At 35.4% G+C, this 144,179-nt stretch overlaps 6 protein-coding genes across 14 annotated transcripts; 4 read left to right on the forward strand and 2 right to left on the reverse strand.

Moving 5' to 3' along the window:
* Nucleotides 1–9,242: 9,242 nt before the first annotated feature.
* LOC105421420 (SKP1-like protein 20) lies at nucleotides 9,243–13,898 on the forward strand. Its single transcript, XM_020673579.2, has 2 exons — nucleotides 9,243–10,440; nucleotides 13,434–13,898. Exons 1-2 carry the CDS (start codon nucleotides 10,123–10,125, stop codon nucleotides 13,605–13,607), a joined length of 492 nt encoding a protein of 163 aa, XP_020529238.1. The 5' UTR covers nucleotides 9,243–10,122; the 3' UTR covers nucleotides 13,608–13,898.
* Nucleotides 13,899–22,692: 8,794 nt separating this feature from the next.
* Nucleotides 22,693–24,584, forward strand: LOC148781229 (uncharacterized). Its single transcript, XM_088871081.1, has 4 exons — nucleotides 22,693–23,012; nucleotides 23,122–23,171; nucleotides 23,309–23,448; nucleotides 23,970–24,584. Exons 1-4 carry the CDS (start codon nucleotides 22,886–22,888, stop codon nucleotides 23,971–23,973), a joined length of 321 nt encoding a protein of 106 aa, XP_088727207.1. The 5' UTR covers nucleotides 22,693–22,885; the 3' UTR covers nucleotides 23,974–24,584.
* A 6,484-nt stretch (nucleotides 24,585–31,068) lies between these two features.
* On the forward strand, nucleotides 31,069–50,038 carry LOC18444161 (Transcription factor TFIIE, alpha subunit). 2 transcript variants are annotated; one of them, XM_006854339.4, is made up of 10 exons: nucleotides 31,069–31,587; nucleotides 31,986–32,108; nucleotides 37,630–37,750; nucleotides 39,137–39,262; nucleotides 44,088–44,197; nucleotides 44,377–44,560; nucleotides 48,425–48,628; nucleotides 48,752–48,988; nucleotides 49,177–49,381; nucleotides 49,671–50,038. In XM_006854339.4, the coding sequence occupies exons 1-10, from the start codon at nucleotides 31,562–31,564 to the stop codon at nucleotides 49,769–49,771; spliced, it is 1,437 nt and encodes a 478-aa protein (XP_006854401.1). In that variant the 5' UTR covers nucleotides 31,069–31,561; the 3' UTR covers nucleotides 49,772–50,038. The 2 variants fall into 2 exon arrangements, with proteins under 2 accessions (XP_006854401.1, XP_020529234.1); XM_020673575.2 differs by having other exon boundaries at nucleotides 31,111–31,587; nucleotides 31,986–32,209.
* A 3,264-nt stretch (nucleotides 50,039–53,302) lies between these two features.
* On the forward strand, nucleotides 53,303–62,764 carry LOC18444160 (uncharacterized). 6 transcript variants are annotated; one of them, XR_016060021.1, is made up of 7 exons: nucleotides 53,304–53,500; nucleotides 53,581–53,659; nucleotides 54,203–54,292; nucleotides 57,026–57,119; nucleotides 57,327–57,391; nucleotides 60,946–60,993; nucleotides 61,283–61,491. XR_016060021.1 is itself a non-coding variant. In XM_011628745.3 (6 exons), exons 1-6 carry the CDS (start codon nucleotides 53,382–53,384, stop codon nucleotides 61,363–61,365), a joined length of 513 nt encoding a protein of 170 aa, XP_011627047.1. In that variant the 5' UTR covers nucleotides 53,303–53,381; the 3' UTR covers nucleotides 61,366–61,491. The 6 variants fall into 6 exon arrangements, 4 of the variants coding, with proteins under 4 accessions (XP_011627047.1, XP_088729068.1, XP_088729069.1 ...); XM_011628745.3 differs by lacking the exon at nucleotides 57,327–57,391 and having other exon boundaries at nucleotides 53,303–53,500; XM_088872942.1 differs by lacking the exons at nucleotides 57,327–57,391; nucleotides 61,283–61,491 and adding an exon at nucleotides 62,410–62,764.
* Nucleotides 62,765–71,882: 9,118 nt separating this feature from the next.
* PAP23 (purple acid phosphatase 23) lies at nucleotides 71,883–80,301 on the reverse strand. 3 transcript variants are annotated; one of them, XR_016060023.1, is made up of 7 exons: nucleotides 79,894–80,301; nucleotides 77,860–78,051; nucleotides 77,260–77,596; nucleotides 76,335–76,552; nucleotides 75,354–75,441; nucleotides 73,987–74,268; nucleotides 71,883–72,183 (listed from the first exon to the last, which is right to left on the reverse strand). XR_016060023.1 is itself a non-coding variant. In XM_088872944.1 (7 exons), exons 3-7 carry the CDS (start codon nucleotides 77,538–77,540, stop codon nucleotides 72,040–72,042), a joined length of 1,116 nt encoding a protein of 371 aa, XP_088729070.1. In that variant the 5' UTR covers nucleotides 77,541–77,596; nucleotides 77,873–78,051; nucleotides 79,894–80,301; the 3' UTR covers nucleotides 71,883–72,039. The 3 variants fall into 3 exon arrangements, 2 of the variants coding, with proteins under 2 accessions (XP_088729070.1, XP_006854399.2); XM_088872944.1 differs by having other exon boundaries at nucleotides 75,251–75,441; nucleotides 77,873–78,051; XM_006854337.4 differs by having other exon boundaries at nucleotides 75,251–75,441.
* Nucleotides 80,302–83,679: 3,378 nt separating this feature from the next.
* On the reverse strand, nucleotides 83,680–91,859 carry LOC18444158 (putative pectate lyase 8). The gene is made up of 7 exons (XM_006854336.4): nucleotides 91,724–91,859; nucleotides 90,372–90,449; nucleotides 89,095–89,184; nucleotides 86,013–86,655; nucleotides 85,431–85,534; nucleotides 85,024–85,162; nucleotides 83,680–84,427 (listed from the first exon to the last, which is right to left on the reverse strand). The coding sequence occupies exons 1-7, from the start codon at nucleotides 91,819–91,821 to the stop codon at nucleotides 84,206–84,208; spliced, it is 1,374 nt and encodes a 457-aa protein (XP_006854398.1). The 5' UTR covers nucleotides 91,822–91,859; the 3' UTR covers nucleotides 83,680–84,205.
* Nucleotides 91,860–144,179: the final 52,320 nt, after the last annotated feature.

The following is a 144,179-nucleotide window of genomic DNA, read 5'->3' on the forward strand; positions in this document are numbered from 1 at the left end:
GTCTGATTCCAAAAGTAGATTCCCCTTCTGTTATGAAAGATTTTAAGCTTATTGGTTTGTGTAATGTTCTATATAAAATTATCAACAAAATAATCTCAAACCGACAGAGAGTTGTTTTTGAAAAAATCATTGATACTAGGCAGGTTGCTTTCATGAAGGGAAGGTTAATTTCAGACAATATTCTAATGGAAAATGAGATCATGTCTCTTTGTCATAAGAATTCAACACAACAAAAAATGTTCTTGCAGATTGATCCGAGCAGTGTATATGGCAGGGTCTCCTGAAAGTTTATTGTCAATAGGTTACATGCTTTGGGTTTCTCATACCTCTTTATTTCATTGATTAATTTATCCATTTCGACTAATTTTTTTTCTGTTTTGAGAAATGGTTCGCCTAAAAGTTTTTTTAAAGAAAAAGAGGTCTAAGATAAGGAGATCCTCTGTCTCCTTACTTATTTCTACTAGTCAGGGACTTCTTTAGTAGATAAATAGATCAAGCTATATTGCAAGGATTGATACCTAGAGCCCTCCCCTATGGGTCCGATTATGGGGTGTCTCACTTATTCTATGCTGATGATGTCGTTGTATTCGGTGCGGTACCCTATGCCTCTGCCACTACTATAAAGGCAGTTATCACTACTTTTAAAAACACTATTGGTCAGATGTTAAATTATGCGAAAAGCAAGGCTTTCTTATTTGGGGTACAACAAGGTAATCAAGCACGGATTTTGATAGAGTTGTGGTTTAGTTAAGGCTATTTGCCGGTACGATATATGAGCATACCACTGTTTCATAGGAATCTACGACACAATTACTGTCAGAGCTTGGTTGGAAAGGTGATCGGTAAGATAGGTACATGGCAAGCCCTATACTTATCTTATGCATGACATCGTCAATTGCTTAAGTTAGTTTTTAGCATTTCTGCTATTTTTTGGATATTGTCATTTATCTTGCCAAGGAAAACTTGTGATACGATAGAGAGGCTTCATTGGAATTTCCTATGAGTAAGAGTTGCAGAAAATATGGCCATCCATCTTGTTAAATGGAGGATAGTATGCCTTCCTTGGGAGGAGGGTGGGCTTCAGGTGAGAGGTTTGATGGACTTCAATACTGATGAAGCTTGCCTGGAGGATTTTAGCAAATCCATATTCTTTGTTGCTCTTTTTTTTAAGCACAGATAATTTAGAATGTGTTTTATTTGGGAGTCTGTAGCTAAGATGGATTGTTCTCATGTATGGAAGGGAACTCAAGGACAATGTTCAGTGGAGCATTGGTAATGGGCAGATGGTGAATTTATTGATGGACTCATGGTTGTCAATACAGTCGATTCGGGATTCTCTAGATGATAATGGACATCTGGATTTGGGGGAACTTAGAGAGCAAAAGGTTTCTAATTTTATTCATGGTAACCCCAAATTGTGGGCATTGCCTTCATCGTCCTCCACTTTGTTGAACAATATATGAAGAGATGTGGAACGTCATATCCTTCCATTGCAACATAAGAAAGATTCATTGGTATGGATTCATTATGCTAGTGGAGCCTTTTCAATCAAAGAAGCATGGAACATTATTCGTTATAAAAGCTCACCTCAACCTGTATTTTGTGCTCTTTGGTCAGCCAAATGTCATCCATGGGCCAAGTGGTTCTCGTGGCTAGCTATGCACAAATCGACTATCGACTACATCCATATTTCAGTAGCGGGTATTCATATGGCTACTATCTGTCCTTTTAAATAATGAGGAAACCTATGTCATCTCTTGTTTCATTACACTTTCTCACATGGTGTTTGGCAGCCTTTAGCTTGGTGGTGTGGCAAGAGTTTTGTGCTTGGAGCTTCGAGCCAAGATACTCTTTGTAGTTGGTTTAGCCTTCATATTCAAATCAGAGGGTTTCTTAACATCTTAACGACTATCTTCTTCACGACAATCTAGTTTTTGTGGGACGAACAAAACAGAAGAATCTTTCAAACTAACGCATCAAAAGTGAGTAGATTGTCATTTCAATTAATTCACGTGTAAAGGCCATTACAAAAGTTAAAGAATGGGTCTTTCATCTATAAGAAAATGCAATTATTGACAATCTACAGATTAAGTGGCACCAGCTGAAGCCAAAATGCATGATCCCAGTTGCATGGTCACTTTCGGAAACTCGTTGTTATAAGATGAATATTGATGGTGTGGTCATGCGCAACCCTGGTTTGGCAGGTGGTGGCGTGGTCATAAGAAATTACGATGGTGGATTTGTGGTGACGTTTACTAAACACTTTGGTTTTGTATCCAATAATTTTGCAAAATTCTAAACTCTAGAAGAAGACATTCTTTTAGCTATTCAAAAGGGCTGCTTCCCGTTACAAATAGAGAGTGACTCATCTCTACTAGTAGATGCCATTAAAAATCAATGTCAGGCCCCTTGGAGATTGCAGAAGATAGTTAACAATTGTCATGCAAGGTTATCGCCTCACAGGTGGTCTATTGCTCATGTTTTTCGTGAGGTGAATATGATAGCTGATGCCCTCGCTAACAGATGATCGATTTATACATAAGACACAATTTGACGTAGTCATCCGCGTGACTTTCCCTCTCTTCTTTTATTACATGATTTGGGACAACTGCCTTATTATAGGGTTGTATAATAACGTATTATCTATTTTCTATTGATGAAAAAATCAGGTAGGAGGCCTTCTCCTCCAGTGACTTACCAAAAAAAAAGAAGAAGGGCGCTGTTTGTATAGAGCGGCTCTAAACAATCAAATTAGAGCCTACCTTAAAATAGTGTCAAGAAATGGGGTTTTAATAATGGAAATCTTTATGATAGCCTTAAAATATATTTTCATCTTTAATTATGAAGTTTTAAGCTTCAAAAATAGTGTAGATCGACAGATCTATGAAAACTTGAAAATTGACAGTAAAAAAATGCGTTACAAAAAACACTATTTTCAAAACTTGAAATCCATTTTTTTTATCATGTCCATGCATTTTGATGTCGAGATTATCAATTTGAGGATATTTGGGCATTAAAACAACCTCTTCTAGTGAAATTTTTGAGGTAGGCTCTAATTTGATTGTTTAGAGCCCTGACTCTATATAAACTTTTTCCTAAAAGGAATGTTAGGGATTTACAACTTTTCAACCTGTTTTCTCATGCTCATAAAGTTTCGCAAGTTTCCATGAGCGGTTGCCGAGTAGTTACGTGTTAGGTGTACGTGTCAACTGTTGTGGAGAGCATGTGGAAATAGTGGTGAACCCGGTCACTCACTCTTTTACATTTTGTGGTGAGCCAAAAAAGCCCAGGTTTGTTACTTGTAATTTTCTCAAGCCACCGAACCGACTTGAATCGGTCTATCCGGCACAAGATTTAATAAAGGCCAAGGTTTGAAAAAATGGATCGGCCACTTAAAAATTGTGTCAGATTGACGATTCGATTGGAGAATCAGGTGGAGTGGGTTTTGGAAAAAAAAAAATCAAAAAATAATTACAAATCTCTTAAAATAATATTTTTTGAGTGTTTTTTAAAAAATTGGGAGTGGTGCATTATGTATTTTATTATTTTGTAAAACTATGTGAATACTAAGATGTTATCTATTAACCATTAACTCATGTCACTAAAAAAAGAGAGGTTGTAATAATCAAATATATATAAATATAAAGTCCACAATTGAGCATACAATCACCAAAATACAACCTAATACCAAAAACAAAAGGTGGTGTTGTTCTTCATCTTCATCACATTGATGCATCTCATTGAATTCTCTTGACAATTCATTGAGTTGATTTATGTATTCCTCATAATCCTCAGTGCCAACCTGATTATACCCACGTCCTCTATGGTTGGAAAATTGTTGCTCTCCTTGCCCAAAATCCCTTAAGGCTTGTCCAATCCTCGTAATGGCCCCCACTCTCTTGCTATTGGATCTCCAGCTGTATATATTTTGGTTGGGATATGATTGCTTAGAATCATAATCTCTCTTATTTCCTCCCATACTCCGTTCACAATCTCCTTCAACAGGTGCAACACCGCCTACATCTCCAACAAATTTCTCAAATGTTGGTGGGGAACCAACTCCTGGTCATGCTCCTGCTCTTGCTCCCTGCTCATCAACATCTTGTCTTCACATGCCTCACCGATTACCTCGAGAAATGCTCTCTTACCCAACACTTGAGGTTTTGCCTCCACCAACCACCGATTGCATGTATCTATGATAAATATTATATCCAAGTTGTTTGGGTTGTAACCATCAATCTTCCTATCCAGATGTCGTCGGAGCTTCGAATTGTAATAAACAAAAGCTAGCTTATCAAGCCTCTCGAAAATCAGCCAATTCTTCTAGGAGTGTGTATTCATTAGAAGGTACTCTAGTTAAGCTAACATCCAATAGATGAATATGTATATGAGACCACCTTAATTAATATCCTCTTTAAGTGATGTGCATCTCCACCATGACAATTGTACCGTTCAGCTAAAATGAGATGTAAAGTGCGTCGTATGAAAGGGGAGAAATATTCAATAAAGAAAAATAGTGTAAAAGAAGACATAATTACATTTTACATTACCTGGATCCATCATACTTTGAGAAGCCATGGCAAGTAAACGAGTCTTCTGCTTCCTTATACATAGACATATGTGAAAGACATTATGCTTTAATGCTTTAATTATGCGTCATGTGCATTAATTCAATGTAATTTTTATAAGCTACAATAATCGTTAAATGATACCTCACTCAGTGCCGCTAATTGATATTTACAGTTCATCTCCAACCTCTCTATAATATATTTCACCCCCTCGATGACCTTGTTAGGAATAATAGGCACTGAGTAGAAACAACTGGGGTTGAAGTAAAAACCTATACAATACAAAGAAGAAGAAACCATTTAAATTGATATCGATGAAATATTTTAATCTAAACTTTCTAAGTATATAAATAGACATTTTACCTGCATAGTGGATCGAGCGGCATAGTTGATTTTTTCACACCCTGGTATGATATCAACCAATGTAGAGGGAAAACAACACTTCTCCCAAATAAGAAATCCCCATTGTGGATTTTTTGTCACAACCCATCAATCTTAATAATGTGACTAGATGAGCACTAGCAAAATTGATGTGGGAACACCTAGACTAGAATCTTGTATAAGAGATTATGGCCTCAATATTTCATCCCTCACGAGACTTTGTTCTATGCCCACTGTAGAGCACCAAAGTCTGTTATCTTAGAGAGAGAAAGAGAGAAAATGAGTAGAGAGAGAGGGAGAGTGCTCTATTCTCCAAATTCGTAGTGAGAATCGTGCACTACCGTGTGTCTCTAGAATAAGAAGAAGACTCATTATATAGAGCTCTAAGAGTCTGTGAATTTATTGTTTAAGTAGTTACATGCACCACCTCAATAGTCACCTATTACATGCACCGTCTTAATCTCGACGGCTCTGATTTGTTAAAAGCCGTCATGTCTTCAACAACTAGTGACCATTGGATTTCCCAAACGCGCTATGCTCGCAAAAAAAATTATTGAGCCTCGAGCGCAACCCATATAGGCAAGGGGGCCTTATGCGCCGATATGAGCGTACAAAACAAAAACCCACACCTTTTTTTAAGAATATAAGAATGAGAATGCCGACTCTTAAATACCACGCAATCCACACTCTCATCTTCAATGTAGGACTAAAAACCTACACCTTTATCTCTTTACAAAATAAAGCTTAGAAAAACCACACAAAACCTATATTATTTCGAAATACACACAAGTATTTTACAAAACCAAAATACCAACAGTATAATCTTCCCGAGTAGTACTTATCGTGCAAAAACGTATAGGAAATTGGAGACCCATCTCCTGCTGCATTGCTTGCATCGCATACCTATCTAGTACTGGGTATTTGGATTCATCTGAAACTCATGAACCCGGTCAAATAGTTCTTTGCATAGTGATTGTTCCCACCTCTCCCAAAAGCAAGGTATGTCCTTCAGAGGACGACAATTGACACGACACTATGAGCATTGTGGTTAAAGAGAAGGAAAGAGTTTTTATAGAGCCGAGGTTCTAAGCAATCAAATTGGAGCCCACCTCAAACATTTCACTAGAAGAGGCTGTTTTGATGTTAAAATATCTTCAAATTGATCATCTCGACATAAACATACATAGAACATGAGAATAACATGGATTTCAAGTTGTCAAAATTGTACATCTTGTAACGCCCTTTTGGACCGTCGGTTTTCAAGATTTTTAAGTTTTCATAGATCTGCTCGATCTACAATATTTTTGAAGCTTTAAATTTTATAATTTAAAATAAAAATTTATTTTAAGGCTATCACAAAGATTTCTTGTATTAAAACCACATTTTTTGACACTATTTGAAGGTGCGTTAATTTGTTTAGAGCATCGACTCTATACAAACCGCACCCTAAAGAGAAATAGGTGGGCCTTCCAATAAATCATAAGCTCAGTCTATGCAGTCAAATGAAAGATTATGGCAATAGTCAGTTGGATAGGAGGCGAAGGGGTGTTGAAGTTGTACTTAAATGGGAGCAGCCAATGGGCAAGAATAAGTTGAGTGCCACGGTTCGGCGACAGTTATGCCTTCCCCATTTCTTTCTTCTTTTTTTTTTTTTTTTTTTTAATGTTTTATGCATTCCTCTTTTCAGGACCATCAACACCATACTCCGCAAATGAGGCAGAATGCAAAGCAATTATGCAAAGATTGATGTTAATGTCAGATAAGACCATCTAGCAAATTGCCGAAGGACTCGAAAAATGTCATCAATTGATCCTATTATAGACGATATTGGAGATCATCAAAGGCAATAAATCTCCTTCAACTATGTTTATTCATTAGAATGCTCCATAGCGGACTAGCAAGCCGAGGACATCTCCCAGACAAAATTGTTAATTGTTAACTTATTTCGTATAGTCCTTGGAACAATTTTTTATAGCAATATGCACATGTACATCGATTTTCAGTGCTCAATAAATTCATGGCTAACCGTTAAAAGTAATCATACTGTGCCAAATACTTCATTTAATTTGCTGCCCCTATGGTGTATCATATAATACAAATCATGAATGACAGTTTTTTGATAAAGGGCACCAATAGGCGACTTTATGCCCATAATTTACCAATTGCTCAGAAATATTGTTTTAATACCTAACTATTTTCGATTTGGATGAAAATCAGTCAAAGTCGGAAACAGTTCTACGATGGTATGATTTCGAGCCCGGTTCATCCCTAAAACCCCTGTTCTACTTTTATTTTTTAAAGTTTATTTGATGTTTTCTTGTGTCCTTTCTAAATCCCCATCCCCATCCCATAAACTCAGATTCCAATTTTTATGTTATTTTATTATTTTAAAATATTTGTTCATATTACCAACTCGGATCGACTCAAACCCAATCAAAATCACTGATCCAATAATTCAACATAGATCTATGGGTGAACAATCTGCCTACATATATGGATTTTGAAGCACTGCTCAAACAAATGGTCAACAGTCACGTCTAAAAATGTTACAACTTGGGCTACTCATAATACGTATCTGATAACTAAGTGTGAAAATTAAGCACCCAAACACACTTTTAATTTGCCAAGCACTTGTCTCGGTGTGAAATGTTTTTCCCATTTTTGATGCAAGAGGTGCAATATTATGTACCCATTAAGGTTGAGAAACACAAAAATGGTTCTTTTAGTATTCAGGGCTTGTAGGCCCTTCTACATTCTTTGGATGTAGTTTCTATAAGGTTCCAATCTCAAACAATCCACCTCAAACAATCCAATCAGCGCACCGCCAAATTTTATCATAACATGTAATTTTGATGTAAAAAATTATTAAGATTATCTCAAAATTTATTTTCATATCTAATTATAAAATTTTAAACTTCAAAGTTAATTAAAATCAAATAGATCTATAAACATATGAAAATCTTGAAAATGGATGGTCTAGATAATGTGTTGCAATACGCACTATTTCAGAGAAAAATCTTTTTGCTTTCATATTCATACATCTTGATGTCAAGATGATCAATTAGAAGAGCTTTCAACATTAAACAACCTTTATCGATAAATTTTTGAAATGCGTCATTAATTCTACATTTTAAAATTGCAAGCTTATATAAACTTTTTCAATATTCTTTTGTCATGTGAGCTCTTCAACGCTTGAAGTCCATGGCAATCTTTTCTCTACTTACAACATGTACACACTTAGAAGGAAGTTTGGAATATGTCATGTATCATCAACATTTGGCCGCCTTGGATTCATGGCAAGATGATCGTTTTGTTTTTGGGTGCGTTTTGTATAGAGCCGAGACTCTAAATAATCAAAGTAGAGCATACTTTCAAATAATGTTAAGAAATATAGTTTTAATATTGAAAATTTTTGTGATAGCTGTAAAATATATGTTTATGTCTAATTATAAAATTACAAGCTAAAAAATAGTGTAAATCGAGCAAATCTATGAAAATTTGAAAATTGACGGCCCGAAAATGCATACAAGATGCACTATTTCCAAATCTTGAAATCTATTTTTTTCTTGTATCGATGCATGTTGATGTTGAGATGATCAAATTGAGGATATTTGGGCATCAAAACATCTTCTAGTGAAAATTTTGAGGTGTGCTCTAATTTATTTGTTTAGAGCCTTGCAATTATATAAAATTTTTCCTTTTGTTTTTAGTGAATAATTTAATCTATATTGATTGGGACAATATGTATTAAGGTGGGATGTGTTTTGTATCTATATTTATTATATCCTTAAGCTAGAGTTGAGGGGTTGACACGTGTCACAAGAATAAGAATGGATTTTATCTTTAGTTTATATTATATATCTCTCTATCTATCTATCTTCTATCCATCTATCTATTTATCTATCTATACTATTATATCTATCTATATATTTATTTATATCTATCTATCTTCTATCTTTTATTCTATTATATTCTATTTATATCTTTATATTTATACCTGTACACATAGTCAAAGTGAAGAGGTGGACACATAACGCAAGAATAAAAAATAACACTATCTCTAGAGAGATTATAGGGTAGGTGCTTTTCAATAGGGATGGCAATGGGTTGGGTTTGGCTAGACCCGGATCTGGACTCAAATAGTATTCGGGTCCAAAGTTTGGACCCATACTTGCACTGGTCGGCCCCGGGGTCTAGTCGGATCCATTGCCACCTTATAACTATGAGCTTGTTATAAATATTTTTTACCTTTTTTTTTACCATCATATATCCTATGACTATGAGTTGTTTTTTTTTTTTTTTGCCAATAATTGTGTAAATGTTGCCAATATTGTGATAAAGATAGATGAACACCTAGGGCACGCCTAAAGACACACGATTGCCCTCATATACCCTATGACCACGGGATACGGGTCAGTTGCCAATATTGTCACAATATAAATACCTAACACATGCCTAATGACACATGATTGCCATCATATATATTCTATAACTATTGAATCCAGACCTGGATCCAAATAGCATTCAGGTCCAAAATTTGAACCTATACTCGAACCTAAGGTCAGATCTATGCATTGGGTCTTGAGTTTGGGTCGATTGACACCCCCATTTTTAAAATAGAAAATAATGGATCCTATCTCAAGAGAAATTTCTAAAAATGATAGGAACTCTTAAATTCAATGGAGAGAGGGACATATATGGGTATGGGTATGGGTATGGGTATGGGAGAGAGCGAGGTTGTTGGAGCTGAGAGGGAAGAGGGTAGAGAGTGAGGGGGGTATGGAAGAGAGGAGGGGGCTAGAGAGAGAGATACGTGGAGTATGAGAGAGAATTTCCGGAGAGAGAGAGAAAATTAAGGAGATATCTCCCAAACTTGAGAAAGAAGATATAAAAGAGAGATTTCAAAATAATAAACAATAATGATAAATTGTAATTTGAATTGGCATAAAATCTACCTTCTAAAGATATTTACATTGGATATTTATATGACCGTTCAGACGAAACGACCCATATAAGCTTCCAAAGATGTTTACATGATCGCTTGGATAAACCGAAGCAGGGTTTTAGTTTACAGAGAAGGCCGGATAGAGACACAATAACCAGAGTGTTAGGGTTTTAGTTTACAGAGAGGGGCAGAAAGAGAATAACCAGAGAACCAGAGAGTTGCAGGAAGATGACTGAAGAGAAGAAGATGATCCTCGTGAGAAGTACAGAGGGAAAACTTTTTGAAGTTGCACAAGAGGCGGCTCTACAATGTGAAACAATTAAAAACATGATAGAGGATGGGTGCACCCCTAGTGAAAAGGGGATCCCACTCCCTAATGTTTCGAGCAAGACGCTTTCGAAGGTAATCAAGTACCTCATCCATCATATGGAGAATCGCAAAGGGAATGATGGAGAGGAAGAAGAGAAGAAGGCTGTGACAGAGCTCCAAAAGTGGGATGAGGAGTTTGTCAATGTCGATATGGAGACCCTCGTCGATATCGCACTGGTACAGATGCTCTATCACATCTTCTTTATTTCTCTTTCCTGTTTCTTTTTTGTATTTTCTTTTTTCTTTGTTTTCCTGATTATTTACTTGGGATTTTATTTTACTGTCTTGTTTTAACTTTGTTGATCCAGCATCACTTTTGATCATGTAAAATAAGTGGTTTCGGTTTATATCTTTTTGTATTTAAGCGTTTCAGCGTGTTTATTCATGGATTTCTTTGAGTTTGTTTTTTATCTCGTGATAGACTAATTTCCCCTTGTGTTTTCTTAAATGGATTGATTCGTGGAATTATTTTTATGTTCATGATCTTTTGATTAATGTATTTGACTCTCTCCCTCTGTCCGAGTCACAAAAAAGGTTATGTTTGAGATTTTCTTTTGTGTTTATTTTAGTGTTTGTAAAGTTGGAAAATTGTTTCATACGGTCCAAAAAGTGTAAAGCATCCATCTTTAATATGGATGCAAGTATGTGTTTCATCCGAAAACAATGGAAACTAACGGTCCAAATATTTTCTTACTAGAATTATTATTTCTAGTTTTTAGAATTTATTTATTTTTCCATATTCATGATCTCCATGTTAGAGATTACATGTCCTTAAAAATTAAATCTTAAAATCCATCTCAAAAATAGATTTATTAAGAGGCCCACATTTCTACATATGTGGGCTTGGCCGCATAGAAACCGGGTCCTTGTAAGTTTTTTATGTAGTACGGTTACGATGGGATGCATCGTGGAGATCAAAGGAATAATAGCTATGATTTCATTGGAGCTTTTACGGTCGGTAGTATTTAAAGTTGGAAAAAGTTTATATAAGGTTGCAACCTTACCTCTACAGCTATGGATGCACCTCAAAAATCCATCGGAAAGGATAGTTTGAACATTGAAAAAGCCTGTGATTGATCATCTCGACATCGAGATGTATGACCATGAAAAATAAAAAGATTTTAAGTCTCAGAAATAGTGCATTTTATGACATATTATCTACACCGTCCATTTTCAAGTTTTTCATCTGTTTATAGATCTGCTTGATTTTAACCATTTTTTAAATTTAAAATTTTATAATTAGATATAAAAATAGATTTTGAGCTAATCCTAAAAACATTTTACATCAAAATTATATACCATGGTAAAATTTGAAGGTGCACCTTACCTCTACAGCTACGGATGCATCCGTATGCCAATGGCACCCTTTAAATAATGGTTGAGGGAGTTGAAGGAAGTCTTTGAATATTTACATCTTATTATTGATTTATTCTGGAGAAGAAAATAAGCTTGTGATGCTTTGGTGATTGATTTCCTTATTTGGTTACTTTGGGCATCAATTTGTGTTTGGTGGTTTGATTTTTGCATGCTATAGTATTTTTATTGAATTATAAGATATTAGGGCTTGAGTCAAGATGTTGATTGATTTGGAAGTTTGCACTGTTTTGAGGGTATTTTTGAACCTCTTATGACTGAACATTTTCACTACTTGATGATTATTATTGGAAGTTCTTTGCGAACTATTTATAACTGTTTATTATATGAATTAGATCTTCAAGGTTTTATCCATGTGATACTTCTTGGTGAAGTGCACACAGGTTGAACTTCTATTTTATGTTTTGTATTTGGGAGAAAATTTTTCATTATTTCTCTATCATTGTCAAGTCAACTCGTTTCCATCTGTTTGAGCTTTTCATGAGATATATATATATATATATATATATATATATATATATATATATATATATATATATATATTTATATATATATGTTGGTTATGAATTATCTTTTGGACTTTGTCTTATTATTACATAATACATCATAGCTTTCTTGTTGGCAACTTAGACAGCCCTTTGATCAGGGGACTGATACACTAATGGTAGCACTTTGTTGTTTAGCTCTTCGAAATATCATATTGAGCGGTTAGCATTAATGGATCAAAAATAAAAAAAATAAAAAAAGGAAAACTGCAAAGCTCTGATGCGTGAGTATCAAAATATGCGATCAAACTGTCAAAAGAAAAAAGAAAGAAAAAAAAACGAGGATGAAGAAGAAGCAATAAAGTTGGCTCCTTGTGGTGGTCTAGTTTTCTTTCGGTGGAAGGGATCTTTGGTATGAAACAAATATTTTGGTAAATTAATTTTTTAAGAACATTGTAGTGGTATCCCATATTCTTCTATTGGGCAGTGTTGCAAATTTCTCAATCCTGCCTTTTTTGTAACAAACAAACCCCATATTTATTTTATTTTTTACTATTAGGATAATTATCTAAAACAACCATTTACTTTTGGTTAGCCTACTTGTAATACTTTGTGTAATGCATGTTTGAGTCTTTTGTCCTTTCGCTTGGGTGCTTGACATGTTAAGATTGATAAATATGCATTGAGTTGAATTTATCGGACTTGTAAGTTAACTTATGCATGCTGTAAATCTTTTCTCTTCATGTTGTAAATATTTTGTTTTGCTAGCTTGAGATTGGCACGGTATTTGTGATGAGTCAAGCATTGCTAGAATTTATTATACATGTATGTCTTTCTCTCTTGCAAACTACTTTCTATTCATCCTTTTTCTACAAGGTAACTAATGGATTTATTTCCTTCCTGAATTTTGTGTTGGTAATGAAGTTTATAACAAAGATACTTAAGTTGCTCTCTCAAGTTTCGAGTGCTATTAATTTATATAAATGTGAATCTATACTATTCTCAGCTTGTGGTTGATATGTTACAATATTCTTTTCTTACTTAGTTTTGTTTTTTCTCAGTTGAACACAACTTGAGGATTTCTTGAATTGTTATTTGTGCCTTCATCAGTTTCCTTTCTTTTTTCCATGTTGTTTTGTTTTGAAGCAAGATGTTTTCTTTTTTCCATGTTTTTTATTGTCGGTCTGTTTTGAAGCAAAATGTTTTGAGTTTCTGTGTATTCTCTTGACTTCACAGAGGAAACGATACCTCTAGGCATCCTAGGGGTGTCTATTTTTTCCATATTTAATTAACTGTATATTGTTTTTGCAGGCGGCAAATTACCTGAATGTGAAGAATTTGCTTGACATGACTAGCATGGCTATTGCCAATCACATCAAGGATTTGAGACCTGAAGAAGTCCGGGAGATTTTTGCAATTGAAAATGATTTTTCGCCTGAAGAAGAGGCTAACGTGAGGGAGCAAAACAAGTGGGCTTTTGAATGAGTCCGCTCTTCTTAGAGCTCTCTTTTCAAATTGTTTTTGGACATTAAATTTTTTGTTTTAGAACCATATGTTTACACAACAAATTGAGGTTTTGGTAATTGGTATCACCACCATGATGCCCATGAGTCTTCACTTTTTGGTGATTTGGGTGTGGGTGTGTAAGTATGGTTAATTAGTTTCAGGCTTGAGTTGCTGATTTTGTAAAGGTGTTTTGCCTCTCTCTCATTATTCACAAAGATGTCATTTATTCACAAGTATTCTGTGTAACGATTGAATGTTGGTTTTTAGAAAGAGGTGGATACATATTTGCTTGGATCTGAAGTAGGATCAAATAGAAGAAGTCCTTTTGATTTGGGATATACATGTCCTATACTACATATGAATATAAGTGGGCATAATTGGGCTTAGTCTGGCTATTTACCCCAAAATTTGGGCTACTACGCTTGGCTTTTGAGCGAAGTATTCTAGACCTTGGATTTTGAGTGCCACAAAGCAAAGTCATGAGAATTTCTATTGTTTTTTTTTTTTTAATCCAATTTTCACAGAATTTTTGTTCCTTTCGCTCCAAACGTCCTTCGAGATGGATATTTTAAAAAAGGAAAATGGTTTGATAGGGAATAACTAGTGCTACAGCCCTCCTCACCATCCCTTGGTTTGGATGGGGACGATTTAACACGGGAAGTCAACGGGAAACTGAGGCACCTAGAGCCCCGGTGGCACCTAGCCCTTTCTTAATCTAGTTTTTTTTTAAGAAACCCCTTTTATATTTTTGTGAGAGAGGGATACTTTGAGAGAGTTTTTTTAAGAAACCAACCTTTTATATTTTTGTGAGAGAGGGATACTTGAGAGAGAGTAAAGAAGCATAGAAGAGCAGAAGCTAAGATCCTATTTCTTCATAAGTATTATGTTTGGTCTTTAGAAAGAGGTAGATGAATGTTTACTTGGATTTCAAATTAGATCAATATATATTCTATACTATATGAATATATTGTCCTTTGCTTGGCTTCTGAACGAGTCATCCTAGGCCTTCGGATTTTGCCGTAACACCAAAGCTAAGCAAAGTCCTGAGAACTTCTATTGCCTTTGTTTAATGCAATTTTTATAGAATTTTTTATTCCGTCGTGGCCATGTGTCAAGTGACATATGCTTCCCTTAGCATCATGGGTTGGTATTGTGTCCACTTTGATCCAAGCTTGGTATAGTTGGGTGCACTGAAAGTGGCACGTCCGCTCTGATCCAAGCCATCTTCCGTCTTATTGAACCTGTGGATGGAAAGAGAAGTATGGATGGCATTGACATCTCCACAATTGGCCTTCGTGACCTGCACACTCGTCTTAGTATCATCCCCAAGAACCCACCTTTTGTGATGGAACAATAAGGGGCAATGGTTTAAAAAGCGGATCGGTGATCCGGATTGGGTATCTCAAAAACAGATTTAGATCGACGAATCGGTGATTCAGATTGAGAATCGATTGAATCGGTCAGATTAAAGCTTCAAAAAAATCCAAAAAATTTATTAAAATTCATTATAAATATTGTTTTTTAAGAATTCAATAAAAAATAAGGGTACTCTATTAAGAATTTTCATTTCTTTGCATGAATATGCGAATATTGATATGTTCTTTCTCTGCATGAACTACTAGTTACCATTTAATTTACATCACACAAAAAGATAAACATAGAATTATCATGGAATAAGTATATCAACATGCATGGACTACAATAAAGCATACAATTAGTAACATACGATCTAAAAATAAAATGACAGACGACGTCGTTTTTCTTCGTGGTCACGCCGGTGCCATTGCTTGAATTCGTTTGACAATTCATTAATTCGATCAAAAAACGAATCATCGATATTAGCAGGCGTCTGACTATATCCAAATCCCTGAGTGTTAGTGCACTGTTGTGTTCCCAATCCAAAATCTCCGAAGCTTGTCCATCATTCATGCTCACCTACACTGTCGTGCTCATCCCTACCCTGTTGCTGTTGGGACTTGATATGTGAATACTATGGCTGGGATAGGGTGGCCTCAAAATCATCATCTCTCTCATTTTCCCTTAGACCCCTCATTAGGTGCAATATCACCGACATCTCCGACGAATTGTGGATACGTTGGCTGGCTGCTTCCTCTTTCATGCTGCTCATTACCTTCTTCAAGATCTTTCTCACCGATAGCCTCAAAGAACACTCTCTTGTGCAACACTGGCTCCTCCTCTTCTACTACCCATTGGTCTACTGTGTCTGTGACAAATAATGTGTCTAAGTCTATTGACCCATAGTCCTTCTTATTTGTTACTCTCGGAGGTTTAAGTTGTAATGACCGTAGACTAGTTTATGAAGCTTCTTCGAAGCAAGTCGATTTCTCCTAATAGTGTGCAACCATTGAAACGTACTCCAGTTGCGCTCACAGCCAGTAGCAGAACATGTCTGGGAGAGTACCTTGATTGCTATCCTTCTTAGGTGAGGTGCATCAGTACCATATATCTCCCACCATTCAGCTGGATTAAAATGCAAAAAGCATTGTAAGGGCAAAAATAATTCATAAGATTAAATATATGAATGAACAAAATATTAGCTAGAGGATAACCTGGATCCATCTTAGTTCGAGAATTCCTGGTAAGTCTAGTTCTGAAGGATCCTATAGCATCCATATACATAGCAAGCTAAAACAAATATATTTCGTTTTAGTGCATTATTCCTCACAAATATAACAACTCAATGAAGTTCTTACCAAAACATTAAATAATACCTCTTGTATTGCTGCTACTTGGTTTCGATGGATTCTCTTCAACCTTGCAATAATGTATCTGACCCCTTCCATAATCTTGTAGGGATGTTCAGGTATCAAATAGAAAAATTTTGGGTTGAAGTAGTAACCTAGAAAATATATAGATAGAAAAATGTCACTTACAATTTCATAAAAAAATGATTTAAAATGAAACATTCTAATGATATAAATATATATTTACCAGCATAATGAATTGGACATCCAAATTTGGTGTTCCACCTCCTTTTTATAATCTCGATCACTTTGCTAGCAAAACTACACTTCTCCCCAATAGCTGATTTCGCCCTCTCGATACCTTTATAAAGAATGCCCATGGTAGCTTTCTTGTCAGTATCCACCATTCTTAACACTGTGACTAAAGGGGCAGTGGCCTATACGACACTGGAACATCGAGACCAGAACCTCCTATTTAAGACTATGTCGTCCACTTTTATACCGGTACTTGACTTTGAGATGCGGTCATTTAACCACTCTTCACAGGTAAACAATCTCTTTAATGCACCTTTAGATTCCCGAATGGAGTCCACAACTAAGTAATTGGTCGCAAAGCGGGTTATGACAGACTTGATTATCTCTTTTTTCTTAGAGTGTTCTCTAAACATAAATAAAATTTTAGAGTGATTATATATAAATCTCGACACCAACCTTCCTTCTTTTAGAGTCTCCTTCGCAATTTTGATCTCACCGAACTCCTCTAACATAAGATTGATGATATGTGCAACACACGGGGTTCATACTAGATGCTTTCTCTTATCCATCAACTTGCTGCCTGCAGAAACACATGCACGCGCATTGCCCGTAATAAACTAGGCTACATGCTTATCTCCCACCTCCTTCAATATCTGATCATATAGTCGTACGTAGAAGTTTGCATCCTTCTTCGTCCCTGATACGTCTTTGCTAGACAAAAAAGCTATATCTTTTGAAGAATAGGTCAAGAAGTTTAAAAACACCTTTTTGCTAACTTTATTCAACAACCATCACTCATGAGAGTAATGTCTATCGATGGCTAATTCTGTTTATATTCTTCAATCCACTTTGTGACTTCCTCCACCTCTTCATCTAATATTGCCCCACTAAGCTCATATGCCGTCAGGGATTTTACCCCGGGCCCGGCTCTCTGAATTTCATTGACCATAGGTAGAAAATATGGGCTATTGGCTGCATCAAAAGGAATCCCTTTATCATAGAACCATTTACCAACATATCTCTCCAACATGTTTATTGTACCTTTAACCATGCCTTTTAGGGTCATTTGTTGTAACTTAAGCTTTGAGAGAAATGAGTCTATACGACTATGACCTGCAATACTGGCACTCCTAGATAAGCTAGGAACTATTTCTTCAACGTTTGATTCTTGTTGACACATACTGCCACCAACCCCTCTATACATATTTGAGCTAAGCCCACCATACATGCTCGACCTGGGGCCGGCATGCATGTTTAAGCTGGGCCCGCCATATATGTCTGAGCTAGACCCATCTTGCATGTGTATGTCATAACCACCGGGCATTCTAAACCCACGTTCCCTCTGATATTGTTCATGTAAACTCATTATTGTGGCCATTTCCATGTCATTATTATATTACTCTTCTAGGTCATTATTATATTGCTCTTCTGGATCATTCATGCTTGATGGCGTATATAAACTAGCTATCTCCTCATTCATCCTATGTTTGGCAATTTTTTTACCTTTGTTAATCTTAAGAAATGCTACAATCTGTTTGTTTACATTACTAGGGAGACTACTCCATGCAGAAACATCTCCCTTAACCCCTGCCAAGTGTTGCTTGAACCTATGTACCCCACTACTTATCACTCTTTCGCAGTAATTACAAATAATTTTGTCTTTTTTGTTGGGATCAAGTCTGACCCCATGTTGCCATGCAGGGTCTTCTGCAGATCTTGACATGATTCAACTGTTTTAATATGTAAAAAGTTAAAAATTAACCTGACAGTTCAACAAGAAAAATAATCACCATGTGTAGTGATAATATGTTGAGGTAGTTCATGTAGTTATATTTGTTGTTATTTGTTATTGCAAAATACTTCTATTGATAATAATATTTTCGGACATATCAATTACAAATATACAGAATAATATAATACAAAATGCAAGTTCCAAACATGGCTACAACTCAATTATCAAGAACATACATTTTTTGCATTAAAAATTTAATAATAAAATTGAAAAAATGCAAAATAATATAATTGTCATACGTGCCACGATTTTTTTACAATGATATTCATTTTAATTCCTCACGATAATACAATTTAACAACATGCATTTTTTGCATTCAAAATTTTAAAAATTGAAAATACATTTTTAATGCAAAACTACATTAAAAATATAATACAGTTTTGCATTATAAATATAATAACATGTATGTTTTTGCATAAATATTCTATCAACATGCAATTTTGTCAACAAACACTTTAACAATAAAAATTAAAAATATGGTTTAATACCTCATGATAATCAAAACCTGGTCACTATTTTCACATCTTTTCGGAAAATCACGATTTTTCAAAAAAAATCAATCATGCACTAAAAACAAAAAAACAAAAAAAAACAATTCTTCGCAGAGCCCCCTAACATCAGTCATTCCAACTAAAAAATGCATTAACAAAAAATTTTAAAAATATAGTTTTGCATTAAAAATATAATAACATGCATTTTTTTGTATAAATAATCTATCAACATACAATTTTTTCAATAAAAGCTTTAACAATAAAAATTAAAAATATGGTTTAATACCTCATGATAATCAAAACCTGGTCACTATTTTCACATCTTTTTGGAAAATCTCGATTTTTTTTAAAAAATCGATCATGTATTAAAAAAAAACAAAAAAAAACAATTCTTCACAGAGCCACCTAACATCAGTCATTCCAACTCAAAAAGGCATTAACAACAAATTAAAAAAATACAGTTTTGCATTAAAAATATAATAACATGTATTTTTTTGCATAAATAATCTATCAACATACAATTTTTTCAACAAAAACTTTAACAATAAAAATTAAAAATATGGTCTAATACCTCATGATAATCAAAACCTGGTCACGATTTTCACATCTTTTAGGAAAATCGCCATTTTTCAAAAAATTCGATCATGGATAAAAAAAAAAAAAAAAAGTACAGCAAACTCAAACAATAGAAATTAAAAATATGGTTTAATACCTCATGATAATCAAAACCTTGTCATGTTTTTTACATCTTTTCGGAAAATCATAAATTTTCAAAAAATTCGATAATGGATTACAAAAAAAAAAAAATCTGTTCTTCACAGACCCACCTTATATCAGCCATTTCAACTAAAAAATCCACCTCCAAGTGAATAAATTACATCCAATTGAGTGCATGTTTTGATAAACAACACTATAAAGAATCAAAACCCTAAATTATGAACACATTATCATCAATAAATCAAATCAAAATCGATTAAATTGAGCAAAAAGAAAAAAAACGTAGTTCTTCACAGTCAACAGTCATTGAATCTAAAAAATGAAGCTCAAATTGAATAAATAAGATCAAATTGAATACATCTGATTATAAACAAGACTATAACGATTAAAAACCCTAGAAATCTAATACATTATTTGTAATATATCGTCAACAATAGATCGAAAGGCAGAAAAAAAAAAAAAAACAGCAGAAATTTTTTTTCACAGACATCACTGTGTTCTTCTAAAAACTCAGGCTGTAATTGAATAAATTAAATAAAATTGAATATGGTAAATGATAAAAGACATGATAAAGATTTAAAACCCTACAAATTTAACTGATTATTTTTCAAAATATGGACTGAAATTGATCAATGGTGGAAAAAAAAAAAAAAACGCATAGTTCTTACTTGGATTCGTGAATCCGTGGCTACAATCTCCAAATTAATCTGTTTTTCTCAAAGATAATCATAAATTCGTAACAAAAATTTCTAATGAACATATTTACGATCAATATGCTTCAAACTTTTCATAGATTTATGCCCTATTTGGCATGAAACAAAAGGAAAAGCAGAAACCCTAAAACCCGTAACTTTTATGATCCAAAAACATGAAATTTTTCAACCATTTAATGCATGAAAAGGCTGAAAAAGCTGCACAAAGCCTGAATATTCAATCATATGACAAAAAAAAAAAGAAAAATGATAAAAAAAAGACAAAATTTGAAGAAACCTGTGAAGAATACTGTGCAGCCCGTGTTCTTCACGGGACTCGCCGATTCGGTACAGTGAATCGGCGATTCACTGTACAGAGTCGCTCGGTTCTCTCTGGAATCGGGCGATTCCGTGTAAAATGCAGGAACCGGTTCGGACTGTGCCGATTCTCGAGTCCAACCGGGCGAGTCCGGTTCAACTCGACTTTTTTTAAAACACTAATCAAAGGCAACCTTGATCCCCTTGAAGAGCACTCTGATCTTCAAGAATGGGAGGTTAGCGTTTTTCTCTTACCCGTTAATCCTTGCCTCTTTGAGAAACCTGACTTCAAAACTGAAGTTGTGGCTCTCTGGGTTTGCTTTATTTTCCTTGCTGAGAATATGAAGTATCAGAAAATGCAAAAGAAAAAACTAATCCAAAATGCTTTAGCATGTGGGCTTTTGTGTTTCCTTTTCTTTTTCTTTAATGAGATTGTGAAGTTTCATTGCAAGTGGAAAAAAAATGATGTTAGCTCTTCATTCTGATATGATCTTATTTGGTAGTTCCCGAGCACTTGAACAAGTGTCAGCTTGGAGAAATTACTAGTAGAAAAGAGCAGAAGCTTGACACTCAGGTATGTGTGTTTCTCCTGAATACAACTGTTTGTGTGTGTTTGAAGATTCCTTTAGCAAAGCTGTTACTTAGCAATTTAGATTAGCACTTAACATCTTTTTTATTTTTTGCTTGAAAGTTGCATGAAAGCTTTAGATAATATGGCAAGATCTTGACACTTTTTCTCAATTTTTTTAACACAAATTTTTGAAATAAAGTTTGTTTATGTGCAAATGGAAGTATGAGTTTTTTGAGAAAATAGAAGGATATGTTGATAGTATCAGATAAATATGATGGTAAGAAACTCTTATTTGTTTTGAAGTAGTTGAGCCGTGGCTCAGATGGAAAGGGTACTTGTTGCAACCTTGAGAGTAAAAGTTCAAACCCATGTAACTCATTGAAGTAAGCATAGAAATAAAAAATAGAAAATTAATAGATTTTCAAATTTTTATCTTTCTCTGCAATGTTTGTTACTTTTTAGCTTTCTTACTTTTTACCTAGAGTTCCTTAAATAAGAATTCCTTAAAATCACCCTAGAAATTTATTTTCCTTGTCAATACCTGGGAATCAGATTTTTTGGTGGTTATATGTTCACATACGGTTCTGAAAAATGGAGATAACTGGAATACTGGGCAGCAGCAGCTTGTGTCATTGGGTCAGGCCCTTTTGAAGCAGGCGCGTGTATTGGTGCTCGACGAGGCAACATCTTCTGTTGACATGACCACAGATAATGTAATTCAGAGGGTCATTTGAACAGGGTTTAGGGATTGTACGGTCATCACTATTCCACAGCGTCCTCGACTGTGATTGGTGGCGAGCGGGTTATAGTTCTTAGTGACGGTGACTATGGCTTTAGTATTTGGATTTATATTATAACAAGGGAAAGCATATCATAATTCGATGCACTGTAGAAAAAGTGTAGGGCATGGGCCGAGGCCATCCTGTAAAAAATGGATGGTGATGGACCCCCATCATTGGGTTCATGTGTTTTTGTTGGGTACACTCTCTTTCCATCACGATCCACCATTTAATCAATCATGATGACCCCAATGGACAATGTTTTTACCGCAGTCCATGAGATTGTAGCGTATGTATGCTTTCCGTTTAGATCATGATAATCTAATAGACTATGGAACGGACATTATCCGAGGAATGGGAAAACCATCACCTCAACGGATGTTGCTATCTTTTCAAGCTGGAAAAAACTTATGGAATGCCTTTGATTTCTTTCTCTTTTGCTTCTTGTTTATTTGAGTTGTTCTTTTCAATTTGGGAAATTCATGGATGGGTTTGGTTTTTTTTTTTACTGTGTATGGCTCAAAAATAATATCTTATTACATAAAAAGACGCATCAAAAAAAATTTTTGTTATTCTTTTTTGTTAAGTTTATTTTCTGATATAATGTTTCAAACATAACACCGCTTTATTTACCCCATCTTATTCCTTCTTGCTCCGTCTCTCAATGACAAGTACTTCCCCCTCGTACCTCCATTATAGTTAAACCCCACTCTCCCCTCGCTATAAAATGCATGCCCCTTCAACCTTGGGATGCCATCCCACCAAATTTCCTAGTGACAGAAAGAAAGGAGAGAGAAACTAAAAGATGGGAGCATTACTGCCATTGAGGAGAACGGAAACGAGACGGGAGGCAAGCCATTAGTTGAAAAGGGAAATAGAGGACATTTCTCTTTTTTTCTGTGTTATTCGGTTTCTCTCTCTATGAAGCTGCTGTTTTATGGGGTCCAAAACAACCAGTCTCCATAGAAGAAGTGCAGGTCGACCCTCCTCAGAAGATGGAGTTTCGCCTAAGGATCCTTTATTCCTCTATTCGCGACACCGATCTTGGCTTCTGGTTGGGAGAGGTCAGTTTGCCTATCTTCTAAAACCGAGAGAGAGAGAGAGAGAGAGAGAGGGGGTGATTTCTGTGGATTCATTTTCAAAAAGTAAAATTTTTATTTTTTTATCATACAGAACTAAAGCCAGCAGGCATTCCCTCGAATATTGGGTCACGAAGCGGCAGGGTAAGGATGGTCTGTTATTTGATTCCAGTCTCCATTTTGTGCATGAACCAGTCTCTCTCTTATTTTGTTGGTGTACATCAAAGGTCTCTGTTTCTCTCTAGAAAAGTTGAATGATTTGAGTTTCTCTCTAAACATAGGAGCAATTGGCGGTGGAGAGCGTAGGGGAGGGGGTCAAGGACTTGAGTGAAGGGGATCACGTGGTGCCCATTTTTAACAGAGAATGCGGAGCATACTCATACTGTGAGTCTGGAAAGACGAACCAGTGCTCGAGGTTAAGGTACAAACCTAAAGACCGTCATGGATAATGATGGGAAAACCCGGTTTTCTGTTAAGGGAAAACCCGTTTACCACTTGCTCTATGCCTCCACATTCAGTGAATACGCCGCCTTGGATGCTGGTTGTGCAGTTAAGGTTGACCCCAAATGGCCCCCGCTAGAGAGAGAAAGAATCTAAGCTTTTTTTATTGGGACAAACTTGATAAAAAAATAAAAAAAAAATTATAAATGCGATTTTTTTAGATAATAATGTGCTATTTTTAAGTTATACCGTTATTACGGTAAAAAAAAACTGATCCTTACGTAAGTTTCTCATTTTTCTGGATACCATTGGAAATCAAATGTTCTAAAAACATTTCAGTTGTTTCATGGAAAGCCACTTAATTCTCTTACTCTTTTTTCTTTCGGTTCTCTCATATTTGGTCATCTTTTGAAGTTCTAGTAATCGTTTCCTCTTTTTCAGTTCTCTCTGATTCTTTCTCTAAAATGCTCTCATTTCATTCGTGTATGATATCTTCATCAGGTGAGGTGAGGTAGCCAAGCTTGATACTCCCTCACGTTTGCTGGAGGAATGTTCTTGAAGCTTTTATCTAAGTAAACTTTAAGATCAAATAGTCTCATACGCCTGAAAGGTTATGATCCAACCGCCAAAGAAGAAAAGGATACTTATTAACCGCGACTAAACCTTGCCGAGTGGCTAAAAGATTAGTGTTCCTCCGTATATCATGCGAACAAACTAGGGCTTCGAAGTTGAGGATGAATCGAAGGGAAATATGCCGTTCTCATTCCTTGTTGCTACCCTCATCACCATGAAAAGAATTTGCAATCGTGAGATAGGTAAGTGCAGGAGAGACAACGAGCTTCCATCTATCATGTTTCGTCAGAGAAAGAACGGCATCATAGATGGACATATCTGTGTAAGTTAGATGTTTCGCGAGAAAAAGAACGGCATCACAGACAGTGTAAGTTGAGCTGAGAGTCGGCCATTGGGCCAAGTCAGAAATAATGAAAATTCAGTTCCACTTGCTCTCCTTCTTTCCCGGTCATTTTTTTATTTTATTTTCATCGCATGTATACAGGCAGTGGCACTGTTCAAAGAGACAAATTTTGTTAATGATTTGGTTGAATGAACCTCCAAGCAGAGTATGATGAAGTTGTATCTTTGGGCATGTGAGGCATGCCTGGCATTGAAAGCCTAGAAGTTATCCCTCAAGAGCAACAAGTATATGCTATACTTGTTACTGGGATTCGACATTTAAAACTGCAGTTACCAACTTGGATTTATTTTTGTATGATCAGCTGTGGCCATGCCCATCATAAATGCTGACAATCATGGGGAGCTGTCAAACGGCTTCGTCAACTATAGCCAATATTTCTAAATAGGAATATTTTCAAATAAGAAAGGATACAAAAGATATTTTGTTTTTGGTACAATGAGATCACAATCATTTGTACGTGTTAGATTCCAAATAGGGTGTTAGATTTCAGTACACATACCAAGAAATTGGATGGCTTGAGGTATTTGTGGTCTTGGAGTAAATGATTCTTTTCAAATAAACCAATTTTATAGAAATTGAGTACAATTTTGGTTATCAGCTATTTATAACTGGTTTTTTCGATTATTGCCCCTTCGTGATTAAGGAACTGATACCTTTCTTCTTCTTTTTTGAATTTAAGTAAAACACAAATTCTAGCTGAATTTGTTTCGAGTTTCGACTCCTTAAGGAGGTAGTGTAATGAAAAATCAAGACATACGGCAAAAGAGACGCAATACAAAGTTCTTTCATTAATGGCATGGTTAATATATGCTTACGGTAATTGGGATTGGACATAAATATTCCCACATGAAGAATAAAAGGATTCAAATATAAAAAAAAAGTATACAATGAGACCATTTATCTTTGGTACAAGGTGGTCACAATTAATCTTGACCATTGGATGTGAAATTGAGTGGCTACATTTATTGCATTGGTCAAGCTCAAAGTTCAAAAGAAAATTTCTTGAACTTTATGATAAATCTAAGCTTTTAGATTTCACATTGATTGGTTATAAGTAATTGTGATCTCCTATCAAAGGTAAATAGTCTCATTGTATACCATTCTAATACAAAATATGTATGCAGTGTAGTATACCTTAACTCTCTTCTTGAAGTTGGTCCCTTGTCATGCAACAAACAACGGCTAGCACGAAGGTCGTTGCGCTAATGCGCATCTGATTTCATGCAAGAAGCAACGGCTAGCGCAAAAGCCATTGTGCTAACGTGCCTCCATTGCTTCTTGCTTTCGTGTAATAGTATCAAACCATGCACAGCTTGCAATAAGCCAATAAACTTCATCCTTGCCCAATAACTTGTTAATGAAATAAGGAATTTGATCTTCAGTTCCAAGGTATTGACTGTCAACGAGTCGAGGCCATGGCCTTAAACTCTGCCTCTGCAAAAGATCTGGAAATAGTTGTTTGCTTATTACTCTTCCGTGAGAGTGGACTCTGTCCCCCAAAAGTTACAGTGACCCTGTCGTCGATCATCGGAGCTTGATTAGTTGCTAGATGAAGACAGATAAATCTCCTTTGTAGGTGAGCTTTTCATATATCTCAAAGGCTGATGGATAGCATCAAGCTTTGGCTTCCATGGACTTAGCAAGTAACTTGATGTTTTTCTCCACAACGATTTGCTCCGTTAGAGAATGTGCAACGTTCCTGCATAATGTTCTCATTTCGTCATATCATTTTGTTTGGAACGAAAAATACCCGGGTAAAACAAGCCAAGAAAACATTATAATTTTTCCAAGGAATTTTAACTAGAAGTATCAGTTAATCTTAATGGACTGAATCGAATGGAGGTGGACGATATCATTGGCGTCAAAATTAAACCAGTAATATCAGCCCCAATGCTCTTAGTGAACAATGAGTAATCAATTATTGATTGTATGAAACTAGCAAAAGATTCAGCAAATCAACTTCTAGACACCTGTTTGAGCCTGTAAATTTAGCATCATAGTCGAGATAATCCAGTCTCCCATTTAAGGGCAAAACCAGGTTGCATATGCACATAAATATCATCACGAGCTCACCATGTAAATAAATGCAATTATGTACCAAATTGATCGCCAAAAAAGGAAGGCGCCACACCATGCAATTACCATCATGACAACTGACGAGTTATTTGGATACTTGGAAATATATAGTCCGTGAAATATATTATTGGCATAATACATTATATGCAAATTTGTTCTTATATTACTCATACTAGACATAACGATTTAACATGAAATTGTCTACAAAGAGACCATTTATCTTTTGCGTGCACAATCATTATTGTCATTTAAATTTCAAAATGGGTGGTTGTCCTAGTGTCATTGAATAAATACAAAATTTCAAAGAAAAAATTTATCACCTCAAGTCATCCAATTTGAGATAGCATGACTATACCATGCTTGTCATGCCTCAAAGAATAACTTAAGAGTAATGATCCTATGATACTCTCCCACACCTATGTACGAGGACCCCAAAAGACGATCATTAAATTTGGCACAGATTTTTAGAAAAGTTATCATATGGGTGTGAGACTAGAAAAGTCATCACATGGGTGTGAGATTTGAATTTTCTAGAGTTCTGTGCCAAATTTAATGGTGATCCTTTGGGGTCCTACATACATGGGAGTGAGAGGGTCTCACGAGGTCATTTCCCATAACTTAATAATGTGAATTAATATTAATAATAAACATTGAGTAAACTATTTTAATCACAACCTTTAAATATCGTTAATTTGTAGTTTAAATAGTGCATCTAAACTTTAATCCTAAAAAATCTTTTTTTTCAAAAATAGTAATTATTATAATTTAAATAAAATATAATTTATCATTTTTTTGTCTTGAACTTAACCCTAATCCCAAAAAAAATCCTTTGTTTTTTATTTTGTAATCATTATAATTTATCAAGCTCGCTTGTAGAGAGAGAGAGCAGAGAAGGGAGGCTCGAAGAGAGACAGACAATAGAGGGTGGGTCGAAGAGGGACAAAGAAGAGAGGTGGAAATAGTGGATTCGAGCAATATGATGGGATGAGAGAAATTGAAACCATGATTTAGAAATTGCCTTCAATCTGAAAACAGGTAGCTTGAGAGAGAGGTAAGTGGTAGGCTTATCAGGTTGAGAGGGAAAATGGGAGTTTGTGAGGGGAAGAGGATGTACCCACGAGACACGAAAAATGGTATTTTTAGAGGCGCGCATAAGATTACCAGTCATGCACGTAAAATATTTCCCAACCTTCGCATGTGTAATAGATTTGTAATCTATTTTCATTTCCTTAGATTACCTGTGACGCTCATATAAAGATTTCCTAACTCTCACGGGTGAAATCTAAGATTTCCCAACCCTCCTGTGCGTAATAAATTTCACGATATTTGGGAAAATATTGTGTAATCTAATTTTATGTCCTTATTAATAAATGCATCCAAACAATATAAATATCATATTTCCTAATAATCTATTTACTATAATATATTTTCAGGTACCCAAACGACACTTGAGGGAAACTCTCTTCAAAGTTCCAATCCACAAAATAGAAAGGACCTTTTATTCTTCATCTACAAATATCCAAAATTTGATCCCTAATAGCCCGTAGATAGTTTGAACCATATAAGAACAATAATCAATTTTAGCTCGAATAGTGTGTAGGGTACTCTGCCTTCTTTGATCCATTCGACATGGGCAATCTCTTTTCCGTTCAAACGCCCCCACAATTTGTACCTGAATCCCCTTTGTATTTGCTTGTTCAGCTAATTCAATAGCTTTTTTTTATTGCTTTTCGAAATAAAATTCTATTTTTTAATTACAGAGCAATATATTATGCAAGAATATTAGGTTGTTTATAGGTCTTGCAATTCTTGACAATTATAGCATTCAATAGTTCCATAAGCATTGAACTTCATTCTCTGAACCGATCAATTACAAGTAGTTATATTGGTGCTTAACAGGTAAAGAGTTCGAAAATTTTCATCAATAACTCATATTGCTCTCACTGGCTACATGTGTTACCATATATTTTCACATATGCTTTTGAACAAAAACACAAAACAAAAAATACTTACTGATGCATATCAAGAGATATTCAAGAGATAAAGTAAAGGTGTACAGAGTTAGGATCTCATTTCTTCGCTAGTAATCTGTGTAATGATTGAATTTTGGTCTTTGGAAAGAGGTGGATGAATATTTGTTTGGATTTCAAATAGGATCAAGTAGAAATTCTTTTGATTTGGGATATATATTCTATACCACATATGAATATTTGTTTGGATCTCAAAACTGAAGTTCACCAATAAAGCTCTCTGGGTTTGCTCTATTTTCCTTGATTAGAGCATGAAGTATCAGAAAATGCAAAAGGGAAAACTAATACAAAATGCTTTAGCACGGGGCTTTTGTGTTTCCTGTTTATTTTTCTTTAATGAGATTGTGAAGTTTCATTGAAGTAGGAAAAAAAAGATGATGTTAGCTCTTAATTCCCATCTGATCTTACGTGCAATAAAATACGTTTATGTGCAAATGGAAGTATAAGTTTTTAATAAAATAGATATATTGATAATACAAGACAAATATAATTGTAAGAAACTCTTTTTTTTTTTTTTTTTAAGTAGTTGAGCCATAGCTCAGATGGAAGGTTTTTGTTGCAACCTTGAGAGTATAGATTCAAACCCATATAACCCATTGTAGTACGCATAGAGATCAAAAGTACAAAAGTAAACAGATTTTCAAATTTTTTATCGTTCTTTCAAATGTTCGTTAGATTTTAGCTTTCTTATTTTTCACCTAGAATTCCTTACCTGTTTGGGCACACGGAATGTGGGGCTTGGATATTACTGAAATCCACAGTTTGGCTTGCTCAATAGCTAGGATATTAAAATGGGTGCGGTTTAAATAGAGCCGACGCTGTAAACAATCAAAAGTAAAACATACCTTCATATAGTATTGCGAAATGTGGTTTTAATATTGAAAATCTTTGTGACAGCTGTAAAATATATTTTCATCTCTAATTATAAAATTTCAAGATTAAAAGATAGTGTAGATCGAGCAAATCTATGAAAGCATGAAAATTTTGAAAATTGATGGTCCAAAAAATGCATTACAAGATACACTATTTTCAAAACTTGAAATCCATATTTTTTTCTCATGTCCATGCATCATGATGTCGAGATGATCAATTTGAGTATATTTGGGCACCAAAACTACATCTTCTAGTGAAATTTTTGAGGTGCGCTCTAATTTGATTGTTTAGAGCCTCGGCTCTATATAATTTTTTTTCTATTAAAATTGCTTAGAAATTAAATCTTGAAAAATGACCTAACTTTTTCACAATTTCATTTCCACACCAAAACCTATTTTTCTGAATTTCAAGAGCCTATGGATGCTTCGGCCTTTTGACCCGAAGCTTAGGGCACGTTTGGTAGGTTTGAAAATATTTTCATGTGAAAATTAGGCATGTTTAGTACATGACAAATACGAAAAACCAAATAAATTTTAGAGAGAGAAAGTATATGACAATTTTTAAATATTGAAACTATATCAAAATTTATAGAGAGAGAAATTATCACAAATTTTAAATTTAAAGAGAAAGTATATTACAATATTACAGAGAGAAACATTATTAAATTTTAGAAAGAGAAGTACCTGAAAATTATCTATCTCAATTTTTTTAGAGAGATGAAATATCTCAAATTTTAAGTTTTAGAGAAAGAAAAAATATTAAAATTTAGAAAAAGTTTATATAGAGCCAAGGCTCTAAACAATCAAATTTGAGCCTACGTCAAAAATTTCACTAGAAGAGTTTGTTTTGATGCCAAAATATCTTCAAATTAATCATCTCGAAATCGAGATGCATAGACATGAGAAAAAAATGGATTTCAAGTTTTGAAAATAGTGTATTTTGTAACATATTTTTGAACCGTCAGTTTTCAACATTTTCATAGATCTATCGTTCTACACTATTTTTTAAGCTTTAAACTTTATAAATAAAAATAAAAATATATTTTAAGGCTATCACAAAGATTTATAGTATTGAAACCATATTTTTTGATGCTATTTGAAAGTAGGCTCTAATTTGGTTATTTAGACCCTAGGTTAGAGCCCTTAAAATTTTAGAGAGAGAAAGTCTATGAAATTTTTCAAACGGATGAACTTTTTCAAATGGTTAAAGAGATAAACGATCTCAAATTTAAAGATTTAGAGAGTGCATCTTAAATAGATAAACTATCTCAAATTTAAAGATTGAGATAAACTATCTCAAATTTAAATATAATTTAAACTATCTCAAATTTAAAGATAATTTAAAGAGATAAACTATCTCAAATTTAAAGAGATAAACTATCTTTTCTCCATCTTAAAGAAATAAATTATTTCAAATTTAGAGATAGTTTAAAGAGATAAACTATCTCAAATTTAAAGATTGGGAGAAGATATATAAAATTTTAAGGTGATAAAAAACTCACGATGTGAAACACCTATGAAACTATAATTAAGTAAAAAAAAATACTCTAATTTTAGAGAAAATACCTGATAATTGAGTAAATAAATAGTTCGCTCATGAAGCGCTTTCTCGAATAGTAATTACTAATTACGATTAAGGAAGTCTCCAAATCGATGTGCCATCTCCAAGAAACCAATAAACATAAAGAAGGTGAAAATAAGAGAGGGAGAGAAAGAGAGAGAGAGAGGAGAAAACCTGGAGGTGGGAGATAAACAGGAGAGATATGGAGGTCGCACGAGATTAGGGCAAAGAGGAGCGAGAAGAAGACAAAGAAGGGGAGGGAGAATTAGAGATAGAAGAGAGCTTTAGGGCAAAATGTTGCAACTGTGAATGGAGAGAGAAAGTTGAAGAAGGGAATAGAGCTCTGAGGAAGAAGCACCCACAAACACTCTCTCTCTACCTCCTGTCGCATTCCAAGCTAAACCTAATAGAACTCCAAGAATAATTGGCATTTCCCACCTATCTAAGTTATTCGAAAGCATTGATCAGTGCTTTTATAGTCCCTCTCCTTGATTATGAGAGTTCCATCACTATCAGTGTTCTAACTCTCTCTCTTTCTCTTCACATGATCCAGAACCCTAATTTATCCTGACTGCATCATGAGCGGTGCTGATTCCTTTAAAAGGTACACGCAGCACTACTCTTGTAATCTATTAATAACCAGTTCATGTTCCATGGATACTGATTCATTCAATATCATTTCATCCATTTCGTTTCATGTTTTATTTCGTAAGTTTCCACCATGAGGTTTTCTTGAACCAAAATCTTCTCTTTTTTGATGGAAATTGACTGTTATGTCTCTGAGTCAAACATATTTCTCAAAAAAAATAAAAATTGGCTGTTTATGTCTCCTGGGGCGGCTTCCATAAAACATAGGTTTTGGGAATTGGTAGTTTTTCTGTTGGGACATGGGAAATACTTAATATAATTGATTTCATTGGTATACTTTGTACATGTATATTTTCTTTGAATTGGATCAGCAACGAATAATAATCACACACATAATGTTGTCTTTTGTGATAGGCTGGTGAAGCTCGCAGCTCGAGCTTTTTATGATGACATTAGTACTAAGGGTGATAACCAGCCAAAGACCGGCAGAAGTGACAATAGAGGCATGGCTGTTGTTGTTCTTGATGCTTTGACCAGGTTCCATGCCTTTGTCTTCTCCGCAATGGTGTTCATTTTCACATATCCATATGTTGAGTGGATTTCAGAATTGCGTGATATATAATTTTGGGTCCATTTATGTAAGTGAGTCTTGTGTTGCGAAATTTTGATCAGTAGATTCCCACCATCCTAAACATGAAAGACCATCATATGAAAATAAAAAAGATACTCTTGAAGTAACAGTGATTTTTTTAAAATTTTTTAACGTTCATATCTGTATTGCTTTGTTAGTCAATTTTTTTTGTTGTCCAGTTATTTACCTGAAGTTTGGTGGTGTGGTTAGTTATTCTTGTTCCTTTACTGCCTTTGTAATTTGAACAATCTACAAAGCTTCCTGATTCAATTTCTTCTAAGTGAACCAATGAAGTACCACTTCTTCGGGATTTTTTTTTTGGTTTTGCAAGAGTTAAAAAGGTATGTATTTGGAATTTGGGACTCAATTCAGTGTAGGAGCTGGCACCCTTAATTAAATGAGCTTTCATTAGATGTGGGAATGACTCTTAGGTAGCAACATATAGAATGACCTGTTGCATAACTAAACGCTCAGAAGAACCATTAGGCATCACATCATTTTAAGCATTTTGAGTTCTCAATTGTCAAGCCTGCTACATATTGGCTGTAGACATCTGCCTTAGGGGTATCAGTCAAGAATCACAAGCCATGATCCATGTGAATTGTGAAGCGTGAATACTACTCATGAACTCTCCACATAAGTGAAATTTGGAATATTTTCTGGCTATGGGGATACTTTGTAGACCTTGGGTACATTGCAACACTAATAACAAAATGTTGCGAATCTGGAATGATCTCAGTTGTGGATCATACAGGTATATTCCGACTTATTTTATGAACCGATCATTGAATGATTATTTTGATCTTTTATCTAATCTAAAAAATTCTAATCTAATCTATATTAATCTAATATATATTAGTAGTCTATTAGATATTTATTTAGATTCAATTTGTAGATTGGGTCAGGTTGGAGTTTTAGGTCAGACTCGTGCATGATATATATTTCTTTATTTTGACTTTGACTTCGTCAATTTACTTGATTGGGTATACCAAAGGTGTATCAATAACTCTTTGATCTTGACATAAGTCCCTCCTTACAACTCATGAATTAAGAATTCTCACAAGGACAGGGTCTACTCGACATGGATTAAGCGTGAATGAAACCTTTCGCAAAAATCTTTCACAAAATTCTCAACTAATACTAATATAAACTGTCAACTAATTAAAATAAGGTCCTACCGCCCCAGGTGGTGAAGAGCGGACATCGAGGTGCCAAACCTTCCCGTCGATGTCAACTCATGGGGAAGATCAGCCTATTGTCCCTAGAATAACTTTTATCCGTTGAGTGACGGCCGTTTCACTTGGCACCATCGGATCACTAAGGCCAACTTTCATCGCTGCTCGACGTGTGAGCACCACTCTAGGCTAGCCCTAGCTTCTTGCAAAAAACGGATGCCCTAACGCGCTGCGCTAGCTGTTGCTTCGTGCTTTCGAGCTGTAGTTTACTGGCTTTGACATTGTGCTAACAACTGAACTCGCTGGGGCTGCTTTGCGCCTCCACTGGTCCAGTCTCGTCTCAGGCGTTGAGTCTAGAATCCTTCTGGCTCCTTCCAGTATCACAGTAGGAATATGTTTCTTCTTGCCCTTCCTTAGCTTTTTTTTATGAACCGATCATTGAATTCTACATAGCTCATATGAGATTTATTTGCGAGAGAGTGAATGGCTGAACCATATGATGTTTAGTTCACTTGTGGTTCTACAGACCACTCATCTGAACCAGAAATCTAGCTTTGGGGTGGATGGAAAGTTTGAAAGCCTAGTTTAGCGTAATTTGAGACCTTCCCAAGAAACCTAGGATCTTTTATAGCACCATTTCTAAATCTTTGGAAATCAGAATAATTATCAAAATTAGTAGTCAAGGGTTACACAAGACCTTGTTATTTAATTCTAAGAATAAAAGAATCTTATTCCATCTGAAGCATGCAATGCTTAAAATGAGAAAAAGAAAATATTACTGAAAAAATCCTTCATTGGGATTGGGCATTGTTCAAAAATTTAGGTGGCCAGGCAGCCAAAATGCCTAGGTGGGGCCTAGGCAGGGCCCTGGGCATCATTACTCCTAGGCGCTCGCTTAGGAAGCCAAGGCGCCGCCTAGGCGGTCGCCTCAAGGCAGGTGCCTTGGAACAACTGGGCCGAGGACGGTAAATGTCCTCGGACATGGGCATAAAAATATTGCCCCCCTCGCCCCCCCCCAAAAAGGGGGGAAAAGGGTTCTGGGGGGACAATTTAGCCCCCCAAAATGCGTAAGCCCCTATAATAAATTTATTAAGGGGGCTTATGGGTTTTGGGATTATATCACTTATTTTTGGCTGCTTTAATGGAAACTAATGGTTAATTGGGAGCAATTAATGGTTAATTTGAGGATTGAGTTGTGATTTCTGTTGATTATTTCAGATAGATGGCTTCGGCTTCTTTTATTCTTTTAATGTGATTTTGTAATGATTATGGATGATAAAAAAAGACAATATGTGGTACCAAATGTGCAAGAGACCTCACAAATTAGGGTTGGTTGCATGTTTTGGTTAGATGCGAGATTAATTATAAGAAAATTAAGAAATTTGGCTGAACCCCACAAACAATTATAAGAAATTTGACTACAGATCAGTGCAATATATGGTTTTATATTACGCAACAAAGAATTTGTGTGAGAAAGTAAAAAAAATATTGTGTATAGTTTGTCATGTATGTATTTGAAGTTATTGGGATATTGTTGTTTGAAATAAAGGACTATAGCGTGAAAAAAAAATGTCTGTGTTGCAATAAATAGACTATAGCCAAAGTGTAACAGATGCCTACACTTCCCCCTGGTAAAGGTGTTTCTGGGCGCCTGCCTAGGCGACCAGGACTCCAAACTGCTTAGGCAAGCACCTCCACCTTTTTGAAAATTGGGATTGGGTGCTGTATAAGTTCCATGATAAAAAGGCTAGAATTCCCTTGTTGGTTGATCTCTAGATGATAATTATCATCCATTACCTTGTCTGATTTCCTTCTTGTTGATTAAATTTTATAAAGTTGGCAAGTTTTGGTTGGTGCATTGATTGTTCATGTGGCAATTGATAATAGAAATGTTTTTTCTGTTGGTTGGTGCATTGATTGTCCATGTGGCAATTGACAATCAAAATGTTTTTTCTGTTTTTCCTTTCTCTGCTTTTTTGTATGATATAGACAGGTATTGAGTTCTTTAGGTGGCACATAAGTAGATATAGGTCAAGAATATAACTGTTGGTGGATGGTTAATCCATTGAGGTACTTTATAAGAGGAGTGAAACTTGTTTATGTACAATTAAATCCATGTTATGTGTGATTAGACCCATCTTAGTGTTGGATAAGGGTTCTCTGTAAGGCTTCTGCTTGAGTTTTTGGCTTGTGGGATTTGTGTTGAAGGGGCCCTGAGACCCTCATTCTACTTCATTGATTATGGCCTAGTGGCTTTAATTGTTTCATGCTCATGAAGTTAGCAAAAGTGGGGTTTGTTTCAAACAGGGCCTTAGTCTCCTTCGTTGAACAACTCAACCTATCACCAATAACCCTGCCAACCCCCAAAGCTTTTCGAGGTTTTCCTTATTTCAGCTCGAGGAAACAAATATGGGAGTTTTGTTCCTTATCAGGAAGAAAAATATTGGAGTTTTATATCCGCATATTGTTGTGAGCGCCCTTAGCCAATATTTAGTAGTTTCTAGTCCTTGTCTTCTTTCAATTCTCTGCTGTACAAGTCGCCATTGGTAAACTTTGAATTCAATGGTGATAAAGGAAAAACCTGGCTGGAAACTGAAATTCAGAACAAAGTGGCTTATTTTACTTATAAATGTTGTACTCATCTACCAAGCAAACAAAATAGATTGTGCTCATTTTATATCAGATAGAAAAGGTTCATTGTACCTATCGAATGGTGAAATGCTCATTTTCCTTGGTAGTGGGGTGATATATTGCTGTTCAAGCTTGAAGAGCAAAAGAATGCAGTTTAGCAATGGACTAAATGGCAAAGCATAACAGTGGCTACAGTAGCGGATGGTTTCAGGCAACAAACTACATGGTCTCCTTCTCTTAAGATGAGCCTTAAGAGAGAAAGGGTTCAGAGCCTTCAAAAACCTGCAAATAGAGGTATAGAACTTCTACTCCATGGCGATGGTCTCGTTCCCTGAAAGGCTAGATCGATTTACAGAACTTTAAACCTGGTGCATGGAACAAAACCCAGTAGTTCACAGCATGTGGTCCATTTGGACCCTTCCAAGACACATGTTTGTGCAGATGACAGTGTGAGGGTCTTGACCGTGGACTGTTTGGCAAAAGGAAGTTTGCCCATCGAGAATATATGTTTTAGTTGTATAAGGAGGGCAAATGAACTGTTAGGCACCTGTTTTTGCAATTTTACACATATATGGTCTTTTGTCCTTGACATATTTGGAATAACATGGGTGCTGCCGATCTCTGTGGAAGCCCTACTAAAGTGCTTAGGGAGGATAATAATTGTTTTCATGGGAATAAAGTGAACTGTACGAAGCAGCATATCAGGACCACAATGGTCTCATGGGATAGGATAAGGAGGAGAAAATTCTGGATATAATATCACAGATATTGAAACAGTGGCAGGAAATTGCTAGTTAAAAAAATGTGAAAGAAAGGAGCTTGATAGCACGGTGAAGTTGAACTTTGACGGGAGGAATCCAGGTCTGGCTGGATTGGGGCTGGTAAGGAACAGGAAGATCTGAATGTTAAGGGACTCTTCACTGCTGTTGGCTCAACCAAGGCAAAAGATAGGTCCCTGCATGTGGTTTGCGGCCCATGAATGCAAGACTGGATAAGATGATCATTGAAGAAGATTCCAGCTGTGTTATTACTTGGGTCAGTAGCAAGGAGGAGTGCCCCTGGCGGCTACATAATGTGCTCGAAGAAATTTGGGGTCACCTTGTGAAATTATGGGTGACAAGCAGCCATTCTAGGAGAGTGTATAATGAGAAAGTTGATAGACTAGCTAGAGAAGAGTGCCAATATCTACTTTTTATGTGGCTTTGTTTTGAAGTCTAGTTGTGGAGTTTGCTGTATATAGGCTCAATTTTTTTAATAGAGACACACTTTTTAGAGGTGTGAGAGAGAATACAAACTTGTGCATCAATCTTGATTAAGGAAATTTTGATGAGAAAATAATATGCTTATTAAATTCCTTTGATGTCTGAGAGAGGGATGCTGGTCTGAAATTTAGCAGAAGTTAGCTCATATTTTTTTGCATGGATATGTATGCTAATGACCTAAGCGAATTCCTTTAATTTCACTACTGTTGATAGCTAATAAAAATATTGATGGTTGCTTTGTCTGTAATAGCATATTATAGCTTCTTCATATTACGGGCATTAAAGTGAAAATGGATGTCATATGAAGCATTGTTTTAAGCTTTTCACTCGGGTAGCAATAAACTCTTTCATGTTTTCAGGCGCCAATGGGTCAAAGAAGAAGACTTAGCAAAGGATCTGAAGCTGCACTCAAAACAACTTCGTCGTACTTTACGGTTTTTTGAGGAAGAGAAGTTAGTCATGAGGGATCATCGTAGAGAGGTCATGGCTTTTCTGGGTTAATATTGTATTCGGTAGTCCAAAATATCTGTTTCTAACGATGTTTTGCCATATTATTTAGTTCACTGAAAACTGTTGCCCCCTCCCCCCTCCCCCAACTCCCTCTTCCTTCCCTCTTCTTCCTTCCATTTCTTTTGATGAATAGTTCACAGCACCTGTTGCATACATACTTGATGTTTTCAGTACTATATACCTGCTATTACGATTCTGTTTCAAGTTTGGTTTGTTGGAATTTTTTTCTGCGTGATGTCAAATAAGCCGATCTGAAACTATAAAGCTATCAAGTCTGAAGAAATAATAAAGAAGTGCCACATTTTTTTTAATATCTTTCATCTTGAAAACTCATATTGTATCTGAGTCTCACTGGAGATGTTATGCTTCAGCGATATAAAACCCAAATGAACATTAATGCTAAAGAGAAAGATCTTTGTAAGTGCATAACAGGATCTACCACATCATATCTGTCGTTGGAATCCATTTTTAAGGCTCAAACAAAATTGAAGAGGTTGTTTGCTTCCAGTTAAATGACAAACTGACGTTCTGGGTTTTCCACTGATATCATTTATTAATTTATAAGTACTAATTCATTAATTGCCCTTAGTTTTGATTTAGTTTGAACCATCTTTCCATGTTGATTTAGTTGGGTGGGGGAGAGGGATTCAATTTTCCCAGTTAGATAACAGCTGGGCATGTTTTGCCACGTGTGCTATTCCGTATATTAATGTTAGGTCTAATGAGTCCTACCTTCTATCACATAAAGTATATCAAAATATTATCTCAAGTACAGCTCTTTTGTTCTCTCACTTATTTGTTTACCATTTTTTATTGGAAAAAGTTTATATAAGGTTGCTACCTTGAAATGTGGAATTAAAGATGCACCTCAAAAATCCATCATAAAAGGTTGTTTGGATGTTGGAAAACCCTCTAATTGATCATCTCGACATCGAGATGTATGAAAATGAAAAGAAAAAAAGATTTTGAGTCTGCGTAATAGTGTACCTTGAAACACATTATCTGGACTGTCCATTTTGAAGATTTTCATGTGTTTATAGATATACTTGATTTGAACCATTTTTAGAATTTAAAATTTTATAATTAGATATGAAAATAGATTCTCAAGCTATCCTAAGAAGAATCTTTGATATCAAAATTACATTTATGATAAAATTTAGAGGTGTGCGTTAATTGGATTGTTTAATGTTGCAACCTTATGCAAATTACATCCTTTTTTATTTGATGCGTATTTTCACCGTAAAAATATTGGGCCATGTTACCTTTCATGAATGTAATGGTTAGTAGGAGATTCTAATGTTGATATTGACTCCTTTTTGAAGTATTTACATGGTTCTGTTGATGATTATTTTTCAGACAGCAAAAGGTGCAAAAGTTTACAATGCCGCGCTTGCTGCTACAGGTGATGGCCAGCTAAATGGGAACAGCGAAGAAAAGATGAAGATGCATACCCACTCATACTGCTGTTTAGACTATGCTCAGGTTTGCTGATTGCTTTTTTTTTGTCTTCTGATAGAAGGTTTGCTTCTGATAACATTTTTGAAGTTGTGTTATGGCTTTCCCTTTTTTTTTTCCTTCCCGGTTTTGCTAATTGTGCTATCTTTTGGTTAGTTACAGTGTTATCTTTCTTGCTAATTATGTCATTCCTATGCTAAATATTTCTTTGTAACTAATCAGCGACATGTAAATCAATTCTTCATTCTTCCCAATGAACTATGAAGTTTTGTCTGGGCTATTTCTCTGTTAACCTTTCTGGCTTAGTTGGAAAATTTTCTCATTTTGCTACGAAGGGAGCCATATATCTTAGAGAATCCAATATTGCATACAAAGAGCTTAAAAGCATGATAGGCTTGTGCAATCCATAAGTGTGTATACAAAGTAAGAAACAAGTAACCTATGGGTTAGAAAAAATCTAAATTTTTAATGGGTGTTTAATTCATGTCGTGTGTATCTTGAATGATATTGTGTATGTACATCCCTTGTGAAATGTCATTCATATTATTGTTAGAATACATGGAAGCATTATTATGTGATTATTGTAGAAGAGAATTATTATATTGTTATGAGTATTATGATCTTTCTTTTTGATAAGCAAGTACCAAACGATTTTTATAATTTAAGTTCTAATTATTGTTATCCACGATGCTTGATCTGCACTGTTTGTTCTTATGTATCATAATCTTTGTTTCATCCATTACTTTTTTCCTAATATTGCAGGAGAAAAGCTGTACCCAAAAAAAAATAATAAAAAAATGCAGCAGAGACTGCAGAAAAGCATGTGATAGATCTGGAAAGCAAGCGTTCTGTCATTCTTTTGTTTTCGATCAAAGTAAGGGAACATACATAGTAAGACATACAAGGTAGCACACATGAGGAGACTAGGATGCTCAGGGATCATTTGAAGAAGTTGTAACCAGGGCAAGGTCAAGGACCAAAAAAGATACACCTTTGTCGCCTATGGTGTTAGCTGTAAGTTAACTCTGAAGTATGGAGAAAAGCTAATGGGAATGAACACATATAGCTTAAATACCTTTGCCAAAAAAAGGCAAGGCACCTCAGAGGGGGTATCTCACATTGAGCCCATCTAGTGACGTTACATTAAGATATAGATTGAGGACAAGAGTGGCCTTACTTAAACTTGGGTAAGTGTCCTAGTGTCCACCTAGGTGGAATCTGCAAATTTGCTTTTGGCCTGAAACTCTTAATACTTGTTAATTCCTAAGGATTTAGTTTGGGTTGGGAGTTTTTAGGGAGAATGAGAGCCAAAACTAAATATTAAAGGCACACTAGGAAGCACAAGATGGTCTCGCTTTCTTTGAAATGTTAAACGCCCCCGATTCGGTAAGGTTCCAAGATGCAATCGGCATCGGAAGGTATACTTCCAGGATACAGCCAGGTTAGTGTACTTCCAGGATACAACCAGGTCAGTATATTACTTATGAGTTGCACTCTCACTGGCTCATCCAAAACTACATCACGATACTGATATGTCTTCCAATCGGTAATAATATTATTAAACATCGATTAGAAATTAAAACACATATATCTTCTTCTCACACCATATAACTAATAGATGACTATAACATTAGTTGTTACCTGAGAGATTATGAGGCCCTCATATTCACCATGGCTGCATATTATAGAGCTTATATGTAAGCTTGGTCCTTGTAGAATGAGAGATGCTACACAACTTTAGAGAGAGAAAACTCTTTTATAACAATCATACTAATGGTTCTAAAATGATGAGGAACGTTGAGTGTAGAGAGGTGAAGAAAAATAAGATAAATGAGAAATTAAAAGAGCGAAAAAAAAAGTGCCCCATAGCGACTACGGGATCATTTCCTCACAAGGAGGACCACAATATCAAATATATAAAATATTTACCAAAAAATTCCTAAAGTGCCCAATTTATAAACTACAAGGCGGCATCAGCTTCGAATCTCAGTGTTTCATAAAGCATGGTGGTCTCATGAAGTTTCTCCTCCATAGTTGGGTTGAAGCCTATGGTAGTCACAAAGCTGTAGGCCTCTTTTGCTATGAGCTGCTCAGCTTCCTTTTTGGTAAATACTTATTTACAATCTTTCATTTGATGGTACAAGCTGAGGTATGGAAATACATCAAATATGATTAGTCATACTCTTCCCCTACTCAATCTCTCTTTCTACACTCCTCTCTCTAACCCTTCAATAGCATAACTGTACCCCCACTCTTGCTCTCTCCACTCCCTTCTCTCTCCACAGTGTCTGTGAGAGGCCAATGCTTTAGTAGGATGTCCTACTTTACCAAAAAGGAAGAAGAGCAGTCCAAGGAAAAATAGGCCTACAACTTTGTGACTACCATAGGCTTCGACTCGACTACAAAGGAGAAGCTTTTGAGAGACCACCATATTGAGATTAGAAAATGATGCCGCCCTGTAGTTTATGAATTAGGCGCTTTATGAATTTTTTATTAAATATGTTATATATTTGATATTGTTGTCCTCCTTTTGAAGAAATGGCCCCGTGGTCGCTATGGGGCACCTTTTTTTTTTCTCTTTTAATTTCTCATTATCTTATTTTCCTTTACCTCTTTAACCTCAAAGTTCCTCATCATTTTAGAGGCAAGTAGTATCTTGGGAGATTATCCTGGGAGTGTACTCGCCAGTATTGAGGTTATATATAAACTCTATGACATTCAGCCATGGTGAATATGAGGGCCTCATATAATCTCTCAGGTAATAGCTAATGTTTCAGTTATCTGTTTGTTTTATGGTGTGATGTGAGAAGGAGATATCTCAGTTTTAGTTTCTAATCGATGTTTAATATTATTATTATCTATTGGAAAATATATCTGTATATAGTGTTGCGGTTTTGGATGAGTTATTGAGAGGCAACCCAGTAATTGACCTGGTTGTATCCTGGGAGTGTACTCGCCAGTACCGATTGTACCTTAGAGCCATACTAAGTCAGGCGCTTCAAAAAAACGAGACCATCTTGAGCCTCCAAGTGTTCCTTTAATATTTAGTTTTGACTTTCATTCTCCCAAAAAACTCCCAACCCGGACCAAATCCTTTGAGGTTAACGGGTATTAAGAGTTTCATTCAAATCTAATCAAGGGCAGACTTAATTATATATCAAAGGAGTTTAGGAACACACAATAAAACCAACAATTTTGAAGTGTGAATGATTTGTATCACAAGATGGCTGCTGGAAACTTGATATAAGTTATGACCCAAGATTTTGTAAGATTGGAGCGTTTAGATGGTGTAAACTTTAGAAGGTGGCGGTTCAAGGTCTAATTCTTGCTAATGACCCTGAGAGTAGATTATGTTTTAGAGAAAGCATGTCCCTCTGTTCTAGCACCTGCTGAGACTAAGGATGTTCAAAGCCATGAACCACCAATTGGCCAGACATGAAAAATACAATCTTTCTACTTAACTGAAGAAACACAACAATGCGAAGAAATGACTATATATGTAAAGGGCATATCCTGAATGCTTTAAGTGATCCTTTGTCTGATCTCTACTTTGAATGGCAATTGCAAATGACCTATGGGAAGAGCTCTAGAGGCAAAATATAAAGAGTGGTCCGAAAAGACTAGAGTAATATTGTCTGGTCTATCATGAACTATATAATTATACCATGATCCCATGACCACTCAAACACAACACTTCAAAAAATAAGAGTTGTTCTGAAACATTTTTTAATAGCTGACATAAAAGTCCCCTAGTCACTCTACAATTGTGTCCTCATAACATAATATCCATATGTTGGGTATTTAGATTCGATTCTGGTAGAAATTTGTCCTGGCAAGCTAGCTGAGTGCCTGGATCTTGGGCAGAATGAGGGTCTTTTAAACAAATCATGCAGGGGATGGACTATTATGTGCTCTCAATAATGCTCTGTAGCGAGAAAGATCCCAACCTGCCTATTTCCAAAGTCATTGTCTCGATGAGTGGGAATAAATAGCCTATTGCTCATAAGCTATTATTATCATTGGATTTTGATCAGCAAGGTGCTCATACTTTTGTTGATCAGCTAAATTAGTTGATCTTTCATATGACTGGGTAATCGAGGATCACAAACAAAACAACACAAGAATGTCCCTAAGCAGTCTATTACTGGGCTAAAGAGATGGGAAGTGAGACAGAACCATGCCATCATGTTGGAAAATACTGCTTAAGACTTTGCTCATGTCCCTGCAAACCCCTGACAACCCTCTGCTAAAGGAAGCGATGAATGTCGTAGCAGACCCACTCCAGAATCCAACTCCAGCTCCACAAATCTCTACTGTACACTTACTCACTAAAGCGAAGCTATATTTCCTCACCCACCTGATGCCCAATAGCTTGAGTTTCTTGGGCCTACAATCTGTAGAACCATATGAGTTTCACAACCTTACCATATCTCATGCACAGGGTGTATTGGATTTGCTATAACTTCTCATAGTTGCCTTTCGGTTTAAGCCGACCACCAACAATTTTATCTCCATTTCTATGCACCAAAGCTTAGGAATTTCATATGCTTTACCTGCCTTGGGAAATTCTGTGGAGCACAAGAAGGAACATTTTTCATGATAGGATAATTTTTTTTTGATATTTCTTAATATTTATTGCATTTAAGTATAATTTATTACTTGGAGAGAACTTAAGGGAAACATAGAAGGAAGAAAATCTTGCAATATTGATGAAATTATATGTTATATTAGGTAGAGCGATATGTTCTGAAGTGCATTAAAAGAGGACTGTGATATTTATTACTGTTTCCTGACAGATGTGAGCTGTATACGTACTTCCATGAAAAGCATTAATTAAAGAAATGTGTTGCAGATATATGACATTGTGAGGTACAGAATTCATCGCATGAAAAAAAAGCTTAAAGATGATATGGAGGACAAGAATACCATCCAGAAATATGAATGTCCTAATTGTAAGCGAAAGTAAGTGGTCACCTGTATTGGTGCTTTTGTACTTACTGTCCCAAGTATTTCTTTTGGTAATTGTGGCTTTTCTAATTACTAATGGATAGAATTTTTATCTTTTTAACAAAAGATCTGTTGATTATAAAATTGGGCTTTTGTTTTAGAGGTGACAACAAATTATTTGTTCATATGTTCAGGTATTCAGCTTTGGATGCACTGCAGTTGATAAGCATGCACGACGAAAGTTTCCATTGTGAAAATTGCAATGCTGAACTTGTCGCTGAGAGCGACAAGAAAGCTGCTGAGGAAATGGGTGATGGAGATGACAATGCAAGGCGGAGGATGCGGGAAAAATTGAGGGATCAACTTCAAAGAATTGAGGTTTCCATGTGAACCATTACTGCCTTTCTTATTGCACACTCATGCATGTATATTAAATGTGTTCTAATTATTAAATCAAATGTTTTGTCAAATATTAAGTTAAATATTTAAGGAATATGTAAATAGTAAAAAAATAAAATCATCATCATCATCCAAGCCTTACCCCAATGATTTGGGGTCGGCTGTCATGACAAGATTTGGAATGTTTTATGCTGGCTGCCTACCTGACGCAAACCTCCTTCTTTACACGAGCCTGAGACAGTTAAAGGGAAAGTTTAAGGTCCTCGCCCCCATTAGACCAATGGCCAATTTTGTCTATGATTTTCAAAATGTTAGCTGGAGGGTGAGAAAGAGAGCTAGGAGTAACGTCACCTAGAATGAGAATGCTCTAACAGTATCATAGAACACTAAAAATAAAAAATGCCAAGCAGCCCCAGGAAGTTTATGATTCATAAGTGTAGCTATCAAGCAGGCATTTATTTGCAAGCACCAAGTGATTTACGAAAGCTTTAAATACTTAAGATTGATAACAATTAAAAACTAGTGGAAATATGAAACACAATAATTTTGGTTATTTTTTGATGGTTAATATTTTATAACTGTATTACCACTATAAAGGGCATGATTCATTTGAAATTGTTTACTGTCATTTTTGTATTTCATTATTAGTAAGATGATTATCAAGTTTCTAATTATGCAGAAAGAAACTTAAGAAAATAATGTTCAAATCTCATGAGCTAGAAGTAAAATATATTTGCAACAATGTTGGCAACACCCAAATCATATGCAAATGCAAGGTCTGATATATAGGATGAGAAAGTAAACAATAATTTGTAATAAAAGACTAACAAGCTAACAATGTCTAGCTCACAAAAAATAGAGAACCAACAATGTCCAACAACAAATGACAAGACCACAAGTACAACAAATTTCTTTTTATGGCTAGACCAAAACTACAATATTGATCATTTGTTTTTTAATATGTTAAAGACTGTATTAAGTAAAAAGGATGTACACATTACAGAGAATTGGCTACCCACAGGTTGGGAGCTCTATGCAAAAACCACCTAGATAGTGGTAATCGACAAAAAAATGCTATGCAAGCATAGTAGACAAAAAAACCAGGGGACTTGCGAAACAACGAGTGAACTATTCTTTGGCCTGGGCAGTGCCTTGTTGGCTAGATCGTTGGCTGCTTGGTTGGCCTTGTGCCAAATATGCACCCATGGGATTTTTATATGCCTGCAAATGTCGAAAATCTCGTCAAAAACCGAAATGAGTCGCTATGGGGGTGGGGCCTCTCCTGAGGCCTACTAAGAGATGATGTTGTTGGAGTCTCCTTCCACGATGAGGGAGGAACTCCAGGAAGAGTTGGAAGTGTTTGAGACCTTCCAATAGGGCGAGAGCTTTCACAGTGGTGGAGTCAACCCGACCAATGGGAGTGGTGAAGGAGAAGAGGGTGACATCTTTGTGGTTCTTGAAAATTCCTCTGATGCCTGCTGTGCCTGGGTTGTTGAGGGAAGAACTGTCAAAATTGAGTTTTGTCAGGGGGACGCCAGAGGGAGGCACATGGAATGCAATGAGGCCTGAAGAGAAGGATGGTCTGCCAGTTAAGGAGGAAGTCTGAGGCTGTTAGAAGCTTGAATCAGCTGTGGTTGGTAGCCCATAATATCACTGTGGACCTGATGGAATCCCACAAGGCTCGGGTTGTGTGGATTGACCCTGGAAGATCCTTTGGTTGTGTTCCTTCCTAAAGGTCCAAAGCGTCGCAACAATGGAGACTTTCCACAGCGTGGTGCCTGATTTGGGCCACGGGAGGAACTGCATCTGTTGAAAAAGGTGGGGTACAGACATAGGGGTTACCCAGGTCCAATTGAACAGGTGGAAGAGGTTTCCCTACAATTGTCGAGTGAAGCTGTAGTGGATGAAAAGGTGCGAGTTGGTTTCCTCATCATTCCTGCACTTGACGCAGCTATTGCGGATGATCATACCTCTTCGTTGGAGTTGGTTGACAGTTAGGGCTCCTTTCGACAAGGCTATCCATGCGAAGACTTGGATTTTGCAAGAAATAAAAGTTAACCAGGCCTTAGCAACAATGGGCTGAGGCAGAGGAGGGGATGACCTACGAGAGTCTAGCTTTTGGTGGAAAGAGGCCATCGCGAAAACTCTAGTACGGGACGGTGTCAACAGATGACCCTCCTGGGTAGCAAGGCTCCACCACGACTTTCGAAGCAGAGCTAGGTTGTTCGTTCGGATATAACGAATCCCCAAACCGCCGAGGGCCTTGGGTTTGCAAACTGTGTGCCAAGAAATGAGGTGGTATTTGCGGGATTCCCTGGAGCCTGACCTGAGGAAGATGCACATCAGTTGTTCAAGGCGATTTGCAACGGAGGCATAAAATATCCATCCTCCTTATCCTTATGATCTCCCCCATAAGTATTGTCCATCCCGCCTCACCTTAGAAACAAATTTGTTTTTTGGACTATTAGAAACAAAAATTAGTCAAACTGGTCTAACCAGCCAGTCACACCAGTTGAATGTATATCTCTAATTTTGCCCTATTTTTCATTATTTTACCTCATTCTTTAAACCTATCCAATTGGCTGGACCACAGGTTGAGCAGTTCAAACCATACTAGACCCCTTATCAATTTGGCCTCTGCTTCATTCCAGAAACACCGGTTGAAGACTAACCGAGGGAAAATTAAACTGTCCCGGAGCTTTGGCCTCTGTTTGGATAGAGACACCAATAGGATCCGATAAAGCTACACAAGCCATCATAATCTAATGGATGGTGTGGAGGATTCCTCCAACCCCTGTGGGTCATGGATGTCTAAACGAGTTCCATCCCAACTGAATTTTGAAGTGATTACATGAGGGAGGATCCCCAATAGGACACCAGGATAGAAACACAACTGTTAGGGGCTCTAACTGTGCAATTGTGAACCAAACCAATCCTAAAAAGGCATCGAACTCTGATACCTTTGAACTCCAAATAGTTGAGAACTCAACATATCAGTACATTTTGGATTATCCAATTCTTGGTCAAATGGAAAAAACGAGGGCCTTTTTTTCGTGATGGTGATTATTTAGTTAATTACTGATGGAGAGCAAATGAAATATAAACAACAAAAAGCAACGGTTGATGAGAAATCAGCTCAACATAAAAGAGAGAGCTCAACTGCCTTTGAAGATTGTGTTGTTCCTCTCTCTATATTCCATAGGAGGCTAGAAGAGGGAATATCTCTAATACTATAAGCAAACAATGAGAAAGGGAAGTACCTATATACATAGTTATATTTGCATTAGGAAATCAGGGCACTGGTACATTAAAGAGCTCTCCTGGAACTACAAACAAAGGCTACATTGTGATCAAGATTGGATGCAGAAATAACTGTTGCAAATTCTTTTATTTCGAGGTTGGCTTTACAAAGTGAATTTCTTTTAAAAAGATGGCTTTACACAATGAATATATATGATTGGGGCTTAAACTGAATTATACAACATTAAGATATGACAAATGTCAAAAGAACAAAACATAATAGGAAAACTGTGCGTAGCCTGCCTTGGTATGGTATTTATGGTACACAACCTGACATCCACTGCCCATTCTTTACAATAGATGCTGGAGAGCTGTACCTCTTTCAATCTTTGCCATCTGCTTTTGAGTACGGATGGAGAATAGCCTTGGCCATGTACCATATACCATGCTCAGTCTTTGTATGGCATTTCTTCTGCAACATAATAAGTGAATGTGGATATTATGAATATTTTAGTATCCTCAGAATTAGAATGCTGAAAGAACCTTGCTCTATTGAATGTCAGCTTTTTGATAGCTACATTCTTTATATGATTTTGAATACAGGTTGAGCTGAAGCCATTGATGGATCAGTTGGCAAGAGTGAAAGACCTGCCTGCTCCTGAATTTGGAACTCTTCAAGCTTGGGAAGCAAGGGCTATTGCAGCAGGTCGTGCGGCTAATGGTGATTCGGCTCTTAATGACTCATCAAGAGCTGCTCAAGGGCAGGGATATGGTGGAACTCCAATGCCGTTTCTTGGGGAAACCAGGGTAAATGCCATTCTTTGTTGTAGTGTGAGAAACATATTGTCGTGGCATTGCTTTTGTCAATTCTTCTTTGAGGCCTCTCTCTGTCTCTCTCTCCCAGTGATTAAGTGCGGGAAAATTTTGCAGGTTGAGGTTGCTTTATCTGGTGTAGAAGAAAAGGAAGAGGATTTAAAGCCTGATTATGCGGCCACTGTGCGCAAGGTTCTTCCTCCTTGGATGATAAAGCAAGGAATGAACCTCACAAATGAGCAGCGGGGGGAAGTCAAGCAAGAAATAAAAACAGAGAACGCTTCAATTGCTCATCCATTGGAAGAGAAAAAGCCAAAAGAGGGGGAGAAACAAAACGCTCAGACAAATATACAGGTCAGAGAGAAATTTCAATTTTACATAATTTATGAGATTGAAGTTTTGGGTCTATGGTGTGTGTGAGTGTGAGTGTGTGTGTGTGAGAGAGAGAGAGAGAGATTTTATTGGTAGTGTATGGAATATCGAAAAAGTAGCAAGCAGGTCTGAAGAGGAGTAAATGGTGATTATGCTAGATTGAATTGCAGGAAGAGTATCTTAAGGCATATTATGCCGCGATCTTAAAAAGGCAGCAAGAGGAGCAAGCTGCTGCTGCTTACAGTGTGGCCTCCACTTCCAATGTCATGAATGGTGTTTCTGAAACACAGACTGAGCGCCGGGTTGGCATGAAGGTGAAACGGGAGTACAATGAAGATGAAGATGATGTAGAATGGGAAGATGCTACACCTTCAGGTACAAAACTCAGCACAACCCTACCTTCAATCTATTTTTTTCATTCTCAGGAAGTTTGGTGCTGTAAATGTGTGTATGCATGTTCATCACGCATTTGAAAGAGAGAGAGAGAGAGAGAGAGATCTGATGGGGACAATACCCTTTAACCTTACAAATTTATCCCATTCCCTCCGCTCCATCTCGTGATGGAAATAATGGAATTCACTTACACTTGCAGCCCCTCAATACTGATTAATTACTGGAATAGTGATAATGCCTAATGAAACCATTTTCCTGAAATGTGTTACAGGGGTTTCCTCTGTAGCTCCCAAAATAAATGATCTAAATGAGGAAGCCGATGCACCCAAGGAGGAGGATGATGAAGATGAGATAGACTGGGAGGAGGGCTAATAGACACACACACATACCCTTTTGGTTTGTGTGCTTGCTGAGATGAGTTTTTAAGTTTGTGTTTAAGAGGAATTATAACGGAAAAGAGCTCTCTTTTCCCTGTTGTCAATATAAAGGCACACACACATACCCATTTGGTTTGTGTACTTGCTGAGATGAGTTTTTAAGTTTGTGTTTTAGAGGAATTATAACGGAAAAGAGCTCTTTTTTCCCTGTTGTCAATGTAATTTGCCTAGTCATTAAATATATAGTGTCCTATTTATGACATCGAGGCCGTGTTGAAGTTCCTAAGAGTACTGTGTGTGTGTGCACGTGTGGAAGTTTCTATGAGTACTCTCTCTCCCATCTTTTCTTGTCCAGGAGCCTTTTTTATTGCAAAACCATGGTTCGAAAGGGCTAATTTGTATTATGTGTTTTTTGTCTTTCCAGATCTCTCCTATCCTTATTGGTTCCATTGTACAATAGATAATGAGAACCATGGAATTGACAACATAAATATGAAACCATGTAGGAATTGGCATGATCTATGCCATTAACATAAGGCGTGTATTATGGATAGTTGCATGTCAAATTATCAACTCCAAAGAATGATTCATTCTCCAAATTGTAAAGTTTTCACATCTTACAGTCCAATATTTTCTGTTCACTGTGGTGTGTTTGTACAGTGTTCATTGCTACTTCGATCCAAATCCTATAGATGCCATGATGACATCTTTCCCTCTCTTTCTCTAGAGCTAGATATGCATTACAAATGTGCTTAGCACTCGTGCAATGCGCCGTGCGTGTCTGATAGAGACAGACCATTTTGGTAATGTGTTCAAACTACTTAGTTAGAAGGGTGAAATCTCTATAATGCCTCGGCTTTATGAAAACAAAATAAATCCTCATCTTAAATCCTTGTCCGGGAAGCACTTTTAGCATCATAAATCTCCATGACGGTTCTAAAATTAATTTCCAACACTGACAATAAAATTTGAAACTAAAACAATGTTCAGATCTTATTCATCTATGAACACTTATTTTTAGGGCGAAATGAACGGTCTAGATAATTTGTTACAATATACGTTACTTTTAGAGCTTGCAATCCTAATTTTTCTTCACAACTATAATGTCCAAGCCAAGATGATTGATGTAAAGACTTTCCAACACTTGAATTGCAATTTACGATGAATTATGAGGTGAGACTTTCTTAATTTGATAGGGTTACAACCCTATCAAACATTTTCCTTTTTGAAAATATGAAAATACTAGGACAAAAAGTTAAAATAAGGCTTACGCCTTACAAAAATAAAAAAGAAGTAAGGGAAGGTATAGAATGAGACCATTTACCTTTAGTACAATGTGAGATATTAATCTTAACTATTGGATGTGAAATTGGGTGGCTACAATTATTCCATTGGCCAAGCTCAAACTTCAAAAGAAATTTTTTTGAACTTTGTGACACATCCAAGCTATCAAACTTCACATTCGATAATTGTAAGTAATTGGAACTACTTGTATCAAAGGTAAATGGCCTTTTTGTGTACAATCCCAAAAAGTAAAGCCTAAACTAAAAACTTACCAAAAATTATAATTTTGGAGTCAGAAGACCTTTAAATCGATCATCTCGACCTTGACCGCTATGATTGTTAAAAAAAAAAAAAAGAATTTCATGCCCTGGAAATAGAGTATATTTTAACATATTATCTAGATCACCCATTTTCAAGTGTTCATAGATATATAAGATTTGTTTCATTTTTTGAGATACAAATTTCATAATCAATAGTAGAAATCGATTTTAGAGCTATCGTAGAGATTTCTGCATGCCCAAAGTGGTTTTTGAACGAGATTTTGAGGTAAGACTTTAATTTTTTAATGAAACCTATGCCCTAGAGAAAATGCATCCTTTGATAGATTCACCGTACTTCTATAGTATAGTATAAGGTGAGTGCCTAAATCAAACCCAACTCTTTAATGGGAAAAGTTCTTATAAGGTGTCAACCTTATACTATACAAGTAAGGTGCACCTAAAAGACTCACTAGAGAAGGTCGCTTTTATGTTGGAAAACCTTCAAATTGGTCATCTCGACTTTGAGATTCATAGATATGACAAAGAGGGTTTTTTAATCCTAAAAATGGTTCGTCTTCCAAAAAATTATCTAGACGGCCTATTTTTAAGATTTTCAAGAGCTTTTATTTTTATAATTGGGAGGCAACAATAGATTTTTCATATTGCAAAGCCCTACGGCACCAAAATTGCATTTTCAGCATAGTTTTGAGATGCACTTTACTTCAAGAAAAAAGTTTATATAAGGATGCAACCTTATAATGTAGAACTACGGATCCATCTCAAAAATCCATTAGAAAAGTTATTTTTAACGTTGAAAAACCCTTTGACCATGAAAAATAAAAAGATTTTAAGTCTCAGAAATAGTGCATTTATTATCTACACCGTCCATTTTCAAGATTTTCATGTTTATATATCTACTTGATGTTAACCATTTTTAAAATTTAAAATTTTATAATTAGATATAAAAATAGATTTTGAGATAACCCTAAGAACATTTTATATGAAAATTATATACCATGATAAAATTTGAAGGTGCACCTTACTTCTACTGCTACGGATGCATCCGTATGCCAACTGCACCATTTCTTCAATAGTGTAACGTTGAGACCTGATATAAACCTCATCTCTCTTTTATTTTATTTTATTTATTAAAAAATTATTTCATACGGGCTGAAAATCATTTCTACAATATGTGGTCCAGAGGGGTAAAGCATCCATCTTAAAGATGAATGCAAATAGGTGGCCATCTAAAAACAAGTGTAACTAAGGCCCAAATTTTTTGTTAATATAATTATTATTTCTAGTTCTCATTTTTTTTTTTTTTTGGAAAAATTGTAAAAATCTCCCTAAATGGACTTTTTATCTCACTTTACCTACTCAATTTTTCCTAGCAAATGCCCTCATAGAAAAGTTTATTTTTTTGGATGAAAATACCATTTCTTCATCTAACAAATTATTTTAGTGGGAGAGGGCAGTCGGGCATTTATTATTTTTATTAGAATGGCCGGTCTAGCGTTTATTATTTTTATTAGAATGGCCGGTCCGGAGTTTCATGGTGGCAGTCCGTCGTTTCATAGTGGCAGTCTAGCGTTTCATGGTAGCGGTCTGGGCTATTATTTTTTGCTAAAATGGGCGGTCTTGCATCTTGGAGGGACAATCCAGCTTTTTGATATGGCGGTGTGACATTTTGAAGGGGCAGTTCGACGTTTTGAAGTAGCGGTTCGGCGTTTTGACGTAGCATTCCCACGTTTTGAAGTACGTTTTGAAGTGAACAGTCCGGTATTGTACAAGTGCAGTTCGGTGTTTCCTTTCATTAGGATCCAAAAATGATTTGTTAAAGTGAGGGAAAGGTATTTTTATAAATAAAAAAAAAATTAACTTTTTTTTTTTTATGGGAAGTTGCTAGTATGGGTAGGGTAAAGTGCGTAAAAAAATCCATTTGGTTTTTTTTGTTGTTGTATTTTCCCTTTTTTTTTCATATTCATGATCAAATTATATTTAAAAAATACCACACCGTCATTTCTGTGTCTCTCTTGATTAATTCTTTTGGTGAGTGGAGTAATGGCGGGAGAGTTGAAGAGGAGCAACAGCACGTTCAACATCTCCGCCTCCCCGAAGCTCTTCACCCTCGCAATTGTCAACACTGGCGGAAGGGTCCTCTTGGGTCTCAAGAAACGAGGGTCTCTCTCTCTTCTCTCTCTCTCACACCTGGCTCTTTGTAATGTACAAATTTCACCCTGATTTCCCCCCTTGGTGGCAGTTTTGGAGAGGGCTATTTCAATGGATTTGGTGGGAAACTTGAGGAAGGGGAATCCATCGATGAAGCGGCTGCTAGAGAGGTGATACCCCCCTTCTTCTAATTAAAATTCAAAGTGCACTGCTTAACTATATCTGATCTTCTTGGGCTTCTTTTTTTCGTTTCTCGAATTTGTTGGGCTTCTTCTTAATCGATCTAGAGCTAGTTTAAGTAAACACCACTATAGATCACGCTAATGTTTCCATTTTCCAATTAATTACTTCATCCAGTCTCTCTGGGATTTATCTTCTTGTGGGTGTCTAATTCATTAGAAAATAAACAGAGGATCAAAAAATAGCATGAATTCCAGTATCTGTCCTCATTAATAGCTACTATTACTAGCTCTCCATCGTGATGTACAATGACAAGAAACCTGTAAGTTGGATTTTAGCATATTGACAACTTGCCCACCAATGTTTTTTCTCAGCATTAGTCTTCAAAATTAGTGGCCGAATTGGTTAAGAAATGATTTTTTTGTACTATCTGTCCCTTAACTGCTGCTTGGTAATTTGAAAGCAGTCTTTTTTTTAGAGAAAGTGTTTGCTCAGTTATTCGTAGCAGAGTCATTTAACATTGGTTCTTGCAGCTTGAAGAAGAGGCTTGTATCTCTCCAGTGGGTATGAAGAAGCATGGAGTCCTGATGTTTTTTTTTGATGACAGGCCTTGCCCTTGGGAGGTTTGTAGTTATTTTAGTATATGGTTGGTAGAAATACCAATCTATCTCTCGTTGTTTTCTGATGCTTGTGGATAATAGAAATTCTCTAGTGAACCATTGGGATTTGGTGTAGATTGATATGGTTTATGCATCTGATTACTTAAACGATGATGGTTTTGCTATCCGTGCTGTTTTGAGCTATAGAGTTGGTAACTGATTAATATTTGGAACATGTTAGTATGCCGTTTTCTAGAATTTCTAGATGTTTTGTTATGAATAACAGGCCAAAATAAGTATCCCGTTGTGTCGCAATTAGCATGGCGCGTATTCTGGATGTTCTTGGCAAGATAAAGATCATTAACTTGTAATTCAATGATAAGGATAGAAGTGATCCAACTAGAAAGGAACTCATTTTAAGGAATTCATAGGAGTTATTCAGGGTTAGGTTAGATAGAGATTAGAAGTTAACTTTCAAGATTGGTGGAATATAAAAATGGATGAGTGAGAAATCCAGTTTGAAAGCCCACTTAGATTTTAATATGTCATAGGTGGCTTAGTCATTTATTTTCTTCTGATGAAAGGGATCTGCAAGGGAGACATAAAATGAAAGGGAAGAGATTGGAGATCGAGAAGAAAGACCTGCATTTCCCACAAGATCCAAGAACCATGTCCTCTTAAGTGTTGATCTTCAACCATATTGCCATCTGAATTTTAACTTGCTTCTAAATAACATATCAGACCCTTGCAATGTTCAACAAGGCGGAGGTGGCCGCCTAGGCGGCGAGGGGACTGGGCTGCCTAGGTGGGTGTCCAGACCCAAAAAAACCAGTGATTTTTTTTTAAAAAATTTGGATCCCCCACACCTCCCCCTAGTTTATGATATATAAAATTTTCTGTTTTATTATTTAATAAGTAAGTTTTGTATGTAATATATTGTTAAATTGCCGGAAGCACAGATCAAAACCTTCTTGAAGTGGACTCAATTTCGGGCCAAACCAAAATGTTTGGGATCCCAAATCTCCTCTTTTACAATCCCTATAAGCCAAACTAAGATTAGGGTTGAATATCCTTTAATATCGTGACCATTAGAGGATTTCGATAAAAATTTCGATCTCTCGAAAAATATTCAAATCTAGTTTTTTTTAAGTTATTTCTCTCTCTAAAGTTCACTAAATTTGTTTAAATTTGTTTTGGGGGGCAGGAATGACCCCCCTTTTAAGGAGGTAAAATGTCTTTTTTTGCCCCACCTGAAAAAACATTTCTGCCAAAGCCCTGCGTGCTGCCTAGGCGGGCACCTAGTTTCGCCTTATTGACCGCCTAATCGGCTGCCCGACCGCCTCGGCGATCGCCTAGTTCTGGCGCCTAGTTAGTCCCGCCTTAAGAACGCGTAGGCTCTTTTTAAAATAGCCGCCTAGGGGGTCGGGCAGGCAACTTTTTGAACACTGGAACCCTTGTAATAAGGGTGCCAGATTCCCCTATTTATTAGATTCTCCTTATTGATGTAATTTCCTCAACAAAGTTTCCACCATAACTCCAGTGTGGGATTACCACTTCTAAAACTTGTCTTCCTTTGGTGACTACAATTACCAATAAGCTCTTAGGAATCCTAATTTTGGAAGCGGGAACATCATTCCAAAGAAACACCCAGATTCTAGGGTGCATTGTCTTTTTGTGAAAGATCCATATCCACTTACCTACAGAGAACTTGTTAGAGCCCTGAACTTTACCCAAGGCCTATATTCCAGGCTTACTCACATCCTATTCCATGACGTGACTCTTGCAGTTATCCTCACCCGCATTACCTATTCTAACTATGATCTCATACAATGCACGGGCCCAAAAACATGATGATGAGTAAACTATTGTGAGAAAATAGTGATATTTTCCCTCCACTGCAACTTAGGCAAAGACCTCTGTCCTGGAAATATATACTTGGACAATGGTAATCCCTGCATGTAGATAAAATACCCCAACTTTACAACAGATTGCATTAGAAAATTCCAGTTCATGGTCATGAGGAACCCTTATCGCAAAGACAAGTCCCTAACACTGACTTTGCAAGTTTCTTTCATAACATACATTTTATATCTCAAGGGACATGAAACTGATTTATGGGATAGCCTCATGGGAAATCCGAAATCAATAGAATTTGCTGGTGCCTTTAAGGATGAGATGGGGGTACTTGGGATGCTACACAAGGATATAGATGATTGTTTGGAGGTTTGAGGATTTTATGCCAAAGGGCCACGTTTAGACTCCAGATGATTGAGGAGGATGCTCTTCATGTTATCTGGTGGCCCATGATGACAAGTTTTTTCTGTGAAACTTGCCCAAAATTCTTGGGGGATATCAAAAACCTAGCAAGGTGTTATTTTCAAATTTCTATGTTCAGAGTAGCGATGTGGTTGTGGATGCTTTGGTTGGTTGTCAAGGTCATTGTTGGACTTATCATTTTGAACTTGGGCTTGAAGTGTTAAATGATACTCTCAGTTTCTACTGCCTTTGATGGAGGCTTCCCTGGATATAAATAATGATCCTCTTTGGCAGCCTAGAATATAGAAAATGCTCTAAATTAATGTAAGATAAATTTCTTAACTGCCCGAGCATAACTTAGTTATAACCATTTGAATGTATATGGTGGTAGACAAACCATTTTGAGTACTTATGAATTTTTGTCTTTGCATGTTGGAAGTATATTCTACATTTTCAACACTATTGGTCAAGATTAGTGATGAACTCTTTATTTTAATGCAGGTACATGTTTTCAATGTTCCTGACTACATGGGGAAGCCCTGCGAAACAGAAGAAATGCTACCAACTTGGTTTGCCCATGAGGATATTCCATATGGTAGTCTTATTCTGAAATCCACGAAATCTATGTTGAATTACTTCAGAGTGTCAATGTCTGTCAGATATTCTTCCAATGACATTTTAAAGTAGTTACATTCAAAGAATAAATTGAATGCCTTATAAAACCCATATAAGTAGCCCCAGAGGTGTTCATGCATAGCATCTGGCATCCCCTCTTCATAACAGTATTTTTTAAAATCTTTAGGATGAATCTACTTGGGAATTCATGTATTTTTGCAAGCAGCTATATCAGGTCTACCAAAACTCTTTGTAAGTAGCGCATAACCAATTGTTAGATTCTTGTAGATCTCCTCCTTGACTGGTCTGTCGAGAACACCATACTAACGCTCGTCTTTCAACTCGTGTTTATCATGTATGACTGTATTGATGGGTATGACACTATGCCATGGATATCTTCAAAGACCTAAATGACATGCTGAGTGCTGTGTCATTGAGACCTGTTTGAATCCTTATCATTCTAATCTGTTGCTTTTAGAACATCCATGTTTTAATAAGACTGTATGAATTGTGAATTGACATCCATGAAGAATAAAAATGGAAAAGTTTGAAGTCATGGAAATAATGGAAATGTGCTCACATTTACATTCCTTTTGTTAATTTTGTATGGTAATACGTAAAATTTATTATTTTCCAAAGTCAATTGTTAAATGTAGATGATTGTAGTCTGAAGTCATGGAACCTCGTGCTATTAATTGGACATATACTCATATTTGCATTCATTTTGTTAAGTTTTGTATGTTAACCTGTGAAGTTTATTATTTTCTGAAGTCAATGCTTGAATGTAGGTAATTGTTCGATCAGAATAATTGATGAATTTTAGAAAAGTTATGGATAACCTAGATGGTTTTATTTGAACTTGGAAGGAAGTTAGAGTAACCTAGGGTTGGCTCAATGGAAATTTTAATTCGGTATTCATTAAAATTTGACTTTCCCAGTCTGGTTTTGGTGTATAAAAGGGAAGAGGAGTCCCAGTTCCATGATCATTTATGCATAGAAGGCCTTTAAGAAGAGAATCCACTGACACCTTTTTGCATTTACTTGTGGGTGCTTGTTTCCGGTGCAACTATACACAGGACATTGTTTTTTTGTCTACATTACACAATACATTATTAAAAAGAGTAGAAGACTTATCTCATGTGCAGTAAAAAGGCAGACACACCCCTCAAGCTAAATATGAAGCTCGCCACATATAAGGGTAAACCGGTGAAAGTATTTTGTCTTTTTAAAGGTTGACTATATGTCATTAATAAGTATGATTTATCCAAAATGGTGTATCACAGAACTGTACACTCTTCTACAAACTTGGGAAAGAAAAGGCTTACATTGTCAAGAGTTGTTAACAACCACAAAGGTAGAACATCTGATCCAGCAAAAGACTTAGCACAGCTCATGAATTAGCATTGTCAAAATGATCCTAAGACCAGATATATCAGTAGTTAATTTGATCATTCACTATGCTATGGCTTTGCCAAGGCACAGCATGTTGTTCCCGTCTTCCAGTCTCAAATTCATTGGCTAATGCAAGTGCCGGTTGACTTGGATGCTTGGACTCCAAAAGTTCTCGTACCAGCTGTTACATGTTTATTCCTTTTTATTTCCTAGAGGAGCAAGAAATTGGATACAATAGCCAACTCATAGTTACCAGGATCTGGATTAAATGAGATCTGAGATTGGGACCAGGACCGCGGGATCATGACAAGCAAGAAGCTCCCTATAGTAGAGATTGCGGTCAGTCCACCCTGAAATCTAGGGATCTCAATTATTGTATGTGGGGGAGCTCGATCTAACTTAATCTGGATCTAGTAACAAAACTATAGCACCCGCAATGCTATATTATAAGTTTAGGGAATCTAGATCCTTTGTAAATCAGGACCTCAAATCCTAATAGGAATGGTCAAGATTCCAGGTGCAGAGGAGCGAGATTCCCTTCCTCGGAGCGCAAGATGGGATGCCATAGTGGAATCAAACCCTTAATAGGTTGATCCTAGTATGATCCAACTATTCAAAGAAGCTATGCACAGAGCCTTTTATAGAGCCAGCAGTGAGATCATTTGCCCTATTTTGAGAGAGATTTTTTGTATGACAACTTCTTATTTTCTTGTAGAAGTGTGCCGATATGAAACCTTCGAACCACTATAATAAAGACAACATCAGTGTTATATGGTACATGAAATCTAGTATTCCTTGATAAGAGTGTCCAACAAAGTTTATTGCTATGAACCATTCATTCAACATCATTTTAACAGCTGGGCTTGTAAGTCTTGCTTTACTTGATTCAATCTCCATTTGGAAATTATCATCACCAAAGGTTAATCATATCAAAATATAAATTTCTAGCTGGAAAGGTTGACCTACAGTTCAGTTTGGTCGTGGTGGTGGTGGTGGTTTGGTAATCCAAGGACATGTTTGTAGCTATGTATGCCATGCAGGTCCTTTATAGTCCTTTGTAGGGTTAAATGGAATGTATATAGAATGAACTAACTCAAGAGATGAAATAATTGTCCTCCAAAAGGGTAATGATGAGAAGCCGGATGTTTTGAAAGTTTATGCAATTAAGAACCAAATGAACTTTTTTTTTTTTTTTCTGTTTGGTGGGCTGTTTGAATTTGAACCTGGGATCTTGTGCTACAGTTGTCAACACTCAAGCGTCAAGCTAGGCACTCGAATCCTAGTGAACTATTTTGACTTCACATTTTTGGCTCAATGATTAGGACTTAGGGCTATAGCTCCAAGATTCAAAACCTAGCTAACCTACCCAAGATGAAAAAAAACAAAAAAAAAATCAAATGAACAGATGTATTGGAAGAGGAACCCAAGGGACAATTAAAGGGGGGGAAATTTTTTTCCCTAAACTGAGGATAAGTGATGGTGTGAAAACTGCTAAGATTAAATTGGTGTCATTGTGTGGAGGAGCCAAAGGAAGACATATCAGAGTCAAACTTTAGATAGAGAAACTATTCCACCTTTGGGCTTCTTCCATTCAAGTACGCATTTACAATGTCCCATAGACCCTGTGCTTTGAAGTCAATAATGCACTTCCTTTAAACAACATGACTAAGAGAAGTAGATGTCTGGATGATTTTGCAAATAACTGTACTTATTTAGGAATCATTCATTGGAAGTTGCATACAAAGAGCCCATAAAAAGTAGAGGATTTCCAATAATTAACCATAATTCAGGAAAGGGAAGTTCACAACAATTAGTAATAAAAATTTTGAATTATCTATATAGATTAGGGAAAAAGCAACTCAAAGGAAGATATCCTGATATGAGATCCACTACACTCACTTGTAACGATCAATAGGTTGGACTAAAAAACATGGGTTCCTGTGGGAGCACAATGTGCACTTGGTCCTTGAGGCGAAACTCCTGCTTAGAGGGATGCGCTTGATTTGAAGTTTTGAGATTCACCTTGAATAAATAAAAATTTAAAAATAATGACAATAAGAAAAGATTTGACACCTTAAACAGGTTGATCTAACCATCCAAAGTGGACAGTGTGTTCATTCTTGGGATTTTAGGGTGAGATTTCAACTCTTTTTTTTTTTTTTTCCTTTTTTTAAAAGATTTTTTACATGCAATTTTAAGAAGTGATTTTTTTAAAAAATACTACTAGGCAGGTTTTTGCCTGAGTAAGTGCATGTTTTACTTCCTTGGGAATCTGTGATCTTTACTGAAAAAATAGGTTGAAGTGAAAGAAATATTAGTTCTAGCAAATTGCTACAGATAGTTCCACAACCTATTAGTTCTTTTATCAAGTTTATCTTCCGATATTAATATCGTTCTATTAAACTGATTTGCAGATAAAATGTGGATGGATGATAAGGTTTGGTATCCTCATTTTCTTAAAGGTAAGGCTTGGTTTTCCGACTGCTTGGTTACTCTATTAACCCAGAGATCCATTTTAAATCGTACGATACAAATGAAAAGACCTTATTGGGTATTTTCTTTTGTATTGTAAAGCACAGGGTGGGAGATGTGTTTTCAATACCCACCTGTTTGTAAAAGTCTAACAATGTGCATTGACGACCGACACATTTTCCCAATTGTATCCTAAATCTAGAACCATGTTTTTGGCATATTCTTTCTAGCCAAAAATGGAAGGATGAGTTCATTTCTCTCTTTCGGACCTTTTTGCAGGTGATATGTTCAAGGGAAAGTTTTTCTTTGAGAACACCCATAACTTAGTATCTTATGAGTGCTCAGTAGTTGAGGCTTTGTAAATCATCTTAATCTGTGGTTGGGAAGAATTATGGAACTATCGATAATTCCAATATCCATGAATCCGAGTCTCAGATCCTAATATTATGCTTTAGTATCTTCTCAATATTATATTATGCTTTTGAATAGCTGCTGTGGATCATGATTCTTGTGGTGTAAACACACACAGCTTTATATTTAGCCAATGCAAAATTATTACGTGAGGGATGCGGTTAGCATGCAGGCCAAGCCCGCACATGTAGAAATGCGGTCCCATTAATAAATCTATTTTTGAGATGGATTTTTGGACTTAATTTATAAGGATATGTGTTCTCCAACATAGAGATCATGAATATGAAAAAATAAATAAATATTAAAATAATTCTAAGAAAACATTTGGACAGTTAGTTTCAATTGTTTTTAGATGGACCACATAAGATGGATACTTTATACTTCTGGACTGCATATGTAGAAATGCGGTCCAGCTTGCATGAAACAATTTTCCTTACGTGAGAACGACTTTGGTATAGTTTTCTGACATCATCACATATATTGGATAACTGCGAATTGTTTATGAACCCAAAAGAGATTAAAATATAGATATCAAGAAGGCCATTCCCTTTTTTTCTTCCCTTACAAGGCCATTCAAACATGTCTCTCATATGTAGTCCCTACACATTTCTTATGTTTGACTTGCTATGTGTTCACCCTTGAACAGTGTTTTAAAAGGGCTGGCTCATAACTAGTGGGGGCTGGTCCGAGTTCCCCACAGAATCGTGGCTCAGATTGGTTCACACTAAAAGTCACTTTTTTATGTGTAATGTCATGACAACATTGTTTTTGGGTTGATTTGAGAATCTTAAACCTCCTTTAAAAATTTTTAATGATCAACATTTTAAAATTTTCATTTTCTTTTGAAGTTTTGGCTAGTCAACCTATCTGAATCAGAGCCAGTGGGGTACTCATTTAACCCCACTGTCCAATTTTTAAGACACAGCCCTTGAATTAGCCTTCCCTCAATCTCATCTTTTGTACTTCGTGATGTCTGATGATGTATGGCTCAACAGGAACACGTCTACATTTGTTTTAGAGTGCCAGTGGATTTGATGATAGCTTAGGTGCATCTACTATGGAGGGACCCTGGACCTGGTTTCTCTCACCTTTCTTGGACCCAGCATAAGAATCTTTAGATCTAGTTTACCCTCTAATTGGACTGGGTTCAAACATCTTGAAGTTGGAGTATATCTAGTAGTTCAATCGCTATTTCTATCGTTTGAGGATTCAAAGTAAGAATCTCTAGATCTATTTTGAAAGGGCTCAAACATGTTATATTGATTTGAGAACTTATTGAATGTTTGATTTGAGAACTTATTGAATGTGGTGAGAGAAAGACATTTCATCCAATTACTCTCCTTTCAGCCCTGCCTTCTTGTACATTTCTGTCTAGTGGTTCATCCCACATTTGAGCAGCATATACTTGAGTTGTATGAAAGCCTAACCCTTCAACGATCATTCTGATGTGACAAGTGGTACTAAAGGGAACATGGTTACAAGGATCGTCCAATATGGTGGTCACTTCAGCTCCAAAAGCTCAATCATGAGTTATAGGACAAAGGATATATGTTCCACACTTTTTTGAATTTGGGCATCTTTGGAGATCTGTACTCCTGGTTAATGGGATCTGGTTCCTGTCATGCAAATCATGTCCCCCTGAGTAAATGGAATCATGTCTCCACTAAAGAAGAATTCAGTTTCTTTTACATTGGTACTGAAGATCACTGACGCATTTCGAGTCTTATACTAACCGCTACCCTTTTTCCCCACCCGTCTTCCTTATAACTCCCTAGCGCGCAATCTCTCTCTCTCTCTCTCTCTCTCTCTCTCTGTGTCAGTATGTGCACGTGTGCGCTTGTCCCTTTGTAAGTGCATGTTTCTCTAAAATTTCTGAAATCAAAACTGTCTTTCAGTATAAAGATCTACTACTTGAGAAATAATCCCACAATGGCAAACCAGGGTTTGAAGCTTTACGCTTGAACTTTGGACTTGTAAGTCACAAAACGAATGCAGTAACGTATACATTGCTGCCATATAATGTTATGGAACCTGCAGATGAAGGAGAGAAGCTGCGGAGCTAAAGCTTCGCCTTGTCCTGGTTTAAATCTTTTTTATTTCACTTTTTCGAAGCACTATAAACTCTATACAATTGATCTTTTGTCTTAATGCTATCTTATTGACCAGATCCATTATTATAGAGATTTTTGCAGGCTGACCATTTCTTTGACTCGGGACACTTCAATTTTTTTTAGAATCTAAAGAGCATTTGACCAGTTTCATGCCGAATCACATATAACTGAAAGGACCCAAATGGGGGTAAACAAGGACATTGCATTTTTATCAAATACCATAGCTCCTTTCATGTTGAGGACTAAAATTTGAATCTTTTGGGCCTTCAATATTTCTTTTCACTTATGAAACACACTCCAATGATAGAAAATTTTTAAAATATTATAAAAATGGGATCTTTGTATTTAATGATACTTTGATTTTTTAAATCAGAAAAAAACATTAATTATTTTGTTCGAAGGACTTCGTTATCAAGTTGGAGTTTGAATTCAGAAAGAGCATTAATTGTATTGTTCAACAGACTTCATTTCTGAGCAAGAATACCCTAATTAAGTGCTATATAGGAGCCTCGATTCAAAGCTGGATGGATTTCGTTCCCATATACTTGATCATTCATGCACTCTTAGATCTGACCTTGCTCTTGGTCTTAGTAACTATGGAAGGTCGCTCGCATCATATACACAAGGAGATTTATTAAAATATGCCTATGTTTTGAACTATTAATATTCTACCCTAAGTGTATTTTGATAAATTTCAAAACCCATTTTGGTGTGCTATTTGATGCCCCATTCCTATATACTTCATCATTCCATCCGCGACAAATTTGGATTATGCTCTGTTCATATTGGGATCACGATCCTTTTAACACACAATGTATGGATCTATCTCTTAATCTAGTGTTTTCAATCCCAATCCAGGATTTGACCTCACTACTAATCCCAGTAACTATAGAAGGGAACTCACGTAACATAATGGAACTGATTTTTTAAGAACCATGTTTGTTGCATTTATGTGATCCTAAATTTTGAACTCGTACTTTCTTCGTCCCAACAATCAATGCCATAAAGAAAAAAAATTGAATTTGCGCCATAAATAAGTCAAAATGTATTACTCTTCATTGAGATATAGGTTTTTAAGAACTTAAAATGAATTACGTATTTTTCAGAATTGTTCATCTAATATCTATGAGGCCATACAACACAATTGAGATAAAAAAGGAACTCCTTTAAAGCTTAGATCTAAGCATTCCATCAAATGGATTGCCTGTATTCATTGGGTTTGAAAAAACATTTCTATGGTTCTTTTTCAAATTTTGCTATTTTGATATTGTTCATAATTGTGAATTATGTATTTTCAAAAACTAAAATCTGCATGTTGTGTTGGGTTTGTTGATTCCATGAAAACATTCGCTAACTTTTACCTAAGGGTGCCTCAGACCATGTCCCTTAGTTGTTTGTCCATCCAAGATTCAGTCATCCAGCCCAAGACCTTTTATGTTGGAAAATGTTTAGATACGGTTGCAACCCTATCAAAATAAGTAAAGCCTCACCTCATAACTCACTGAAAATTGTAGTTTTGGGGTTGGACAACCTTCAAATCGACCATCTTAGCTTTGCCTTACCTCATAACTCACTGAAAATTGCGGTTTTGGGGTTGGACAACTTTCAAATCGATCATCTTAGCTTTGACTATTATGGTTGTAGAAAAAATTAGGATTTCAAACCCTAAAAAAAGAGTATATTATGACACATTATTTAGACCACCCCTTTCACCTTAAAAATAAGTAGTCACGGATTCGTAAGATCTAATCTATTTTTTTAACTTCAAATTACAGTTAGTATTAGAAATTGATTTTAGAGCCATCATTACCCAAAGTTCTTCCCGCAAGGATTCGAGCTGAGGCATTACTTTGTATCCATAAAGCCCTGGCCAAGCCCTATAGAAACCGTATACTTCATGTTTTCTGTATTTTTGGAATAAGATTAGTTTTTTTATTAATGTCATTGAAGATTCTTGGAGATAAAAGGGCTTTTAAAGCACCTATATTTACGTTTGTCTCAAAACTTCAGCGATGAACAACGAGATCATCGATAAAGTAATCTTACAATGGCGTAAATATGACACGATGCACTATATCCACGACCAGTTCACTTTTTGTCCAAGAAAAAGTGCTCTAAAAGGATGAAGAAGGGAGGGGTGGGGTGTGTCGGAAATTGATGTTAGGATGAATCTCTCTAATTGTTTTAAATTGCGAAAAGTGAAGTGTCGGCCTAGATCCTTTTGGTCTCCTCCACCACAAGGCTTATAAACTGAATTTTGATGGTTATTCTTTTGGCGATCCAAGCTTGAATGGTGTGCGTTATCTTTGCATATGCAGGTCCATGTGGTGTAGCTTTGGCTAATCATGCTGAGATGGCTTCGCTATTGGAGTTGGTTAGAGATAGATTGAGTGGGCAGTTGTGTATGGTGGAAGAGGATTCTCTAAATACTATTCTTTGGTGCAAGAAAGAGCAGAGGGTTCCACGGCAGCTTCACCATTTTTGGTCGCAAATTATGGATATCGCAGATAGCTTGGGTGTTTCATTTTAACATATCTATAGGGAAGGGAATGATTTCGCAGATGCATTGCACAGAGAGGAGAGTCTGTATATCGTAATCTATTTTTTTTTGAGTAAGTAATAAAATAATTGAATATTGTCAAAAATAAATAAATAAATAAATAAATATATGAAGAAGGGAACTTGAATAATATTGAATAAGGAAAAGTTCTTCATGAGTCAACGGGTGCAAGAGCCTACTGACTCACCAACATCCATTTTTAGGATGGATGTCGTAAAAAACTTGTGATTGGGCAAATTGGGATGTTTTTTTCTGCAAAGAATATCTTCTTTAAGTCACCCGGATGAATTTGTGCATTGGAATTCACTGTCGTATCTCTAGATCAGCTTCTCTATCCTTTATAATGGATCTCCTCATGGTTTTCTCGAGGGACCTATGGGCTTTCGGCAAGGGGACTTTTTATTTCCATACATATACTTATCCCTAGCTGACCCCAATTAATTAGGAAAAGGTTATGACAATGATGATGATGATGATATATTCTTATCCTTAATGAACTGTCTATTTGATGATGCAATTAAGTCTGATAATCTATGGGGCCTTCTCCTCTTGGGGTAATTTTTGAGTCAATCATTTGAATTATGTCATTTTTTTTTAGCCTTCCCCTTCCTCTGCCAATTTGCTGGCCTATTCTGCAATGCAACAGGCAAAAACATAATTTGGGACTAAACCTTCAGTTAAGACATGTATCAAGTCCATTTTTAATTTGGAAAATGTTCCCTGCCATCTAAATACATTAGCCTTCCTCTTTTGTTATGGAAGTGTCATGATATCATGAGTTAGTGGGAGAGATTTTTGGTCTTGGAAGGAGTTACGTCTATCTTTTATCATTCCCATTTAGGTGGGTCTCCATGCGTGGAGGAGTATTTTTATGGGAATAAACTTGCCTGGAGAGGTGTGGCTAGTCAGGAATAATAATCAAGTCGATTTTCGGAAAAGAGCCCGGGCTTAATTAGTTAGGGAGTTGATTTTTGGATGGATCCTAGCTACCTGAAGGTTGTTTGTGCGATTTTTTTTTGGCCACCTAACATAGGAAGATTGAAACTAACCCTAGTTTAAAGACTGAGGTTTTCATTAGTCTCTGTGGCAATAGGTTGATCCGAACCGGGTCCAAGTTTTGGATTCAATGGGTTGGTTTGGGTCCAAATGACTTGGACCTGTCCCGGGTCTGGGTTCGTGTCTGACTTGGACCCCTTTCGTGTTGGGTTGGGTCGACCTCAACCCGGTATGAGATATATATAAATCATATCACACAGCACAAAAATAACTTTTTATTATTTATCGTATGTGTTGGTAGATTTCGGTTGGTTTTAGCAAGTTTTGGCTTAAAGAATGGATTTTGTTAAACTTTTTAGGCAAACCGATATATAAAACTGCTTATACGTATATGAGGATTAATGATATTGAAATAGTGACGAAGAAACCATCATGTTATTGGTGAGTTATAAAGACCAATGTTCCTTGGCACTACCATGTTCTTATCCATAATTTAGTGGTGGTGGTTACGTAATATTCATTGATTCTTTTTTTTTATCTTGCAACCCCGTAAATTCCTTTTTTTGATGAATTTTTAACCTCAATAAAAATTAAAATAACATAGGCTTTGTTTGAGGTTTTTCTTAAAGAGAGAGAATGATCTCTCATCCTTGGATCCTTTGCTTTCGGGGAATGATCTCTCATTCCATCGCTCCCTCCATGTCTCACTGTTCACACTGACGGTCACGATTTCGCGATTGGCTCTCATATACGCTGGTAGATGGCTTTTCTTCACCCGAACAAAACTCCGAGTTCACTCTCTCATTAACTCCTGATTCATTTTCTCTCTGACTGCAAATTACTACCTCTCTTTTAACTCCTAATTTCATTCTCTCCAACTGCAAATTACTCCCTCACTCTAAAATAAAAATAGGCCCAAGAAAGAGAAGCAAAATCCGCTTTAATTCTTAATGTTCACATGTCTCACTCCCTCTCTCTATACAATACATCAACTGAAATCAATAACCATAATAAAAAAAGAGAAGAAATAACTCTCTCTCTTTCATATCAAAAGAAGAAGAAGAAAGAAATGAAAATGAAACAGGAAAGAAGAAAGAAATGAAAATGAAACAGGAACTGTAGATTCTGAAACCGAAACTCTCGTCTCAAAGGAGGAAACCCTAGATATTTGGGGTTTGGGGCAAAAAAAAAGGAGGAAAAAATTGAGAATTTGCAGGGTGAGGGGCGCTATAGAAGAGGCGGTGGTCACGCCCTTTGACGGGACGGGAAATGTAATGGGAGACAGAATTGGGGAGGTGGCAGCTGAGCTGCTACTTGTGCTGTGCCAGGCAACTTTGAGGTCGGGAAGCAAGGGATATGGGTTTTCTTTATCTCAATCTTCGAGTCTCTCTCTCTCTTCGTGAGCAACCGCCTGAGCTTTTTTCTCTCTCTATGGTACATCTCAATCTCCGAGTCAAATACTGGGCTCTCTCTCTCTCTCTAAGCAAGCACCTGCGCTTTTATCCTTTCTTGCTCGCACTTCATCCGGTTATGGATAGAAGAGCGAAGAAGTATGGCTTCTTGCGTTCGCCCAGTTTCTCTCTCCTCTTCCTTTCTCTCCCTTGTCTCTGTGTAGGATGACCGATGGGTTCTTCTCTTCTCTTCTCTTGGCATGATTTCCATTTTTATTGGGGTAAATCTCTCTTTCAGTTTCTCTTCCTCTCTTGGCTTTGGCATGCAAGATAGGAATAAAAATTATTCAGGTATAGGAAAAATAGTAGTCTTTTTCTTCCAAGCAATATTTTTCATCTTTAGGCTCAAAGACATAGATAAGTTAAAATTGAGGAAAATATATCTAAAGAAGCAAACCAAGTTGCTGTCTTATTGACCAAATTCGGGGCCTAATAATGTTTTTTGCATCTTAGACCACCTGATTATTCTCTCAATAGACGTAGCTTATACTTCTTACCAAGGGGCTCTTTCTTTGAATTATTGTATTATTCGTTTTTTTTTTTTTTTTTAACAATGTTACTAAAATACAATTATTGCATTTTTTTTTTAAAATACAATTATTGCATTTTTTTTTTAACAATGTTGTATTATTTGTTACACCCAATCAGAAAGGAAAAACATCTGAAATAAACAAATTCTGTATAGACACATCTTGTTTTGCCAATCCATCGGCAATGTCATTAGCCTCTCTATACAATGTTGAAATGATATTTGGAGACCCTTGCATATATCCATAACATTTAACCATTTCCGCCTCAAGCTCCATGGCGGTCTGGATATCTTATTGCACCAATTTATCACGTTCAGAGTGTTCCCTTCAACAAGACATGGCATTTTGACATTTACTTACTCACAATCTGAACTCCACACTCTAACGCAGCCAACTTCGCTTCATTAGCCGTTACCTCCCCACAAGGACCAGCAAAACAAAAAATCACATCTCCAAATGCATCTGGCAAAATTCCTCCATCTCTAGATAGGCCTGGGTTTCCTAATGAGCTTCCATCGAAGTTAAGGTTGTTACTCCATAGCATAGGTAACTCCACCTACCTTTTGGTCTTACTTTCATTATTTTTTGAAGTATCAAATTATGCAAATTAATCTCAACATCCGCTCTGGCTACTATTAACCCTTCATTTTTCATGGAGAACCAACTCCAACCTGAATGGAGAATCTTATTTTTAACCAATTCCACCTCCATAGCTTTGTTATCAAAGATCCTCTTATTGCGCTCCATACAAATCTCCCAAAGAACAACAACTCTTACCATCTCCCAAATCATCTTGCGTACCATTGGTAGAGAATCCAATTCCATTCTACCCAAAATATTCATATGACTACTCGGTACCACTATAATATGTCTAATTTTTTGAAAAACCCATATCTAGATGTGAGAAGAGAAACGACAATGAAGAAAAAGATGATATCCGTTCTCATCATTTTTCTTACAAAGAACGCAAACATTTGAATAATCCAGCCCCTTTTTATGATCTTATCCACAGTATGATGTATTATTTTTTTCTTCCTAATGAAAACCTTAGGTGACTCGTAATCCTCATTGATTTTTTTTTGAGTTGTGTGTGTGTGGGCTGGTGGATTTTGTTAGGCTACTCTCTCATTGAACTATTTCATTACCTTAATTAAGAGTGATTTACTTACAGAGCTTAAATTTTTGGTAAATACGAAATGCTTCATTTATATATAAAATTACAAAACAGGTCAGTCAACCCATTTTTTTTATTTTTTTCAAAAATGCCCTTTGATCAACCCAAATTTTGATTATTATTTTTTTCATTAGTAGGGAAGTCCCCCAAACTTTAAGGCACTGCCCTACTAATGGAAAAATTAAAAAAAACTTTAAAAAAATATCAAAATTTGGGATGACCGAAAGGCATTTTTAAAAAAAAAAAAAAAAAAAAAAGGGTTGACTGACCTTCTTTATAATTCTCGCATATAAATGGAGCATTTCATATTTTACCTCAAATTTTAAGATCCCTAAGTAAATCACTCCTTACTCAACCCTTGATCTACCAATTAGTTACTTTTTGGTTGAGGGTATTTTATGTAACGAGCCGGTTTCTATGCGGCCAAGCCCACATATGTAGATATGCGGGTCTCTTAAGAAATTTATTTTTGAGATGTATTATTATAGTTTATACTTGATTTTTCTATGAATTAATGATATTACTCAAATAAACTTTCAACTTATAAATATGTTTTCAATTTAATTGGATTTATTAAAGAATACTATGACGCTTTTTACTTTTGGTACAAGGTGATCACAATTAATCTTGACCATTAAGAAACTGCATGACTGTATTTATTTTATTGACCAAGTAGAAAATTCAAAAAAAAATTTTCAAACTTCGTGACACTCTCAAGCAATCAGATTTCACATTGGATGGTTATAAATTATTGTGACTTCCTTGTACCAAAAGGAAATTATAAGATCCCATTTATTAATCCACTTTTTTAAAATTTTAAGCTTTTAGAATGGTGATAATAAATATTATTGGGGATTGTATTCTAAGAGATCATTTATTTTTGGTACAAAGAGGTCATAATCACTTTTAGCCATTGGATGTGAAATCAAATAGATGAAAATGTCACAACTCACAACATTCGAGAAATTTTATACTTGAACTTTGTTACCCAAACAATGATAGATCTTCGACCATCTGATTTCAAATCTAACTGTCAATGATGATCGTGACCTCTTTGTATAAAAAATAAATGGTCATGTTATATATATTTTAATATAATTATTCTAAACATAATTGTAATTTTCAATGATTTAACATTTTATATAGATTTTGCATTTTAAAAATAATATTAACAAATAATAGACCCTTTTAGGAAATTATTAAAATAATAATAATTTTACAGAGTTTTTACTTCTTTTTTTACTTTTTAACATTTTTCGGGGTGCACATACCTCGCCCAAGTCCACTCGGACTTGGCCAAGTGACTTGCCTCAACCCAACGTTGAGTACCTTGGCCGAGGCGAGCTTTAGAACCTTGGTGCATACTGCATACTAGAATGGCTTCTAGAATCTCTCTAGCATATGCTCACCACCGTTCTATATATAATTTTTCATGTAAACATTGTGACCGCATGTTGAAAAAACAGTTTATATCCATGATGTATATCTATCTATTTAATACCGCAGACTGAGAGTGTGTGTGAGAGAGAGAGATCCATGTACCCAGAACATGGGAGAACACTACCATGCCACACTACACATTGCAAAGCTGCTTGAAAGTGTTGCATTATCATTAAAACAGTAAAAGAAAGCACGACAAGGGGATGTGAGAAAAAAGAATAACAATAATCAACAATTGCACATGTAAGTTCATGCGTATAATTTACATATGTACATTATAAGAAGATTCTATTTTTACCAGATTTCCCGCATAATGTTTATTGGTTTTTCAACAAATACATACGTATCAGCTAATTTTTTATACTAACCACCACTTAAAGAAACCGATCTGATACCGTCCATACACAATTCAGGCTGCCGAACAATGTATATCTGATCTCCACAACCATCATTGTATGCATCTTGGTTCCTATGCCAAGTCCATAAGGCATACGTTGAATTGAAAACCTGCAGGGTGTTCAATAAAATAACTAAGATATGAACATACTATCATATTACTGCATTACTTCTGTGCATCACATTGGACATACATGCAATGTGAGTTAAATCATTATTCTTTTTCTTCTCATATTTTTGTAGCACTTTTTTTTTTTTTTTCTTGTTTGTTCATGATTTGCACAGGCAATATCAGGATATTAATAATAACATGATAAATCTACAGTAAGTCATAGGTAATCCACATCAGAACAGAGCGGGTCATAAAAATATCGATGCCTTTCCATCATGACTTCCTTCAGTACCTCAATTTCCACTTTAGTTGGCAAGGGTATCGTTTAAGGCATTTAATATATATGTAAAGATTTTCTTTTTTGGCAACATTTCATTTCTATTAAGACAAACAGATCTCATAAAAGAGATAATTATAAATGAGAAAAAAAAAAAAAAAAAAGTAGAACAAGAAGAAGAAAAGAAGACAACAAAGAACAGCCTTGAAACGAACTCTGGTGATAATGGACAACTTTTGCATAGTTTGAAGATGTTGGGAGGCTGTCATGCCACGACGGTGCATATCATAGGATGTCACATGACAAGCAAAGATGCATCAAGGAAATTGTTAAGTTGAAGAAAAGTTGGGTTAAAATTCATGGAGAGCAATTACAACTTATAATTAAGAAAAACAAAGAAGAAAAACAAAAGAAAAGGATGAGAAAAAGTTCTTAAATATAAACTTGAAAGAATATTAAAGTTGCCACAAAACTCAGATGTACAAGGATTTAGGGAATGATTTGATATTTGATGTAATTTGAAAAGAAATTTCATGTTTTAGGCATTTCAGTGAAATGGTTACCATGTCGTGGGTTAAATAAGGAAAGGCTCTAAAGAAATATTTTTGGCAATCCAGGCATTTTAAGTAAAAATTTGATGCATGAGGGTATGTCACAGAAAGCATGAACGCTCTCTACAGGGGAGAAAGATTCCATCACCTAGACATGCCCAAGTGAAATGCTTAGAATAGTTCATCAAATTAGACTTTCATATTGGTAATGTTGAAAGTGTTTGGGAGGAAAGAGAAAGGTGGTAGTATGGTTTTATGAAGAGGAAAACGCTTTGTTTCAAATTTCGTGGCTAATATATTAAGCATGGATGCAAGGAATCAGGTCTGGGCTTAATTAGTAAACAGTTGAAGTTTGCAATCTCTATTCTTGGTTTGATTCTTAATGCGCCCCTCCCCCCCACCCAAAAAAAATGAAAAAAAGGAAACGCCTCTTCAAAAAATAAAAAGCTTGGATACATAAGATATCAGCAATTAGTTCTCAGTACAAAAAGCCCAATAGTTCTTGAATGGGCGGTTTACTTCATCTCGCAAACAAACATTCCTTCCTTTTTACTTCTATTGGTACAATTATGCCTTATAAGAGATTAAATACTATTAAAAGCACCTCAGTATATAAATGGTTTTTTTTTTTTTTTTTTGAAATTTCCAGTGTATAGATGGTTAATTGCACATTTTAATGAAGGAATTCAGGTTTTATTAGTGTCTGCCTGGATCATAAGAACATGAGCAGCAAACCTGAAATTAAGAAGCTATGATCCATGAAAAAAGGAAACTGCAAAATGAAATTTTCTATCAGACAATAAGTGGCTCAAATTCTCCAGAGCTCAATTTGATTATCTTCCATTTTTTGCAATATCTCATCACTTTTCCTAGCTGTCAACATAGTATATACTAAAGTAAAACCACTAGTAGAAAAAATGTAGCATGCCCTGACACCACTATAGAATTTGAAAGTTCTGAACATTTCGAAATACCTCTAAAATTCCATGTCCAAAACTGCTCTCTCTGAAGGCACTCCAGTCTGGCTGCCTGTGCCAACAAAACTTGCCTTTTGCTGGGCCTGAAGTAAAATTTATATGGCACGTTGTCCCAAATTCAGGTTTGTTATCCCTAGGTGATGGGCACTTCCCTGGGTCATCTGCATGGTCTAGATCGATCTTCTCAATATTTCCCCCATCCCCAATTGTGATATATACAGGGCCACAAGCATCAAGATTGTAATTGTAAACTCTATTCATTCTTTCATATGCATGTACCTGCAAGAAATACAGATAGAAATAACGTAATTTACAGGAAAAATAGAATCTAAATTCAACTGTCCTATGGAAACTAGAGTCTAAATCGCAAATCACAATGATCTATTACTTAGAAGATGGATCAAAGTGAGTCAGCTGAAGTCTCAAATCAGTGCAGTAAGTTTGAAAATATTGGATACACTTTTGGGTTTCATATTCTAAGAATAACCACATTCAATATCTAAATGATATACATAACAATAATTGTTTGGTGCGTCCAAGCCCGCACCTGTTACTATGCGGGCTTGGAGATCTAGGCCATCGACCAAAGAAAGTGTAGATCTACACCATAAATAATAGTCCTCCAAAGAAAAAGTAAAATCAACGGTTCAAATATTTTATCCAAAAAATATCATTTCTAGTTTTTACAATTTTTTTTTTTTTTTACAGATTAATAATCTACAAGTTAAATATTATATATTCCTTAAAAATTAGGATTAAATTCTATTTCAAAAATAAATTACCAAGGGGCCCGCATTTCTACATGTGAGTTTGTGGACTCAATAGAAACCGTGTCCTATACATAAACATGAACTTGTTTTGATGTACTTAAGAACTTCAATATAAACATAAATATGAATTTTTAATTTTCTTTTGTGGCAGAACTACACATGCCCAAGTATTTATGCACACAATCATATGAACAAAAATTAAAAATACTGCACATGGATATAAAGAGTGTGTGTGATATTCATAAAACCTCTACATACCAAGCATTATACTGCAAGAACTTAAATATTTCACAAATTCGAAGCATTTACAGCAATAGACACTGAGAAGTTTTTATTCTTTTCATTGAGCACAAGAATTTCCTTCCAAAAAGTCGGTTAGTTTTGAAGAAGTCCAATTGAAATGCCTGATTTTGAGAAAGTAGACATAGTAACTAAATACTTCAAGCATGCCATTAATTGCCCGGGGAAAGAAGAATCACTAAACTACTCACATGGCCGGAAAAGACTATATCAACACTATATTGATACAAAAGATCTTCCATTTCCTGCCTCATACACTCGAATTCCTGATAGTGTGAAGAATAACTATTATACCAGGGTGGATGCCATGCAGCAACAAGCCAAGGGGTAACTTTTCGATCCATCTTTTGCAGATCCTGCCTAAGCCAAGTATACTGTGCACCTGTTCCAGAGGGTCCATTGAGTGCATATATTTAAAAATATAATGTATAGATTATAAAGAAAACCATAGAGAGTATATTTAACTATAGTGTATATTTTAATTATCATCATATAGAGAGTATATTTTAACTATCATCATTGATGCAGTGAAAAAAATAATAAACTAGAAATATAAAAATGAAAATAAAGATTTAAAATATTATACCCTCTCTCTGGGTCTACATGGGAGATCTTATCACAAGATCAAACTCTTTCTTTATTCACCAATCACTCTCTCTACAAAGAAGGGATCTCTTCTCTTTAAATACAAACTTATAAGGAATAATAAATAAAAATAACAAACTAAACTCTATCTCTATCTTATCTATTAAAAACAAGTCTAACATATCCTAAACAACTCAACCCCGCTAATCCCTATTCATATCCATCTTTAAAAAAAAATAAAAAATTAAACTTCCAATTCTACCCCTTAAATATCTACAACTTAAAAAAACAAGAATAACCCTAAAGAAAACTAAAAATCCAAATAACATATTTTCTAAGTCCTAGAAAAATTAAAATCCAAACCTTATCCCCATTATTTGCAATTTGGCTAAGAGTATATTTTAACTAGTTTTTTTTTTTTTTTTCCTTTCTTATCTTTTTTTATAAGTTGGTGGTGGGATTTGAACCTGGATTTTGTGCTGCAATTGCCGGCACTAAAACCATCTGGACAGGGGCATGATTCCAAATTTACTTTTCTTTTCATTTGATAGTGACTTATAGATAGTTTTTTCCTTTAATCTAGGGGCCTACCTGTTTCATGATAGACATATTTTTGGAGACCAAATTGCATCAAAACAGATACTATACTGCATATGTTAATAAGTGGATGAAAGAGAGTGCACTGGCAACCTGTCTTATTGTAGCCAACATAGGCTCCAAGCATGATAAAATGAACCCCTCCTCCTTCAAATGAGTAGTAGAGCTTGCTGTTAGAGCCGCTTTCCTCTGATGGAACAGAAAATCGTGCCTGATACGCTTTAAAATTGACTCCATCAACTTGAGGCTCTATCTCATGATTTCCTTCAATCACCATCATGGGAACTCTTGAGGTTAGGGGCTCCATAAACCTGAGGAAAATGCAATTCCTAATCAAAGTAAATAACTAACAAATCCCTAGCCAAAACCCCAATTATAAAATGCTTTCAACACTTCAGTATCATTAGGAAATAATGGACAAATTCTCTCCAAATTAAACCTTAGATTCTTTGTTTGAATCTCCAGAAAATAGGAATCTAGATTGAGAAACATTAATTTATAATAACATGGGTTTCATCTAATTCAAAAATAAATCCAATTTTATTAGAAATGAGTTATGAAGCAGCCCATCCTAGATAAGAAGGGCCATCTCAGTTCAAACGCCTGTATAAATTCATGTGAGCACTTCCCTGGTATTCATTTGTAGGTCTAACATTTCATTTTTATGTCTTTGTGCTGTAAAGAAATAAATCCATTTAAAAATAAAATGAGATTGAAACAAATTTTCCACATACAGTTCAGACATATTCACTGTAGAAGATTATACTAGATATCAAAGGAAAACAGAAACAGATCAAAACAAGGTTTACCCTTTCCCTTTACCAAAAAGAACATCTAAGTCTAAAAGGAGCATATATTTTCACATTCTGCTTGAAATCCACTCTCTTTTCTCCCATCCAGCTCCATCAAACATTCAAAACACTATAGTCCACAGTCCGATGCAAGGATAATATCTCAACCTAGGAGACCTTTCCAAGAATTGTAATGCCATTTTAATGTTCTGAGGACACAAGATTACCTTCCCCAATTATCCCAGTGTGGTTGGTATGTTTCCCTGATGGGAGCATCTGGGAACGCGCAAGAAAAGCATGGAACTCCTTTGGAACCAACAGTCTGGTACTGATCTGCATAACTCAGGTCTCCAACCATTAGCACTAGTGAGGGAGAATTCCTAATGAGATGGTCTATAGTCGATGTTGTATTGCTTGTGAGGCCTAAATCTCCAACAATTGCAATTCGATGGGGATAGTTGGTTGGGCCAGGATAGGGTAAATTTTCAAATATGTGTTCTTCACTCATAGCTGATAATGAACTATCCCCACATCTATAATAGTACTTTTCTCCAGGTTCAAGACCTGCAAAAACAAAATAGCTTATAGTCTTAAACTCCAAACGATCTAATATTACAATACACAAATATGAATATGTATTACAGAGGGCTGGCAAGAGGCCTGGTCATCGCATGCCCTGGCCCAGCCGTTTGGAAAAGATTAGCTCTTTCGTCATTGAAAATTCCAAGTAAACAAACCAGAAACTCAAAAGCTGATAAGGCTTACTCAAAGAATGTGATATTAATCTATGCCATCATATTACTAATTCTAAAACATAAGAAACCCACCTTCAATTCTTACATGATGAATAATGGCAGAAGTGTAATTCAACAAGCCTTCAAATGGATATATCTGGCTGTAAACAGTAGATATCCCTTTTCTGATAAAAGAATATCTCCCACTCTCTTTCCCATAATGAACCTCACTTGCAACAGTGGAGGGGTCCAAAGGGGTTACCTTGGGCCCAATCTGAGCATCCCCTGCATTCAAAAGCAGATTAAATGGGGTATCTAATATAAGCAAGGTCAGAAATAGTATATCTAAAACATCAGGATTGAGAACTAAAACTAATTGATACAGATAATAAATCTATACAATGGTTCTAGTAATCATGCATGTGTGCATGAATGTGCAATATATTTGTAGACGATGTAGACTAGTATGCGCATGTGGATATGGCGTGGGAAAGGGTTGTATGTCTGTAAGTGCTACTAAACTCTCCAAGGGCCCATAGTTTAATGAAGTGATAACCAATTTACATGGATGAGGCAGCAATTCAAAATATGTCTCATATATTAGGGGGCATACCTACTAATATGCACAAAAACAGATACATGTTTATGTATGTACATGCACGTGAGCCAAAGCATACTTTGCACCATTCAACATTAGTCCAGCATGCTAAAAAACACAAACAATAACCAATGTGAGAACAAAAGGAATTTAAATAGGCATGTTTTTTTTTCAGGATAGGTCAGTTTGTTTGCAAGAGAGAGGTTGGAAGCCAAGAACTTTCTCAATGCAAACTGCATTACTCACCATTATTCGAATGGATCACTTACTATAGAATAATTATGTTCACTCCCCAGCCCATCGATGAGTAAAGAAAAACAAGTTCGTTCCACAGCACATTTCATTGGTAAAGACCATTTCTGTAATCCACTTATTAGGAAAATGCAATGAAACATCCCCCCGACCTATTTCAGAAAAAGCTAGAAATGTGCATAACCAATTCGTTGATAAGAAAGTGGGATCATTCAGACTAGGACTAAGCCAATTAATTGGTTGACATATGGACTTTGTTTTTTGTTGTAGCATCTTTCCAGTCAGGCTAGGGTTAACTAAGTTCGTGAGCCACCATAGAAGCCAATACTCATATCAAAGTAAATTCCCTAACTTTGCAAAACCTATCAAGTATTTCAATACAGATATCATTGACTCTATCTGTACCCCATATTTGAATTTTGAGTCTTATTCCTTTTCAATTATGGTTATATTTGAAGGTCAAGTAGCTCTGATTTGTCACAGATTAAACATGAATCCGTTTTTTCTTTTCTTGACTTGGATATGGGTAATCATTCAAACATGACTATCAAGTGGAGATTGAGAAGTGGCACAATTCCACAATCCAAATGAATGAGGAGTTCGATGAAAGAAAAATCAGAAGAGTACATTCAAATTACTTGTGCAACTTTTTGCATTTTAATTGTGTTCACGGGATAAATATGTTTCGATGTCGTAATAAGACAATGAATCTGGGTCCTGGTATGGAATTGATTAGCTAATTCTTTTGGTTCCATGTGTTTTGAGTCTAAATAGATCTCCACCTCTGAGCATATTGACTTAGATTAACAAAAACCAATCATTAATTCACCTGGATAAGAATTTTTAAGATTTAACTCTCTATGAAACCCACCATATCAAGTAGCTATACTCGGTGAGTTATATCTTGCGGATTCTCTGCTGTAGGAAACTAGCAAAATCTCAAAATTACATCTGCTCACACCCTCTCTCATGCTTCTACAAGGCCTAAGGATGTACTAACTACAATAGTTACACTGGTGAACAATCTCATCAAATAGAACCCATACATATGATAATGGTTCTCATCGATTCACGCTTATCTAATGGCATCCATGGACTAAAACCCCATCAAAACTACTCAGCATATACTTAGTAACTTAACTTTTTTCCCTTCTTTTGGAAGGGTTTTTGCAGGGATGCAATTCATAGAAATACATTTCAGTTTCAACTAACAACTCAATGAACAAGTTCATCAAAACACATTGGAAAACATAAATGGGGTGAAGTTGGACCAAAACCTGTAACCCAAGACACCCACATTGAGTTTGGAGAAGAGATGGCAAGGGCAATCTGTTCAGGAAAAATTGAGGGGACTTTCTTGGTGAGTCTCGGATGGTTAATAGGCAAGTCTTCGCTGCCTCTTCGTAGAGATGGATCGAATTGTCGAGTAACAGGTGAAAACGGTCCTTCAAGAGTTGTAGGAATGCGTTTACAGTTCGCCATTGCAAGAACCAAGAAGAGAGAAAAAATGGGCGAGAACCACCATGGCTGGAACTCCATAATTCCCCTTCTTTATATGGTTATATTTTTGTAGATCATGCTCTTCTTCAATGTTCTATTAAATATACAGAGAGAGAAAGAGAGAGAGAGCCATTATTGGTACTAAAATACTGTTCCGTCTATTATAACTTCGTCTCCTAGCTGGCCTTGAGCTTATTACAAGGGATCGACAGAGAGAGAAAATATGTCTTCCCTCCGTTAGTCGCTTCTCTTTGCTGGAATGCTAATTGCCATGCTTCTGTCTTTCCCGTAGATAAGAGACATCTAAAGCTTCCCCATTTCCTTGAGAGAGAGAGCTAGCTAGCTCTGATTCTCGGTTGGGTTAATTGTAGTAGGGCTAGCTCTCATTCTATTCTTGGATGCAAAGTTAACATTTACTCATTTTTTATTTAGGCCTTCCTATTATTTCCCGTTCTAGATTACTTATCTCGGTTTGGGATAGAGCGATTGAGCGGGTCTAAGTAAAATTGGATTCATAAAAGCCTAAATGTCTTTCTCTTAGGGGTCGAGTAACCTTATTGAAATCTTGTATAGCAAATTTACTTATTTATCAAAATTTACTTATTTAAGAAATGCCAGTAAGTGTGGTTAAAAAGATTGAAAGGATGATGCAATGTTTTATCTAAGGCTTTTTTGGATACAATAAAAAATATCATTTGGTAAGATGAGATAGAGTTTGTACCCGAAAAGTGAAAGAAGTCTTGGTATCCAAAGAGTAGCATTGATGAATGATGCCTTATTGACAAAATGGTGGTGGTATAGTTTATGTTTTGAGGATAAGCTTTGGTGCAAGGTCCTGTAGATAGAGACATCTAAAGCTTCCCCATTTCCTTGAGAGAGAGAGAGAAAAAAAACTAGCTAGCTCTAATTCGTGGTTGGGTTAATTGTAGTAGGGAACTGACTGAGGAACTAGCTCCACTTACTAATGGGCTAGCTCTCATTCTTGGATGCAAAGTTAACAATTTCTCATTTTTTATTTAGGCCTTCCTATTTCTCATTCTAGATTACTTATCTCGATTAGGGATAGAGTGATCGAACGCGCCCAAGTAAAATTGGATTTATGAAGCCTAAATATCTTTATCTTGGGGGCCGAATAATCTTATTGAAATCTTGTATGGCAAATTTACTTATTTATCAAATGTATCTACTGAAAATGCCAGCAAGTGTGGTTAAGAATATTGAAAGGATGATGCGATGTTTCATCTGGGGCTCTTTTGGAGATAATAAAAAATATCATTTGGTAAGATGAGATAGAGTTTGTACCGGAAAAGTGAGGGAAGTCTTGGTATCCAAAGAATGGCAATGATGAGTGAGTCCTTATTGACAAAATGGTGGTGGCGTAGTTTATGTTTTGAGGACCAGCTTTGATAGTTTATGTTTTGAGGACCAGCTTTGGTGCAAGGTCCTGACTACAAAATGTGGTGTGGATAACTATGGTGTGTGGATTGGAGGTGGTAGAAAAAGCAAATCAAGGTTTGTTTTTTGGAAGGACATTTTTTTGTTCAAAGCCTATCTCTATAGAGACATCCAATGGTGTGTGCGGAATGGAGCCCAAATTCCATGTTGGCATCATAAGTGGCTCGGGGATAGTCCTTTGAAAATCGTTTTCCCAGAATTATTCGCTAAGACTTCTTATCCTAATGTTTTGATAAGTGATACTTATCAGGTTTGGTATGAGATATTCAGTTTCCTTATAACTGTATAAATGATAATATGGTGGCATAGATCACGGGCTTGTTATCACAGTTACAGGAAGTGTGTATATCCAATTATATTGGTGATGAGTTGGTTTGGGAACACAGTAAGGATGATCTTTTTTCGATAAAAGCAATGTACTCTCTCTTGTTTCATGATCACTACAGATGGTCGCAGCCCCAAATTTCTCAACTATGGAAGTGGTCTATTTCTCACAAAGTTCAGTGTTTTATGTGGTTGGCTGAGCAAAATAAATTTCTTACATTAGATAATCTCATTAAAAGAGGAAAGATCTTACCCAATGTATGCTTAATGTGTAAAGAGGATGGGGAGTCGATTTCACATCTATTTCTTCACTGTCGCTTTGCCACAGGTATTTGGAACTATTTCTTTGGTTTGCTTGGCTTTAGGATGACTCTACCTCAAAGTGGTTTGGGTATCATCTCACAATTGATGTTTCCGGCTCTACCTAAAGTAGGGTATTTGATTTGGCAAATTGTAAGAGGTGTTGTCTATTGGAAAATTTGGAAAGAGCGGAATAGACGTACTTTTGAAGGAACAAGGGCTTTAATGATGGTCTTCTACAGCATATACTTCACCCTATATGGAGTTGGTTATCTGTCACCAAAGATAGGAGAGGGATTACTGAGATCAATGTGCGTTTAAATTTAGCCAATCTTGCTTTTCCTAATAGGACAAGGCTGAGAATGAACGGCAAATGGATACCCCCTGTAGTAGGCTGTTTGAAGCTATTCTCTCTTAGCTATTCTCTCTTAGCATTGAATTTGGGCCATTTCATTGTTGTTGAAGGTTATTCTTATGTTGGACCTATTGGGTGGGCAACGGCTAACATGGCAGAATTCACAGCATTGCATAAAAGATTGTTGTTTATTAAAGCCTTGAATTTGGGCCATTTCATTATTGTGGAAGGTGATTCTTTAAATGCGATAAAGTGATGCAATAAGGAAATTCGTGTTCCATAGATGTTGCGATCGATTTGGGGCCAAGTTTTGGACTTAAAAGGGGAATTATCGCTATCCTTCCAGCATGTGTTTAGAGAATCTATTCATATTGCTGATGGATTGGCTAAGAGAGGGGTGTCGATAGATTCCATTTCGATTTTGAATGATGTAAATACATTGATGTGAGTGCTGAAAGTTGTAATCATGGTTTAGTTGGTAGTAAAATTTGATAATATTTGTTAAAAAAGAGAGAAAGAGAGAGCTGGCTAATGTTTGCTGCCAATTTAGAAAGAGAGTATTGACAAAGGGTGTGGTTTGTATAAGGCTGAGGTCCTAAACAATCAAAGTAAGGCATGCCTCCAAATGGTGTCGAAAGATGTTGTTTCAGCATCGAAAATCTTTACAATGGATTGAAAGATTATTTTCATCTCTAAATATAGTGTATTGGTCAAACACGTCTATGAAGACTTGAAAATCCTAAAAATTAACAGTCTAAAAAATGTATTACAAAATTCAGTATTTTCAAGACGTCGAGTTTATATTTTTTATGTTCATGTGTCACAAGGTTAAAATGATTGAATTTCAGCATCGAAACAACTTCTTTTATAATTTTTTTGGGGTGCGGCTTAATTTGATTGTATACGGCATCCACCTTATATAAACTTTTTCCATTGGGAAAGGAAATGTTTGCTTCAGTACGAGCTAATGTGGACGTAACATACAACGTCCAGAGGATATAAGGAATATTCTTTACTTTGGAATGGAATAGTAGAATATTCCCCTGTCTCTTTATGTTTACTTCTTTTCTTGTGATTAAGAAAACATACAAGGAAATATGAGTCCGAAAGTAAGGATATTACAGTACAATTGGAAGTTCAAAACCATCGTTAAGAGATATTATTGTACAATTGGAAGTTTAAAACCATCGTTAAGGCAAAAGCCCAAAGCAAATAGCAAGCTTAGCAAGACTATTAAGAGACAGCTTCCTTTAAGTGAAATCCAAACAAAAACAAAAATACAACTCTCTCAACCTGTTTCATCGCCCACAATGTTTACCCCAATCCTCATGCGATGCTCACAATCTCGCATGAGTATACAATATACTGTATCTTTGAGAAACAATCACCAAAAAAAGGGAAAATAAAAAATAAAAATAAAACATGTAACAATTTTGCATAGAATGAAGAAAGAAGAGAGAAGAGACATATATAGAGAGAGGGTAAACAAATCAACATCAGCAACGCTTCTGCACCTGCTCGCGAATGCGCAATTTAGTAAATAAGGAGCAGGCCGAGGTTGAAAGAAGCTGTAGGTGCGACCGTGTAGAAAAAATGTACACCGTCAAGGAGAGAGATAGAGTCAGAGAGAGAGAGAGGGAGGGGTGGCAGAGGGGTCAGCAAACCGAATCCCTACGACACGTGAGGACACCAGCTCCGGAGGTGATAGAAGCAACCATAGAAGCAGACTTGGCCCCAAGGCTTGAAGCTCGAGAGTAACTAGCAGAGGCACCAGCACCAGAGGGAGTGAAGTAAGCTCCATTAAGCATTAGATCATTTTGTGACCTCCAGTTCCAGCCTTTCCATACACCATCAGCTGTGTCAACCCTCTTAGTCACCTGTAACATCGAATGACCAAATTATTTGGGGGGCAAATCAAAATGCATGCCTACAATATAGTGACTTGGGTAGATAATAGAGGTAAATCGTATTAACTAATACTTAATATACTGAATTTCCTTTTGGTCATATATCATCATCATTATAATTTTTTTTTAACTACTTGAGATCGACTACACGAATTTTAGTCCTTCATTTTGCTCTGTTAAAGATCATACGCTCGATGAAGCCATACCCTTTTGGTCATATAACAAATACGTTGTTTCCTCTTTAGTAACCCTGAAGCCTCAGTGAAGCCATACACTTTTGGTCATATATGCGAGGACTTAAAGGATTAATTAACGTTTAGCCCATTATGGCAAACATTGTGCGGCATTTATCATTTATTTGATTTTGTTAACATGTACTCTGCTGGGTAAACATCCATCAAAAGGCATTCTAAAGAATTTTGTCTCTATCATTGCATGACACATGGGGTTACGTAGGTGTGATATTTTTATCAACCAAAGCTTCAGCCAATCTTGAAAGAGAACCCAAATTTTACGGCAAAATCGAATGAAAATCATGGGCATGGTTGTGTATTTAAGTTTGTTACCTCTTTAGCAAATGGGTTAGTAGGTGCAAGATATCTGTTGCCCTGGCTGTTGATGGTGGGTTCTGCACTTCCACCTATGGCGTACATCTCCCAATGCGTGTAGTCGTTGTTCACCACATGGAAATACCCATGCCGACACCTACAAAATGCACCCACCCATTTAACTTCTATTCATAATATTCACCATAAAATTTCCATTTACTTTTTATGTAATAATCACTGAAAAGTTAAAAGAGATGGGGCCTCTTTCTCTCTCTACATCTCTCTTTGACAGAAAGAGAGAGAATGGATGAGTAAAAATGGCGAAAAGGAAGGTTAGAAAGAGAGAGAGGTAGAGAAAGAGAGGTTTGAAGTAATTGGAATATAAATTTATTGGGGAATGGCCAAAATGCCTAAGTGGAATTTACCTAGGCATCCTCTGAATAAGGCCTTCACCAAAGTGGTTGAAGGCAATGGTGACCTGCATTCCCTTGTCCCGCTCGTAAGAATCGCTATGACCCAATAACATCACCTGCACACAAATTAAATTTCGGTAAAATGAACAGCCAAATTTCAGCAAACTCACACTATATTTACAAATAGGACAGTGGGTGTTAGAGAGATAGAACCACAACATCCAGAGAGAGAACAAAAAAGCCATACACATTAAAGAAGATAGAGACCCAATTAGTCATTTAGAGAGAGTAATAGTAAGTGAAAATGAAGAAACAAAACCAAAAACACCATCAGAAGCAGGAAGAAAGTAAGTGAAAAACAGGGGAAAAAAACAAAATCCAAAACTCCCCACACACGCAGAGAGTAAACGTAAAAAGCAAAGACAAGAGAAAGAGACTAAAATGCAAAAATAAAAACCCAAAACTCCCATAGACAGTAAAAGTGAAAAGCAAAAAGTACAAACAAACAAACTCAACAAAAAAAAGAAAAAAGAGAGAGAGCACACTACCCACACACAGGAACAGAGAGAAGGTGACATAGAGAAAGAGAGAGACCTCGTTATGGTGGGTGAAGTAATTGTTGGAGATTGTAATCGAAGTCGACCCCATAATCGCATCCACCAACCCATCTGCACAATTGGAAAGCGAACAATGATCCACCCAGATATGACTGGACCCGAATATCGACACCCCGTCACCGTCGGCTATCGTCCTCCACCCATAATGGCTCGGCGAGCTCCTCACCATCGCATTCCCCGTAGGATGGCAATCATGAATATGAAGCCCATGTATTATAATGTTCGTCACGAATTGGACGGTGATGCAGGCCCCACCAGCTATGTGCACATTCACTCCACGACCATCGATCGTCTTGAAGCTATTCATGATGAGCTCTTGCTTCAGTTTGATGACCATATCGCGGTTGAAGACGATCCATAACGGCTCGTCTTGGATAACGGCATGGCGGAGGGTGCCCGGTCTGGGATTAACCGCGTCGTTGTCCGAGGAGTCAGTGACAACGTAGTAGCGGCCATCGCGTCCACCGACTGCATTACGGCCAAAGCCAATGCCACAGTCGGCCAGGCGCTTGCGGCGGCGTGCCCACAGAGGATCGCAGCGCCAGCAGTCATCAATGGGGTTGCCTGTACCGCACGAGAAAAAGCCTAGGCGGCGGCGTTGCGTGGCATTATGGATGCTCCTGGAGGTTCAGGCAATTGCGGATTTTAGAAAGAGGAAGGGAGAAACATAGAGAGATCAATGGTCAAATGGATTTTGGTGCAGAACTGCAAATAGCTAATAAGAAAATGTCAGAGAGAGAGAGAGAGAGAGGTTAGAGAAGAAATAGTAAAAAGAAAGTGTTAGCAGGAAAGGAAAGGGACGAATGCAGAGCAATGTGAGTGGAAGCAGGGGAAAGGCAGAGAGAGAGAGAGAGAGAGAGCGCAAATGGGTGGAGTGGAAATAGCAAAAAGACAGAATAGAGAGTGCAAATGCAACGTGATGGCAATATCAGAGAGGGCAGATTACAGAGAGAGAGAGCTCGAAATGTGTACTGCCGGAAATAGCAAAAACACAGGGCCAGTGGAAATAGCAAAAACACAGGGCCAGAGGAAGAGACAGAGCAATTGCTCATTCATTAAGGACATGGTGAGAGAGAGAGAGGACATGGTGAGAGAGAGAGAATGGAAGGATCAGACCGCTACAATGTACATCTACTTCCTCAAATGACCTACTTGGGAGAATTTTTTCCGTTTGAAATTTTGAGAACCCGGAATCCCTACATTATTATTTTCAAACAAAAAAAATTGCATCCTGAGTTTACTAACACTTAGATCTCATCTCTAAAAATTAAATGGTTTCTATTTAATCTTGAGATTATTTTTCTGGAGATTGTAATTAGAAAAAAAAATCATTGCAATTAAAAAACAAAAAAAAACAAAAAAAATTCTTCAGGTTAAACAAGGGGTGAAGAGATTGTCGCCAAAAGTTGGGGTCCTAAATGGGTAATATACTGCCGCGGGAGTATAACATCTTTGGGCAAACAAAAGAGAGTTCCGATGGTGTTTTCCTATTGAGAAAACTTATACACAAGCGGTGTATGATGTACGGTAACCAAATGAATATCTGCGGTTTACCAAATGCAAAGAGTCAAGATTAACCGCAGTTTGGCAGGTACGGCTGATCTTGACCTTGAGCACCATTTATCATGTATCAAACGCACCTCTGGTCTATGGTTCTCTTTTCCATTAAAGGTTTTTTGAAATCTGGATAAAGGCCAACACCCTGCGTTCACACATCTGACGGTTCAGAATCCCTTCTCCTCCTGAAGAGAGAATCTGGACCGTAGGTTAGATGATCTATTTCTCCTCGCTGGAAGGTACACAGCCAAAGAAGGTACGACAATTGACAATCTATAAAGCATATCCTGACCGTTTGATTGTCGCAATCACATCTGAATAGACCAGATGCGATTTGTGTACTGGAAAGGAGATCCTGACCGTTAGATTGTTGCAGTCTCACATCTGCAACGGTGGACCCACTTACATGTGGGCATGTGAGGTGGCTGCCCAGCATGAGTGCGGCACGTGCTGGCCCACCAATGTAGAGTCAAAAAAGTGAAATTGTAAAAAGAGATAAATATCCCAGTTTTATTAAGAATAAAGAGCTAAGGTTATTAAAAAATTGGAAAGGAAAAGAAACAAATAAGGAAAGCGTAAAAAGGTTAGAAAGTAGAAACCCACTAGTGGAAAAGTTATAAAGTTTACTAAAGGAAAAAAAACATTATTAAAAAAAAATTTAAGACCAACAAAATCTTGATAAATTTGAAGAAAGCTTGGAATTCCAATCGATAACCAAATTTTCTCTATGGTGGATGAGGATCTTAAAAATTTTCCTTAAACCACGCTAAGGCTCGATAGACGAGGTGTGGAATGTATTAATTTTATCAAAACTTTTCATGAATCTTGAAGCCGATCCCAACTAGTCGGAAATTTAGGTGATTTATAATGAAGGATAAGTATATGCTATTGGAAGAGGTTATAATGATGATAAACCAATTCTCCTCCAAATTTAAAAATTTAGGCGGTTTATTGTGAAGGATTAAGTATATGCTAACCGGAAGAGTAAAATGTTTGTTCATATGTGAGTGTTGGTAAATGTCATATGAAATTCCAGTTCAACAAAATTCCAGTTGAACAAGAGGAATTCTACTTTAATGATGAAGAAAATGTTTTGCAGTTGTAATAAATTCGGAAAATGGGGGGCCATTATTTCAGATCGAGGACTTATGGATCAAGAACCTATTCATGTGTGTCTGCCTCACCCCCTGCTCTTGCCCCAATTCACTGTCACAAGAAGTCTTGAAATATAATAAATGCAGGGGTAACCCCCCGCTGCAGTTTATGACAGGAGATAGAATGTTGCTTGATAATGTTAGAGAGTCAGTGTTGGTAGAGAGAGAGAGAGAGGGAGATGGGGGAGGGGTAGCAATGTAAAAATAGACTCATTACAATCACATGAAAAATCTAGAGAGAAAAAACCAATGAAATGACAAGAACGGGTAGGGAAAAAAAAACTAGAAATGGGAAATGAGCTTACAGATCTAGAGAGAGAAAACAGTGAAATGGAAAATGGGTCTTACATTTCCACCATGGAGGCAACCATTTCTGGGTCCTCCACCTGCAGAGGACCCACAGACCTCTCCCGTTCGTCGACTAGTTGGTCGGCAGATCTGCAAAAGTCCAACAGAAATATAGACCCATAATCAAAACACCAAGTAATTACCTCTCTTTAATTCCATAGTACAATGCTTACAATAACCAAATGCTTTTTTACAAAATGAACGAGAACCACAAAACCTTTTAAGTCAATAGTGTGAGAGAGAGTGACACTTTTTAGAGATAGAGACTGCTGGTTAATTACCACAAACAGTTTAAAGGTAGGGAGACTGGTAAAGATCCAATTAATGGGCCCATCTTTAAGCCCCCAAAACTCAGCCCACATGTGATGTACAAGCCAATAACCACATGGGATGTTACAAAAGCCCAATAAGAATTAAGAATCAGATACGCCGCCCCATGCAAGGATCACTGGCTGCGAAATTCAGGCCAAGTATTTATCCCAAATTTTACCCAATTTTGGTCAAGTTGAAATCGGGCCAAGTTTGATAGTTAGTTTTCAATAATTTATTTCATTTTTTGTCTAATTTTCCATTGATGTCGCCATCGTTGTCTCGAAAACCTAAGAACGAAAGTCGCCTGAATTTCGATTGAATTAAATTACACTTTTTCTCCTCTTGTTTCCCGCAACGACCAAATTTTTCTGTAAAAAGAAATGGAGAAACCCGAATTCTAGCCGTTTATAAGAGACAAGAGGAAATCAGGACCGTTTAAAGTGAACCAACGGTCACCGTCGACCTCCAGAGGTGTATCTCATTAATAACACGTATCTGCCGTCCATCACGGTACGAAGAGATGGTCACAAAAAGGACGGTTCAGATTCCATATATAGCTTCGCATACACACAATCCGGGCCTTCCGCTTTATTGTTGTTTCCAAACTTTTTTGGGACTTTGTAAAAAGGCCAAAAAAAACAGGTTTATTTGGACGGTCCAGATTAATTGCTTGGATCGCCACGGTAGGGGATCTCCGCATCAATGGATCTGAACCGTTGAACGATCACATCCAACGATGAAGGCATAAGAGTGCATACGTATAGCAATTGGACCGTCCAGCTTCTTTTCTTCATGAAATCAGAACCGTTTGATCATTGTCACCGCTAGTTGCGGCAAGACCTTCAAATTTTGGTTGCCAAGTTGGGGATGACATGGTGGTTTTTGTAAAAGAACAAGGGTATTTTAGGAAATACGACTTAGTTTATTTATTTATAGAAAACAAATTTGAGTGAGAGATCGCTTACCGGTTTTGAGCAACGGATCTGACTCCTGTTCCCTCGAGCCCAGGACCCTTCGCCGACTTATCGTGTTGCTCCTGATTTCTATACAATTATAATAGGCAACAAAATTCAAACAGGCCATTAAAATAACTATTAAATTACGGAAATACTCTTCCGTTTGAGTTTGTTATTCCACTTAACACATTGAACGAGAAGAGTTCAGGTGATTGTAGAGAGAGGGCTCTGTTTGTTGCCTAGAAAGAGAGAGAGAATTCCGATAAAAAATGTAAAAAACAAAGATGAGACTTCAGGTTAGAGAGAGAGACCAGACTTCAGGTTATTGAGATTTGAGAGAGAGAATACTGTTTATAAGAGAAAGAGTTCAGGTTATTTTGAGAGAGAGAATGCAAGCTCTTCAGACCAATAGAATCTAGAGAGAGAGTGGACGAAGGGTTCAGATTCCAGTGTTTCGATATGGACGGTTAAGATTGTAAGAACACGCAAAGTTTTGTAGCCTCCTCAAAAGCAGAGAAAGGGGGAAAGAAACGGGTAACAACGAACGAAGGAGAAGCAATAACGACCGAATCTGGACGGTCCAGATCCACTGAGGAAGAAAAACCAGTTGACCGTCCAAAGACCAAAGAACACCAGATCCGCATAATGCAGTACAGGGAAATAAAAAAAGGAGCACTAAAAACCCTAAAATTTCCAAAAGCAAGCTTCCATTTCCAACTCCCTCCAAGTAAAATCGAAAATTATGAACCAGAAATGCTAAAAATAAAAGAAAATCCTAACAAAAATAGCAGAGAAAACGAGCACATTGCTCTTTTACAATGAACATCTAAAGCACATTTAACAGAGGACAAACAAGAAGCAGTGGAAATTTGAGCGCATTTTTCACTATAAATGAATGAATGAAGCACATTGAACAGAGGAAAGAAGAAACATCAAAACATGAGATAATTATTTACTTTATGCAAATGAGTTAAGTACATTTAACAGGGGAATACTCACTGAAAACTTCCAAGAGACCCAAATTTTCACATGTAACATCAAAAACCCAGCAAAAACCATTGAAACACCAGAGAATAATGTAGCATTATTTACATTAAGCCAAAAATGAATGGAAATAGCACATTGAAGTAAAAAAGCAAAAAAAATCCAGAAAACACAAAATTTCACTAGAAAAGAATGCCAAACGCCATGGTTCATTCAGGAACTCAAAAAGTTTCAGAAATTCAAGTGAAAACTCAGAAGCAAACCACACACACCATACATTTGCAGAGAATATAACTGTGAGATAAAAACAACTCAAGATGGAACCAGAAGGGACTAATAGAAACATAAACAGAGTAGCTAAAGACTGGACAATGTACCTTGAATCTAGGGTTTCCTCTGCAACCGAGTTCGACACTCGAGCCTTGACCAGAAGGAACAGCAGAAGAAGAGGAAAGATCTTCATAGAAGCTGCCATGGCTGCTTTATCAAAAAGAGAGAGAAGAGGAAAATACCAGTCAAATTGTACACCAATAACTCGCTCTTTTTATAGACACAAGAACGAGAACTCGTTAACTTGAGTGGTTTACCTGCTTAACCATGGTACATGGTTTGGTTAAAAAAATAAATAAATAAAACAAAATGGGCAAAAAGAAAGAACTGAAACGAACCCCAACTACTAACTGCTACTAACGAATTCCTCCAATGGAGGGGTGGTTGTGACGTGATTTGGACCTGAAAACGATAAAAATGACCGTGAAGGACCAAATCGTTAGGTGAAAGGATGTTGGACGGTGAGGATGAGCGATCCTGGTTGGGAGAGATCCGCGATGCAAAATGGGATTGGAATGGGAAACCTTCGATGGATTCTTTGCCGTTGGATTTAAAGGGCAGCGGATTTGATTCTCGATTTGTCCTTCCGTGACACGCGGTGGAGTGCTTTTGACTTGAAATGACTAAAGTGCCCTTGTTGCAAAATTACAAGAATAGCCTTAGGGCAAGGATTGGTGTCCCCATTCATGCCGTTGAGTGTTTGAATTCCGCTAAATATTTGGCGGAAAATTCCGTTAGGGCAAACCCGCGCCATTATTCGTTTTCCAAATATTTGAGGAAAAGATTCGAGTTTGGGACAAATGAAATTCCCCACTCGCCGGTTTTTTAGGTTTTCTATATCAACTCAAATTGAGAGAGCATGAGAAATCAACCTTTTTCTCAAATTTTAAGATCGTTGTATTTTTAGAAAATGTTTTGATGGGCTGCCGTATCCAATACGTAAGGCCTCACCGAAATTGTAATTTTGGAGTTGGAAAACTTTCGAATGGATCATCTCCGCCTTGACCATTATGGTTGTGAAAAATTTAAGATTTCGAACCCTAAAAATAATGTATATTATAACATATTTAGATTGTCTATTTCTCTCTTAAAATAAGTATCAAGATCTGTGCTATTTTTTCAAATTAAAATTTCAAAGTTAACTTTCAAATTTGATTTTAGAGCTATCATGGAGATTTTGATGCTCAAAATGCTATTTTAATGAGGATTCAATGTGAGGTTTTACTTTGTTTTCATAAAACTTAGGTCTTATATAAACTACTCCTTTACTTTTCCAAAATACCCATATGCTATTTTCACAAGAACTTCTAATATTCAAACCACTCTATCATGCTCTAAAATTTGCTAAACTTTTATTCTGTACATAAAAAGTACATTTTTGAAATAAATTTCTCAAAATTCTTTTATTTACATGTCGACAAAAAAACAAGGTAAAATGGGTGGACTAGGGTTTGCAATTTTGCAGTGGTGAGGGTATAATAGTAATGTTTTACTTTCCCTCTCTTGAGGATCCCCATTTAGGCATTTTCTATTTCTACAATGCGTATGGGTAACCACCGACGCATGGGTTACCACGTAAGATGAGTCCAGCCAATGGCGTTCCATAATTTGCATGACACGTGACCAGATCATGCCATGTCATCATACTGCGAGCGCTTTAACGGAAGTGGATGGGGGTGGGGCCCACCGTCTCCGTTTCGTACGCTCGGTATGTTAGCCCCGTTTTTGTTTTATCTCGTAATAAATTAGAGAAAAAGATATTCTCAGGGAAAAAAAAAAGGGAAAATTAGGGAAGGAATAATAATTATTAATTATTATTGGAGGGAAACACCCCCACCCACTATCATCATCACGCTTCGTCGCACGCCTCTTCGAATAACAAATTACATGGGACAAAATAATTATTTTTATTTTTATTTTTTTGGGCTTTCATATCTCAGTTATAATTGGATTGAAGTTATCTACTCTCTCTCTCTTCACCCAAGAAAGACTCCATCTCTCTCTATCTGTTTGTGAAGCCTATTATTATGTATTTAGGAAGATATTTTCAAATTTATTCAGGCGTAGAAGGATATTTTATATGATATTTTCTTTTGTAATCTAAAGCTTGAGATTTCTACAAGGCCTAGGCTTTTTAGCCCCACCTTAAATCCTTGTCAAGAAAGTACTTTTGGCGACGGGAACATCTATGATAGCTCTAAAATCAATTTTCAATACCAATAATAAAATTTGAAACTAAAACATGGTACAGATCTTGTGGATATATGAACACATATTTTTAGGACAAAACGGATATTTTGGATAATTTGTCATAATATACACTATTTTTAGAGTTTGAAATCCTAATTTTCGATAAGTTATGATGTGAAGATTTACTTATTTCCATAAGGCTGCACCATTTTCCTAATCTAAAATGGAGAAGAATAAACTAACAATTAGTACCTATGGACCCCTTTGTATTATAAACATCTTGTTTATGTTGTATCCCTAGATATAGTAGTGCCTTAGCACAATCCCCTTTTTTTCTTTTTTTTCTTCTCTCTCTCTTTCATTTACATGCTTAAATTAGTGTTTACAGCTAACTTTTTCCTTTTTTTTTTTTCTGGTAGAAGATGCCCCTACATTCACGGGCATTAATCATTTAGTTACATTTATGACCCATAGCCCATAGTAAATAACTTTTCTATCAAGCAAAATAAGCCTTTCTTTTTATTTTAGTTGGCTTGTTCAATAACTTAAGCTGAAATTCTGCACAAAAATGAGACCCATTTCTTGGTAAAAAAATTTGTACTCAACCGGCTTAGGAATAGTATGAAAATTCCCAAATAACTTTAAGTTACGATAACAATTATTGGAATAATAAAGTACTAAACCAATTATTCACCAAAAAAAGTACTAAACTTATTCACCCAAAATATTACCTATCTATTTATTAATAAATAAATAAATTAAATGCCCTTAAAGTTATCTAAATAGACTCCTTTCCCTGATGAATAACAGTTGTGACCTTTGGCCTTCATTCCTTTTCGATCACTCTATTTAATGGATGTGTAAACACTTCAAGCGTAGGCATGATGTTTTGGTGAACTTTAATTAGAAATAGCAAACTTTATGAAACCCAAGTAGCTTGAATCTTTATGGGCACTTTAAATAGCATTTAAGGCCACCCTAAATCAAACCGCAAGTTTAGAAAAACCTTAAAACCTAATTCAACACTATCTATACAAAACCCCACTCCAAACTTTTGAGAGAAGCTTTAATCCCGATTTACCATTAATGGGAACCAATGCAAACCCCAAACTTTTAACAACCTTGGTATCTAATTCAACATTAGTATCATCCCAAACTAGCCTTAAATTTCGTGCTGAGTTCCTAACCAATCAAAGTAAGGCGCACTTTCCAAATAGTGCCAAAACACGTTGTTTTAGTATCAAAAATCTTTGAGATGCCCTAAAAATTTATTTTCATCTTTAATTATAAAATCTAAATATCCAAAAACAGTTTTGATCGACCATGAAAATCCTAAAAATTGACCGTCTAGCTAAAGCATTACAAGATACACTATTTTTAAAACTTGAACCTTAAAATCCTGAAAATTAACAGTCTAGCTAACGCATTACAAGATGCATTATTTTTAAAACTTTGAAATTTTTTTTTTTTCTTAATGTTAACTTGAATGGCAATTTAACATTATTGTTTAGCCTAACTTAGGGCGTGAGTTAAGGTTCACGTGAGGAAGCAATGGATATAAGAAAAATAGATTGACAAATAAGGGGGGTTTCAAATGACCAACTCACGTTTCCTCTAAATTGGGAGAAACCACCTCTAAATTTAGGGGAAAACATTGAATAAGGGTTGATGGGGTTGGGCCCACCAGCTAGGGTTTCTCACATGCCACTTAGCGCATATCAAGGGCAGATTGACGCCCTCCTTGACCACCCCCATCTGCCCTAATTTTGACACCCCATGTGGTCTTCTCTCCCAAACTTTTCTTTATTCTTTTCCTTTCATTTTCCTCCTCTAATTGAGACCTACAACATTTATCTTAAGAATGATACAGTCCAACTAACTGGTTGTTAGAGAAGATTTAGGGCTCAACAAACTATAAATTAAGCCTCATCAAGTAGTAACTTTTCTTTTAATTAGATGTGGTTATTATGATGTTGATTTGGGATCTCAAATGTAATTGGTTTTTAAAGATATACCAATTTCGAAGATATTTTAAATAGCAAAAAAGTTGTTTGTCTTGTTTTATGTGTATCGATTATCAAACTGCCCATACAGAGAGGTTTTTATATCTTAAACCAGGGTTTCAAGAATTGATGAGCTGACTTGGAATCACCTGAGTTGGCATTGAATCAATAGGTGAGTGATTTGAGTTTGAGGTACCCAGAGATCACCATATTTTCCTAGTTTTTCTAATTTTATTTCTATTCTATCCATCTGATCTCGAGTCAGGAATTGCTTGAGTCAGATTGATCGATTTGGGAACAGTCCCAGGCGATTAAGGCTCCGATTATTTTTTAAAAACCTTGCCTTGAACCATCCAAACGAAGACGAAATGAAATGGTTCTGCAATCCAGAGAGGATTTGGCATCTCCAAAGCGCAAGGATGTACAAGAACATCCTTTTTATTTAAAAAATTAATCCACTATGAAGACAAAAGGTTCCATTTATTTTGGATATTCAATGAGTAGCTGGTTAAAATCTTGAAATTGAAGGTGACAGTGAACATTTGTGATATCTTCTACTCCTCCTTTCATACTCAAAGGTTGGGCCTTTTGAGATGAGATCTAAGGGCCTTCAAACAAAAGATGGGTGGGGCCTCATGCTTTGAGATTTTGTCTCCACTGTGTCCCCTCTTTGCCAAATCACCCAATCATGTCCATTATTTACTTGCCAGCTGGCTTCCTTTTCACCTTGGGGTCCACAAATGGGCCAAGTAAGTTTAGACTAATCTTTTTTTCTTTTTTTTTTTAGATAATGAAAGTTTAGACTAAACTTGATCAATGGTTTGATCTAATTCAACCCCACACCAATTTAATGGTCTGATCTAATTCAACCCCACACCAATTTATTTAGCTTTATTTGTAAAATTTTTGCTCCAAAACGGTTTGAATTTGACCACTAAGAACTAGAATGCTTAATAACTAGCAAACCATAGAGTTTGAATTGACATGAGGCCTTTCTAGTCTAGATATTGATTTAATTTATTATGGTGTGTAGTTGCTTTTGTGATAGATGGGTGCTCGACAAAAGATGTATGATGAGGCAAAGACATGTGCTCTTTGTGGAGGCTGTGTTGTGGTCCTTGAGGAGACACCACATATTTCAATCATTTCCCAATGTTTCAATGGTAGTGTTTTGAAATGTAAAAATAAAAATAAAAATGAGAGATTAATATAGACAAAAAGTGAAAAATAGGCAGAATTTATTAAAATGCACCTAAAACTTGAATTATTAACATTTTACCTTGCGTGTAATTCAATAAATTTTGAAACCCATATTTGATGTGTTGTTTGATGGGCTATTTGAAATTGGGAAAGCTTTTTGTGTAACCCCAATTATATATAAACTATATATGACCCCACTTCTCAACTGTTTGATCTAAATCAATAGTTAGGATTGCTTATATCACAATGTTACTCCAAAACACTGTTTGTGTTTTTTTTTACAAAACTTTTTGGCTGAAATTTGGAGTGTCTCATCTCCTTCTAGGGAGCACTAGATAAAAAAAAGTTACAAAAATATATTTCTCATGAAAATATATGATCAAGATACCCCTAAAAGTTAGGGCGATATCTAACTTTTCAACACAAAAAATATTTTTATTATTGTTATCATGTGCACCCCTAACTTAGATGTATGCATGCCCTAAATTTCACTATAAAATGATTTCTAGAATATAGATTTAAAAAAGCACCCTGAGCAATCAGATCAAGATATGATGCTCAAGTGTCAGCTTGTGATATTGTGACTCATGCGGTCACAACCATCTACTCAGATCTAATGGCTGAGATCGGGGATCATATATAATATGTGTGGGTGGGATGACATGAAAAAAGCTTTCCCATTGGATCAACTACATTGGTAAGGTGTTAGACATTTTAGATCTTGGGTATGGTTGATAATTTTTCAAAAAATAAAAATAATGTGAAAGACCTAGAAAACATTGAGCATAGCACGTTGATTTGTTGGTTAGGACATGTTTTAAAAACATGTAAAACATTATATTCTTTTGAAAAATGTTGAGGAGCTTGTCCAGTGTCAGCTTCCAATGTAAGGAAGATGAAAGCGTGTAACATGGTTCAACATGGGATGTCATTTCATACTATTGGCTTGGACAGGATAAGAACACATATTAATAAAAAAAATAACTTAATATTTTAATTCCGTACAAATTGTTTTCTTTCATTAGGAAATTTGTTTAATTTACCAATAAAATCCTTATCTATTATAAACGGATCAGATGTAGTCTTGAGGGTGTAGCAATTCGATCCTCAACATTGATTACCCCGAAGAAGATGTCAATCTCTATAATGCTTTGTATTTTTTAAAATATTCCATTTTCTTATATATTTTTTGAAAAATATAAATAAAAAATGGAATATTTATTTCATTAAGCGTGTTATTAAATGACGTGCATTTTTTTAATTACAGTACGAGCGGGTATGCATAATAGAGATTCCTTAGGAGTAGAAAAAATGACACCTATTTGTTTTTTAAGTAAGTTTAATTTGTTTTTAATTAAGTTTATTGCAAATTAATTATCGTGGAATTAAAAAATCAGGGCACCATGTGTTAACCTGTGAATGGAATCATAAAATTAGAAATGGATTATTAATTGCACCTAGTTACGATGATTTTATGGCAATAATTCCTAATAATAATTCCACGTGCTCTTCTTTTTAATTAGCACGCATCCAAAATGAGTAAAAACACGAATCTCCTATTTCCAGAAAATGACCATAATACCCTCCAGACATATGACGTGACAAAGTAACCAACGCACCTTTCTTCTTCTTTTTTATTTATTTATATTTTTTATGATGGAAGTCACAAAAATCTCATTGCTAAAACTGATTACCGACGCACCTTTCTTCATTGTTTCCTTCCATTAATTATGAGGTTTTTCCTTTTCAACCAATTTTACTTAGTTAGTTGTATTTTGTTTTTTTCATGGTCTAAGAAAGGGAAGAGTTTAAATTTTCTCTTAACCCGTCTCAAGCCCGTATAAAACGGTGAGTTGTATTAAGTAGGCAGCCAATGTAAAATTTTGTCAAAATTTCTCATGATTCCAAAATTGACCTTTTATAGAGCAGAATGACGGACTGGATTGGTGTAGTTGATCTCAATTAGTTAGAAAAAAACTTTGACAATAATGATGATGTATTTTTCACTATATTTTAAGCTTTACTTTTCCCGATTCACCAAGATTGTTCTTTATAATGTCCCAATGATTTTTGCGAGGATATGCTTTGCGCATGCCTCCACAAAAATCATGTGTGAAGATATTTAGCATCGGTCTTTTTTTATCAAACGCTTGTAGTGAGCTGATAACAATAGCATGCATTAATGATAGCATGACAAAATAAAGCTGACACTAGCATATATCATGTTCTTGAGTCACTCTTCGTCATTTGTTCAAATTTAGATGTTGTAAGTATCCAAACATATGTAAATTATGTGTGTGGAGATACGGGTAAAGATTTCCCTCTTTCAACCTTGTAGCCTGAATTGACCAAATGTTTTCTAAAAAGAACAATGCATGCATGCTAGCATGTTGTCACGCCCTAGATATTTTGCTATGCCGTACCGTACAGTCGAAGCACATGGCTTCAAGCTAGGGGCATGACAATGTGCTCATACAACCGTTGCATAGTAATATGATGCAACGATCTTAAAAAAACATCTTATGACCATTTGTTTGATCCAAAATTTAAAATGTACACTCTTTTCATTCTAATGAACAATCACAAAAAAGAAAAAATTGAAAACACAACCTAGAAAGTATTTTTTTAGCCTAGTTAACATAGGCCGTTCATTTTGGTGAGATGCTTAGATCTAGGCCTTAAAATGATTTGTTTATTTTTCAATTTTTTTAAATGTCTTTATTATCATTAGATGAACAATGTTATAAAAGAACAAAAATGATTTTGAATTTATAAAAGCTAAGATCTTGAAATTCACAAAATGAATGGTATAGATTCGTTTTTGGAGGGGACTCATTTTGACCATATCTAAGGTTCAAATTGAACTTTTTTTTGTAGGAGATTGATTATTGAGATGAAGAGAGTGTGTGTGTAAAATTTGAGGTCATACAAATACCACAAACATTATTTTTTAGAAGTGTCGTTGCATTATACTGCAATACAACTATTGAATTGGATCATTGCTCATATATATATATATATATATATATATATATATATATATATATATATATATATATATATATATATATATGGGAAATGATCTAATGCAACGATTGTATTGTAGTATAATATAACCACACATCTAGAAAACCATATTTTTGACGTTTGTATGACCTCAAAATTTGCATACACATTATCTTCATCCTCGTAATCAATCGTACAAAAAACAAAATTCAATTTGCCCCCTAGATATCGTAAAAATTAGTATCCATCCAACAATGGATCTCGACCATCTATTCGGTGAATTTCAAGATCTAGGCCTTAACAAATTCAAAATTACTTTTTTATTTTTTAGCATTATTAATCTAATGATGATAACGCTATATAAAAATTTTGGGAATAAAAAAATCCTTCTGAGGCTTATATCTAACCATCTCAATAAAATAGATGGCTTACATTAATTGGGCTAGAATTGAAACTTTCTAGAGCATTTTTTCAAAAGAAATAATAAATCTGTGATTGTTCTTCATAATGAAAAAAGTGTACATTTAAAAATTTGTGTCAAACAAATATATTAACATGATTTTTGAAGATAGTTGCATTATACTACTATATTGCATGAAATCATTCCTAGAGAGAGAGATGGTTGATCATAAATAAAGATGTTATGTGGAATTTGCACCATCATTGAATCTATGGCATTTCAATGGTCTTCTAGCAAGTGTGCCTACCCTTTCATTTTCTTTGGTTTTGAATGTGAAAGAATTAAATAAGATTTGAAAGCCGGTGGCCTTCCAATACTCTTCGCCTACTCTTTTCCATTTTGTGTTGTTTCGTGTGATCCACGATCCACCCCATTATAAGCCGGTGAAGACGGCGGCAACAATCCACGTGGTCCTTCTACTGATCGGTACCCATTAATGCAACACCATAGACTCATAAATATTCACCTTTCCAAACACCTTCATCTCTCTCTCTCATGGTCACGTTCTCGGACCTGTTTCTACTTACTAATTGAATGACTCTCGGGCTGAGATCTCAGTGAGAGTCGAGTGCTTGGCCCCAGTCCTAGTAACTCGGCACGATTGCTGTTCATGCCAAATTATGTTTAAAAAATTTTAAAAAAATAAAAAAAAGGAAATATAAGTTTAAAGTAAAGTTAAAGAAATGCATCTAAAAACATAGTAAAAAAAAAAATATTTTCAAAAAATCTATTTGTGATTGAGGTTATTTTAGAAATAATTTAAAAGAAGGCAAAATATAAAAATATAAATTCATGGATACAATAAGTTCCATTCTTGGCCAAACTGATATATAACCTAAAAAATATATCACAACTAGATTTCTTTTCTTTTTTTGAATATGTTATTATTTTTTATTTTAATATCCTAGAGTTGGACACTCTACTCGAGGATACTCCGGCTTACCAGGGTGGCAATCCCGAGTTACTCGAGTGAGTCTGAACTTGCTCCATATCTCATACATGCCTTCTCTCTCCCTCATGCATAGTCACATACATAGACATCCATCTACTCGATCTCAAATGGTTGTATCTCATACGTAATAAATATCTCTCTCTCTCTCATAACAAAAACCAGTGTTCAGCTGATTAACTCAGACTTAGCATTGGTCGAGCATGAGTAGTCCCAATTTCATAGGCTACCCTTTGAGACATACCCCTATAATGTACTAATCGGCTGATTTGTTGTACAAATCGATCAATTTATATGCTAATCGACCGATTTGCAAGACTAATAGGTGATTTATTAAACATAATCGAGTGACCTCCGTCTTGTTATGGAAAAAGAGCGTTAAGAGCTTTTTGCAGGTTCAATAATGGACTTTGCTGGCGTCCACATGCTTTTTTTGAAGTTACCCCTGGACAAAGACCCACAGGTGGCGGGAGCCATAGACTAATTATTCAGGACGATGACAACGCTGGCGAGGTGCAAAACAGAGGCCAAAGAGGTAATAATTATGGATAGTTTCAAAATCTAGGTGGCTATAGTCTAAGAACTTCACAATGAAGTATTCCTACATGACAAGGAGGTATGGCAGCTATGTAGTCAACCCTGATAGTGAAACTCAAAAAAATCCCAAACGCCTTTGCAGTATTTTTTTACTAATGTGTAACCCTAAACTATTAAGGGTTTTGGGTTTCGGGTTTCGGTTTTAGAGTTTAGGGTTTCTATTACTTATTCACTGAAAAAGTATTACCTCCTATGCAAACAAAAATGTTATCAGGAACCCAATTATGTTTCTAGTATTTTTTGTTTCACTTATTTTATGTGTCAATATATAAAACTTAACATTTTCTTTATAATTTTCTTATAATTTTTTCAAGATTTTTATCCCATTTTTTTAACACGGCCTAACGCTAATTAGGAAGGCAACTTCACCACCGCAGGGGTTAAAAGGTGTCATGTGCAGGAGATGCACCCTTCCCACCCTTCCATTCATTAATTTCCCCCACCATTAAATTATCAATCTTATTCGTTCCGTATTGCCGGAAATGTACTATGCTACACTAACTTCATTTTTTTAAAATTTCATATAGTACACACATATATTATGGACTTTGAAGAAAATACTTCTCCAATGTACAGACCATAAATTCCTTGTGTTTTTTTTTAGGTTGAGGTTTGTATAATGTGCCGACCTTATGCGGCAAGGTGCACCTCAAAACTATATAAAAAATGCAATGTCGGTGCTGCAAAGGTTATAATGATATGAAAATCTATTGTTGCCCCCAATTATGAAATTTAAAATTTCAGAAATGGTGATGATCATGCAGATCTATAAGCACTTGAAAATCTTGAAAATGAACCGTCTAAATAATATGTTAGAAGATGAACTATTTGTAGGACTAAAAATCCCTTGTTTTTCATGTCTACGGATCTGGAGGTTGAGATGATTGATTTGAAAATTTTCCATCATATAAACAACCTTCTCTAGTGGTTTTTTAGTTGCACCTTACTCGTATAGTATAAGGTTGGCACCTTATGTAATCTTTTTTTCTTTTTGTTTGGGTGTGTAACTCGGTCCAAAAAAATATTTCTTAAATTTTGTGCTAAAATATAGGAGGTGCAGTTTGTATAAGGCTGAGGCTGTAAACAATCAAAGTGAGATGCACTTTCACATAGTATATGTGATAGCATGAAATTTTATTTTTATATCTAGTTATATATTTTGAAGCTTCCAAAATAGTATAAATCAAACAAATATATGAATATTTGAAAATCTTAAAAATTGATGGTCTAAAAATTATATTATTTTCATAATTTAAATTTAAATTTTTTTCATATCAATACATCTTAAGATCGAGATGACCGATTTTAAGATTTTTGTACTTCAAAACAACTTCTATTTTAGATGCACCCTAATTTCGATGTTAGGATTTTTGTGCTTCAAAACAATTTCTTGTGCGGGAGATGCACCCTAATTTGATTTGTTTGGGACCTTTTTCTATATATAATACATCTCATTTCCAGATTTGACATATGACGTCTCTCATCATCATTTTAGGCTTTGATTGGATAGGGCGTCGGCTTTATATGAACTTTTTCTATATTTAATAGGTCGGATAATCCGTTTTTTATTAATTCAATTCGTTAAATAAAGTTGGACAAAAATTTTAAGTATATATTTTAAATTCACCTTTTGATTTTTATTTTTCTAAAATATTATAGCTAGTGTCAAACCAATTTTAAATTGGACCTGGCAGTTCGGCACCCGCTCTGATCTGATGACACTTGTGCTGCTATTAGTTCAAACATCAAAGTCACGTGATGTGGTGAAGTACGAATGATTTTGAGGTGTACGACTGTAACCATCTTTGATGGTAAATACTTTTTGAGTTCATAAATTTTTTAAGATAAATATACCCCTTTATTTCCATTTTTAATGGGTGTGGTTTATACACGGTTGCAATCTTAAACAATCCAATTAAGACGCACTTTCAAATTTTTTCATAACATTTAATTTTGATATAAAAAATTTTGAGGATTATTTAAAAATTTATTTTCATATTTAATTATAAAATTTTAAACTCCAAAAATAATTAAAATCAAGTATATATGTAAACATATGAAAATCCTGAAGATGAATGATCTGTGTTGTAAGATACACTATTTTTGAGACTCAAATCTTTATTTATTTTTTTCACGTGCATACATTTTGATGTTTAGATGATCAATTAGTGGGTTTTTCAACATTAAAACAACTTCTTCCAATGGAATTTTTAGATGCACCTTTAATTCTACATTTTAAGGTTGTAACCTTATATAATTTTTTTCTATTTTCAAAACAATATCAATATGCTTTATAAACTCGTCATTTATTTAATGCAGTATTTTCCAACCCGAAAATTTCCGATCTGGGAATTGCTCAGGACCGAATTGCTTATGGCCTGGTATGGGTTCCGGTTGTTCCCATAAAACTCCCCACAACAAAAAGAAATATTTATTTTTTCCTCTTTTTTTTTTCACTTTTATAATGTTTTTTGGGTCCCTTTAAATCCCCACATCATAAGACTTTATTTCTATTTATTTTATTTTATTTTTGATAAATTTTTTTATCATCATCAATTTGAACCGATCTAAACTCGATCTGAATCACCGATCTAACAATCTGACACAGCTGACCCAGATTTGTGGGTGAACGATCCACCCCCACTAATCTCGATTTGAAAACTTAAATGTAATAATGAAAAATTGCTGCACCCATCCATAATAAAGTCTATAATATGTGATTTTAACAAAATCACCTATTAAGTCCAGGCTTGGTCCCGGTCTCCAAAAGCGATCCATGCCACCTTTTTTATTATTATTATTAGGGTGAGGTTTGTATAAGGTTCACCACTAAAATTTGCGAAGAGATATGGTTTTGAGGTAAGAATCTTTATGTTGGTTTGAAAACCTATTTTCATCCCTATTTATAAAATTTAAAATTTTAAAAATAGTAGAAATCGAATCGATCAATAAACACTTGAACATATTAAAAATAAATGATCTAAATAATTACTACAAAATAAACTTTTTTTTGGAGTTCGAATTCCTTTTTCTTCATGTCCATTGATTTCAAGGTTGAGATGATCAATTAGAGGGTCTTCAACACAGGAACACTCTCTTTCTATCGGATTTTTGAAGTACGCCTAAGTTCAATAGTATAAGGTTGCCTTATATAAACTTATTATTATTATTATAGGTGGCAATAGCATTGTGATGCTATTGATTCTTCTCATGGTTTTTTATTTCGTAACCACTACAAATGAACTACCATAAGTTTTTCAGATTTATGACATATGATACATTCCTTAGTAATAACACCCGTTAGTTATTTTGATTAGGAAATACCGAGGTATAAAAAAATTGATCGGTGACCCGGATTGCCCAGTCAAAAAAGTGGGTTGGATCGGCGATTCAGTTCTAAGAATTGGTAGATAGGCAATATTCGGTATTAAAAAATTTAAAAAATTACTAAAATTTCTTAAAAATATATTTTTTTAAGGATTTTTTTTAAAATAGTAGAATTGCAATATATATATATATATATATATATATATATATATATATATATATATATATATATATATATATATATATATATATATATATATAGATTAAAAATACATAAGTACTAAGAACTTGTCTCATGTCTATTATATTAATTTTATAGTCAAAATAAAATTTAAAATGCAACTTGTTGAAATATAATGGACCTCTGTGACTCAAATTTATAATGAAAAAAAGAACAAGTGTATAAGAGTTTTGAAACTTGATTTAATAAAGAAAATAAGGATACAACCCTCACAAATAAATAAATATTTTATGTAATAATTAATATGGAAAAATATAGAATTTAGAAACATAAATTTACAATCATGTTTCAATAAAATTTATTAATATAAATAAATAAATTCATACTTATAATATGGAATAATGGATAAAACAACTTGAAGATAGATTCTGCAGTGGTATGAGCTAGTGTGTTTTTTTTTTAAAAAAAAATCTTATAATCTAGTACTTTTTTAAAAAATGTTTAATAAAATAGTATTAATATCGTTTTTTATTTTTCTTTTAATATCCCATGAGCTAATATTATTTTTTTCTTTTTAATCTCAATGAGCTAATACTATTGGATCAAGTTTATTTACTATAATACAAGGGACAAAGAAGAATTGTCCTGCATCAAAGAAATGTGGGGAGAAAACGCTGTACAAAGGGATTTAAACATTGTTAAGTGGTTGGAGCACGCGATAAAGAAGCCAAGCCACATTTGAATTTTAATAGTTCATGGCAATGGTTTAAAAAATGGATCGGTGACCCGGATCGGGCACCCAAAAAACCAATCCGGATCGGCGAATCGACGATCTGGATCGGGAATCGGGTGAATCGGTCAGAATAAAGCTTCAAAAAAATCCGAAAAAATTATTAAAATTCATTATAAATCTTGTTTTTTAGGAATTCAATAAGAAATGAGGGTACTCCATTAAGAATTTTCATGTTTTTGAATGAATATGCGAATATTGATATGTTCTTTCCCTGCATGAACCGCCATTCAGCATTTAATTTACATCACACAAAAGGATAAACATAGAATTATCATGGAATAAGTATATCAACATACATGGACTACAATAAAGCATAAAATTAGTAACATACGATCTAAAAATAAAATGATAGACGACGTTGTTGTTCTTCTTGGTCACGCTGGTGCCATTGATTGAATTCGTTTGACAATTCATTTATTCGATCTAAAAACGAATCATCGATATTAGTAGGCGTCTGACTATTCCCAAATCCCTGAGTGTTAGTCTTTTGTTGTGTTCCCAATCCAAAATCCCCGAAGCTTGTCCATCCTTCATGCTCACCTGCACTGTCGTCCTCAGCCCTATACTGTTGCTGTTGGGACTCGATATGTGAATAATATGGCTGGGATAGGGTGGCCTCAGAATCATCATCTCTCTCATTTTCTCTTAGACCCCCTTCCCACTCTCCCTCATTAGGTGCAATATCACCGACATCTCCGACGAATTGTGGATACGTTGGCTGGCTTCTTCTTCTTTCATGCTACTCATCACTTTCTTCAAGATCTTCATCACCGATAGCCTCAAGGAACGCTCTCTTGTGCAACACTGGCTCCTCCTCTTCTACTACCCATTGGTCTGCTGTGTCTGTGACAAATATTGTGTCTAAGTTTATCGGCCCATAGTCTTCAAGCTTCCTTCTTATTTGTCGCTCTCTGAGGTTTAAATTATAATGAACGTAGACTAGTTTATGAAGCTTCTCAGAAGCGAGTCGATTCCTCCTAGTAGTGTGCAACCACTAGAACGTACTCCAATTGCGCTCACAGCCAGTAGCAGAACACATCTGGGAGAGCACATTGATTGCTATCCTCTTTAGGTGAGGTGCATCAGTACCATATATCTCCCACCATTCAGCTGGATTAAAATGTAAATAGCATTGTAACTGCAAGAACAATTCATAAGATTAAATATATGAATGAACAAAATATTAGCGAGGGGATAACCTGGATCCATCATAGTTCGAGAATTCCTGGCAAGTCTAGTTCCGATGGATCATATAGCATCTCTATACATAGCAAGTTAAAACAAATATATTACGTTTTAGTGCATTATTCCTCACAAATATAACAACTCAATGAAGTTCTTATCCAAACATTAAATAATACCTCTTGTATTGCTGCTACTTGGTTTCGATGACTTCTCTCTAACCTTGCAATAATGCATTTGACCCCTTCCATAATCTTGTGGGGTTGTTCAGGTGTCAAATAGAAAAATTTTGGGTTGAAGTAGTAACCTAAAAAATATATAGGTAGAAAAATGTCATTTACAATTTCATAATGATTTAAACTGAAACATTGTAATGATATAAATATATATTTACCAGCATAATGAATTGAACGTCCAAATTTGGTGTTCCACCTCCTTTTTATAATCTCGATCACTTTGCTAGCAAAATTACACTTCTCCCCCATAGCTGATTTCGCCCTCTCAGTACCTTCATAAAGGATACCCATGGTAGCTTTCTTGTCAGCATCCACCATTTTTAACACCGTGACCAAAGGGGCAGTGGCTTCTACAAAACATCGAGACCAGAACCGCCTATTTGAGACTATGTTGTCCACTTTTATACCGGTACTGGACTTCGAGAGGCGGTCATTTAACCACTCTTCACAGGTAAACAATCTCTTTAATGCACCTTCAGATTCTCGAATGGAGTCCACAGCTAAGTAATCGGTCGCAAAGCAGGTTATGGCAGGCTTGATTATCTCTTTTTTCTTAGAGTGTTCTCTAAACAGAAATAAAATTTTAGAGTGATTGTATATAAATCTCGACACCAACCTTGCTTCCTCTAGAGTCTCCTTCGTAATTTTGATCTCACCGATCTCCTCTAACATAAGATCGATGCTGTGTGCAGCACACGGGTCCATACTAGATGCTTCCTCTTATCCATCAACTTGCTGCCCGTAGAAACACACGCACGCGCATTGTCCGTAATAAACTGGACTATATGCTTATCTCCCACCTCCGCCACTATCTGATCATATAGTCGTATTTAGAAGTTTGCATCCTTCTTCGTCCTTGATACATCTTTTCTAGACAAAAAAGCAGTACCTTTTGGAGAATAGGCCAAGAAGTTTAAAAACTCCTTTTTGCTAACTTTATTCAACCAACCATCACTCATGAGAGTAATGCCTGTCCTTGGCCAACTCTGTTTATATTCTTCAATCCACTTTTTAACTTCCTCCACCTTTTCATCTAATATTGGCCCACTGAGCTCATATGTTGTTGGGGGTTTTACCCCGGGCCCGACTCTCTGGATTGCACTAACCATAGGTGGAAAATATGGGCTATTGGCTGCATCAAAGGGAATCCCTTTATCGTAGAACCATTTACCAACATATCTCCCTAACATGTTTCTTGTACCTTTAACCATGCCTTTTAGGGTCATCTGTTGTGACTTAGGCTTTGAGAGAAATGGGTCTTTACGACCATGACCCGCCATACTGGCACTCCTAAGTAACCTAGAAACAATTTCTTCAACATCTGATTATCCTTGATACATATTGCCACCAACCCTTCCATACATATTTGAGCTGGACCCGCCATACATGCTCGAGCTGGGCCCGCCATGCATATCTGAGCTAGGCCTACCATGCATATCTGAGCTAGGCCCACCATGCATGTCTGAGCTAGACCCATCGGGCATTCTAAACCCACGTTCCCTCTGATATTGTTCATGTAAACTCAATCTTGTGGCCATGTCCAGCTCATTATTATATTGCTCTTCTAGGTCATTATTATATTGCTTTTCTGTATCCTTCCTGCTTGATGGTGTATATAAATTAGTTATCTCCTCATTCATCCTATGTTTGGCAATTTTTTTACCTTTGTTAACATTAAGAATTGCCGCCATCTATTTTTTTACATTACTAGGGACACTAGTGCATGCAGAAACTTCTCACTTAACCCCTGCCAAGTGTTGCTTGAACCGATGTACCCCACTACTTATCACTCTTTAACAGTAATTACAAATAATTTTGTCTTTTTTGTTGGGATCAAGTCTGACCTCATGTTGCCATGCAGGGTCTTTTGCAGATCTTGACATGATTCAACTGTTTTAAGATGTAAAAAGTATAAGATTAACCTGGCAGTTCAAAAAGAAAAATAATCACCATGTGTAGTGATAATATGTTGCGATAGTTCATGTAGTCATATTTGTTGTTATTTGTTATTGCAAAATACCTTTATTGACAATAATATTTTCGTTCATATCAACTACAAACATCAGGATAATATAATACAAAATGCAAGCTCCAAACATGGCTATAACTCAATTATCAAGAACATACCTTTTTTACATTAAAAAATTAATAATAAAAACTATTCTTCACCGAGCCAGCTAACATCAGTCATTCCAACTAAAATATCCATGAACAACAGATAAAAAAAATACAGTTTTGCATTAAAAATATCATAACATGCAATTTTTTGCATAAATAATCAATCAACATACAATTTTTTCAACAAAAACTTTAACAATAAAATTTTAAAATACGGTTTAATACGTCATGATAATTAAAACCTTGTCACGATTTTCACATCTTTTCGGAAAATCATCATTTTTCAAAAAATTCGATCATAGAAAAAAAAAAGAAAAAAGTATAGCAAACTCAAACAATAAAAATTAAAAATTGGGTTTAATACATCATGATAATCAAAACCTTATCACGATTTTCACATCTTTTCGGAAAATCATCATTTTTCAAAAAATTCGATCATGGATAAAAAGTAATAAAAAAAAAAGTACAGCAAATTTTCAAAAAATTCAATCATGGATTACGAAAAAAGTTCGATCATGGATTAAAAAAAAAAAATAACAAATTTTCAAAAAATTCGATCATGGATTAAAAAAAAAAATCACAAATTTTAAAAAATTCGATCATGGATTACAAAATAAAAATTCGATCATGGATTAAAAAAAAAAAATCACAAATTTTCAAAAAATTCAATCATGGATTACAAAAAATTTGATCATGGATTACAAAAAATTCGTTCATGGATTACAAAAAATTCGATCATGGATTACATAAAATTCGATCATGGATTACAAAAAAAAAAAAACATAAAAAAAACAAAAAAATCGATCGTGGATTAAAAAAAAGAAAAAAACAATTCGATCATGGATTACAAAAAATTCAATCATGGGTTACAAAAAAAACAAAAAATTCGATCATGGATAACAAGAAAAAAAAACGAACATTTTGATCATGAATTACAAAAAATTCGATCATGGATTACAAAAAAAGAAAATTAGATCGTGGATTACAAAAAAAGAAAATAACAATTCGATCATGGATTACAAAAAATTCAATCATGGATTACAAAAAACTCTATCATGGGTTACAAAAAAACCAAAAAACAAAAAAATTGATCATGGATTACAAAAAAAATAACAAACATTTCGATCATGGATTACAAAACATTCGATCATGGATTAAAAAAAGTTCTATCATGGGTCACAAAAAAAAAAAAAAAAACAAAAAATTCGTTCATGGATTACAAGAAAAAAAAACAAACATTTCGATCATGGATTACAAAAAATTCGATCATGGATTACAAAAAATTCTATCATGGGTTACAAAAAAATAAAAATAATAAAATTCGATCATGGATTACAAAAAAAAAAGAAAAAAAACAATTCAAGCATGGATTACAAAAAAATCGATCAAGTATTACAAAAAATTCGATCATGGATTACAAAAAAAAAAAAAAAAAATTATGTTCTTCACAGAGCTATCTTACATAAGCCATTTTAACTCAAAAATCCACCTCTAAGTGAATAAATTACATCCAATTGAGTACATTTTTTGATAAACAACAATATAAGGAATCAAAACCCTAAATTTTTAACACATTATTTGTAATATATCATGAAAAAAAATTCAAAAGGCGGAAAAAAAAAAAAAAAAACAGCGGAATTTTGGTTCCGCAGACATCTCTGTGTTCTTCTCAAATTTCATGCTGTAATTGACCAAATTACATAAAATTGAAAATTTTAAATCATAATAGACACAATAAAGATTAAAAACCCTACAAATTGAACTCATTATCTTCAAAGTATGGTGTGAAATTAATCATATGGTGGAAAAAAAAAAAAACCCAAACTTCTTACCTGATTTTGTGAACCGGAGCCTTCAATCTCCAAAAAACTCTGTTATTCTCAACGACTATCACAAATTAGTAACAAAAGGTTTTGATGCACAACTTTACGATCAAAATGCCTATAAATTTTGAAAGATTCATGCCCTATTTAGCATGAAACACAAGGAAATGCGGAAACCCTAAAAATGCAAGTTTCGTGATCCAAAAACACCAAAGTTTTCAACATTTAATCCATGTAAAGCTGAATAAAGCTGTTTATAGCCTGCAAATTAGATCACATGCCAAAAAAAACAAAAAAAATGATAAAAAAATGATAAATTTCGAAGAATCCCGTGAAGAGCACTGTGCAACCCGTGTTCTTCACGGGACTCGTCGATTCCGTACAGTGAATCGGCGAGTCACTGTGCAGAATCGTCCGGTTCTCTCTAGAACCGGATGATTCCCGTTTTTTTACAACGATTCGATCCCTTCATGATGATTCCCGAGTCGAACTAGGCGTTTTTTTAAACACTGGTTCATGGCAATATTATGGTAAGCCATGGGCCATCACTACGCTTTTTTAATTTAAAAAGAAGTTAAGTTAAGAATCGCAAATTGAAAACATTGGAACCATGCCGGAACCGGTACGGACCGCTCTAAACTAGTTGACGTTTGGGAGACTCGGTTGGATCCCGATATATTATAGGATCTGAAATTTTGGGAGACTCGATTGGATCCCGATATATTACAGGATCCGGAATGGGATGAGAAAATATCATCTGGTGGATCTGACAATTTTGATCCAAACCACGAATTTTTCAAAACCTTAGGGAAATACCGTTTCTAGTGGAAACTTTCTTCAACGACCTTGCATTTGAAAACACTCCGGGACAATTCCTTGGAAAAAACTTGGAAATTTCCGCTGTTTGGATCCAAAATCTTGAGCAAAATTTTTTCTCCTAACAAGCTAAAAGAATCAATTTCCCTGTAAGATTTTATTATAGAGCTCAACAAAAAATTAAATAAAATGAGCATATAATTAGTTGGGGCCCGAATTGGAAATGACAATCTCTCTTTGTCTCTCACCCTTCTCATTCTAAAAAATTCTTACCTTTTTGTTGCTCACTTCTCTTTCTCTCTTCCCCTTCGTATAAATTTGTTTCTACTTCCATCATGCTCTAGTTAGTTCCTTCTCTCTTTATATCTACCACGTTTTCCTCTTTAGAGATCCATGGCATTTATACTCTTTTTGGAGTAGAAATGTAATGCATCTAGTTGCTATCTAAACAAACAAAAATTTATTTTACACAAAAAAAATGCACAAAAAAGTATTTCACCAGGAAATAGTTTTCTCTAAATAAAATTTTCTACGATCCAACGGGGTCTCAAGGAACGACTTCCTTGGCATTTGATGAAAACAAAAAGTATCATTGAAGGGGTTGAAACCCCGTATAAATTAAGAAGGGTATGTGTGATTTTGGGAGATGGGGTTGCCAAAGCCCCCTCACCCACAAAAGCTGATGCTGAAGCCACTCCTTGCATCATTTAGCATGGAAGGGGCGGCTTCCACAAAACACGCTAACACGCTGATTTTAGAGCAGTGTGGAAGGCTGCCCTTCTAGGCGTATTTTTGTTACCCTGGCAAGGATCTCTTGGAGTCCAGGTTACTTAAATGCTTTTGATTGTTTAGACTTTGCAATCATGAACAAGAGCAAATTGGGAGTTTTATATTTTTGGGATTGTATACAATGAGACCATTCAACTTTGATACAATGTGATCGCAAGTACTTACAACCATATGATGTGAAATTTGATAGCTTGGATGTGTCACAAAGTTTGAGAAAATTTCTTTTAGAGTTTGAGCTTGGTTAATAGAATAATTGCTGCCACCTAATTTTACATCCAATAGTTTACATTAATGTGATCACCTCGTACCAAAGGTAAATAGTCTAATTTTATAGTTTTTCCTCTATCTTTATTTTTTAGGAAGGTACCCAAAAAAAATGAAAATACAAAAAACAACTTCTCAGTGTCAATTGGGATCATTTTACCCTATAATAACTCGGCTTTAACCCTTTAGTGATCTTGTTTTTTTTGGGAAAAGTTTATATAAGGTTGCGACCTTAAAATGTAGAATCACATATGCACCTCAAAGATCTATCGGAAATGTTGTTTTAATATTGAATAAACCCTCTAATCGATCATCTCGGCATTGAGATGTATGAATATGAAAAAAAAAGAGTTTTTGAGTCCCGAAAATAGTGCATCTTGCAAGACATTATCCAAACCGTCCATTTTCAAGATTTTCATATATTTATAGATCTACTTGATTTTAACCATTTTTTAACTTTAAAATTTTCTAATTAGGTATGAAGATAGATTTTAAGATAATACTAAGAATTTTTTATGACAAAATTACATGTTATGATAAAATTTTGATGTGCGCCTTAATTGGATTGTTTAAAATTGCATTCTTATAGAAACCGCATCCTTTTTTTTAATGAAAAATAGCGATACTGGGATTTTATCAATGACTCTTATTGGCATTTTATCATATTTGTCTTTTGTATTGAGAATTTATCAGATTGTTACTGGCACGTTGACTTAGTCAATATCAATATCATATACTATACAATACATTTTTATTATAATTAGTGCCCAGTCACCCAGCCGATTCGAGCTTGAATCTTGCCGGGTTGATGAGCCAATATGCTGGCTGATATTAGGAAACTTTATTGATATTGATGGATAGGGATGGAGACAATTAAGAGCGTTTTGGTCTTTTTCTTGACTGGAGGGCACATCGAAAAATTCAAGCGAAGAACACCAAAAAAGGATACAAATCCAAATATGGGTAACGGCTTATTCTCCTTGTGTTTGTTTTTGTTAAGGTCAAGCTGGCCACTCTTTTTTGGAGTGGAATGGTGACATAAAAAATCCGGAGATAAGAATACTGAGGAGAGGTCAATTCCAAAAATTACTAACAACTTCTTCTCCTTGTTTTTATTAAAGGTTGAATTGGTCAACTCTTTCGGAGAAGGGCATTTTTAGATGGAAAATGTTTTTTTTATAGGGGGCTGCATCCCTATCAAAATATGTAAAATCTCGCTACAAAACTCACATAACAATAAGACGTTCACATTAATCATCTCATTCTTGACTATTATAGATGTGAAAAGACATTAGGATTTTAGGCTTTGAAAAATAATGTTGTGTTGTAACACATTATCTAGACCTCTAATTTCACTCTAAAAATATGTTTTCATAGTTTGAGCTTTAAATTTCATAATCCATGTTGAAAATTGATTTAAGAGCCATCAAGGAGATTTTCGACACCCAAAGTGCTTTTTGGATTTTTTTTTTTTTCATACAGCCCAAGTTTTATAAACTGCATCCTTTTAACATGTTTATAAGAAGGGTGCAGTTGGCATACGAATGCATCCGTAGGTATAGAGGTAAGGTACACCTTCAAAATTTATCATGTATATAATTTAGATGTAAAACGTTTTCAGGATTATCTCAAAATATATTTTTATATCTAATTATAAAATTTTAAATTTAAAAAATTGTTAAAATCAAGTAGATCCATAAACATATGAAAATCTTGAAAATGGACGGTGTAGATAATATGTTGTAAAACACACTATTTTTAAGACTTAAAATCTTTTTATTTTTCATATTCATACATCGAGATGATCAATCAATGGTTTTTCAACATTAAAACTACCTTTTCCTATGGTTTTTTGAGGGGCATCCGTAGTTCTACATTATAAGGTTGCATCCTTATCAATGGTTTTAAAAACGGATCGGTGACCCCGATCGGGCTTCCAAAAAACCGATCCGGATCGGCGAATCGGCGATCCGGATCGGGAATCGGGTGAATCGGTCAGAATAAAGCTTAAAAAAAATTCGAAAAAATTATTAAAATTCATTATAAATATTGTTTTTTAGGAATTCAATAAAAAATGAGGGTACTCCATTAAGAGTTTTCATGTTTTTGAATGAATATGCGAATACTGATATGTTCTTTCCCTGCATGAATCGCCATTCAGCATTTAATTTACAGTATTTCGTGCTCATCCCTACACTGTTGCTGTTGGGACTCGATATGTGAATAATATGGCTGGGATAGGGTGGCCTCAGAATCATCATCTCTCTCATTTTCTCTTTGAATAATATGGATTAAAAAAAAAAAATAACAAATTTTCAAAAAAATCGATCATGATTAAAAAAAAATCACAAATTTTCAAAAAATTCTATCATGGATTACAAAAAAAAATTCGATCATGGATTAAAAAAAAAAAATCACAAAGTTTCAAAAAATTCAATCATGGATTACATAAAATTCGATCATGGATTACATAAAATTCGATCATGGCTTACATAAAATTCGATCATGGATTACAAAAAAAAACAAACAAAAAAAGACAAAAAATTCAATCGTGGATTACAAAAAAAGAAAAAAACAGTTCGATCATGGATTACAAAAAATTCAATCATGGATTACAAAAAACTCTATCATGGGTTACAAAAAAAGCAAAATGCAAAAAATTCAATCATGGATTACAAAAAAAAAAACAAACATTTCGATCATGGATTACAAAAAAAAAACAAACATTTCGATCATGTATTACAAAACATTCGATCATGGATTACAAAAAACTCTATCATGGGTTACAAAAAAAAAAAAAAAAACAAAAAAATCGATCATGGATTACAAGAAAAGAAAACAAACATTTCGATCATGGATTACAAAAAATTCTATTATGGGTTACAAAAAACCAAAAAATTCGATCATGGATTACAAAAAAACAAAAACAATTCGATCATGGATTACAAAACAATCGTTCAAGTATTACAGAAAAAAAAAAAAAAAAATCCGTACGGACTCGCCGATTCCGTACAGTGAATCGGCGATTCACTGTACAGAATCGTCCGGTTCTCTCTAGAACCGGACGATTTTCGATTTTTTAGGCGATGCGGTCCCCTTTTCACGATTTCCGAATCGAACCGGGCGAATCCGGTTCGACTCGACGTTTTTTAAAACACTGATCCTTATACAAACTTTTCCCTTATAAGAATGTTTTCGTTTTGTTCTTTATAAATACACGCCTATCACGCATGTGACTACTTTGAAAAAGAGATAAACGGATAATTTAATAAATTAATAAGAGAGTCTCCCGCTGATCCCGCCATGAGAGCTGTTTAAAATTTGAAAATATCGCGGGGATTTAGCTTTTTTAACTTTTCTCATTATTATTAATTGGATTTAATATTTTATTGAAGGATTATTCCAAGTGAGCATATCCCAAATCGTACGCAGCGTGTTTCACTGAGCCCTAGACGTATCTGTGGACCATCAGAGAAGAATGGGAGACCCCTCTCTCTATTCTCGAGTTTGACCCAATGTGCTCTCCTGCCCCAACCACCCAACATTTTTTTTTATTTTTAATTTTTAATTTTTTATTTACAACAACTCTCTCTAGCCCTTTTTTAACAATTTGGAAGATGCAGATAGGGCTGGCAATAGGTTGGGCTTGGGCTTGGGTTTGGGTTTGGGTTGGGCCAATCGATCTTTAGATTGGTCGTATTTCCCTGAGAGCTGGCCCAACCCTGATATTGGCCCTATTAAGGCTGGGTCAGGCTGGATTGGGTAAGGCAAAATTATAAAAGAATAATGCAAATCATATAGGACAGTGTTTATGTGATTCCATATAGAAATGAGTCACCTCTTAAAAATCTATTTTTTAAATAGATTTTTGGACTTAATTTTTAATGACATATAATCTCTAACATGGACAACATGAATATGAATAAATAAATAAAATTTAAAAATTACAAATAATAATTCTATTAAGAAAACAATGACTTGTAATCTCTAATATGGACAACATGAATATGAATAAACAAATAAAATTTAAAAATTATAAATAATAATTCTATTAAAAAAACATCTCGACTGTTGGTTTCAATTGTTTTTAGATGGACTATCTATAAGACTACAAATGTGGAAATGCGGTCCCTGTCACATGAAACAATTTTCCAAATATGTAAAAAAAATAAGAGCTAGGCCGGGCCTAGTTTTTTAGGGCAACAATAACCTTTTGGAAAATTGTTTCATGGGGGGTCGGATCGTATTTCTGTATATTCGGTCCATAAAGTATAAAGCATCTATATTAAAGATCAATGCAAGTAGGTGTTGTATCTAAAAATAATGGAAATAACCGTCCAAATATTTTCCTATTAGAATTATTATTTTTAATTTTAAAAATTTATTTATTTTTTCATATTCATGATTTTCGCGTTAGAGATCACATGTTTTAAAAAATTAAGCCATAAAAATCATGTCAAAAATAAATTTATTAAGAGGCCTGCATTTTTTACGTACGCGGACTTGACCGCATAAAAACCAGGTCCATAAGTAGCGTACTTTTCTTAGGGCAACAATAACTTTTGACCTTACCATCGACCCATCACGTCTCCGCCTTCATTCGCAATTCGTACACCACAAATCCGAGAGAACGGTACGGAAAAGAACCCATCCAAAAGTAAGGAAAGAGAGAGAGAGAGAGTAGGACCCCGGAGCTATCAGGAAAATTAAGGTGAAAAGTGAGAGGGAATAGGAGGTATTATGGCAGTACACATCCTCCCTTCCCAGTGAGGATTTTAAAAAATGGAAAATGAATTGATAGGGCTCCTGCCCAAAAAATTAAGTAAATCTTCCTTTCATAACTCATTGAAAATTGCACGGTAAACCTTTATATCAACGAAAAAGTTTATATAAGGATGTAGAACGACGGATGCCCTTTAAAAATCTTTCGAAAAAAGTGGTTTTAATATTAAAAAACCTTTTGATTAATCACCTTGACATCGAGATTTATAACTATAAATAATAAAACGATTTTAAGTCTCAATGCATTTTACAACAAATTATGTACATCATCCATTTTCAAGATTTTCATATGTTTATAGATCTACTTGATTGTAACAATTTTTTAGATTTAAATTTTATACTTAGATATAAAAATAGATTTTGAGATAATCCTTATAACATTTTACATCAAAATTATATACCATGATAAAATTTGAAGGGCAATGTACCTCTACACCTATGGAGGTGTCTGAATGCCAACTACACCCTTATATCAATCATCTCTACCTGAACATTATTATGGTTGTGAAGAAAAATTAGGATTTTCAGCTCTAAAAATAGTGTATATTTAATAAATTATTTATACGATCTATTTTTCCTTAAAAAATAAGTGTTCATATATTCGCAAGAGTCGTACCATTTGTTGAGTTTCAAAATTTATTATCGGTATTGAAAATTAATTTTAAGGCCATCACAAATATTTATGTCACCGAAAGTACTTTCCAGAGGTGAAGCTTTATATTGTTTTTCGAGAGCCGATGCTTTATAGGAACTTCATCCTTAAAAAATTGACTCTTTTCAAAATGAGCACAACCTCTATTCAACCCAAAAAATAAACCCACAAGGGGCCGCAACAAGCCGATAAAAATATGGAGAAGGATGTAGTTTTTATAAGGCCTAAGTTTTATGAAAACAAATTAAAACTCCATCTCAAATTCTCCTCTCGAAAGCACTTTGCGCATTAGAATTTTCTATGATGGCTCACAATTCAATTTACAACACTAATTATGAGGTTTGAAGCTAAAAAATAGTACAATCTAATAGATCCTTAATACTTATTTTTTGAAAGAAATGGACAATCTAGATAATGTATTATAAACTTATAATATATAATTGTACAATATTTTTAAGGTTTAAAATCTTAATTTTCTTTACAAACCATAATGTTTGAAGATTTTTCAACACTATAACTATAAAGAAGCAGTTGGCATACAGATGCATCCATAGCTGTAGAGGTAAGGTGCGCCATCAAATTTTATCATGGCATATAATTTTGATGTAAAATGTTTTTAGGATTATCTCAAAATCTATTTTTATATATAATTATAAAATTTTAAATTTAAAAAATAGTTAAATCAAGTAGATCTATAAACATATGAAAATATTAAAAATGGACGTTGTAGATAATATGTTATAAAATACGTTATTTTTGAGACTTAAATTTGTATTTTTATTTTATGATCATATATCTCGATGTCAAGATAATCAATCAAAAAAATTTTTAATTTTAAAATAACATTTTTCGATGGATTTTTAAGACACATCCATAGCTCCACGTGATAAGGTTGCAACCTTATATAAACTTTTTTTTAACTATAATTTTCAGTCTCTCTGACAACTCGTCAGTATCACAAAATGTCCCTTTCTGAACGATCCTACCTTGAGCTCCCCAACTCCGCATCCCCACCGTGCCTTTGATTTAGAGAGAGAGAGAAGAGAGAGAGACGTTCATCCTTCCATCACTACCACATTCCCTCATCGCACGCAGCCCATGTGCCCCATAAATGACAATTCTCCCACCTTATCCTGCGGTGCCACGTGTTCCCTACAGGTGTAATGATCCTTATGTTTAGAGTGCACAGGGGGTTCCACGACTGCGCTACACGTGTAACGAATGGGTTGGACCGGGACCATTAGTTTTGGCACCGACACGGGGCACGTGTTTTGGTTAAGTGGATTTGGAACAGGAGTCAAAACTTCCGAAAAGTGGTCACCTTACTTCAATTCAAAGTCGGCAATTTCCATGATCCAAATCTTCCTTCCTATAACTCTTCCTTTGTCCTCCTGGTTTTTTTTTTCTCGGCATGTAGCTCTGATTGGACAATTAGTCATGTTATCCTTTCTCTCTCCTCATCCATCTCTCTCTCATCCAAAGTTGACAATTTCTATTGGAAAACGTTTATATGGGGTTGGGGCTTTGAACGATCAAATTAAAGTCCACTTCAAAAATTTCATTGTTTTGATGCTCAAATATCTTCAAATTGATTATCTCGACATCAGGATGCATGGGTAGGAGAACAAAAATAGATTTTAAGTTATAAAAATAATGCATCTTGTAACGCAGTTTTGGACTTTTAATTTTTAAGGTTTTGAAGTTTTCATAGATATGCTCGATCTACATTTTTTTGAAGCTTTCAATTTTATAATTAAAAATCAAAATATAATTTAAAGGTATCATAAAGATTTCCAGTATCGAAACCACATTTCTCGATACTATTTGAATGTGTGCTTTACTTTGATTGTTTAGAGTGTGAGCTCTATACACACCATACCTATTTCTATTAGGGAAAATATCTCTATACTTTTTATTTTTAAGTTTTATATCTCAATAGACTAAGGTTTCAAAACATATCTTGGGTCATAAAAATTTTAAGTTTTGTATCTTTTAACGCCCTAAGCTAGCTTTATTCTCTTTAAACCTGGTTTTTTTGCCCCAAACAAATATAAATAAGACATATATTTTTTAAACACTATCATTTCTCTCTCTTCATGTGATTTTCCCCTAAATTATTTGTAATGATTAGGATTCTTTGACTGAAAATAATGAGTGTAGAGATAGAGAGAAGGGGGGAGAGGGGATTGGGTTTTTAGGGAGACAAAGAGAGTAAATGTTAGAGAGAGAGAAGGAGAGAAATTTGGAAAGAATATATCACATAAAGAGATGAATGATTTAGAATGAATATGTCTTTTTTATATTTGTTGGGACCAAAAAAATAACTGAAAGTGGATAGAGTTAATCAGGGGGTTAAGAGATATATTTTAAATCTTTGGATCTACTGAGCTATGAAAATAAAAGATAAGGAGTATGGAGATATTTTCCCTTTCTATTATCCAATTCTTCCATCCTAATGCTTTGGTCCTTAGTTTTTTCCGTTTCATGTAGCTTTGATTGTTGGAGAATTAGCTAGATTGTCCTTTCTCTCTCCTAACCCAACACACTTTCTCACTCTAACCCATTATGGATGACATCAGGAGAATGAAGAAAATGGAGGTTGTTTAACATTGGGGTGAGTATGGGGTAATGGTTGAGAGTTTTGGTAGGCACTAAAGAAAAGGGCATTCATGAGAAAGCCGCATAGATGAGCTATATGCAAGGGATACACCACAAGGTGCGATGTGGGTAATAAAAGGACATATATCTCTAATTTTTATGGAAATTTCCAATAAATATAATGCTTTATAATGGAAAAAAAAAATCCTCAATATTGTAATATTCATTTGTTTTATTTTAAAGTGTTAAAAGAGTTCTAATTTAGATGTAGGAAAAAAACTTATATAAGGTCTCAACCTTATATTGTACGGGCAAAGTGCACCTAAAAAACCCACTACTGAAGGTTGTTCTTATGGTGGAAAACGTTCAAATCAATCATCTCGACCTCGAGATTCATAGACTTCAAAAACAAAAGGATTTCTAGTAACACATTATCTAGACCTTGCATTTTCAATATTTTAAAGCGTCTATAGATTTACTTGATCATCACCATTTTAGGAAATTTAAATTTCATAATTGGGGAAAACAAAAGAATTTCATATGATCGCAAAGCTTTGAGGCACCAAAATTGCATTTTCAGCATAGTTTTGAGGCAAACCGTACTTCAATAGTATAAGGTTGAAATCTTATACAAACCTCACCCTTTGATGCGAACTTGTTATAAAAGAAACATCAAGGATAATTATTTGTGGAAACTGAAATTTGGAACACTTCCAAGGTATTTCTCCACAAACTTTCCAAAAATGAGATTTTCTATCTTTGGTGGAACATTTAGGGCACATATTTTTCGTATGAAAATATTTTACAAGAAATATTTTCACTCTAATTGGTCCCGGTGCATCTTTTTACATCAGTTAATGATTAATTGTGTGAAAATATTTTCATACCTAATTATAAGATAGAATTTTTTCTAAACTTATATGGCACAAGAACCAAACTTGTTAGTATGACTGCTTAGATTTGTGCGTAATGGGATGGACGGTCTAGATAGTGTGTTCCAATATATACTATTTTTAAGGCTTGAAACCCTAATTTTTCGACAACCATAATAGTCAAGACTAAGATGATCGATTTGAATGTTTTTTGATGCCAAAACTAGAATTTTCAGTGAATTTCAATGTGAGGTTTTGTTTATTTTGATAGGGTTGCAACCCAATCAGAACATTTCTTCTAAATTTTCAAAATTTTGAGGGCGAGGTTTATATAAGGTGTCCTCGTTATGCTCTACAAGTAAGGCGTACTTCTAAAAGTTTGATAAACAAGGTAGTTTTGGTGTTAAAAACCTTACTATGCTTGAAAATCCATGTTTCACCCTATCATGAAATTTAAAACTAAAAAAAACAGTGCAAATCACGCAGATCTATAAGCGCCTGAAAATCTTGCAAATAGACGATGCAGATAACTTGTAACAAGATGTACTATATTTGGGGACTTAAAATTATATTTTATTTATATTTATACATCTCGAGATCCAGAAGATCAATTGGAAGGTTTTCCAGCTTCAAAACACTCTTTTGTATTGAGTTTTAAGGTACACCTTACTTATATAGTATAAGGTTGCAACCTTATATAAACTTTTTCCCTTTCTTATTCCCAGTTTGATGCTTATTTAATGATGAAGATCTTGTGTGCACTTTGTGCTCCATGACTACCATAAAAACTTTAACAAAATATGTGCGTGAGAGAGAGAGAGAGAGAGAGAGAGAGAGGGCTTTGGCTTTATACTTTAGTCCTATTGGGAGTGCATCAATTACTACCGGCATGCAAGGTTGTAGCGGAAGGGATGAGGGAGGGAATCCTTACCACTGTGGCTCATATTTCAAGGTCTAAAATGGAAAACAAATAATTCTTATTTTTTATTTAATTGCTTAATAGTGTTATGTGAAAAATATCGGATACAAAAGGCGTTAAAACAAATAATTGTGGTCACATGTTTTAGTCATTAATATATGGGTGCGGTTTCTATAAGGTTTCACCCTTAAACAATCCAATTAAGGTGCACCTCTAAATTTTATTATAAAATGTAATTTTGGTAAAAAAAATTCTTAAAACTATTTCAAAATCTATTTTCATATCTAATTATAAAATTTTAAGCTCAAAAAATGGTTAAATTCAAGTAGATCTATAAATATATGAAATCTTGAAAATGGATGGTCTAGATGATGTATTGCAAGATGCATTATTTCTCGGACTCAAAATCTTGTTCTTTTCATATTCATACATCCCAATGTCGAGATGATCAATTAGAGGTCTTTTCAACCTTCAAACAACCTTTTTCGATGGATTTTCAAAGTGCATATGTAATTCTACATTTTGAGGTTGCAACCTTACATAAACTTTGTCCTTAATATATTTAATATGTCTTCCCATATTTATTCATATAAAAAAAAAAAAAAAGAATTACAAAATGAGGTATATAATGGATTTTATTTCGCCCACGTTTTTCAATTTTTAATTTTCAATTTTCAATGCACCAGCCTTCACACTGAATATAACTGTTGCTATAAACCCTAAACTCGCCTATACTTGTCGATATCAGGGATTTTTGACAATTTAGTGTACACTATCCTAAAAAAGTAAGTATACTATAGAGGGAAAAAGTTTACATAAGGATGCAACCTTATAATGTAGAACTACGGATACACCTCAAAAATCCATCGAAAAAGATAGGTTTAATGTTGAAAAACCTTTTGATTGATCATCTCGACATCGAGATGTATGACCATGAAAAATAAAAAGATTTTAAGTCGTTTATGTGCATTTTACAACATATTATCGGCACCGTCAATTTTCAAGATTTTCATATGTTTATAGATTTGCTTGATTTTAACCATTTTTTAAATTTAAAATTTTATAATTAGATATAAAAATAGATTTTGAAATAATCCTAAGAGCATTTGACATTAAAATTACATACCATGATAAAATTTGAAGGTGCACATTACCTCTACAGCTACGGATGCATCCCTATTGCAACTATAATCCATGTTTTAGGATTTGTTTGAATAATGGTGTGTAATGACATTTTCTCTGCCTTGACGTATTAAGTCTCAAGTTCAAATCCTATCACTGAACTACCCAAAAGTATTTATCCGGAAATTGATGTTTGTATAATGCACACCAGATTCGGTGTGTATCTTAAAAACCTTAGGTGACCTGAAAATCTTTAATTATATGAAAATAAATATTAAAGGGGAAAATCTTCTTTCCTTGGTTCTCAAGGTACATAACCCACCTTTTCCCTTCTCTCCTGACATGATCTTCCACCTCTTTGCTCTTTCAACTCTCTTTTGTTTCTTTGACCTACTTACCTTTAGCTTTTTATATTTTGTTGGTCTTTTCTCTTTCTATTGAAAAATTAGATAGAAAAAGAGAAAAGAAGAAAAAAAGAAAAAGAGAATAGATTTCTTATCTTTTATTCAACGAATTTACATATTTTGGTTCATTTATTCCTCTTCAAATTTTATTTGGCAAATATGTTTTTTTTGTTCTTGACCTGAAAAGCCATAAGCTTGTTCATTGGGCAAATATTCTAAATATTTTGTACTGAAAGTGAATTATGATTTTTTCTAAGGCCCGTATGATATTGGCAACTATTATTTTTATTTTTAATAAAGTATACCATCGATAGTTGATAAAATTCGTTTCATCTAAGGGAAAGAAAAAGACCCGATCTAGCATCTAACCGGTTCACGTTATAGCTAATACCCATATTGATTGGAAAAAAAAAAGGAATTATATACAAAGAGACCATTTATCTTTTGTACATGGAGGTCACAATAATGTTCGTACTTTAATTTCAAAATAAGTGGTTGTAAGAGTGTATTTGAATAGCTACAAAGCTCCCCCCAAAAAAACAACGTTTATCGAACTTTGTGACTCACCCCAAGCATCAATACAAGGAAATTTGTTTCACATGGGCTGGACCGCATTCTATATATGCGGTCCATAAAGTGCATAGCATTCATCTTAAAGACGGATGCAAGTAGGTGTTCCATCTAAAAACAATGGAAACTAACGGTTCAAATATTTTCTTACTAGAATTGTTATTTTTAGTTTTTAAAATTAATTTATTTTTTTTGAATATGAGAAACTAACTAGTCTCTCATATTCACGATTTCCATGTCAGATATTACATGTTCTTAAAAATTAAGTCTTAAAATTCATCTCAAAAATAGATTAAGAGGCCCGCATTTCTACATATGCGGGCTTAGCTGCATAGAAACCGGGTCCTCAATACCATGCACCCTTTTGTTAGTGTTGTGTTTTTTTTGGGGAACTTTATAATCATGGGGCTTTACAAAATGTTAAATTCGATGACTATGATCAATGTCATTCTACACTTTCATTGATTACTCGATCAACAGATCTATAACTATCCTTTCTTGATTGATTTATGGATTTGTACTCTTCATATGATATGACATTGGAAAGCTTTTCATATTTTTTGCACCTATGTCATCCTTTGGGATAGAAATAAATTTCCATCTCGTATTTGTGATGTAACCATGGAGGCAAACTGTTATTTTCTATCACAAGTAAATGTCCTTTCATGTCCCCTTGGTCTCTTCTCAGCAAACGCTTTTGCTTTGATCAATTAGTTGAGCCGAGGCTCTAAACAAATAAATTAGAGCCCACCTAAAAAATTTCACTAGGAGAGGTCGTTTTGACCTCCAAATATCTTCAAATTGATCATCTCGACATCAAGATACAAGACATGAGAAAAAATGGATTTCTAGTTTTAGAAATAGTACATCTTGTAACGCATTTTTGGTTTTCATAGATTTGCTCGATCTACACTATTTTTGTAGTTTTAAATTTTATAATTAAAGATGCAAATTTATTTTAAGCCTATCACAAGGATTTCCAGTATGGAAACCACATATCTCGACACTATTCGAAGGTGTGCTTTAATTTGATTGTTTAGAGCCTTAGCTCTATACAAACCGCACCCTTTAATAAATGCCATTTCATTTTATATATTGGGAACCGGCCGATTCAACCCCAACTTTATTTTAATTATTTTTTAATTTTTTATGTTGTTCTTTTTTTAATTTATTGGCAATTCGGTCGACTGGATTACGGGCAGGCTGTCGAACTGGATCGGTTTTTCCAAAAAACGGGGTCACCCATCCGTTTTTTGAAATACTAAGTGACATGAAAAGGTCCTTCATGGCAAAAAAAAAAAAATTGGAAGATTGTGGTCACTAGGGGATAGCCTTCATTTTTCCCTTCTTTCCCTGTAATCGTTGTGAAATGTGGACGTAAGGTTCGTCACGAGCCATGAAATATGTAGTTAGGGCTTAGGGATGAGAATCGATTCGATCCAGATCCAAAAATAGTTAATTTTATAACATATTATCTAGGTCCTCAATTTTTAAGATTTTCATATGTTTGTTGATCTACTTAATTTGGATAATTTTTGGAGTTTAGAATTTCCTAATTAGAGATACAAATAGATTCTTATATTATCCTAAAAGTTTTCAATACCAAAATTATATCTCATGACAAAATTTAGAGGTGCACCTTACTTTGATTGTTTAAGGTTGCGGCCCTATACAAACCACACCCTATATTAAATCCTCAAACCCGTCACCTTCCTCGTAAAGAACAATTAGTCCTTTGGTGCTAGGGGTGCAAATGGGCGGGCTGGGATGGCCCAGCGGGACTTTACGGCCCAGATTGTCGCCCAGCTTCAACCCCCTTCATAGCCCGGACCTTAGTATTAATGTCTGATGGGCTCTATTAATATAAAGTTTTAGTTTAAAATGGTGCGAATGGCCTGGGCTGGCCCAATGAGCCTTGACGCAAAAACCAAACGAGCCATGGTCAGGTCCCTCCATGGAGCCCGAGAGCTAGGCTAGATTTGAATTCATGGCCTCTTAGCTTAACGGATTCGTACCTACTTACACCCCTAATTGCACTATTAAGTAAAAAACCCACGATTTCACTTAAATGTCAACGAACCCCCATTTTGATTTTTCAATTGAATTTCTTAATTCAGCCAAATAAAATTGAGGGTTCTCACTAATATTGATAATCTGATCAATCCCCATTCTATATAGCTGTCATTTGTTACTAGAAATTCAATCAAATAAAATTGAGGGTTCTCACTAATATTCATAATCCGATCAATCCCCATTCTATATAGCTGTCGTTTGTTACTTTCGAGTTACGATCTTCACCATTGAATTTTGGGGTGCATTCATCTCTACCCTTAGGGCTTTATTAATTATGTTTGAATTTCTTTATGTTTATGTCCTTAATGTCACTAATTATTTGACTTGAGCTACTTTCGAATTGCAACAGGGTCACCGTTCCGGTTTATAAAACATTGACCCCACACTACATAATGGACTAACCGTAACACTGTTTTTATCTTACAACAATTATAACATAGTTTTATGAGACTTGCCAAATTTGTCCACCCTCTCTACACTACGGTCCAAATTTGTACACCCCCTCTACAATATGGTGATGGCTACAATATGGTCCAAATTTGTTGTACACCCCCTCTACACTATGGTGATGGTTTTGACCTACGAACATGTAAGCGAATAGCACTTGATACACCATGCAAAAGTTCTGTTTTTTTTTTTTCATGCCAACACATTTACTTTCTTTGCACTTTTTCTTCTGTGGTCCCTCGGAGCATCTAGAAAGTTTGATTTCTAACATTGGATCCCCATTCAAACTAGTACACCAACCCACCACATCGATAACGATTTGAGTCCCCCTTTCACAAGGGGAGACACTCATGTGTGCATGCCACACGTGTCACAAGATTTAACCACCCCCAAATGGACGGTTTAGATCCAATGCGGCCATTTATGGATGGTTTAGAACCATGAAGGCACAATTGCTTCTAGAAATGAGACAACCTTCTTAATAATTAGTTGTCTACATGCCTATTCAGACCACTCATCACCTAAATCATGATTATGGTTGCATATTGGGATTACTTTTGCCCTTGACTTTGGAGAAACTACACATAATTCCACTTTGGTGTATCAACTTGGATCACAAACTTGGACAACAATGTCATGGCCCTTTTGCCTCAACCAACTTTTTCCCTTTTCTTTTTTGGTGGGTTAATGGTTGCTCTAACACCCTAACCATTGAGCCAAAAGCATTGAGCCAAAAGGTTGAATCCTCATCATCAATGCTTATGTTGGGTGCCTAGACTTTCTCATCATCATTGAGGGAAGAGGTCACTTCTTTAAGTCTTTGAGTGGCACCATTGATTGTGGAGGAAAAAGGGTTGGCAACCCTAAATCAACTCAAATGTCAAACAGCTACCTATGAGTTCATCTATTGGTTTTTTTACTAGTTTAAGTTAGGTTTTTTTTGGCAATGAACCTCTTTAGAAGACTAGTCCTTGGTGCTTTCGCCTTGACTAAGTTACACTTTTAGTTGCTATTAATTTCTTTAATTTAGGCATAAGTCGCATCGACGAATTCGGAGAATGAATGTTTTCTAGATGAATTTTGTACGAATAATTAAACATGGGTGTGGTTTGCATAAGGTTGCAACCTTAAACAATTCAATTAAGGCACACCTCTAAATTTATCATGAATGTAATTTGGATATGAAAAAAATTCTTAGGATGACTTGAGAATTTATTTTCATCTATAATAATAAAGTTTTAAACGCTAAAAATGATTCAAATCAAGTAGATCTATAAACGCATAAAAATCTTGAAAATGGACGGTCCAGATAATGTGTTGCAAGATGCACTATTTCACAGACTCGAAATATTCTTTTCTTTTCATATTCATACATCTTGATATCGAGATGATCGATTAGAGGGTTTTCCAACATCCAAACAACCTTTTATGATGGTTTTTTTGACGTGCACCTTTAATTTTACATTTTAAAGTTGCAACCTTATATAAACCTTTTCCAATAAACAATTGTTATCTATGAAGCTTTTCATAAAATATTTTCATAACTATGAAAAACATCCATGATCACAAGGTCTACTACTAGGTCTAGCATCCATGCTTAGGCTCGACCGGTTTACTGTTGATAATTGCAATACTGCATCTCAAGTTCGATTCCTACCTCTGAACCAACAAAAAAGGAAAAGAAGAGAAAGGTTAGTAGGTGAGGTTTTAAGTGACTCCCATGTCATCTAGTTTAGTTTTCTGGCCTGGTGGGCAGTGCACTAAAGTCATACCACGAAAGCACATAATCAAAGGTTTGAATTAAAAAGAGGCAAGAGAAAAACTCACATTTTTATGAACACGACGATTGTGCCACCACTATTTTGGCTAAGCCATGACCAATTGCCAATGGAGGGAGGAATGTGGAAATGGCAATTGTTCAAACCTGTCTATTTCTCACCTTTGGGTCCAAATTGGTTGCTTACTATACGAGTATATCTAAATGTAAAAGGGTAAACGGTACGTTATATGTGAATTAATTTTTCGAGCAAATTACGTATGGACACTTTTGAGATGGGTCAATTACCAAATGGGGAGTCATTTTTTCGAAATTACGAGCATCCTCCCTCCCATGGTTTTTTTTTTCTTTTCCTAAATTGCCTTTTTGTCTGACAATACAAATACTAGACAAGAGGAGAGCTAATTTTTTTTCAAAGTAAAAGAGTTGTCTAGTGATCTAAGTACTGAGCAGCTCTCTAAATCCCCAAAACCAACTTTAGATTGTTAGGGTTTTTAAGAGAGAGTAGAGCACTCCGTTTTCTTTGCCTCGAGAGCTAATAGCAAGAGCCGCTCAACCCTAGCTTAACCCTAGCTTGGGCAAATGGTAATTTTAGGGGAAATAAGAGAGAGTGTGTTAACCAGAAAGCAAATTTTAGGAAGTAAATATTACGACGGATGAATCCAAAGGTAAATGCTAACGAGAAAAATGTTTAAACCATAGTTATCGGGAGTGCCCAATTAGGGTGCCGCTCCTGCTCCGGAATCCAGCTCCGGCGTTATGTAGTCGGGATCTCGATCGGAATTTGTTCTCTATTTTTTGGGAGCTTGCTACTATTTTTTAGGATTCTCGATCCCTTTCACAATAGAGCTCGCTCCCGATATTGCACGGAACATGTTCTTTAAATTTTAGGATCTCGTTCCTGAATAAATTAGATCCCTACTCCTAGAGTTTTTGGAGCACGATCCTTACATTTCCGGAACTCCATCTCTATTTTCCCGAAATATCCTAAAAGAAACTTCTTAAATAAAATTAAATTGTAAAATAAAATAATTATATTTTAAGCCAAATTTTCATAAAAGTGGAGTTATGTAATGTGAGTGTGGACTAAACATGCACAGAACGCGATTATTCCTCGAATGGAGCTCGATCATTTTCAAATAAGAACACAGTCATTCTTAGATGGGGGCGCAATCATGTTGTCGATGGGAGCATGATCCTAATAAATATGAGAACACGATCCCATTTGATATAAAAAGCATTCCTGTTAAATAGGGATCTCGATCCCGATGTATTGGGAACGTGCTCCCTCTTCAAACGGGATCTCGATCCGCTACTTTTACGTTCACCGGAACTCGGTCCCCAAGCTCCAGAGCTTTGGGCAAACATCATTCCGACGCTCCCGCTCTCGGAACCGGAGCCGCTCCCGCTCTTAGTAACTATGGTTCAGACATCCAAATTGTTTGGATCCACAAAGTATTATGGCTATATCGTGTGATCCACAAATCTAATTTCCCATTATTTAGAATAAAAGAAAAATAAGGCTATCAAAATCATTCACAAAAAATTCATGGATGACCATTAAACATTTTTCAAGCACAGGGGATCCTACTAGTGTTCTATTAAAACGTGCTGAGCCACTTTGCTTATCATCATATCCAAATCCGGCTCCACTCCGGCAACTGCTCTGGGCCTCCCATTAAAATCTTGCTGGTAAACCATGTAACTCCATCGGTCCATTCCAATGACAGATATTTCCAGCAACCAGTCTTAGAGGCTATTGTTATTAGCTCTCGAGGCAAAGAAAACGCAGCAGTGTTCATCTCTCTCTCCCTAGCAATTTAAAGTTAGTTATGGGGGATTTAGAGAGCTATCTGATACTTTGAACACCAGATAACTCTTTTATTTTGAAAAAAAATTAACCATTTTTCTATCCGGTATTTACATTGCTAGACAAGAGGACAACTTAAAAAAAAAAAAAAAAACCTGCAGGACAAAAGTGGGGGGGGGGGGGGGGGGGGGGTGTTTGTAAGTTTGGGGAAATGACTCCCCATTTGGTAATTGATTCCACCAAAAGTGTCCATACAAAAATTTATTTTACTTTTTCATGAAATTTTAAAAAAATTTCATTCTTTTATCCATATTAAAAATGAGATTGTCTACAAAGAGACCATTTATCTTTTTTATATGGAGGACAGCCTATTTATCTTTTTTACAAGTTGGTCATAATGCATGTTTTCTGAAAGGATTTTCTTACATAAAAATATTTCCTGCAAAATATATTTACATGAGCCAAACATGTCCTGAGTGCTAGCTATAATGATGCGTGCCACCAAAACTTAAGTGCTGCTATTTTGAGGTGTGGCTTTGGGTTTTTTGTGAAGTTGAGAAAGTTCTTTAATGTGGTTTTGCTAGAGTACACTGTAGGTTTGTTTTATCAAGGAAAAGACTTTACGAAATATCTATAAAAAAAGTTGACCTTATTTATAATTGAATTGGAAAATTGTAACGATAAAATCATAAGAACTTTGTTCATATTAAGAGCAATCTTGTTAATGCCAACACGTTTTTGGCCTTGTGCTTATATTCCGATTTCATAAGTGCTTTAGACACGAGTCCATCTCATAGGAAGTGTGGTCACTTCTATACTTATATAGGTGCGTTTATCAAGAGTGCCCCTGTATATAAAACACTCAGACTTATAAATATAGTATAAATAACATTAATAGTATAACTCATTCTACTAACATACAGGTCATCATTAAAATTATCCACTGTATGAATTTCCTTAGAATGGGTGCTATTATATTTTGATATCTAATGACCAAACTAACCATACATACAATTTGTTTTTACCACATTGAACCTAGATTTTTTAGATTACAAAAAACTAAGTTGGGGTTCCCACTATAGATGGTTACAAAAGACTAATTGTGGGCCCAAGAGTGGGGGAAGAGATGTTGTCCTTTGAACCAGTTTGTCGAAAAGAACAAAGAACAAGGGATAGTGTATACTCGGTAGCCAAAGAAGGGTCTTGCCTCAATGAATTCCCTAGAAAAGGTAAGCCCCTAGTTGAAAAGTTTTGAGGAGGTAATGCTTGATGAATTACCTGTTGAGTTGCCACTCATGAGAACTATTTAACATTGTATTGATTTAGTTCTTAGCGCACTCTCCCTAACTTGCCACATCATTGAATGAGTTCTAAAGAACATGAAGAGTTACATAAGCAAGTAACGAAGTTATTGGAGAAAGAGCTAAGAAGTGAGAGCATATTTGCCTATGTGTCGCCCTTGCCTTGTTAACCCCAAAGAAAGATGACTTATGTTAGCATAGAACTGTCCTTAGCCCATTTATGTTTGTGCTTCTCACATCTTGTTTGAAGCCCATGGCGTTTTTCGAGGTTCTAGGTCTAAAAACTAACCATCATTAACCAACAATTCAGCACTCTTTTTTTGTGTATAAACACGATTGATAAAAGCAACGTGAGTACTAATACTCACTAAACGTGCATTTCTCTTGGCTTTCATGAGCAGCCATGTTCTATATATTACGGGCAATGAATGACTCTCATGTATAGTCTCTCTCTCTCAATTTGTTGGTGTCTAGGTTCCTCTGATAATGAATCTAATAGGTGATTGCGAAACTGAGGTCAGAATTTGGGTTTGACTCATTAAAATTTGATTGTTAAACTGAAATTATGTTCCCACAATCCAGAATATTGAGAGAGAAGATATTTAATATCGATCGAATGGATGTTCAATAACTTATATATTGGAAAGGGATACACATTCTAATTTGAGAAATCAAACCCTAAACTTATAATATGGACTGTTTCTTATAACTAACACTAAATTTCATTAGATAAAGGAGCAGAGCTCCAAAGTTACAATAACAATAGAAGAGGAAGAAATAGAAGAATACAATTGTACTCCTACTTCAAAAGATGAACCAACTCAATTGTGAAACACATCCTAACCCTACCCTCGACTGATCCAACAACACAAACTGCCTAAGATCTCAACTAACCGCTCCAAGAACTATGACATGACAATCACCACAAAAACGCTAGAACCCACCAAACTTTGTTGTTGGACACCCCACAAGCACCTATTCCCTTTGTAATGATCTCTTAGGCCGGGGTTGGGTCAGTATACAAGCAACTCCAGAAACGGCACGGACGTGAATAGCCTGAGAAGTGTAGTGACATAGCGAAAGATGGTAGTGGCCAATAACCAGCAACCATAATTCAAGAGCACAAGATAGGTCAACAGAGAACCAGGAAAAACGAGAGGAAAAGAGAAATTCAAGTGAAAGTCCAAGGTAAGGTGAACAGGGAGCTAAACCATAGAGGGTGGAAGATCCTCTTTAACAATCCCCCACGGCCCTGTATCTAGCTAATCATTGGAATTTCAATGCCCTAGCAGGGATAAGGAGATTACTTGGGCCAGCCAATGGCTACAACCTATCTTAGGTGTTAACCTAAGTACCAAAAAATATAGGTCTTCGCAGTCCTCGAAGCAGACCCTCAATGCTCGAAAGACACCGACGATAGGATACCGAACCTCATCAAGAGATAAACTAACCTCAGGCGTTAACCTGCCTCAGGATTGAAGAGAGTACGAATGAGGAGAGGAGCAAGAAAATCTCATTAACGAAAGGAGGCAGGGGTAGATGGAAACAGAAAGAAAAGGGTATGGGGTGAGCAGGGTGGGCCGAGGAGACGAAGTGAGAGGACCCCCCAACGCAATAAGCTACCTCTATGTCGAAAACCAAAACAACAAAAGCTAAAATCAGTCCAATGAAGAACCTGAAAAAGCCAAGGGCAAGTATATAATGAAATCATTTACCGTTGGTACGAGGTGGTCACAATTAATCTTGACTATTGGATGTGAAATTGGATGGCTGCATTTATTTCATTGACCAAGCTCAAAGTTCAAATACCTTTTTTTCAAACTTTGTGACACATTCAAGCTATCGAATTTCACATCGGATGGTTGTATGTATTTGTGACCTCCATGTACTAAAGATAAATAGTTTCAATGTATACTATCCCAAAAGCCAAATAAAAAAAAGAGACTGAGCACATCATAAATAAGAAAATGAGAGGACCACACATAAGAATAGGGACTAAGAGAAAGAGGGGAGAGAGAGAGATAGAGAAAGAGAATAGTAGAGGGAGAGAGGGCAGAGACCAAGGGGAGGTGCAAAGGAAAGAAGCAGAGGAAAAGGAAGTAAAAGAAAAAGAAAAACAAAAAAAAGGCGATGATGAAACGATAAAGACTAAAAAGTAGGAAGGGAGTCAATGGAAAGAAAAAGAGAGAGAAAAAGGAGAAAAAAAGGAGGAAGAGGAAAAAGAAAGATGGCGAGAAATTGAAGAACAAAAAAGGGGATAAAAAGGGTGGAGATAGGAGCAGGACGTAGTGCAAACCGTAGATTTGATCATCTAAGGAAGAAAGAACAAATCTAAAAAGAAAACTCAGATCTGAGATCAAGAACCAAAAGACCAGAAAAACCGTTAATTGAGAGGCAAAGGAGTCGTCGGAAGGCTGTTGGCTACAAGAAGATTACGAAGGGTTTCCCCAAAGCTTGCCAGAAGATCAATGTAGGGTCGTTGGAAGGTCGCCATGAGGTCCTCTTGTGGCTACGTTATTATTATTACTCTTGTGGCTAGGTTATTATTATTATTATTATTTTGGATTGCTTTGATTTTTTACAACAAGTGGTATGAAACTATTAGTTCCAAATCGCATTGATTTCTTATAATGAGCAGGTTTTATAGTTTGGACATGGATTTATTATTATTATTATTTTGGATTCCTTAGATTTCTTACAACAAGTGGTACGAAACTATTAGTTCCAAACCGCATTGATTTCTTATAATGAGCAGGTTTTATAGTTTGGACATGGACACAAAGGTGAATGTGTTTTTTTTTGAAGTATTGAACAACTCTAACTTAGCATCAAGATGAAATCGAGTCCATGCTTAATTTGGTGAAGCACTTATTGAGTATCTGAGTTGCATGCTTAAGAAACTCTTCACAATTACAAGGACGTTCTCTAATTTGCATTCAAATTATTGAATTTCAACACGATTCATTTTGGATTTTAGATTGAGAAGAATTCAATTTTCAGCAAGTTTTCGCTAGACCTTGGTGAAAAAGCACTAAACCATGGTCAAATTTTGAAGAGAGAAAAATTGAGCACATAAACAAGGGAGAACCATTAGACCATGGTCAAATTTTGAGGAGTGAGAGGAAGCGAGACAAAAACGAGGGAAAAAAATTTTAAAATTCAAAAACCCTTGGAGACCCGTCATACTCCAAACCACGTGCCACACACACCACTCACACACGTGTGTACGTGTGACACGAGCTGTACACAGTCCCACACGTGTGTACGTGTGACATGAGCGTGGTATACACTTCCACACGTGCGATACACACATACACGTGACATGAGTGCGGTATACACTCCCACACATGCGACACTCACATACACGTACGCATCACACATGCGACACACACCACTCCCACATGTGCCATGCGTGCAACACGACATGAGCGTGGTATACACTCCCACACGAGCTGCACACAGTCCCACACGTGTATACGTATAAGCGCGGTATACACTCCCACACCTACGACACACACATACACGTGACATGAGCGCGGTATACACTTCCACACGTGCGACACTCACATACACGTACGCATCACACATGCGACACACCACTCCCACATGAGCCACGCGTGCAACACGTACATGCACGTGTGCATGTGCACTAATGCCCTAGTATTTTCACACTTGCATTAATCTTCCAATTACATAGTTATTTATATAGCATATTTGAATACTCATCTTTCGATGTAGGATAATTTCCAAACATCATTAAATAAAAACATAATGTAAATATATGCTATTAATAGGCAATTTTAAACACATATGTTATGGAGGAATGATGGTTATCACTAATGTTATTTGTTTTGACATCTCAAGTTCGAATCCCCTCTTGGGCTATATAATAGTTATCCCTTCTTGAGTTAATTTTTGTCCCCCCTTGGGCATATAATAAATTAAAGTGTTTTTTTCAAAATTTGTACGCATTTTATTAATTTTTACATTGATAACCAAATCTTTTATTTTATTTATTAATTTGTACATTGTAAATCATGTAATGTACTATTTTTCTTATAGTTGTCAATAACACATTTTAAATTAGAGAATATTATAAAATATTTTTAATTTGTTATTATTTATCTAATAAAATAATTGTAAAATGTAAACTAATAATTATAATTTCAGTATATAATATTATAATTAGTTAGGTTGTAATAATTTTGGATTATAGTTAGTTAGGCTGTAATAATTTGGTTTTTTTAGCGGATTAAGGTTTTTTGCCAAAACGAGATTTTAATGGCCATTCTTTCATTGATTTAGACAATTCTTTATTATAGTCCATATATAATTATATATTTTATCCATGATAATGCTATGATTTTTTTTTATGTGATGCAAATTTAATACTTAAGTTTATAGAGGGAAAGAGCATCTCAATGTTCACAAATTGATGAAAAAACTAAAAGTTAATAATGTAGCACCCTCATTTCTTATTGGATTCCTAAAAAACAATATTTATAATGAATTTTAATAATTTTTTCGAATTTTTTTGAAGCTTTAATCCAACCGAATCAGCCGATTCCCGATCCGAATCGTTGATTCGCCAATCTGGATCGGTTATTGAGGTGCCTGATCCAGGTCACCGATCCGCTTTTGAAATCATTGCTCTAAACTCAGCCCGCGTCGTAGGCACGTTGTACTCCGAACTTCAAACTATGCCCTTCCAATCAAAATTCAAACCTCCTAACTAAGCACATTGGAATCGAGTCAAAATTTAAACCTCTGAACTTAGCATTGTTGTTCAATTCGCTTTAGTGTCTTCTTCGGTTTGGTGAGAAAATGAAACAATTGGGTGATTCGGCCGATTCAAGAGAAGATTTCGGATTTATTTATTTAGTAAAAATAAATTATGTATTTATCTATAAAATAGATACAAATAATGGAAAAATTAAAAATATTAAAATAAAAAATATCAAAAAAATACTTTTAGATAGCTATTTTTTTTTTGCCAAAGCAGACCCGATTCTTACCGAAGTAGCCCAAAGTGGAAGCTCCATGCTTCGCTTCTCTTCGGTTTATAACTAAAAACGGAATTCTTTAACCGAAACAAAGCGAATTTGATAACATTCGAATTGAGTCCATCGGAATCTAGTCACTAAGCCCATGAAACCAAGGTCCAAAGGAAATAGATGATGTGTGAATCATTCCTGCACTTGTGCACGGCTACCTCAAGTGCCATGCACTCTCTTTCGTCCCATGAACACCAAAAGATATGCCCATTTTAACAAGGAAAACATTTACGTAAGTGTGGGGCTCTAAACAATCAAATTAAGGTGCACCTCAAAAATTCACTAGAAGATATTATTTTATGCTAAAAAATTATCAAATCGATCATCTCGACCTCAAGATGTATGGACATAAAAAAAAATGGATTTCAAATCTTGGAAGTGGTGCATCTTCTAATGAATTTTCTGGACCGTCAATTTTAAAGATTTTCAAGTGTTCATCGATCTACTCAATCTACTCTATTGTTTGAGCTTTAAATTTTATAATTAGAGATAAAAATAAATCTTAAGGCAATCACAAAGATTTTTAATACCAAAACAACATCTTTCAATATTATTTGAAGGTGCGTCTTATTTTGATTGTTTAGGTCCTCAACCTCATACAAAACACAGGCTTTCAACAATGCTCTCTTTCTCACACTTCAATGTGGGACTAATTGTTCCACTTAACTCTTTATTTGCCAATAGAAAATGCCCAGACAATCCATAAAAGACTATGATTATTTTAAAGTAGCATTTTTTAAAAAATTAACGAAACCCTTGTTGCACATTGATATTCATCTCAGATAGGGGGCAAACATCATTATGAGAAAATACCTTTAAAACAAGCCTTGAAATAGAATTTAAAATTTTATTGTTTCTTTTGTTCATTATTCTTCATCTTGTGCATTGATAATTGCAAGTTTTCTTGTACGTCTTGCCTCTATACACTTTTATTGTGCCCCAATTTTACCTCCCAAATCCAACATCTTGCAACTCAAAACTGTTGGGGATTGGTTGCGTGAAATGGGATAGAACATGGTATGATTTGCAAAGTTAGATCTTGAACTCTTTTTGTTTTCGGGCATGGATGAACGCTATCTCAAGACGATATTTACCCCCCCTTTTGATATAGTATTTGATGTGCATAAGAAGGACAATTCATCCTCGGGATATAGGAAGACAGAGAGGTCTATTACAATGTTCCTAAGCTCTATGCACCCGAGCTTGAAACCTACACATGAGATACCAGAGTCTTGATAGTTTAGAGCTAGAGAAAGACAAAATCGAGTAGTGAGAGAGTTTTGCCCACTTGTTTGCTTGCTGTAATTGTAGATAATGATCTATTGAGAGAGATGCAAAGGTTGTAAAAAGGGTCCCTCTCGTATGACAAAGCACCCCTTAATATAGAGTCATAAGGTGACTGCATATTTATTGTAGTAGCGGTTACATACACCACCAACAACTACAAATGACATGCAACCCCTTAACTCACTTAATGGTTGATGTTACAACCTCTTTTTGCCTCCATTTCATCAACGGCTATAAGACCGGTGGATGACCCACATGCATCAACGTCTAGATGACTATTGGATCCCCTTACGAGCCCCTGTGCCCACACTCTTGCATACAAACATATACATGCTTGTGCACGTGCACGTCGCATGCTTTGCACATGCACTTTATTTTTCTTTGTACATAGAGTATATTGCATGGTAATGCGTGCTCTTAAATACAGCTCATCAAAGTCTTTCATCTTCAATGTGAGACTCAAACCCACATCTTTCTCTCTCTACAATGCAATTTAGGAAAGAACTATAAAACCAAAGTAGCTGTTTTGAAATACACTTAAGCATTTTTCAAACAAAAAATACTAACAATTTCCTCCACTATTTCAAAATAACAAAACAAAACATAAGAAACATATTATTTGTATACTATGAAAGTATCTTTCTATTTAAACTTTCACTTAGAGTGTACACTACAAAGTCCATTAAGTGTCGTGGTAGTGTATAGCTTTGAACCAGGTCGCTTATCTAACAGACCAGTAGTATAGCTCACAAACAATATTAAACTCTGGTGTCTTTTTAGTTGCCAACACGTTTTGGGCATTGTGCTTATATCTCGATTTCATAATTGCTCTAGAAATGAGTCCATCTCATAGGAAGTGGCATCACTTCCACACTTATATAGGTGTGCTTATCAAGAGTGCCATATATATAAAACACTCCGACTTATATATAGTCCATATACAACATTTAGAGCAAAGCTCATCCTGCTAACATACATGCCATCACTAGACCTATCAACCGTATGGTTTTTCTTTAGAATTGGTCTTTTTATATTTTAGCATCTAGTGACCAAACTTACCATATGTACAATTTGTTTTTACCTCATTGAACCTAAAATTTTGAGGTTAAAAAAACCTAAGTTGGATTACCACTATAGATGATTACTCAATAGATTCTAGCCCTATTCGTTTTGACTTCTTACTAATGTCATATCTTGCAAGGCTTTTAGTTAAGGATTAGCTAAATTTTCCTTTGATCTTACATATTATATATTAATAATTTCATTTTCAATTAATATTTTAATGCTGTTATTCATTCTCGTAATTGTTGGGTTCATGTGGCCTTTAAAGGCCTTGTGAGTGCTTGTAAAATGAAATGATATAGTGGAACATGAACTCAGTGGAAGTGTGGTCCTTCGTGGACCCTACTAAGCAAACGATGGTTTGCTACTACCGATCTATGTTTAACGATCTAGGCCAGTCGGTTGGGAAAAATCTATGTTACCTGGGCATGAAGAACAAATCGATGAGGGTTTATAGGTTAGCCCTTGATGAGGTCGGAGAACAACATGCCCGGATGAGTGAGCTGAGGGACTGTGTGACCCTTGTGTGTGATTGTGGTCTACAGAGACATGGGCCAAAATCTTATCCATGTACCATCACATAACATGCATATCGATAGATCGTTTGGAAACACAAAAATCCACCTTTTAGGGTGAAGCGTATGTATGTGCAAGAGATACCCACATGCGTCATAGAGTTGTGGTCGCATAAGGTCTTGGTGACCTTGACTTGTCTCTATGGGAGGACCTGAAATCCACAGATTGGGATTGCGATCCCTTGACTCATCGACCGGACTTTGGTGATCCGCTAATGAGCCCCTACTTGGACTGTGGGTCATGAAAAACACTGGGTCGGTCTGATACAGCAAGTGTGGTCTGTAGTCCACAGTTGAAGGTGGAGTGCCCCATGATTGTTGATTCTTAAATCATATGGATTATTTTCCCATCAATTAATTTAATTGTGTTTGTTTTATGATGGGAATTATTTTAAGATTATTATTTGAATTTTTATGAACCCCTGGATATTTTATTTATAATTTTTGGATATATAAACTTAAAGATATTGATTTAACAATTGTTTAAATATTCAAATAATATTCTAAAATATTTTTATTAATTTTAAATATATAAAAATATCATGGGGGCCCATTGTGTACATGGGCTCACCATATTTTTAGAATGTGGGGCACATGAGTGCCTCCCTTTGGTGACACGCCTCACCCTTATTCTCTTTCCTATTTTTTGGTGATATGACATGTGGCCATATGGTTGAAAGATATTGACTAAATATTGACTTGATATATATTTGAAAGATTTTGTGGAAAGATTGAGTAGACTTGTGCTATTTTATGGTATGCACAATATTTTGATTAGATTTAATTTATTTAATTTCTATTGATGAGAAAATGATTTAGGAAAGGGGGGATTCATGCACCTTCCATAATGTTGATGGCCCATCTATGGAATGGATGGCTCAGATCTCTCACCCCACAAGTTACCCTTGATCGAAGGTCTATGTTTAATCTCACAAGAAGAGGCAAACCAAAGAAAACCCCAAGAAACCCTAATCTTAATCAAAGCCTATAAAAATGGATTGTCTCTACTAAAAAATCTCTATACATTATCTTTCTATCTCTCTCTTAAAAAAGTTTATATCTCTCATGTTTGATATTTCTCTCCCACATTGTGAAAGAACCTAAGGGTTTATGTTATGGAATTCTTCTCTCTCCTATCTCTCAAATATGGATTTATGGCTAAGGGTTTCAGGGTTTAGCAAAAAGAGAATCCATCTCTCTCAAACTAGGTTGCTAAGAGAATTCACCTAGGGTTTGAGTTTGTGATCAAATAGATTCATGTTCTATTGGTGTGGCTTGGCCGAAATTTGCTTTCCCGGTACGAGATTGAAGCTAGACCGTTGATCCTATGCCATCAGATGGTAGTGACTCAGTGTGGGGTGTAATAAGCCCAGTTGAGGTAATCTCCGATACTCTTCCTTTTGTTTCTTGCAATCTTATCTTTTATTCTCAAGCATAGTGCATAGTTGTTTCAATGACATTAGTTGTTAAGATCTTGGTTTTATTGTTATGTTGATTTTATTTTGAAATTTATCTTATTATAATAGAGACCATATGCAAGTGATCTTTTGCCAAAAAAAAGGAGTGAAGAAAAAAAAAAAAAATGTATTCCCCGGTAAAAGATCACATAGGTCTTTCTTTCAGTAATATGTGTAGATTTTCCATTATATACATTATTACAAGCTCTCGTAATAATAGCTTGATTATCACAATATATTGTTATTACAGGCATTGGTTTTGACCATATGAGAATGTCATATAATAAATTCTTTAATCATTCAACCTCTTTGCCGGCAGAGTCTAAAACAATAATTTCAGACTTCATAATAGAGCGTGAAATATATGTTTGTTATTTGACCTCATGATATCGCACCACCTGCTAATGTGAATAGTCATTCTGACGTTGATCGTGAATATTGGATTCATTATTCCAATTAGTCTCACTAAACCCTTCCAACACTCCAGGATAACCCACATATTTTACGTCATAATTGATAATTCCTTTCAAGTATCTTAATACTCGAGATATGGCATCCCAATGCTCTTTAATTGGGCAACTTGTATATCTACTAAGTTTGCCAACCGCATATGCAATGTCAGGTCTCGTGCTAGTCATTGCATACATCAAACTACCAATTACCCTAACATATTCAAGTTGAGATATACCTCCCCTATCATTTTTCTTTAACTTAATATGATGATCTATTGGGGTAGAGACTTGACTTACTATCAGTATATTCAAAGTTGTTAAGCATTTTCTCAATGTAGTGAGGTTGAATCAAAATTAATACTTTTTTGTCTCACTATTTTGATACCAAGTATCACATCAGCCTCTCCTATGTCCTTCATATCATAGTTAGATGCGAGGAACTTTTTAGTGTCCTCCACAATTTCTAGATTAGAGTCAAAGATAAGCATGTCATCCACTAATAAACAAATTAGGATAAATAACGAATTCATTTTCTTACTATACACACATTTATCAACTTCATTTCTCTTAAAACCATTTGACATCAACACATTGTCAAATTTCTTATGCAATTGTTTTCGTGTTTGTTTTTAGTCCATAAAGAGATTTTAACCAGTTTACAAATTTTATTCTCATGACCTGGCATTACAAACCTTTTGGGTTGTTTTATATATATTTCTTCATCTAAGTCACTATTTAATAAAGGAGTTTTTACATCTATTTGATATATGACTAGATGATTAGTAGATGTTATTGCTAAGACCAACCTAATGGCAACAATTCTTGCCACATGTGCATATGTGTTAAAATAATCAATACCTTCTTTTTGTTTAAAACCTTTAGTAACTAATCTTGCTTTATATTTATTAATAGAACTATCATAATTCATTTTTCTTTTAACGATTCATTTGCAACCAATGGGTTTAGAACGTGGTGGAAGATCTATGAATGTCCAAGTTTTATTAGCTACTATGGAATCCATTTCATTATTTATAGCTTCTCTCCAAAAATTGCAACTTGAGATGCCAAAGTTTCATTGAAAGATATAAGATCTTCCTCCACATTTGAAACTATAGGTAATGAAGTTAAAATTTTATTTTGATTTACCTCAACAAGATAGATATAAAAGTCAGGTCCAAAGTTGTAAGATGGATCACCTCTAATTCTCTTATTTTTTCTTGATTCTATTATTTTATCATTTCTACATGTTCTTCATCAACATTATGATCATTTTTATGATTATTTTCATTTTGCTTGCTACTTGATTCATTCACTTCACCTTTACAAGTGTATTTTCAAAAAATTCAGCATCTCTC

This window comes from Amborella trichopoda, chromosome 7 (assembly GCF_054954075.1).
Source record: "Amborella trichopoda isolate Santa Cruz 75 chromosome 7, AtrichopodaSantaCruz75HAP2 v2.0, whole genome shotgun sequence".
NCBI classification, from domain to species: Eukaryota; Viridiplantae; Streptophyta; class Magnoliopsida; order Amborellales; family Amborellaceae; genus Amborella; species Amborella trichopoda.

What these genes read in the sequence shown, in the direction of transcription:
- LOC105421420 (XM_020673579.2), top strand. Translation starts at nt 10,123, where the DNA reads ATGACTGAAGAGAAGAAGATGATCCTCGTGAGAAGTACAGAGGGAAAA. An exon ending in CCCTCGTCGATATCGCACTG is followed by an intron (nt 10,441 to 13,433) that starts GTACAGATGCTC and finishes TTGTTTTTGCAG; the next exon opens with GCGGCAAATTACCTGAATGT.
- LOC148781229 (XM_088871081.1), top strand. Translation starts at nt 22,886, where the DNA reads ATGGGGTCCAAAACAACCAGTCTCCATAGAAGAAGTGCAGGTCGACCC. An exon ending in TTGGCTTCTGGTTGGGAGAG is followed by an intron (nt 23,013 to 23,121) that starts GTCAGTTTGCCT and finishes TTTATCATACAG; the next exon opens with AACTAAAGCCAGCAGGCATT. An exon ending in TTGGGTCACGAAGCGGCAGG is followed by an intron (nt 23,172 to 23,308) that starts GTAAGGATGGTC and finishes CTCTAAACATAG; the next exon opens with GAGCAATTGGCGGTGGAGAG.
- LOC18444161 (XM_006854339.4), top strand. Translation starts at nt 31,562, where the DNA reads ATGAGCGGTGCTGATTCCTTTAAAAG. An exon ending in ATCAACTTCAAAGAATTGAG is followed by an intron (nt 44,561 to 48,424) that starts GTTTCCATGTGA and finishes TTTTGAATACAG; the next exon opens with GTTGAGCTGAAGCCATTGAT. An exon ending in ACGCTCAGACAAATATACAG is followed by an intron (nt 48,989 to 49,176) that starts GTCAGAGAGAAA and finishes ATTGAATTGCAG; the next exon opens with GAAGAGTATCTTAAGGCATA.
- LOC18444160 (XM_011628745.3), top strand. Translation starts at nt 53,382, where the DNA reads ATGGCGGGAGAGTTGAAGAGGAGCAACAGCACGTTCAACATCTCCGCC. An exon ending in CCATGAGGATATTCCATATG is followed by an intron (nt 57,120 to 60,945) that starts GTAGTCTTATTC and finishes ACTGATTTGCAG; the next exon opens with ATAAAATGTGGATGGATGAT. An exon ending in GTATCCTCATTTTCTTAAAG is followed by an intron (nt 60,994 to 61,282) that starts GTAAGGCTTGGT and finishes ACCTTTTTGCAG; the next exon opens with GTGATATGTTCAAGGGAAAG.
- PAP23 (XM_006854337.4), bottom strand. Translation starts at nt 80,155, where the DNA reads ATGGAGTTCCAGCCATGGTGGTTCTCGCCCATTTTTTCTCTCTTCTTG. An exon ending in GTGGGTGTCTTGGGTTACAG is followed by an intron (nt 78,052 to 79,893) that starts GTTTTGGTCCAA and finishes TTTTGAATGCAG; the next exon opens with GGGATGCTCAGATTGGGCCC. An exon ending in TCATCATGTAAGAATTGAAG is followed by an intron (nt 77,597 to 77,859) that starts GTGGGTTTCTTA and finishes TTGTTTTTGCAG; the next exon opens with GTCTTGAACCTGGAGAAAAG.
- LOC18444158 (XM_006854336.4), bottom strand. Translation starts at nt 91,821, where the DNA reads ATGGCAGCTTCTATGAAGATCTTTCCTCTTCTTCTGCTGTTCCTTCTG. An exon ending in AGATCCGTTGCTCAAAACCG is followed by an intron (nt 89,185 to 90,371) that starts GTAAGCGATCTC and finishes GGACTTTTGCAG; the next exon opens with ATCTGCCGACCAACTAGTCG. An exon ending in GTTGCCTCCATGGTGGAAAT is followed by an intron (nt 86,656 to 89,094) that starts GTAAGACCCATT and finishes CTGAACCTCCAG; the next exon opens with GAGCATCCATAATGCCACGC.